Source organism: Rhinolophus hipposideros, assembly GCF_964194185.1.
Source record: "Rhinolophus hipposideros genome assembly, chromosome: 2".
In the NCBI taxonomy this organism is placed as follows: Eukaryota; Metazoa; Chordata; class Mammalia; order Chiroptera; family Rhinolophidae; genus Rhinolophus; species Rhinolophus hipposideros.
Window position 1 is genome coordinate 109,331,595 of NC_138048.1, and position 141,503 is coordinate 109,473,097.

The 141,503-nt window shown below is 51.7% G+C and overlaps 7 protein-coding genes and 1 pseudogene across 19 annotated transcripts in view; 5 read left to right on the forward strand and 3 right to left on the reverse strand.

Moving 5' to 3' along the window:
* The window catches only part of TRPM2 (transient receptor potential cation channel subfamily M member 2), a 54,676-nt gene extending 37,483 nt beyond the window's left edge, over positions 1 to 17,193 (forward strand). For 11 of the 12 annotated variants that reach the window (XM_081078434.1, XM_081078429.1, XM_081078433.1 and 8 more), the window contains 15 exons: positions 1 to 85; positions 584 to 716; positions 1,096 to 1,267; positions 5,390 to 5,573; positions 7,055 to 7,236; positions 7,507 to 7,639; positions 8,536 to 8,623; positions 9,099 to 9,186; positions 9,809 to 9,966; positions 10,597 to 10,673; positions 11,785 to 11,871; positions 12,312 to 12,417; positions 13,064 to 13,165; positions 14,494 to 14,607; positions 15,191 to 17,193. The exon at positions 1 to 85 is cut by the window's left edge and continues 34 nt beyond it. In XM_081078434.1, the coding sequence (XP_080934560.1) occupies positions 1 to 85; positions 584 to 716; positions 1,096 to 1,267; positions 5,390 to 5,573; positions 7,055 to 7,236; positions 7,507 to 7,639; positions 8,536 to 8,623; positions 9,099 to 9,186; positions 9,809 to 9,966; positions 10,597 to 10,673; positions 11,785 to 11,871; positions 12,312 to 12,417; positions 13,064 to 13,165; positions 14,494 to 14,607; positions 15,191 to 15,316 (1,835 nt within the window). In that variant the 3' untranslated portion in view covers positions 15,317 to 17,193. The remainder of the gene's footprint in view (positions 86 to 583; positions 717 to 1,095; positions 1,268 to 5,389; positions 5,574 to 7,054; positions 7,237 to 7,506; positions 7,640 to 8,535; positions 8,624 to 9,098; positions 9,187 to 9,808; positions 9,967 to 10,596; positions 10,674 to 11,784; positions 11,872 to 12,311; positions 12,418 to 13,063; positions 13,166 to 14,493; positions 14,608 to 15,190) is intronic. The other variant, XM_081078427.1, reaches the window with a different exon arrangement.
* Positions 17,194 to 24,929: 7,736 nt separating this feature from the next.
* LRRC3 (leucine rich repeat containing 3) lies at positions 24,930 to 27,749 on the forward strand. Its single transcript, XM_081077359.1, has 2 exons — positions 24,930 to 25,070; positions 25,755 to 27,749. Exon 2 carries the CDS (start codon positions 25,899 to 25,901, stop codon positions 26,670 to 26,672), a length of 774 nt encoding a protein of 257 aa, XP_080933485.1. The 5' UTR covers positions 24,930 to 25,070; positions 25,755 to 25,898; the 3' UTR covers positions 26,673 to 27,749.
* Positions 27,750 to 34,913: 7,164 nt separating this feature from the next.
* On the reverse strand, positions 34,914 to 110,938 carry TSPEAR (thrombospondin type laminin G domain and EAR repeats). The gene is made up of 12 exons (XM_081071815.1): positions 110,808 to 110,938; positions 98,074 to 98,294; positions 59,110 to 59,348; positions 57,030 to 57,120; positions 55,736 to 55,889; positions 54,662 to 54,793; positions 53,777 to 54,003; positions 51,799 to 51,985; positions 50,510 to 50,739; positions 41,011 to 41,198; positions 38,660 to 38,761; positions 34,914 to 35,467 (listed from the first exon to the last, which is right to left on the reverse strand). The coding sequence occupies exons 1-12, from the start codon at positions 110,824 to 110,826 to the stop codon at positions 35,314 to 35,316; spliced, it is 1,944 nt and encodes a 647-aa protein (XP_080927941.1). The 5' UTR covers positions 110,827 to 110,938; the 3' UTR covers positions 34,914 to 35,313.
* On the reverse strand, positions 62,256 to 62,963 carry LOC308506365 (uncharacterized protein; the record flags this gene model as incomplete). Its single annotated transcript, XM_081069750.1, has 3 exons — positions 62,256 to 62,411; positions 62,477 to 62,601; positions 62,702 to 62,963. The coding sequence occupies 3 exons, from the start codon at positions 62,961 to 62,963 to the stop codon at positions 62,256 to 62,258; spliced, it is 543 nt and encodes a 180-aa protein (XP_080925876.1).
* LOC308506369 (uncharacterized protein) lies at positions 80,118 to 89,372 on the reverse strand (the record flags this gene model as incomplete). The annotated part of the gene is made up of 4 exons (XM_081069760.1): positions 80,118 to 80,648; positions 80,727 to 80,894; positions 88,592 to 88,643; positions 88,813 to 89,372. 4 exons carry the CDS (start codon positions 89,370 to 89,372, stop codon positions 80,118 to 80,120), a joined length of 1,311 nt encoding a protein of 436 aa, XP_080925886.1.
* On the forward strand, positions 108,968 to 115,732 carry LOC308507189 (uncharacterized protein; the record flags this gene model as incomplete). The annotated part of the gene is made up of 2 exons (XM_081071824.1): positions 108,968 to 109,111; positions 115,085 to 115,732. 2 exons carry the CDS (start codon positions 108,968 to 108,970, stop codon positions 115,730 to 115,732), a joined length of 792 nt encoding a protein of 263 aa, XP_080927950.1.
* A 10,865-nt stretch (positions 115,733 to 126,597) lies between these two features.
* LOC308507196 (cyclin-G1-like) lies at positions 126,598 to 127,337 on the forward strand (annotated as a pseudogene). Its single transcript has one exon. The product of its transcript is annotated as a cyclin-G1-like (transcript).
* A 3,939-nt stretch (positions 127,338 to 131,276) lies between these two features.
* On the forward strand, positions 131,277 to 131,945 carry LOC308487734 (uncharacterized protein; the record flags this gene model as incomplete). Its single annotated transcript, XM_081026364.1, has 1 exon — positions 131,277 to 131,945. One exon carries the CDS (start codon positions 131,277 to 131,279, stop codon positions 131,943 to 131,945), a length of 669 nt encoding a protein of 222 aa, XP_080882490.1.
* Between the last annotated feature and the right edge of the window lie 9,558 nt (positions 131,946 to 141,503).

The window sequence follows — 141,503 nt, forward strand, 5'->3', positions numbered from 1 at the left end:
AGATGGCCCTGCTGTACTTCAGCGACTTCTGGAATAAACTGGACATCACTGCCATCCTTCTCTTCATAGCGGGACTGACCTGCAGGTGAGCGGCCCTCTGCCCTCAGGGCGCTTGCAGGGGTCTGTCCTGGTCACCCTGGGGCTCATTCCTCTGAATGCATCATCTGTCCAATGGGTGACCCTGCCTACTCAGGACTGCCTGAGAGCAGAGGAGGGCTATGGGAGAGGTCTCTGTCACCTCAGATGGCTGCCCATGGGCACAGGCGTCGTCCCAGCCCTGTGGCTCCCTCCTGCTGTAGCCCTGGCCTCTCCGCTGTCCATTACAGCCGCGTAATGGACATGGTCCCCATGCCACCATGTCACGATCCCCTTTCTGCACGAAACGTGAGGGACCCTGCCCAGCCTCCTATCCCAGGATGCTGGCAAGGCTGGCTGCCCTGTCTGGGGTGGGGCTTCTGGACCTTTATGGAGAACCCCCACCCCCGCCACCCCGGGGCACACGTGGGCTCTGGCAGGTGAGCGGGCGGCCGGGGTCAGGCCCGGGGAGCTGGGAGCTGAGGCCCCTGCCTCTGCCCTGGGCCAGGCTGATGCCATCACTGCTGTACACCGGGCGCGTCATCCTGTCTCTGGATTTCATCATATTCTGTCTTCGGCTGATGCACATTTTCACCATCAGTAAGACGCTGGGGCCCAAGATAATCATCCTGAAGCGGATGGTAAGGGGGAGGGGCCGATGCCAGGGGCAAGTGAGATGCGCCGGGGCTTAAGCACACCCCCACTTTGCCCCCGGGCTCCCCCGTCCTGGCACGCCCCTCTCAGCTCTGTGCCTGTGTGTCACTGCTTCCGGGCAGCCTTCCCTGATCTCCACAGCTCGCTCCCTATCCCGGTACAGCTTATGTTGCTGCCTTCTGAGGGTCATGGTCACGTCATGGGTGCCCAACACCCCCTGAGAGTGTGGGGCAGCCCCAGGGCTGTCTCCCCGGAACTCCTGCTCTGAGCACCTGCAGGTCGCAGGCTGGGCATGGAGGGAGAGCCCACGTGTGGGCTGGGAGCGTGTGGGACGCGTGGCTGCAGCTGTGCCGGCTCTCTCTGCAGATGAAGGACGTCTTCTTTTTCCTCTTCCTGCTGGCCGTGTGGGTCGTGTCCTTTGGGGTGGCCAAGCAGGCCATCCTCATCCACAACGAAAGCCGGGTGGACTGGATCTTCCGGGGGGTCGTGTACCAGTCGTACCTCACCATCTTCGGGCAGATCCCGGCCTACATCGACGGTGGGTGTGGCCCTACGACGGGTGGGGGGGTGAGGGGAGGGCAGAGGAGGCCCCGCCCAGCAGAGGTCCTGCCGCCTCATCGCACTGGACGGGCGGTGGTGTTTCCCCTTTGCTCAGCTCTGCCCTGGGGGCAGGAGCTTCCGGAGTCCACAGGGCAGAGGAGCAGCTGCACCATGGTCCCCTTGGGGGGATGGCATCCACTGGGGTGCGGGCCAGGCAGGGGTACTGAGCTGTACCTTGACGCAGCTGCTGAGCTGGGAGCTCTAGGTGGGCCAAGGGTGTGGCCTGGGACATCAGCTGACACCCCCTCCCAACATTAATGCCACCCTAGTCCCACCATGGTCGGAAATAATTTCCTCCTTCTCTGGATGGAGAGAACGCTTTTTGTATACTGAGCTTTTTCTTTATTTACTCATTTTCGAATCTAAATTTAGAACATTTGCTTCCCCCCAGAAGACCTCCTTCACCCATTAGTGTCACCCCAATTCCCCCCGCCCTAGACTTTCCATCGCCATAGTTTCTGCACGTTGTGTGTAACCTGAATAATGTGCCACGCAGGCTTCTTTTTCTTAGCACAGTGTTGCCCATGTCCGTCAGTGCTGTAGCAGTACCAGGACTGCATTCCTTGTTTGTGGCTGTGTAGTATTCCACTGGATGGACCACATTTTGTTTCTTCATTCATTCATAAGCAGAGAACATTTGAGTTGTTCCTACTGTTTGGCTACTGTGAACAATGTAGCGATGAACAGTTAGTTAGGAGCGGTTGTGTGGACATGTGTTTTCTTTTCTCTTGGATGAATACCTCACAGTGAAACTGCTGGGTCACTTGGTGACTCGATGTTTGACTTTTGAGAGACTGTCAGACAGCAGCCGCACCACCTTCTCCTGGCGGCCGTGCACGAGGGTGCCACTGGTCCACATCCTCGCCAACACTTGTTATTGTCTGTCCTTTTCATCCTAAGCCATCCCGCCAAGATTTATGTTTGCATTTACATGTCGCTGTGGTTTGAGTTTGCATTTACCTGACAACTGTGGAGCATTTCATGTGCTTACTGAGCCGTTTGTGTGTCTTCTTTGGAGAAATGTCTATTCCTATCCTTTGCCCATTTTTCAAGTGGGTTATTTGTCTTTTTATTGAGTTGTAAGAGTTGTCCATATGGATACTAGTCTCTTACCATATATATAGTTTGCAAATACATGCTGGCATTCTTACGTTGTCCTTTCACTTTCCTTATGTTGTCCTTTGAAGCACAAAAGATTTTAATTTTGAGGAAGTTCAATTGATCAATCTTTTTTGTAATTAATTTGTGCTTTTGGTGGCATATCGAAGAATCCATTGCCTAACCATGGTCATGAAGATTTATGACCATGTTGTTATTCTAAAAGTTTTATAGCTTTAGCTCTTACTTTGGGTCTTTGATCTATTTAAATTAATTTTTGTGTATAGTGGTCTTCTGCATGCAAATTCCAGTTGTTTCAGCATCTTTTTTTGAAAAAACTGTTGTTTCCCCAGTGACTTGTCTCGGCACCTTTGTCACAAATCAGTCGACCATTATTGAAAGGGTTGGTCTCTAGGCTCTCAGTTCTGTTCCATCGATGTCTACTCCTGTCCTGTGTCGGGACCACACTGCCTTGGTTACTGCAGCCGTGTAGTAAGATTCAACACCGGGAAATGTGAGTCTTTCAACTCGCGTCTTCTTTTTCAAGATTGATTTGGCCTCTGGGTCCTTTGGGTCCATGTGAATTTTGGGATCAGCTTAATCAATTTCTCCAAAAAAGGCATCTAGGATTTTGACTGTGAACATGGACCGTCTTTCCACTTGTTTAGATCTTTAATTTCTTTCGGTAACATTTTGTAGTTTTCAGTGTCTAAGTGGCAGTCCTTTTGTTAGATTTATTCCAAAATGTTTTATTCTTTGTCATGCTGCCATATCTAGAATTACTTTATTAATTTTGTTTCTGGATTGCTTCTTGCTAGTGTATAGAAATACGCTGTATTTTGTACATGGAGCTTATATCTGGGAACCTTGCTGAACTGATTCATTAGTTTCCATAGTTTTAAGTGGACTCGTTGGGGTCTGCTCTGCGGGAGATCGTGTCATCTGCAGACAGAGATACTTTTACTCATTCCTTCCCAACCTGGTTCCTTTTGTTCTTTTTCCTGCCTAATTATCCTGCTAGAACATTCGGTACAATGTTGAATAGAAATGTCCAGAACAAACATCAGTATCGGTTGCTGATCTTAGCAGGAAAGCTTTCAATCTTTCACTATTAGATATGATGTTTGCTGTGGGATTTTTGTGAATATTCTTTATCCAGTCGAAGAAGTTTCTATTCCTAGTTTCTTGAGTGTTTTTATTTTGAAAGATTTTGTCAAATGCTTTTTTTACATCTATTGAAATGTGCATATGGTTTTTGTTCTTTATGCTGTTAATATGGTGTATTAATTGGTTTTCAGATGTTAAACCAACTCTACTTTCCTGGAATAGGTCTTGTGTGGTCAAGGTGTATAATTCTTTTTATACGTTGCTAAGTTTAGTTTGTTAGCCTGCTGTTGGGGAGTTTTACATCTATGTTCACAAAAGGTGTTGGTCGGTAGTTTTCTTTTCTTGCAGTGTTTTGTCTTTTTTTGGTATCAGGGCAATGCTGGCCTCACAGGATCACTTAGGAAGTATTCCCTCCTCTTTCATATTTTGGAAAAGTTTGTGAAGGATTGCTCCCCTTCTTCCCCCCACAACAAAGACCACGCCATTTACTTACAAAGGCCAGTGTGGGAGCTGAAGGAGGGAGGGTGGGAGGGAAGCCACGCAGATGTCCCCTCTGGATTGCTTGGGACCGTTTCCCACTTGGAGAAAATTCTGTTCCTTGTGCTTCCGTATTCTCAGTCATGGTGAAGGATTGCTTTTCATTTTTCTTTTAACCATTTGGTAGAATTCACCAGTGAAGCCATCTGGACCTGCACTTTTCTGTCAAGTTTTAAAATTACTAATTCAGTCTCTTGTTGTCGGTCTATTTATATTTTCTGTGTTTTTTCAGTCTCTTGTGGTAGTTATCTAATTTGTTAGCTTATATTTTTGTAATATTTTATTATAGTTCTTATTTTTGTAAGATTGGTAGTAATGTCCTTTCTTTCATTTATGATTTTAGAAATTTGAGCCTTTTCTTTTCTTCCTTGATCACTTGAGCTAAAGGGTTGTAATTTGGTTGATCTTTTTCAAAAACCAGATTTTGGTTTTGTTGATTGCCTTTGTTGTTATTATGTATTTTTTTGTTTTATTTATTTGCATTTTGATCTTTATTATTTCTTTCCTTCTGCTTCCTTTGGGTTTAGTTTTCTTTTCTCTTTTTAGTTCACTAAAGTGGAAGGTTTCGTTATTGAGCTCTTCATTTTAATATAGGTATTTATAGCTATGATAGTGAGTTTTCATCAGAAAATTAATAACGCTTTCAAAAATGTATTTGATTACAAAATAGTACATTCTCGTTGAAAACATTTTTAATTTAAGGTAAGTATAAAGAAAAGTGTTGTTCCTAACCCCACCTCCCAGAGTGAATCACTATTTACAACCTAGTATGTTTCCTTGAGATTTTGTTCATGCACAAGCTGGATATGTCCTCTGCTTTTCTACCAGGGTGGGACTGTGGCTTTTGGTCGCCTGCTGTGTGTGTCAGCATGTCACCTCTTCACCTGTCCCTTTCTCATTTCCCCGTTTCTTCACCATAGTTGTTAATTTTCTCCTTTTGAGCTCTGTCCCACCACATTGAGCTCTCCAGGTTGGGGCCTGTGTCTCCTGGTGCAAGCCCCTGCCTGGGGCCCAGGAAGTGCTTGGTGGGGCGGCTGGGTCCTGGGCGGGGGCACATGCCAGCCTGGAGAGCAGGCCTGGCTTGTGGGGCTTCCTTTGGCCACCACCCTTCTTCCCACAGAGGATGCCTAACTGTGGACAGACAGCTGTCCTTGGACTTTCCCTGGGGCTGAACTGGCAGTGGAGGTCCCCGATGGGCGGGCATCCAGGCCCGCGGGAGCCCAGGCCCGCAGGTGTCCAGGCCCGCGGGAGCCCAGGCCCGCGGGCGTCCCGGCTGGTGACTGCCTGTCTCCTTTGCTCTGGCCCCATTGCATGCTAGGTGTGGACTTCAGCCTGGACCGCTGCAGCCCCAATGGCACTGACCCGTATAAGCCCAAGTGCCCCGAAAGCGACGCCACGCGGCACCAGCCCATCTTCCCTGAGTGGCTGACGGTCACCCTGCTCTGCCTGTACCTGCTCTTCACCAACATTCTGCTGCTCAACCTGCTTATCGCCATGTTCAAGTGAGTGCCATGCGGGTGGGGGCTCTCCCAGGCCGTGTGGCCCCTGTCACCACTGCCCCCTCCTGTCACCACCACCATGCGGCAGTGGAGCCCAGGACTCAGGCCCTAGTCGCTCTCAGGTGCTTTGCTCAACCCAGGCTGAATGATGCTGGCCGTTCTTCTGGCCCCGGTGTCTGTCCAGGGCACTCCTGTTGGGGGCCAGGGGCACCAGTTATTCCTGCCTGTGGACCATGCTGCAGGACGCTACGGGGGGCTGGCTGCTCGGTCTTGCTCCTCCGTGGTCCTGGGGTCAATGGGGCTGCGGTAGGAGAGGGCGGAACTCCATCTCCATGGTCACGGACCAGCCTGTGGAACCTCTGGGCGCCTCACAGAGACATCAGCCTCCCTGGAGGGGCCGGGGACAGTCACGTGCAGGGGACAGCTGGATTCGCACCCAGGCCTCTCAGGACGCTCAGCCTCTGTCCTCTTGCAGAAAACACTGTTTTGCCTATTGTTTGTGAACATGAAATAAGGTCCTCAAGGTGAAAGCTTTCAGCAGGCCTCCCACTTTGCAGATGAGGGAGCCGGGATGGGCGGGACAGTGCCCTGTCTGAAGTCACCTCTGGATATGGAGGAATACATGTCAGCACTCAGTAAAAATGCTTCTCTCACAATGCGGGATGACCTGCATTTGTTCTCGTGTAAGAAGCTCAAAGGAGACAGGAGCGCAGGGCCAGCCCGCCTGTGGCACAGCGGAGGCTGACAGCCACCCCCAGCACCGCTGGTCCACCAGCTCCGGAGGCCCTTTCCGGCCTCTGCAGAAGAGCCCATGGGACCCATGACCCTTGTGGAAGTTTTTTGATTCTGCGTTTGGACAGACACTATTTCTCTTCCCCTTTTATGAGCTAAGTTGCTGAGGTTGTCACTTTCTGATTTCATGTGACAGTCCCTGAACATGTGTTGCAACTGTGACATGAGGTCACAGGGGTCCAATGGGCAAGGGCTCTGTCCCTGTAGCAAGCAGAGCAAGTACATTTCTGCACCTCTGGCCTCCCCTCCGCCGGCCTCTGTCCATCTCGATTTGGTGCTGCCAGGGTCCATGCAAGACGAACGTGTGGACAGTAAACTTGTCTGCTGTTGAAGACACCGTCCCTTCTGTTTGTCAGGTTCAACCGATAAGCTCCTTTTAGAGTTCAACGCCAGGACGACGTCCTTCTCCTGACAAGTGTCCGCTTTGTTTTATCATTACTGAGGTTTATAAGCCGCTAGATCTAGGTGTTCTTCATTTGCTCTTGTGTTCTTGGCCTGTTCTTGGCCCCAGGAATCGCCCAAGTCTAAGTCCGATTAGTCAGCCATCTCTTTGTGCCTCTAGAATCGCCCTTCTGGGCAATGCGTGTCAGCGCTTCACGGCTGTCACCAGGCACCGGCAGTGAGATGGGCGTCAGTCACTCTTGCCGGTGTCTCCAGCTCCTGTGACTGGCGTGCTCCTTGCCTCCCACCAGCTACACGTTCCAGCAGGTCCAGGAGCACACGGACCAGATCTGGAAGTTCCAGCGCCATGGTCTGATAGAGGAGTACCAGGGCCGGCCTCCGGCACCGCCCCCTTTCATTCTGCTCAGCCATCTGCATCTCTTCATCAAGAGGGTCGTCCTCAAGATACCTGCCAGGCGACACAAGCAGCTCAGTAAGCTGGACCCTTGGCCGTCCCCACAGCGCGTTCTCAGCCGTCTTGGGGACCAGACGTGGGCTTGGGCTGGGTGTGGTGGCTGCTTCTGGAAGACAGGAAACTTGGGAACAGTGCAGAGGAGTCAGGCCACTGGCCTCACACTAGCCCCTTGAGGTGGGGGGGCTCCTCCTGCTCTCGGGTGCAGACCCCTCCTGGTGGGGCCCTCAAGTGGGCCGGGCCTCAGGTGTCCTCGTCACGTGGAGCAAGGTCGCTCTGCTCCCCACACAGAGAACAAGCTGGAGAAGAATGAGGAGGCGGTGCTCCTATCCTGGGAGATGTACCTGAAGGAGAGTTACCTGCAGAGCCAGCAGGACCAGCAGAGGCAGAGGCCGGAGCAGAAGATGCAGGACATCAGCCACAGGTGTGGGGGCAGGCGTGCAGCACCGTGGCTCTGACACACCTACAGGCAGAGCCCACCTGGGGGAGGCCCAGCAGCTGCTCGCCTGGGGCTGGGAACCTGCCTGTGGCAGCCCCTGCACGTTTACGGGCCCCGGGCCCTCCGTCGGCTGACCCTGAGAGGCCACGTGGGGTAGGGGAGGGGCAGAAGGGCTGCGGGAGCCCGACTGGACGCCTTGGAGGGTGGACAGTGCACGGCCTCGCTGCAGCTCCTGTAGGGCCTTGGTGGCCCAACCCCAAGCTCAAGCCCACCCAGCACGGTCTTCCTGCTCTCCATTCCTCCTGCCCCACTTTGTGGTCAGTGTTGGGGGATACATCTGTCTGCTCCCTTCTCTTCTCCCCAGCCCTCAGCCCTGTGGGCACTAGACGTGGGACACTGGGTCATGCTGTCACTGTGTGTCTCACTGTGGGCCAGGAGGAAGGAGGGGACATGGTGCCATGTGGTCATGGTACCTCCTGCCCCTGACGTGGACGCTCCCGCAGGCCATGGAGAGGGGCATCCTGGGGCCGCGGGATGGGGAGCAGCCAAGAGCGTGTGCCCCTCCCTCTCCTCAGAGACAGCCACTTGCCTTTCTATACCTCTCTTGGCTCACCAGTGAAATGGTGACAGTAGCATTACCCACTGGCTGTCAGAGGCGTCCGCTGGCTACAAGATCGTCCCCCTAGGGCACTAGGCAGTGTTTGTTCTGTACAGAAACATGCATTATCAGTTCTTTCAAATGAACAGGAAGATGCCTGAAATGAAGGCCACAGAGCCTGGCTGCTGAGTCTGATGGGGCTGCCCGCCTTCCAGCTGGCCCCGTTTCCTCACCGTCCAGGCCTCAAGGCTGGCCAGCTGGGCTCAGCTGTGTCCTCTTCCAGGGTGGACACCATGGTGGACCTGCTGGAAATGGACCGTCTGAAGCAGTCGGGCTCCATGGAGCAGAGACTGTCCTCCTTGGAGGAGCAGGTGGGTCCAGGCAGGGCTGCTTGTGGGGTCCGGGTCTGATGGGCCTGGCCGGTCCCTAGCAGTGCAGTGACTTTGAGAATGAGCATGCCGGAAAACAACCAAGAGAAGGAGGTGGGGAATGCCAGGGCGGCCGCTCCCAATGGGAAGGGGAGCCTTTTATGTCCTCCAGAGGGTTCTTCCAAAGATTTCCCTGGCAATTTACCCCCCCCCCCCCACCACTGCACTGTGAGGTGGGCACATCGTGGCCGTCTCGGGAATAAACTCTGGTCCCCTCCTTGGGCCTCCTCGGGCCTGTCCTGAGATGACCACTGTTACAGGACTCTGCCTGGAACCCGAGAGGGGGCTGTGGGATCACAGTGGCCTGTGGCTGTCCTCAGCCCTCCCACAGGCCTCGCGGTGTTGGGGGCTGTCCGGGGAGCAGGCAGGCTGTGTGGGGCCGGTGTTGACCCCATCTTGTTTGGGATGTGCCTTCCAGCTGGCCCAGACGGCCAGAGCGCTGCACTGGATCGTGAAGACCCTGAGGGATGGCGGCCTTGGCTCGGGGGAGGACGCCCCCACCCTGGGTGAGTGGTGGCTGCACTTTGAGTCTGGGCTCTGTGGGGAGCAGAGAGAGGCAGACATCGGGGGCTGCTGCTGGGCCTGGAGGCAGGCTGCTGTGCACCCAGTGGGGACCTCCAACGGGAAACCTGGCCCAGGGTCCCATCCTCTTCCTGCACCTCACGCTGCAAAGGGGACACCTCCAGGAGGTGCCTGAGACCCAGCCTTGGGGACTGGGTGACAGAAAACCAAGTCTGTGCTGCTGACTTGGCAGGCAGCCAAGAGCCGGGCACGAGGACCCTCTGGGGGAACTCTGGCCCCACAGGAGCAGAGGTGCCCCCTCCATTGGATGGGCTTCCGTGAGGGCTGTGAACCCAGCTGGTTACCGAGAGCCCTGCCAGTGGCTGCCCAGGGAGGCAGGTGTCGGCCGGGTATCTGCTTACTGCTGGAGCCCAGATCTCTGTCCTCCCAGGGCTGCAGTGCTGGGGGCCCCGGGGAGGGCGTCCCTTCAGGGCTGGTGTTGGACCTGGGCTGGGGGAGGGGGAGGCAGCCCAGTTTGGGGGAAAGGACTCTAGAGGCAGCACCATCCTGTGGGCTCAGTGCCTGAGCCTGGCCGGCTTTGCCCACGGCTGGTGTCGCTGTCCCCAGCGCCCCTGAAGGCCTCGGAGAGGCAGGACCTGGAGTTGGATGGCAGGCAGGAGGCAGAGGCACTGAGCCACGCGCCCCATGTGAATGCCCGGCACCTCTTCTACCCCAACTCCCCTGTCCTGCGTTTCCCCGTGCCTGACGAGAAGGTGCCCTGGGAGGTGAGTGCCACGCAGGCCGGTGGGCGGTGCTCGGGGCCACGTCCTGCCCCAAGGGGGCGGGTTGGCCACGGCAGCCTCCCAGGGCCCTGTTGGACAGATGAGGAAACTGAGCCACACACCCACACAGCTGGAGGTGCTGGAGCTCGGAGTTGAGCCCAAGCCACCCGGTGGGCCTCTGACCCACACAGGGAGTCTCCGGTCACCCCACTTTCCCTAGCTCCCATTGTCCCCAGTGCACGGTCACTGCCCCCTTCTGTGAGTGCCAGGTGAGTGGAAGTATCGAAGCAGGGGACAGAGACAGATATAACAGCACCCACCCCATCCCCGCAGGCTTTCTCTTTGGCCTTTCCGGAACATTCCAGGCTGTTGCTTCCATTACCTGCTCCCTCCCTGGTCCCTGGCAGTCGGAATCCTTCTCACCTCTCGAGCCTAGCCTAGCCCCCTGCCTGTCCTGGGGAGACTCCCCTAGACCACCAGTTCTGTCGCCAGTCCCTTGGCTGGGTCCCCCATGGTTACTGCCTCAGGTCGGCCCCAGCTCAGAGGTGTCTTTGGGGTGCTCTCGGGGTCCTGAGCTGTGCGCACTTGGAGGAAAAGCAGACAGTCTGAGGGGAGAACCATGGTTTTGTGCAGACAGAGTTTCTCATCTATGACCCGCCGTTTTACACAGCGGAGAGGAAGGACCAGGCATTGGTGGACCCCATGGCAAAGTGAGTGTGCCCTCCTCATGGCCCAGAGTGGGAGGGCGAGGGACCCCAGTACTCCACAGTGACCGCAGGGAACCCCACAGGGTCTGCTTCCGGCCTGGATGGTGTGTGTGTGTGTGCCCGGCCTCACCCAGGGCTGGGGACATGCTGGGGGCGTGGCTGGGGCGCCTGCGGCCCAGTGGGGGGGCCTCCCCAGGTGTGGTCATCACACTGCTCTGCCCACTTCCCCTGTGGGGACGTGAGTGCTTGTGTCCTCCCAGCACCCTGGAGTCTCTGTCCCGGATTACCTCCAACACCGTGGATGGCCCAACGGGCTGCAGGGGCATGCAGGGCAGCTGTGAGGTTCAGGACAGGCTCTCTCTGTGAGTGCCGCCCCGCTCGCCCACACCACCCTCGTGCAGGCCTACTGTGTGCCAGCCGGGGCTTCCCCAGGTGCAGGAGCCTCCCTGCCCGGCCCCAAGGAGGAAGAATCGGGAGGGACCACAGATGGCCAGGACGTGGGCAGGAGTGAGGGTCCTGCGGGTGGAGGCGGTGCTGGGCCTCTCTGGAATGTTCTGGAACAGGGAGAGGCTATGCAAAAGATGTGCCAGGCTCTAGCAGATGGGTTAGACCTGCGGGCTGAGAACGGCAGGTCAGACATGGATGATGAATGTCTTCCTCCTGTTTTACTGTGAATTCACATGAACCCACCCCAGTGTGAGAATCTGTTATGTCGAATAGGTCCTGGTGGGGTAGAAGGAGCTGGCCCTGCCCAGCTGGGAAACCTCAGGCCCTGTGTTAGTGCCCAGGCTTGGGGAGCAAGGACAAGTCGTGTGCCAGGGCCTGGTCCCCAGGCGGGGCCCTTGTCTGCGGCTTTGATGCCCTTGGGTACTTGGCCCTGACCCCATGCTGCCCCCTTGCTGTGTGGCGCCCTGGGTTGGTCACATGTTCTCTGGGGCACAGGATGGCCACTTTAACACCTTGCTTGTCTGCCAGACTTTTGCTCCCAAGGAGACCTCTTTGTTTTCCAACTGACCCCATGCAACCTGAAGCCCCCACCTCACCCCTTGGGCTCCCCAAGGGCTGGCTGTCCCAGTGGCAGGCGGCAGGCTGAGCAGACCCCTCTCCGCCCCAGGAACCCCAAGGGGCGCACAGGGCTGTGTGGGTGTGGGAGCCTCAGCTGCTTTGGACCCAATCACACGCTGCAGCCTGTGGTCACTCGGTGAGTATGCCAGTGATGAGGACGCCCCGTGAGGGACTCACTCCCAGGCCCTTCCCCCTGCACCCAGATTGCCCCGAGGACCGCTCGTGCTTGGCACCAGCCTCACGGTGGGGTCCACACAGGGAGGAGTGTCCCAGGCCAGCTCCTCACCCCCACAGAGGCTGTCTGTGCTTCCCTGTGGGTCCTCTTCCCTTAGAGCCCACGGGAGGAGGGACAGAGCAGCCAGGGCCCACCTCCGTGGACAGACTGAAAACACGCATAATTCCACCACAATTCCAGACTCACAGTGTGGAACGCCCGGGTCCCTGAAAACTACTCTCCCAGAAGCCGGCTGTTCTAGCCTTGCCAGCTGTCATGGGAGTGGGAGTGGGTCCTCAGGAAAGGAGACAGCTGGTCCCAGGAGGGGAGGTGTGAGAGGTGTGAGCTGGGTCCCTGTGCAGGTGGAAGAGGAACCAGGATGGAGCCATCTGCAGGAAGAGCATAAAGAAAGTGCTGGAAGTGCTGCTCGTGAAGCACCCCCTCTCAGAACACTGGGCCTTGCCAGGGGTAAGCCACCAAGCCATCTGTCCATTGTCTATGTCCTTCACCCTGTCCACCCACTGACCAAACGCCAGTCACCGGTGACTACTGCCTAGACAGTTCTGGACTCTGTCCTGGCTATTAACGACAGAGCCACGTACTTGGCAGATCTTCCGGCTCTGGGCCTCAGCACAGGGGCCGCAGTTTGGAGCGTCGGGCCCTGAGGGGCGTCTGCTGAGCCTGCACAGGTCCAGCTGCCCCAGCTAGTGAGCGCAGGGTGTCGTGAGGGCCCAGAATGGACATGACGTAGACTGTGAGGGACTTTGAGTACCAAGCAGGGTCCCTTAGATGGGTGGGGGCCAGGGAGTGCAGGCGCAGGGTCTATTTCCTTAAGCGGGTGGCAGCCAGGCTGGTGGCCAGGACATGGCAGGCACCAGTGCCTGGCCTGCGCTCTCCCAAGGCTGTGCTTTCGGCCTCATGCACGCTGCTGGGCAGGCTGACGTGGACACTGGGCTCTGGGCAACGTCACTCTGGCCCCGGACAGCCAGGGCGCCAGACGCTCGTCTGCCTGTGGCTCCAAGGCTCTGGCTGGCCGCCCATGCCGGGCAGGTAGCCAGTGGAGGTGGGTCCCTGGACGGCCTGCCCACCTGCTTCCGCCTCCCTCCCTGCGCAGGGCTCCCAGGAACCAGGAGAGACGCTGCCTCAGAAGCTGAAGCAGATCCTCCACAGAGAGTTCTGGCCTTCCTTCGAGAACCTGCTGAGGCAGGGCATGGAGGTACGACGGCCTTTCTGTGTGTCCCGAGCCCCCTCGGGGCTGCAGGGAACAGCAGGATGTTCCCCTTTGCCATCTCCTCTCTGAGTCAGGTGTGGCCTAGGGCGCTGCCACCCTGGGCAGGCCTGGTATCCATTCCCCTCCCACACTCACTCTTGCCCTGAGCGCAGCTGGCACATGGGGGACCCGCGGCGTCTGTGCCTCCCAGGGACACGAGCTGGGCCCCCCCCACCCGCACTTGTCAGGCCTGTTTGTTTTATTGAATCTCTAATTCGTTACGAGAGCAGCACATGTTTGCTAGGACATCTCAAGTGCAGCGGGGCACACAGTGAACAGCCAGCCGCCGACACAGCCACGTGCCCCGTGCCATAGCCTGCTGGCTTCCTCCTGCACGCGACATTTCTGTGTTCTGTTTTTGCACTTAGTTTGCGGTGGTCCTATTTTTAGGTCCATATGTACAAATTTCCCTCATTCTTTTTCACGACTACATAATGTTTTGTGGGCTACATATATTTTGTGCCACGATTTGGTTAAACAGTCCCTTAAGTGGCATCTAAGTTGTCACCAGTCCTTTTTCTGCCACGTGTTAGGATGAACCAGGCCATGGCTGGCACTGACGGTTTTGACCTACAAACCCAGCTGTTCCGTGGGGTTTGTCCTGTGTGCTGCCTGGGGGGACACTGCCATCTCCGTTTCCTTACTTTGTAAAAACAGTTTGTTTCTTGAGGTAAAGTCCGAACAGCATAAAATTAACCATTTTACAGTGAACTGTTTGGTGGCATTTAGTACATTGACAGTGTTGTGTCACCGCCACCTCTGTCAGTTCTGGAACATTCCCATCACCCCAGAAGGATACCCGCACCCCGTCGGGGGCCACTCCCTCCCCATACCCCCACCTCTGCCCACCGCTGAGTGCTCTCTGTGTCTGGGTTTACCCTTCTGGACATTCATGTCGGTGGAATCACACAGTGTATGGCCTTTGGTGCCTGGCGTCTGTCACTTAGTGTGATGTCTTCAGGGTCCGCTATCAGTTTTAGTCCTTCCAAGGACAGTCCCGGCGGGTCCGAGGTGAGGCCAGCGGCCAGGAGGGAGATGAGTGAGGCCGTGGGCCTCGAAATGTGTCGGTCAAGGCTGAAAGCCCTGCTGGGAGCAGCTGGAAGGGCGGGGAGAGAGCCAGGCCGGGGGCTTGGGTGCCCTGGGCAGCTGTGCTCAGAGCGTCTAAGGGCTGGACAGAGCTTGAGGACGGTGAGGTCCCTCCGTCGGGAAGGAAGCCAGCGGGCTCAGGGTCTGACTGGCTCCGTCTGACTGGCTCGCCCTGTCCTGCCCCCTAGGTGTACAAAGGCTACGTGGACGACCCTCGGAATACGGACAATGCTTGGATCGAGACAGTGGCCATCAGTGTCCACTTCCCAGACCAGAGTGACGAGCTAAAGAGGCTGAACTCTGTATGGGGCTCGGGTCACAGGCTCTAGACAGGGGCTCTTGGGTTGTACAGGAGGGGTCTGATGGGATCCCGGGAAGGGGCCAAGTGTGAGGGCTTCAGGGGTCAGAGTTGTGCCCAGAGGGCACTAAGGGGAGGCCAGAGGGCACCAGCAGGTGGCTGGAGCAAGTCAGGGCTAGATGGGGACCCTGGGATGGGGTCATCCTGGGGCCCCCTCAGGCTCGCATCAGGGGGGACGTGTTCATACACCTTTATGGGGATACCATCCCCCATATTTAGCTCAATCTTGAGTGTCCCTCATCTAGAACTGAGACTGAGAGGTTCTAGGGAAGAAAACTCGGGGCTTCCTACGCAGGAGAGAATACCTCGGAATAAGGAGGTGCTGTCTCACTCAAGGACTGTCAGGGCTGCAGCGTTTTCTGAGTTGGGCCTCAAGCAGGCATCCTTGCTCCCTGGTGACAGAAGAATAAAGCCCAGGCCAGCCTGTAGCAAGGCCCGGGGCCCGGGACTGAGGCCGGAGAGAAGCCCGGGGTGTCTGGGTGGAGGCGGGCAGCTCCGAGGCTCAGGATGTGCCTTTGTCCTTGCAGCACCTGCACGCCTGCGACCCACGGATGGCCATCCGATGGCAGGTGGTGGACAGGCGCATCCCACTGTCCACCACTCACAAGACCATCCTCCAGAAGGCGGCTGCTCTGTACGGGGCTTACTACTGACCGTGGGCTCAGGCCGAGGCTGGTGTGTCCCCGACCCCTCAGAGACTAAAGCCGCACAGTGCAGCCGTGGACCTCGGCGGGCGAGGGGACCCACCGCCCCTCAGGCTAGCTGGACTTGACCGCCACATGAGCTCACGAAGCAGAAGGCAGCAAAGCACTCTGAGAGGGGGCTGAGGCAGGGGACAGGCTGGCTCCAGTCACACGGCAGCTCCTGGAACTCCGCCAGACATCGCTGCCTCTCTTGAGCTGGCTGGCAGCCAGGTGAGGGGCTGGAGTGTCCTGGCAGCCTCGGCCCTGAGCTGGAGTCTACTCCTGGTCATGTCGTCATGCGTGCACCAGCCCAGGTCTGCGACTCCCAGGGAGCTGGGGTTCCCCTGTGGCCTCCTCCTTGAGCCCATGCCCCACAGAGGGCCCCACTGTGACCTGACTCGGTCCCTCGCCTGGCCTGGGGTGGGCACCGTGGGAACCCCAGTTCCCCACCCGGTTCACCATCGGGGCTGAACCCCTCAGCAGGGTCAGGAGGCTGGTGTGCTCAGACCTGCTCTGGACGTGCAGGGGGTCCCTGCCTGTGCACAGCCCCGGGGACTCACACACACTGCTCTGTCCCTCCTTGTGAGCCCAGGGAGGAGTGGCTGGTGGGTGTGGGTGGTGGGGCAAGGGCGCCCTGTTTGGTGTCAGGGACTCACACACCATCGGCATCAACCAGAAGCTTTAAGGACCAAGACGGTTGTCCAATCTGACATTCGTTCGCTGCCCCATACAGCCTGGCCAGCTCCTGCACTTCCCGCAAATTAGTTGCAGACCAGTGCACTGTCGGGGCCACCGGAACCTCTGCCCACCCCTGGCCTGAGGGCATCTCCCCGTGGACGCCCTGCAGGCACCCAAGGGCCCAACTTGTGGCTCTTGCTCTGACACCACCCCCTGCCCTGCCCCCTGCTCTTCAGCCTCCGAGGCCCAGGCTCCATCATGGTCCTCAAGCCCCCCTTGGGCCCCCCACCTGCAGCTGCTCAGGTGCCGTGGAGCCTTGGTTTTTATCTAGACTCATATACGCAGCCAAACTAGAATTCAAGTGGCAGCACCAAATAAAGACATTTTCGACTTGTAAGGACACAGAGAAACTGTCTTTTCTGGGAGAATATCTCAAAGACGAGTTGTGGAAATGCAAACACACTGACTCAGCCGGCTCGGGCTGCTCTAACAACACCGCTGCCCGGAGGTCCAGACCCGGTGCCTCAGTGGTGGCTTCTGGTGAGGCCTCTGCTGGGTGTCCTCACAGCCTGTCCTTGGGGGACACCAGTCCTATCAGATCAGGGCTCCACTCGTGACCTCATTTAGCCTCATTCTGTCCTTAGGGGGCCCACCTCCAAATACAGCCACACTGGGAGTCAGGGATTCCACGTCAGAATATTTGGGAGGGACACACACGCGCGTGCACATACACACACACACACACACACACACACACACAGTTCTGGTAAGCAAAGAAAGCACTAAAATGTATGGCTAAGTTTTATCATTGTGACACATAAAGGGAAAAGAAAAGTTAACAGCAGTTTAGAGTTAAGGTCCCGCCAGCCTCGGGGGGCACTGCATGCCAGCCTCCAGCATGGTGAAGGTCGGGAAGAAGAAATGGACACTGACCAGGGTGGTGCCAGGACAACACAAAATGTACTTCAGGTCTGGGCGACAGAAATAGGGTAACGCTCTAACCCCTCAGAAGGACAACAACAACGGAACAACAACAACTCAGGGAAAGAAAAAATATCAGAGGACAGTTAATACAAAATAAAATGGTAGGAAGTAGTCAAAACATGTCAGTAATTATGACACATATAAACTGTGATTCTCGTATTGAAATAAAACCCAGCAAATTTCTCTAGTTCTCTCTGCATTTTTTGTTTTTGTCACCTAAAACAGAAGAGCTATATAATAGCTGGCCACATGGGCAAGACGCGCTGGGCAGATGCTTCCAGAAAGAAAGGTATGGAAACAGGGATGGTGAGTAGATGGGCTCAAGGCTCTGACTTGCCCTGTTAAGGACAAAGAGGAGTGTCTGCACAAAAGATACAAATTCATGAAGACAGCACTTTCCTGAGCTGCTGTCCTCCTAACACCGTAGCTTTTTAAATGTATGCAGCAAAATAGTTAGAAACTCAAGGAGAAATTGGCAAATCCACAGAAATCTCAGAAATCAAGGAATCAAGAAATCTCAGAAATCGAATCAAGAAGCAAAAGGAAAATAGGGTAGAATTTGAATAATGCAATTAACAAGACTGCTCGGGCTGTGTGTGCATTTGTGTTGTGTGTGCTCATATGTATACCTTCATATATGTGTGTGTACAAGTGTATGTTTATGGTATACATATGAATTAGAGTCTGCACATAAATTTATATGTACAACCCAAGGATAATATATATTGGTATTTGTATAATAAACGATGCGGAACATAAATACATGACACACACATAACCACATATATGTGCACTCTGTGTACATGATTCTGTACCCACCCCAACAACAAGAAGGCCCAGGAGAGACACTTAGTTCCCAGACACACACGTGACATTCACAAAGGCTGAGCACACACCACGATCCAGGGGATCTCAACAACTTCCCGCGGGCGGCTCTGTCACCCAGGCCACTCTCTGGTCACGGCCTTAGAACAGTAGCATTAGAATGGGGACACCCATTGGAAGAGGACAGAACATGCATCTAGTGCTCGCAGGTGTCTATGTCCTCTCTGCACACTCGGACCAAGAGTGACCGGTCCCCTAGGCAGCCCAGAGGAAGAGGAGGCAACCCCAGCAGGGCACAACCTGCCCAAGGCTCCGGTGCTCACTTTGGGGCCCGTTTCCCAGCAAGAGCACCAGTGTGGGAGGGAAGTGGCCGTCAGGAGAGCAGACGCTGTCCTGAGACTCTGCTCAGCACCCCCAGGGTCACCTCGGGGACCTGCTGCTCGGGGACCCTGGCAAGCCAAGCCTGTGATTGGAACTGTGTGGGGACAGAGCCAGGAGAGCAGTTTCCAGGCTCTCGGCCTCACGTGGAAAGGTGCTGGCTTGGGTAGTAGATGGCCGTCAGCTGTGACTAGTTGGCCATCAGCTGTAACCAGTGAGCCATTACCCACTGACATAACTGCTGGGGCTGAGCTAGCAAGGGCAGATTGCAGCTAGCAAGCGGGTTGTTGGTTGGCAGAGAAGCAGTCAGCAGGTTGCTGAGTGTGTGGCTCCTGATTCCTGTGTCTCCAACCCAGCCGCCAGTGAGAATACAGTGGTATGACTCCCCTATCTATGGCTCCATGGGTGTTCCTTTTTGGCCTCACCATGTCCTGCGTTCTTATGTGGGGAGCGGGAGCAGAGACCCTGCATTACAGACTGGCTAGGGAAAGCCAAGGGGTTGCCACACCCCGTGAAGACCTGCCCTTCCACCTACCCACCCCTGCGGCCAGCACCTTTCCTGGGGAGCGAATCGGAGCGAGACCGTGAGAGGGTCCTGGGTCACAACCTGCTGGATGAGGCTGGAGAGTTTTAGGAGGGTCACATAACTTCAAATACACTTATTTACAAATCACAAGACCGGAAGTGAATGGTCTGAGGTTAGGACTCACGAAGCTCAGGAAACAGCGACTACATAAATCTACGGGCTGAGGCAGAATTTAAGGAAAGAGGAAAATAAGAATCAGCATGAAAAAAAATGGGCACTTGAGAAAGAACAACAAAATTAACAAAACTTGGATCAAGAGGAAGAGGGAGTGCTCTGGCGTGTGTGTGAGTGTGTGTGTGTGTGTGTGTGTGTGTGAATGTGTGAATGTGAATGTGAATGTGAGTGTGTGGGTGTGAGTGAGTGTGTGTGTATGTGTGTGAATGTGTACAGCCTGTAGAGGGGACAGACATGAACCCCCATCCCCCACCAGCCCTCAGATCCCCTGCGGCCAAGAGAGGGGGGCAGTTTGTTGCGAGGTGGCCGGGGAAGGAATGATCAGGGCACAAGCAGAAGGCCACAGGCCCCTCTGTGCCTGGGGAGCCAGGACAGGGAACCATCTCCGACCTTCCTTTTGGTTTTCCAGTCCGGGTTTCTAAGATCAGGCAGAGAAAAACAGGAATTTCAGGAGATCCAGGAATTCAGAGAGAGATCTAGGAATTCCAGGAAGGCTCAGGCTGGCCGAAGCTGCTGGGACAATTTTGCCAAAGGCAATCCATGCACAAGGTTCTTAGGAGTCCTGGCCATGCCTTTTGGTTCCCATGCTGCGAGCACTCCCTCCCGGTCAGCTGCCTCTGTCTTGTCCCTTTGTGCCGCTCCAGCCCTGCCTGTGAGCTGGCTGCCCTCAGTGGCGCCTGGCAGGCTGGGGTGCTGTCTGAGGGCAGGTCGGGCCAGTGTGGAGGCCGGGCAGCAGAGGACCCAGCTGGGCACCGTGGAAGGGCAGGGCGGGAGAGCAGGCGGCCAGCACACGCCTAGACGGGCAACTGCCAGAGGAACAGGCCTCTGTGGTTGCTCTGTGTGGGGAGGCCATGGCTGGGCCTCGCTGAGACGTGTCACTCATCTGCCTGCTTTCATGCTGCCCTGTGCGTGGTGCAGACTGCCGCTCCTTATGCCCAGGGGGACGCACTTGACCCTACCAGCAGGATGGCCTTCCTGATGGGGAAGCAATTAGGCAGCCAGAGCAGCTGTGTTTAATGCGTGAGGCCGTGAAGCTGATAAATGGACGAGATCACCAGCCCAGAGCCCAATTACAGTCTGGAGGACAGCTCCGGTGGGCAGACCATGTGGCCAGGATGGCATTAGAATGTTTCTGGTGTTTCTGAGAGTACTGGCTGTGGTCTAGAGTGGACAGTGAGCCAGGCTCTCGCAGGGCCCATGGCCTGGGCCTGGCTGGCGGCCAGCACCTGCTGTGGACACTCTGATGTCATCACCAGTGAGATCTGTGAGGACCGAGAGCACAGCTCACCACACAGCTTCCCATGAGCACCTGGAACTGATGTGTCCATCATCGATGTAGTCACAGTAACAGGCGGATCCCCAAGAACAGCAAGCCTGCAGGTCCTGTGCTCTGCTCCAGAGGTGGAGGCGGAGCGCACACTCGGTCAGGGCACATGCTCGGTCAGGACACACGCTCGGTCAGGGCACACGCTCGGTCAGGGCACACGCTCGGTCAGGGCACACGCTCGGTCAGGGCACACGCTCGGTCAGGGCACATGCTTGGTCAGGGCACACGCTCGGTCAGGGCACACGCTTGGTCAGGGCACACGCTTAGTCAGGGCACACGCCTAGTCAGGGCACACACTTAGTCAGGGCACACTCGGTCAGGGCACACGCTTGTTCAGGGCACACGCCTAGTCAGGGCACACGCTTAGTCAGGGCACAGACTTAGTCAGGGCACACGCTCGGTCAGGGCACACGCTCGGTCAGGGCACACGCTTGTTCAGGGCACACGCTTAGTCAGGGCACACGCGTAGTCAGGGCACACGCTCGGTCAGGGCACACGCTTAGTCAGGGCACATGTTCGGTCAGGGCACACGCTTAGTCAGGGCACACGCTCGGTCAGGGCACATGCTTGGTCAGGACACACGCTCAGTCAGGGCACACGCTTAGGAGCACACACATGGTCAGGAGCGCACACCCAGCCACCTGCACAAATCTTGATGTCAGCTGCTTGATGGATTTTTGACTTGTGCTGACCAGCACACAGAGGAGGCTGAGCACACTGGCCCCAGGAGCCCCTCGAGCTCCCTCCCCATCATGCCCTCCCCCACTGACAAATGTTGCCTGTTCTGGAACCTCCCACAAGCAGAACCGCACAGCGTGAGCTCTGCGTGACTGGCCCCTCCCACTCCCCCAGCCACACTGTGCTTTTTGGTGGTAACCACATATTTGTTTAATTTAAATATTAAAAACATTCCATAATGTGGGGGCTCCCCTTTGGCACCTCTTCTTTACCATACAATAACCTGCCAACAGCTTCACAGATCACCATATTAATCTCTGTGAAAGGTAGCTGACGGCTTCAGGCAGAAATAATAATGCACTGTGGGGTTCCTGCACATAAACTGCATGACAACCTCACAGCCCCATGGGTGCAGCACATGGCTGCCGGGCTGCTACTCAGGTGAGGAGGTCTAGTGTGACCTGGCCGATGGTTGGACAGGAAGAGGCAGCGGACGCCACTCTCTAAAGCAGCCACTGAAATAACACAGTGAAGAGTTACAGCCAGGAGTCATCAAAGGAGAGGAAATAGATTCACAAAGATACTCAGTCCGAAGGAAGGCAGGGAAAGAGGACAAGGAACAGAGCAGAAGCCTAACCATGCAGCCATCATGTCAAATGCGAGTTATCCAAGTGCCACCGTTGTGTTAAGAATACTATCCCCTAAGCCACCAGCCTTACTGAGTGTCACTAGCTTTTTCACTAAAGTTCTTGTCTAGTCTAGGGTTCTACACTGCATTGACCTGTTACTTCTCCTTAGTCTTTTCCAATCTGTAACAGTGACTCAGGCATTTCTCGTCTGTTATGACTTTTTCATTCTATTTTTCTCCCCCCTTTCTTCCGTCTCACCCCCCCCACTCCGGTTCAAGCCGTTGTTTCTCAGTCTAGTTGTGTAGGACACAGCTCCCTGGCCACAGCTCCCTGGCCCATGCTGGTGTTATGAGCCGTGCGCTCCCCTGGCTGAGGCAGTCGGTCGCCGGTCGTCGGCCGGCCCCTCACAGTAGCACACAGCAGCCTGCAGCAGCAGACCCACACCCACGGCAGCACAGCAGCCGGTGGCAGCACACACCAACTTCCGGCTGCTCACGGCAGCCCAGCTCCAGGGAGAGCCATTGTTCACAATCTTAGCTGTAGAGGGTACAGCTCACTGGCCCATGTGGGAATCGAACCTGTGGCCTTTGGTGTTAGGAGCATGGCGCTCCAACCACCTGAGCCACCAGGCCAGCCCCGACTTCTTCATTCTTGAAGTGCACTGATTAGTCACTTTGTAAAAGGTCTTTCAATCGGAGTGTGTCTGAAGTGTTCTCACGACTGGAAATTGTGCATTTTGGGCAAGAATACCCTAGAAGTGAGGTTGTGTCTTTCTCAGTCCATCGCATCAAGGGCTACATGATGTCTATCTGTCTTATTACTGATGATGTTATCTTTTGTCACATACTAAGGTGGTTTCTGCTGGGTTTCTCCACTGTAAAGTTATTACTTTTCCTTTTGTACTTAATAAAAATATTGAGGAAGCTACGTGGGTGCTATGGAAATCCTGAAGGATATAAAGACACTCAAAAGTGAAAGGTGGGGGCCGGCCCGTTGGTTCAGGTGGTTGGAGTTCCATGCTCCTAACTCTGAAGGTTGCCGGTTCGATTCCCACATGGACCAGTGGGCTCTCAACCACAAGGCTGCCAGTTCAATTCCTCGAGTCCCGTAAGGGATGGTGGGCAGCGCCCCCTGCAACTAAGATTGAACACGGCACCTTGAGCTGAGCTGCCTCCAGGATGGCTCAGTTGGTTGGAGCGTGTCCTCTCAACCACAGGGTTGCCGGTTCGACTCCCACAAGGGATGGTGGGCTGTGCCCCCTGCATCTAGCAACTGCAACTGGACCTTCAGCTGAGCTGCGCCCTCCACAACTAAGACTGAAAGGACAACAACTTGACTTGGAAAAAAGTCCTGGAAGTACACACTGTTCCCCAATAAAGTCCTGCTCCCCTTCCCCAATAAAATCTTTCAAAAAAAAAGTGAAAGGTGGGAGGAGCTATCCCATGCTAGCCTTATCAAAAGACAGCTGGAGGGCTGTGTCAATGTCCGACAAAGCAGGGTTCCAGGCAAGGAGCTAGGGAGCCAGGAATCATTTCATAATGAGGAAGTGGCCAATTAATCAAGAGGACACAATAATCTCAATATCAGGTTTCAAAATACACAGAGCAAAAAAGTGATAGAACTGCAAGGAGAAACAGACAAATCTATACTCAGTCAGAGTCCAGCAGTCCTTTCTCAATAATTCATAGAGCAAGTGGACAGAAAACCAGTGACAACATAGGACACGCGAGTCACACCATCCACAGAGGTTTACAACAAACAGTCCTGGAACACTGGGTATCTGCATGCACAAAAAATAAACTTAGAATCCTATCTCATGTCATATAGGAAAATTAACTCAAAATGGGTAATTGAGACGAAAATGCAACACCTCAACTTTAAAACCCTTCTGACTTTAAATTAGGCAAAGATTTCTTATATATGACAACAAAAGAGTGATCCATAAAATAAAAAATTGATAAAATGGACCTCATCAAAATTAAAAACTTCTGCTCTTTGAAGAACTTCTAGGAGGATGAAGATAATCCACGGACTCAGAGAAAATGTTTACAAATCACGTATCTGCTAAAGGACCTGTATCCAGATATAGAAAGAACTCTCAAAACTCAACAATAAGGAAACAACTCAATGAACAATAGGTAAAAGATTTGAACAGAGCACTTTCCTAAAGAAGATAAATGGCAAATACGCAGATGAAAAGATGCTCATCATCAAGAGTCACAGGGAAGTTCAAATCAATACCACCACCGTGAGCTACACCAGTGAACACCTGTTACGGTGCCGGGTGCTGGTACGGGCGTGAGTCTACACTGTTGGTGGGAAAGCGCTGCGGTCACTTGGTCAGTTTCTTTGAAGTTAAACCTGCAGATACCATGTGATCCAGCCATTCGTTCCATTCCCAGATATTTACCCAAGAGAAATAAGGGTATTTGTCCGAAGGTTGCACACAATGTCCGTTTCACTTTATGTGTCATAGCTAGCAACTGGAAACAACCCAAATGTCCACAGACAGGCGAACAGAGAGCAAACCGTGGAACACGCATGCAATGACGAGTACTCAGCACGAAAAGGAACAACCGGACTACACATCCGCAGGGGCAGCTCAGTCGTTATGCGGAGTGAAAGAAGCTGGAGAAAAGAGTACCTGCTGTGATTCCCCGGAGTGAGTCTCCCAGGACAGCGGCAGGCCTGGTGATGGGGGATGAGGGCAGGGAGGGTCAGGGCCAGTGGGGTATTTACTGCGTTGGTTGTGGTGGTGGTTTCCCGGGTGGGTGTATACAAATGTCGAAAACGTATCAAATTTAAAAATGTGGTTTATTGTGTATCACTGACACCACAATAAAGCTGTTTTTAAAAACCCTCGGATGGGTCAGGCCTAGCTTAAACGCCCCCACCCCATAGTTCCTCCCTCCTCAGGCCCACACGCAGGGACCCTAAGACACGGAGGGTCCTGGGGCAGAAAGCGACTCATGGGTGGTGACCTAAGCCCACTAAACAGCTTCAGGGGTCACTGACATCGGCATGGAGGGACGCACGGCAAGGGCTTGGTGCTGATCCCAGGGTCTCCAGGTGCCACGCACCCGGTGTCAGCGCCAGGAAGGGATCCTCCCACCCGCGGGGCGGGGCTGGACCCCGGGAGAAGCCGGCTCGGACGCGTCACGCCCCGCCCCCAGCCCGAGACACGCCCCGCCCCAAAGCCCCGCCCCCGCCCCGCCCCGCCCCGCCCCCGGCCCCCCAGGCCCCGCCCCGCCCTCGGTCTGAGGCTCCGCGTCGCCCTGGCCCCCGCCCGCCCGCCGGCCGGCCCCGCCCCTCACCCCAGGTACCGCCCGTGGGGCGCGGCCGAGTCGCGGGTGTCCCGGGGGCCGCGGACGTGGGCGCGGGCTCGGTGTGGCCGGGTGTGGCTCCGGGTCGGCTCCGAGCGGCCGAGAGCCTCACGCAGAGCAGCCTCCGGACGCGGACGCGCAGGTAAAGCCCCCGCCCCAGTCGGGAGCGTGGCCACCCCTCCCCGTCCCTTCCCCGCCCGCGGGCCCGGGGTCCGAGCCCCGGGGTCCGAGCCCCGCCCGCCAGGCCCGCGCGGCCCCGCCACTCCACGCCCCAGAGCCGCGCGCGCCCAGGGCTTGGCTTTTCTCTTTTCTCGCTTTCCTTCCTTCTAACTGAACCCAGAGGCGCTGACCCTGGTGCTCGTGCCAGGCAGCTGTTCCCATTGCGGCCGACACAGGACGTTTATTTATTATTATAATTTGTAAAGGGTTGTCAAAATTCGCAAAGTGCTAAGCTCCCTACAGCAGCCTGGCCCCGCGGTGATGAGCGCCCGGCTCTCGGCCAGAGGGGAGATGCGGGGGTGAGCAGGTGGGCCCAGTCCGCCTCCCCCGGTGCTCTCCAGGCCCCTGGTCACCTAGGTGCACAGGGGGTTTGCCCAGGGCGTGTGGCAGGGTCGTCCCCCCATTTCCGTGGGTGCTGGCCCCCAGCCAGCAGTCAGCACCTGTCCTTGCTCTTCTGGTGGCGTTGGGAGTCCCTGGAAATAAGTTACAGAGACACCCCCCCAACCCCCCACACACAGGTGAGATAAGCCTGTGACATTTCCCCAAAGTCACAGTGTACCCTGGGTCCCAGCTGGTGCCACCAATGCGCACTGCTCCTCTCTTTTAGAACTGAGAGAACACCGTTTTTCCTGGCACGTGAGGAACGAGAGTTTATGTCCGTGTCGGATGGTCACTTGCACAGCTGCAGGCAGGGACGTGGGGACGAGCACTGAGTGAGAGGAGCGGGTCATCTGTCCTCAGTGCACTCAGGATGGGCCCCATGGGCAAACAGAGCCCCTCATCCCTGCCAGCCCCCACAGGCGGGTCTTGCCTTCTCCTCCTCTTCTGCCTGCGCCTGGGCACCTCCTGCCCACAGAGCTGCCAGTGTCCTGACCACGCCGGTGCGGTGGCCGTTCACTGCAGTGCGAGGGACCTTCAAGAGATTCCTCAGGACATCCCTGCCAACGCCGTGCTCCTGAAGCTCGATACCAACAGAATCGCCCGCGTCCCCAACGGAGCCTTCCAGCACCTGAGCCAGCTGCGAGAGCTGGACTTGTCTCGGAACGCCATCGAGACCGTTGGCCCTGCTGCCTTCGCAGGCCTGGCTGCGGGCCTGCGGCTGCTGGACCTGTCTCACAACCGCATCCGCAGGATCCCCAAGGACGCCCTGGGCCAGCTCAGTGCCAAGGTCCGCCTGGCTCACAACCCCCTGCACTGCGAGTGTGCCCTGCAGGAAGCCCTGTGGGAGCTGAAGCTGGACCCCGACTCGGTGGACGAGATCGCCTGCCACAGCTCGGAGCAGGAGGAGTACGTGGGCAAGCCGCTGATCCAGGCTCTGGACGCCGGCGTCAGCTTCTGCAGCGTCCAGCACAAGACCACCGACGTGGCCATGCTGGTCACCATGTTCGGCTGGTTCACCATGGTGATCGCCTACGTCGTGTACTATGTGCGACAGAACCAGGAGGACGCCAGGAGGCACCTGGAGTACCTGAAGTCCCTGCCCAGCACCCCCGCCGCCAAGGACCCCCTCAGCCCCGCCCCCTAGTGCCGCTGAGCCCTGGTACTCTTGTGGCAGGTGGTGACTGACTCTTGGTTTTGGTATCCCCCTGGGGTGGCAGTCACAGCTACTTCTGTGCAGTGCTCTTTGGGACAAAGCTCTTTCTGGAATTGCACTTCGTCACTGTGGCACCTTTCGAGTCCAGTCATTTTGCCATCAGACCCATTGATGCAGGAAGAAACCGAAGCTCAGAGAAAGGGACTGACTTGTCCACGACGACAGTTAGGGAGTGGTACAGTGGGACCTTAAAACCAGGCGAAGTTCACGTCCCTCCCATTCTGTGGGCCTCTCCCACGTGGCCCGTGGGAGTGAAAGCATTCAGAGAAGGGAGGGCTGTGCTCATGGGTCTGCGGTTCCCGGGCTTTGGGGTACAGATTTGTCTGTGGAAGGCACAGGAGACCCTGTGGGACTGACACGCTGTGAGCCCCTGGTGTTTCCTGTACACATTTGACCCCAGAACTCGCCAGCGCAAAGCAGCGGTGACCAGGGCTTTCCGGAGAGAGAAGCGAGTGAAAGTGTGCTCAAACTCACTGTCAGCAACTGTGCTTATTTTCAGAATGTTTGTGAAGAGAGATACTTATACTCAAATTTCAGTCCAGTGAGAGGGAAATAATCCCCCAAATCCAAAACCAGAAACACCATGGAGAGAACCCTGAGGACGGGCCAGAGTGGGTCCTGGGGCCGTGTCAGTGGGCGACACGTTCGGCCCTGGCCTGCTTCTTGCTGCGCTGTCTGTGCTCGTGTGTGGGAAGGCCTGTCCCCTGTGGTCACCACCGTGCCTTGCTGTTCTGCTCAGACACCAAAGCAGCAGCTCCTTTCAAAGGACAGGGGGACTGATGTCTGATGTCTCCAGGCCAGTCAACGGGACACCTACTTTTCTCCAACAACAACCTGCTTCTCTCTCCCTCTCCCTCTCCCTCTCCCTCTCCCTCTCCCTCTCCACCCCCCTCCACCTCTGCTCCCAGGAATCTCAGAGCTCACTGAGTGCTCTGTTTTCTTACCTGTAATACTTCACGATCAGCGTGGACGTTACCTCCCTTCTGTATGACTCTGATCCGTCTTTCCAATTTTGTTACTGTCTTTTTGTATGAGTGTTTATATTGTATGCCACTTCAGGTATTTTGGGGGGAAGCAAATAGGGAAAAATTGCTGCGAACTGGAGGTAGAAAGGACAGACGCCCCACCAAGCAGAAGCTTAGAAAGGATTCACAGTGGAGGGGGGTTTGTGCCTGGAAAGTGGGAAACGACCTGAAGTGGGAAACGAACATGGGGCCGCAGTCACCCCTTCAGCCTGAGATCCGAAGGCCCGTGCGGACACGGACATGGCTCTCAGTGGTGGCGCATTAAACAGAACCCAGCAGCGGGTTCCAAACGCCCTCCCGCACTTGAGGCCCCGCGCCTGTGTCCCAGGGACATCGCCCAGGCCAGCTGGCAGGGCTCACGCTTGCTGCTCCACAGTCGCCGGTGCACAGGGAGCTGAGAGCCTCACCCTTTGCCAATGACAGCTAAGACCAAGCAGCCGGTCTTAGCGTCGGTCCATTCATGTGACAAACGCCACGCAGAGCAGTCAGGCGCTGCTGTTGGCTGAGCAGCAGGACACAGGCTCCTAGGTGATTTGGGTCCCCTACCCCGTCCATCCGGTGGGCACGGAGTGGGGACAGGGGTCCCACTCACAAGGAATTCGCCACCTGATGGGGTTTCCTGATGGATGTGACCCTGGGTCAGAGGAAGAGAGTGGAACTGGCCTCGTGGCAGAGGGGGAATGTCAGGGTCCTGCCAGAGCCACTTGTGTCCTGTGGGTGCCGGTGGCCTCGGCACTTGGGGGGCCCTGTCCTTGCTGCCAGGAACTCTGTGTGCTCTTATGCCCAAATCAGCCCAGATTCTGGATGCCACCCACACATGGCCCTGCAGGGGGCTCTGGGGGTGGCGGGGGCTACTTTTCTCCCCACCCTTAGCTGGCCCCCAGCCCAAGGCCGCCTTCCCCTTGATGCTGGGAAGGGGGCTGGGTGAGGACCAGAGCCCCTCCTTCTCCTGAGCCCAGAGTCGGGGGTCTGCTGGCCCTCCTGGCCTTTCTGGGCCCCTCGCCCCTTGTGCAGTCTCCAGGGGAGGACAGCTTCCTCCGAGGAAGACCAGCAGGACCTCAGCTCCGAGATGCCAGCTCCTTCCTGCTCCTTGCTCCAGGCTCCGGGCAGCGGGTCCTCCCCAGGTGCATTTGCAGGAGACTTTGATTCTGACTGAGTTACTTGGGGTGGAGGCGGGGCTGCTGGCCCAGGCAGTGGTGGAGGCAGAATGTTCTGGACTTGAGGCCGCGGCAGGAGCCTGGGGCGGCTCCTGGAGTCGTCCTCCTGAAGCTCCGTCCAGTCTGATCCTACCGTCCTCCCCACCCTGAGGGAACCCTCAATAAGCCTCCTTGTGCTTAAATCAGCTGCAGTGGGTTCTGCTGTTGGCACCACCGACCCGGGCTCCTCACTGCAAACTCAGCCACGTGACCGAGCTGCCAGACCTGCAGCCCATGGTGTGGAGGAGCTGAGTCAGGGGCGAGGCCAAATCACACAGCCTGTGGCCCGGTGTGGAAGTCCGCGGCCACCGTCAGGCCTCTGGGTGACATGGGCAGTCTGCCCACTGGGAAGGTGGCAGTCACGAAGTCACTAGACAGCATGTACTGGGCTGGAGGGGAAATGACAAACACAGGAGTCGGCTTGTTTGGGGCAGGGCTGACGCCCAGGCCTGGAAGTTCTCACTCCAGGAAACGCGGGCCCTGGAGCGTGGTCAACACAAGGAGGTGAGTCCTCGGCTGAGCCCCAGATTGAAGGCAGGCCAGTGTGTGAGGCAGGGCGGCCCAGGCTCGAGGTCCAGTCTGGGGCAGCGGAGCCAAGAGCCTGGGGCACTGCATCTGTAACCATGGCGATGACACTGGTGTGAAAGGAGCGGGCATGGGGTTGGCTGCCAGGCCTGGTGACCAGGCACAGCTCACAATTTTCCCTGGAGTCCTGTGCAAAAGGAGGTGGAGAAGCAGCGTCCCAGAGTGACAAGTCCACTGGGCTAAACTTCCCTGTGAGTCCAGCTGCTGGGCTGTTGCTGGCAGGGCTCCAGGAGCAGCGGAGGGAGAGAGAGCCATGGAGTAGGTGGAGAGTGGCTGCTAGGCCAGGAAGCTGATTCCAGAGGCAACATCAGCAGCCAGCCTTACGGATGGGGAAACTGAGGCACAGAGTGGTTAGGGGACTTGCCCAAAGGCCAGGACCCCAGCACAGCTGAGGTGCTACCCCTGCCAAGCCCCATCAGGCACCTCCATCCATCCCAGTGAGCTGGAGGGGCAGCCACTAGCCAGCACCCCGCTGTCCCACGCTCAGCTGCCACCCCGTCTGCGCCCTTTCCTGGATGCCAGCCACGGTGGCCTTACTTGGCCGGCAGGGCTGGGTCCTGCTGTCTGTCTGTGAGGCGGTAACACCCGGGGTTAGTGGTGTTGACCAGTGGGCGGCCCTGTGTGTGGTCAGGAGCCCTGGTGATTTGCAGTTTCTCCCCAGTCACTGTCGCAGTTACCGGATCAAGGGCTCGGAACGGACCCCAAGCCGCCTGTCCTCGCCCTAGGCCAAGGGGTCATCTTCAAATCAGAGCCGGGCAGTCCGGACGTCACAACAATGAGGACACCCACACTGGGGTTTCCCCAGCCAGTAGCTTGCATTTTCGTCACACACTGAGAGGCCTGCCTCTCACTTTCTTTTTTTTTTTTTTTAATTAATTAGATTTTTTGGGGTGACAATTGTTAGTAAATTTACATAGATTTCAGGTGTACAATTCTGTATTACATCGTCTATAAATCCCATTGCGTGTTCACCACCCAGAGTCAGTTCTCCTTCCATCACCATATATTGGATCCCCCTTACCCTCATCACCCACCCCCCACTCCCTTACCCTCTGGTAACCACTAAACTATTGTCTGTGTCTATGAGTTTTTGTTTCTCATTTGTTTGTCTTGTTCTTTTTGGTTTATATACCACATATCAGTGAAATCATAGGGTTCTCTGCTTTTTCTGTCTGACTTGTTTCACTTAGCATTATACTCTCAAGATCCATCCATGTTGTCACAAATGCTCCTATATCATCTTTCCTTACCGCCGAATAGTATTCCATTGTGTATATGTACCACAACTTCTTTATCCCTCTCACTTTCAACTGTCCCGCCCACGAGAAGGACCTGGGCAGGCCCTGGTCATTGGTGTGACATTCACTGGTGACGTATGTGTTTAACGTGTCAGAAGTTCAGTCTGTTTTCCACCATTGAGATTTCCCCTTTGTGAACATTTGCTCACGCCGTTTGCTCTCGGTTCTGGTTTGTACAAGCTGAGACCGCAGTACTGGCCGTTCCAATGACCCTGTCCTTGGGTGTGCCAATAGCCACATCAGCGCATGGTGGTATGCCACCTTTACTTACTTGTGTTTTAAACTGACATTGTGTATTTGACAGATATCTATCTACCTATCAGTCTGTCTGTTTTACACCCTATCCATCAATCGACCTATGTATCATCTGTCGTCTATCCTCTAGAACAGGGCTGTCCAAACCTTTTTCAATGTTTGTCACCAAGGGCCACATGCGGTAAAATACACAGACAGCCGGGCCACTCACTTGAGGTGAAGTACTATTGCCTCCCCTGGTTTATTTAAGTAAACTAAATACATTTTTGGAATTTGCTGTGGGCCAATAAAAAATGGAATGAGGACCGCAGTTGGCCCGCGGGCCACAGTTTGGACACCCCTGGTCTATATTCTCCCTTTTCATTTTCTTCCATTTTCATTTACTTAAATTGTTTTCACCTTTAGAAAATTTCCCTCCAAATAAAAAAAAGTACTCTTGAATCATTCGATTTCTAACATCTGGAACTTTAACTCTTCCAAATTATGCCGAAACCAGGTTGAATTGTTTAATTTTAGCATCATTTACTACCTCGGGGCCAAGCTTTCCCTCTTTCGAAATATTTTTCCATGTTAATTCTTTGAGATGCTCTGTGGGTCACTCATTCATTACAAAGGCCGGCTTTGGGATTTTGATTAGCTGTGAGTGTGTGTATGTGTTTAAATGTGTGTGGTTTGTGTGCATGTGTGCATACGTGGTGTGTGTGTGTGTGTGTGCGGGGCGGGGGCTGAGCTGGTGGTGCCGAGGTGAAGAGGTGCCTACAGGAAAAGTCCAGCAACCCTGACCAGGAGCCATGACCACGGTGACGACAAGATTGGTCAGCATGCCCCATCCCCCACACTTCCTAACCTGGCAGACAGTGAAGCAGGTGAAGCCCAGGATTGGCAGGACTGATGGAACAGGTGGCTCCGTACTTGGCCTTGTTCGGGGCGCAGGAGGGAGCCCTGGCAGTCAGGAGAGAAGCACACGCTGCCCTGGACTGTATTTCCCCAGGAAATCACGACCCCGAAGAAGCAACCCCAAAGAAAACTGCCGTTTGTACAAAGATGTTCTCACAGCGTCGTTTATCACAGAGAGGACCGTGCAGAAGAATTCCCGGGAATTAACAAAGCCGACAGGCTCAGAGCCGGGCATTGCCACAGGAAGTACAACATGCTTGTTAAAATGACAAGAATGTGCCATGACGTCACGTCATACGCAAATTCACACGGAACCTCAGGCCGCCTTGCGAACGTTTAACAGTAGGACAAAAACCAGAGCTTACTTGAAGAGATGTAAATATTTTAATGTTCTCTGCTTCCCCCTCCTCTTTGCAGTCATAATTTAAACAAGTCTTGTTTACGATTTTTGTTTCCAGCCAGTAGAATGGAGACTGGGTTCTGTGCCGAGGTCGTGTGGCACCGTGTCATCGCAGAAGTCCCGAGCAGATGTCTCCCTGCATGTGCCTCTGGGTTTGCGGTCTGTGTCGTGGGTCTCCTTGCTCCGCTGCTAGTCCCCCTTTCCCCATGGCCAGCCAGGCCCCGCAGTGACACCCTCATGGGGCAGAGAGAGAGCCGGCAGACGTCCGGATCACCCCAGGGAGAGAGCAGCCTTGGAGGGCGTGTGACAGTCCCAGTTTGCTCCTCCCCCATGGGTAAAGCGAGGCTCCTGGGACTCAACCCAGCCGTCCTGCCGCCTGAGTGCCTTTCCTGTGTGAGCGGTGTGCCATCCAGCACACGTGCGGACAGGGAGAAGAGACTTACTGTGAGGAATCTGCTCAGGGAGTTGGGGAGGCTGCGGGGGGCCGGGGGGCCCCAGGGGAGCCGGTGGTGCAGCTCCATCTCAGGGTGTCTGCTGGGGAAGCCCCCTTGCTCGGAGGCCGGTCTTTTGTCCCGCAGGCCTTCTCCTCACAAGGGAGGCGCACCTTGGGGAGTGTCTTCTGCTTCCCCAAGTCCCCCGACTTCAGTGTCCCCCTCACCAAGCACGCCCTGCAAGGTGACCCATAAACCAAGTGTCCCAGGCATAGGGGCTGGGGTCTCGGAGACCCCCCGCCGTGCTCCTGGCCTTGGTGGCCTCCTGAGCCTGGGTAGATAGCCTACGTCTGGCGGCACTTCTGGGGGATCCTCCTGTGGGATGAGCACCAAAATGACAGGCCACTGTCCCCCATCAACCCTGCAGGTCTCCCCGGGCCATGATCTTCTTTGGCCCCTCTTCTCATGGCTGCTCAGACCCTGCCTCAAATCCCAGTTCAAATCAGAACTGCCCCCCACTCCCGCAGACCCCAAGAGGTGTGTCTCGTCCCCCACTCCTCTCTTAGGGAGAGTAGGCAGATTGAGCCAACCCAAGTACAGGACGCCCACCTGCATATGAGTTTCAGGTGAGCAGCAATCAGAGCTTTAGGGACCTTCCAGGTGACAGTTGGGATATATATTTACATATATGCATTTACATTAAAAGTGTTCCTTGTTCCTCAGCAATTCCAGTTAATCTGCAATCCTGCATTTTGTCTGGCACCCTCAGCCCATCCCCCTGGGGCCAGCTGATTTACGGCTGTCACCATAACCCACCGGGCCCACACTTGGGGGCCCTGGCTGGCCAGGGCAGGGACACGGCCAGGCCACAGGGACACTGACAGCAGGGACATGGGGGCTGCCGCAGCAGGTCTGACTTGGAGTAAGGGGCATATCCGCTTTCTCTAAAACACTGAGTGCGTACATGGGGGGGTCCACACCTGTGGATCTCCCTGGCGGACGCCCGAGCCCGGGACCTCTCTCACAGGTCCCCTGGCCTGGCCCCAGACCCCACCCCACACCACTCCTGGCCCTTTGCTGTTCTCCCTGAGAAGGGGACATCCTTGTCAGAGGTCAGCCCCAGCCTGCCCAAGGCACATGGCCCACTTATTGGCCTGAAGGAGGTTTTAGAAAAATCTCACCATTTGGGAATCACGAGGACCCAGACTTGAGAACCCCCAGTCTGGCTGCACTGAGGAGCGGGAGGCTCGGCCTGGGCTCTTATCTGGCCGGTGGGCCTACCTCGTCTTCATGTGGCCCTGACCACAGGGACCCCGCCAGGGAGACCCAGGACTCAGGCTGCCTGCAGCTGCCACTGTGCCCTGGTGTGTGATGTTGGGCAAAAGCTGCTGAGAATTTTGAAATGGAAACAGCAGAGGGTTCACCGAGCCTGGGGCCTTGGTGCTGCCAAGCTCCAGCCGACCCCCCCGCCGACCCCGCCACGCAGAGTGGACAGTGGAGTGGGCCTGGCCTGGCTACCACCATGGTCTCCTGGCTGCAGGCCTTCCAGCAAAGCCTCTGGCACGGAGCACCCCCCCAACCCCCCACCATGAAGACCTGCAGTACTGGCGTCGCCCCACATTCCCCCAGCCAGGTCCCCAGGTCGGTGTCATGTCCACCCGGCAGCCTTCCCAGGGAGTCAGGAGGCCTCTGCCCGGCGTAAGGCCAGAGGCATGGGGCAGGGAGGGAGGAGCTGAGCGAGCACGGGCCCCGAGGATGTATCCTGCTCACCCACCAGCGGCAGTGCCCGGGGTGGCAGCCAGGCTGCAGAGGCACGATCATCCCACTGAACACAGGGTCTCCTGTGGGTGCAGCCTTGGGGAGGAGATAGGACACGTGCCAGCACTGCTTGGGATTTCCGATTTAACCCTATGCACACTGCATTCATGGGTAAACTGAGGCCACAGACGACATCCCTGCAGAGGAGAGGCACACACTGGTGCCCACACTGGTGATTAGGGACTTGAGGGCATGTCCCTAAGGCCTGTGACACACTCGCAAGCAGTCGAGGCCCCGCCAGAAACACACAGAAACAGAGTGCTCTTTGTAAAGAGCATCATAAATATATTTTGGTACAAACAGAGCATAATAAATAGCTGGAACGAGATATGCCGAACGCATCAGGCCTGTTCCCCACCTGGGCGTGGACGGGCGCACTGGCCAGGCCTCGACACCCCACGGCCTTTGAGGTAAACAATTGTATGAACTTTTCCTTTAAAGCGAATTCCCTACGGGGCAGCTCTGAGCTCTGCCCCAACGCCCATGAGCCGCTGTATCCAGCTACAATGGCCACCAGGACAGAGAGGTGATGTCCCCTACTGGACAAGGGCCAGGGACTGCTCTGGAAGCCAAGCTGCCCCAGCTTGTCCCTCCAGAGGTTCCAGGGCTTCTTGGGCAGCATTCTGGGTAGAGCCGGCAGGTGGTGTCCCTGGGGACCCAGGGAATGTCAGCCCGTCCTGAGCCTTAGCACCCGGGAGAGGGGTTCCTTGGCGCTGGAGTAGACGAGGTAGGAGCCGGCCGCGGTGCGGAAGGCTTCCCAGTCCCTGCAGCCGAAGGTTGGGAGGCTGTGCACAGCCACGAAGCCTTCGTACCCCTGCCACCTGCGGGAGAGACATATCAGCCTTGGGGACGAGCACGCGGGGAAGGCTTGCACCTGCTGCTCGCAAGGAGGGGAGAAGCTGCCTGCATGTCGTAGGGGCTGCTCCCCCACCCCATGGCCCCCACCCCACCCTTCTGTGCTCCTCTCCTCTGGGCTTGGCGTGGAGGGGCCTCGTGGCCCCAGCTGTATAAGCTGCCCCGTTATAATCAGAGCTGGGCCAGGAGCCTGCAAAGAGGGAAACTGAGGCCTGAGGTTCGCCCTGTCCTCCACCCTTCAGCTCCTCAAATCCACCCAGGATCCTGCCCCCAGCCCAGAGTGCCCTCGGGGCAGCCCAAAGGGAGGGGTGGGGGTAGGAAGGGGTCCTGGAGGTTCACTGGGTTAACTGCAGGGCCAAGGGGATGTCCTCCCTCACGCGCTCAAACACACACTGTCCCCACATGGGACACAGCACCCGAAGCGGTTCCCCACACACTGCTCTGCGATCCACACCCCAATTTGGATCTGGAACCCGGCCGTCGTTCTGATAGCTGCAGGGTCAGTGGTTTCTGGGTTTTGCCTTCAAAAGGGATTTATGGACAGGTGGTTCCATTTTCCTAAAGTGGAATCCCCACAGCAGGACGCCTGGATCAAAGGCACAAGTAGCTCCAATTTTAACATTTTTCCAGACCACTTTCTGGGGTGATTCCTGTCCCGATGAGAAAGGGCCATCCCCCTCCCCAATTCCATGCACTGCTTCCAAATGGATGGAGGAAAGAAAATGGGTCATCCTTGCACTTTGAGAAAAACAACTTCTAATCTGTTTATTCACATTTTTCATTTCTTCTTCTGAAAATGCCTGCTCATATCTTTTGCCAATTTTCCCAAGTTGAAAAGAAAAATCTTTTATTACTTTGTAGGGGTTCCTTTTCGATCATATGTGTGGTAAACAGTTTGTGTTTTCATTTTGAATAGGATGTCTTTTTCCATTTAAAACGTTGAAATTTAGGTCGTCAGCCTGATGACCTATTTTCAGCCTTATTTAAGATTTCCACATCTTCTTGTGTAACTTTAAGGTTATACAAAATCATCTTAACTTTTCTTTTTACATTTAGATTTTAATCCTTATTTAGTTTTATAGATAACATGAAGCAGGGTTATAGCTTCATTTTCTTCCAGATGGACAGAAAATTATATGAAATTATTTTATTAAGTAGTCCATACTTTTTTCATTAAATTGAAATACAACATTTATCACGTTAAATGACCGTAAACTGTTGGCTTTCTCCTAGACTATATTCTATTTCACCTATAGATTTATTTCTGGTGAAAGTCACTTTGCTTTATTTACATGCTGTCAGGACCCCCTTCACTATTCTTCCTTTTCAAATTTTCTTGACTATCTTTGAAAATGTATTTTTCCTCATGAATTTTAATGTTTAATGTTGACAAATTTTAATTTGTCATGTTGGAAACCTCTTCAGAAGTAAATTAGAAAGTCTAAAGAAAACTGATGGTTTTTCTAGTAAAACATGGATGACCAAAATTGTCTTAAGAAGAGACGGAAAACCTGATTAAACCAATAACCGTGGGGAAAATTGGACAAGGTGTTTCAGAAACACTATTAGGAAGGAGCCAGGCCTAGATGGCGTTATAACCGAATTTAACCTAATCATAAAGAAAATAGATAAATCAATTTTACTATTGAAACTGTCCCAGCCGACAGGGATAGGTAGAAAACTGCGGCCTGTATCTACCGGGGCTGCCAAAAAAGTGTATATATATGACTTGTACTCATCTTCTATTATCAGTATATAATGAGTATTACAATTTTAATACAGTGTTTTTCTTTTTCAAATGTGTACACACACACACACACACACACACACACACACATATATATTATTTTTGGCACCCTCTGTATTAAGGTATGCTTCATATCGAACTAGATAAAGAAAGGTAAGGTCCCAAAAGAAAACCACAGAGCAACTTCATTTTCCATTAAAGATGCAAAAATCTTGACCATACATGATTGGCAGTCAGTGGTATATTAAATAATTACACATCCAGCGGCTTTAGTCCCTGGAATTCGATGAAACCTCTCACAAATCATTACCCAACAGAGTAACAGAGACCCGGGGCCATGTCCTGCACCAGGAACTCCACAGGGAACCACGCGGATGGGACACGACTACTCACGTCCCGTCAGGCCACGTGACACTCAGCTTGCTCTCATCAAATCAACAAGGCAGCTCTGTTGGCCATTGGCAGAACTATTCAAGATTGTTTTGGAATTTCTAGCTAATTAAGAAAACGAGGGCCAGCCCAGTGGCTCAGGTGGTTGGAGCTCCGTGCTCCTAACTCTGAAGGCTGCCGGTTCGATTCCCACATGGGCCAGTGGGCTCTCAACCACAAGGTTGCGGGTTCAACTCCCGCAAGGGATGGTGGGCTGCGCCCCTGCAACTAGCAACGGCAACTGGACCTGGAGCTGAGCTGTGCCCTCCACAACTAAGACTGAAAGGACAACAACTTGACTTGGAAAAAGTCCTGGAAGTACACACTGTTCCCCAATAAAGTCCTGTTCCCCTTCCCCAATAAAATCTTTTTAAAAAGGGGAGGGGCACCCTCAAAAAAAGAAAAAAAGAAAACTAGATAAACAGTAAAGACATTTAAAGTAAAGAGGCGAAGGTGTTTTATTCGCAGAGGCAGTGATATTCTTATACCCTCCCACAAACTGCTTCAGAAAACTATCAGAACTGATAAGATCATTTTGTCAGGTGGCTAGACACAAAAATCATTTGTCACAATAAGCAGCTGGAAATGAAAATGAAAGGCCCCAGGCATTGTGCTTACAATACAGAAAACCCCCGAGGTGGATTTGACGAGGATGCTATAGGGAGGGCTCTAAACTGTCCTGATGGAGGAGAGACCTACCAGAGCCCTGGAGGGAACTTAGACAACAAAGTCTCAACAACTCTCAAATTACTGTGTCCGCACACTACATCCCCGGCCGACTCCATCCTGAGCACCAGCCTGACCACTGGTCCCCTGGCTACCCCGGGGGCAGGACCTACCCGTGGCTAGCCCTCAAGTGCGCCAGGCAACCCCCAGGGCCCGAGGCTGTGACTCAGTCTGAGCCTGGTCACCGGGCAGGGAAGGTGGGCCCACCCGGGCGAAGCAGGTGGGGAGGAAGGGTTAGGCCTTCGCAGCACTTTACCTGTAAATAATACTGTTTACCAAGAAGGTATTTCCATCGAAGGAGTTGGCAACCACCAGGAAGTAATCTTCTCCCACTGAGAAAAACTCCCAGTCCAGAGCGCTGCGGGAGCAGGGACAGGGTTAGGGGGCGGGCGTTACGACACCGAGCCCCTGGCACCACCAGAGCTCAGGGCTGGCGTCCAGCCAGTTCTAATCCCCACATCTGAGGGGGGGCGATTTTCTCAGCTACACAGGGAGTTGGTCTATTCCAGGGAAATGCAAGTAGTGGTTCACTTAAAAACAATTGTTTCAAGTTCATAAGTGTGGTAAAACATGTATAATATAAAAGGTAACCTTTTCTGAATGCACAGTCCAGTGCTAACACTGTGATTACTGCACCATCGTCTCCAGAACTTTCCATCTCCCCAAACGAAACTCCGTCCCCATTCAACACGAGCTCCCCATCCCCTCCACCAGCACCCGCCCCCCCCCCCCATCTACTTCCTGGCTCTGAGTTTGCCTCGTCTGGGCAGCTCATGCCAGTGGAATCACACAGCATTGGTCATTTGTGACTTATTTCACATGAGGCTATGTCACTCAGCAGAATGCCCTCCAAATCCACCCATGGAGGAGCAGGTGTCAGAATGTCCTTCCCCTTGAGGGCTGAGTGATGTCCCACTGTGTGCATGGACCCCATCTGCTTCTCCCTCCTCCATCCTCGGATACCTGGGTAGCAAGTGTGGATGGTGCCGCTCTGAAATGGGTGCAAAGTCTTTCACTGGGAAGAGGTGGAAACAATCAGAGAGCAGCCCCCAGCTCAGGGTCGCTCCCTGAGGGCTCGCAGCACCCTGGAGGTGGGAACTTGAGGACATGGGCAGTGAGGTCACCCGTTTACCCCCAGTTCCTCCCCAGACACTGGTCAGGGGCTGACAGACACGTTCTCCTACACTTGGAAGTTGTGTTTCTTGTTGCAAACCAACACGCCGGGTTCTGTCTTAGACAAGTACCCTGGATTTGCTAAGGGGGCATTTGTGCTCAGAGATGCTCAGTTCGAGGGATCTGACTAGTGGCTCCTGGAAGAACTCTCCAGAACCCTGTCCCTCAAGGAGGTCCCTCTGGGCTGTCAGCCCACGGCCCCCTCATTGCCTCTCTGATGACTGCAGGCCCTGTGCCCACTTTACAGATGAGAAAACAGAGACCAAAGCCACACAGCTAGCAGGATTTCCTCAGATGCCAAGGCCAGGCCAGTGCGTCTGCATCTGGTAGCCTCAGAGCTGTGGCCTGCCAGGTGGCAGAAGGCCACCCTGGGTTCCTTCCCTGTGGGGAACTGAGGTGCTGGCCTAGAGCAGGGTTCTCCAGGAATGAGGGACCCAGGAGGTACCTAGGGACACGAAGGGGCAGGCCGAGGCCAGCAGGACCTTGGGGCCCCTCACTCCTTCCTTCTTCCGTTGGCCAGCCGTCTTGGGCCGCTTCCAGCCATGGCCAGTTATGATTAGGCTCTAAAGAGGTGGCCACAACCATGCTCAGTGAGGAACGGCCTGTGAGGGGCAGCTGTGGGCGGTGGGACAGCGTGTGGTTCCACATGTGTCATGCCTCCAGTTGTAACTGGCTTCTGAAAGCAAGGCCATGGACAAGATGCAAACCGCAGTTTTGACTCCGCTGCCTGAAGTCAGAGGCCGGCCTGGCTTAGCCCAGAAGGGAGATGGGGTGCAGAGTGGCCACGGTCTTCCTTGAAGTGGCATAATGGGTGGTGGCCCTGACAGTAATCTGAAGTATGCTTTTATCCTCAGAACCACACCACGTGGCCAAAAGGTGGAAACGACCCACGTGTCCATCAGCAGACGGCTGAGTGAATGAGATGTGGTGTATTTGGATGATGTATATCCTTTGGCCGAACAAAGAATGACAGCTGGAGGGACCTTGGGAACGTGATGCTGAGTGAAAGAGGCCACATGGTACACATCCCTTCCTAGGAATGCCCATCATAGAGACATCCACCAGAACAGGAGGCCGACGCTGATGTCGGGGCTTGGGGTGTGGGGAAGGGGTGATAGCTAAAGGAAGGGGTTTCCTTTTCAAGGCGACGCAATGCTCTCAAGTTAGCTACGGGGATGTTTGCACGTATCTGTGACTTTAAGCATCACTGAATTGTAACAAACCAACCAACCACACCACTTGAGAGCCATCAGAGCCCAGAAGACAAAGCCACAGAACCACTGAGCTGGCCCTGGAGAAGGTTTGCAACACAGGCCACGCCCCACCTCCAAGGGCTGCAGGCGTGAGGTGGGGACGAGGTGAGCAGCTGCTGTGACGCTGTGCCCAGCCCACCTCGCCTGCCCTTCTAAGCAGCCGCCGGCCTCAGCCACTGACCTGCGGGTGGTGATCTCCTGGAACTTGACAAACATCTGTGCGCTGACATTCAGCTCGTAGATGACAGAGTTGATGACATAGGAGTCGTTTTGCACTTGCATTTCCACGTCGTAGCTGTGACTGTTGGCGACCGCGAGGAAGATCCTGTCTGCGATGCGGAAAACTTCCCAGTCCGCGGCACCGAACGTCTGGGGGGCGAAGGCATGCAGAGAGCACGTGTGAACAGAGACCCGCAGAAATGGCCAAGTGCCGCCAGAGGCACCATCTGACGCCCACACACGGTGGTGCAGCCGCAGCGCCCCCGGCCCAGACGGCGGGGGCTCACTTTCCCATCCACCACCACTGCCCTTTACACACCTGAGTGCCAACTGTGCCTCTTCCTGAACTGTGCCAGCTGCGGTGACTGCTTCTTAGTCCTCAGTGCCACCCACTGCCCCACACCCCAGTGCTGTCCGTCCTGCAAGGTCCAGCTGCCACACCTCTTCCAGGAAGCCCTCCCTGCTTCCTGCATTCTGGCTCTGGACTCCGAAGCAACCCCTAGGTGGCTCCGTGTTTCTTACTATGTGCTGTCCCTGCCTGAGGTTCTCCTTCGGCTCCTTTGACAGTCCCATCTCTGAACTCCTGTGCATGCTGTCCCTGCATATGTCACTTGTCACCCTCGAGGGTGAGGTGTGCAGGGTCAGCAGGGCTGGACTTCTGCACAGATGGCCAGCTGCAGAGCCTTTGCCTCAGACCTCAAGCTGCATGAGTGGGTTTGCATGTGAAGCCCATGTCCTGTTCATGTCCAGTTTATGGCCAGCATCTCAGGGTAATGGAGGTGTGTGTGCATAGCGAGGGAGAGGACCGGAGAAAGCCAGACCTAGGCTCTGGCCTGAGCCCTGAGGAGAGAAGGTGGGGGCACAAACGAAAGGAGACATTTTCCTGGGAAAACAAGGGGCAGGTGCAGACAGAGGTTGGGCAGGTGACCACACAGGACAACAGGCCACGGTGGGAGAGGGAGAACGTGGCAGCCCCTTGTCGCAGGGGTCTGTGGCTGATACAAGAGTGTGCAAACGCTCTTGGGGGCCGCGGACCACAGCCTGTGGGCGCAGCTGGTGTCTCAGCTCCTACTTGAGCAGAGGGGGTTGAGCTGACTCCTACTGTCCTCCCAGGCTGGTGACGGCAGCAGGAGCTCCAGTGACAGACTTCGCATTTGAAATTGTCTTTAGATATTTAGCGTCCTGACTTTCTGTTAGACTGACCGGCAATTGTATGCTCTGGATGGTTAAACAAAGCACCCAAAGGTTCTGGAGAAGGGCCGAGAGCAGGCAGAACCTGGGGGGGGAGGGGGAGGGTGGATGGCGTGACCCTTAACATGTGCTTATCTGACGTCTCCTCCGAGGACGCTCCCTGTCCCTGGCACGCCAGTCACCCACTTGCACGTCATTTCCATGCTTGTAAATTCAGGGTGTGCCGCCTGGCCCATCAGCTTGGCCCCTGCCTGCCTGGGTGCCTGGCTGGTGGGTGGCAGGTATTATAAAGACAAACGTCTGGCCAGACTTGGCGGTGTTTTCTCCATGTCCAGCAGAGGGCGCCATTGCCCCCAGCCTGGCTGCTGGCTGAGAACACTCCTGGGGGGCCCCTAAACCTGGGCTCAGAGCCAGGGGCTATAGCAACAGGTGTGGACCCGTCCCGAGGAGCGGAAACAAGTCAGTTTAAGCTCAAAGTAAGACTCACTAGGACAAGGACATCTGGTGGTCACTGTCCCCTCCCTGGAGTCAGAAGCTTGGCTGAGGCCTGGATTAGCGTGTCCTCCCCTCACACATTCTGCCCCCAGGGCTACCCCACAACTTCTGAGTGGGCTCAGAGACACTGGGGGGCGAGGGACCTTCAGCACCTCTGCTCTGTGGCCGCTTCACAGAGGATGAAGAGCCACGCGGTACGGAGAGTTACACACATGCCAGCTGTGAGTTGGCAGACACCAAACAGGAGACATCAGACTGTTAGATCACGGGCTCCTCACACCCATGCTGGGCAAACCACATCAGTGGGAAACCAAACACGTGCACACACGTAAATGCACACACCTATGTGACACATGTAAATGCACACGTCTGCATGCAGACATGCAAATGCACGCATGTAAAGGCCCACGCCTGCGTGCACACGTGTGCATACACACGGACATACCTGTGTGCACACACATACACACATGCACACCTCGCATGCACATGTGCACACGGGCACGCCCACACAGTACAGGAACAAGAAGCTGTCTGAGAGGGCCTCCTCAGATGGTCAGAGTTTTCTTCAGCTCTGAGTTACTCGATTCTAAGACTGCTCACTTATCCTGAACCCCAGCATGGAGGGCGAACAGATGGGGGCTGTGAAGGGAGCACTAGGAGAAGAGTCCCGAGGTGGGAAGGAGGGAGGAGAGCGTGGCCATGGCACTAGGTCTGGATGGACGGTCCAGGAGAGCCTGGCTCAGGGGCTGTCATCCTACCTCTGCTCTGTGTGCTCGGCAGGTCAGGGTCCTGAAACAGCAAACACAGGCCCCTCATTCCAGGTGAATTCCAGAGAAACAAGGATTTTTCTGTCTATGTATCGCATGCAATACTCGGGACACGCTTTTACTAAAAAAACTATTCATTGTTTCTGTGAAATTCCAATTAAACCAGGTATCCTGTGTTTTATCTGTCCACAGGCCGGCAGAGACCTGACAGGGCCCTCGCTGGGTCCCCGTCACTGGCTGTCGTGACCCCTCGTCCCCACACCAGGCTGCCAGAAGCCCTAGAGAGTGGGGCCAACACCTGTGCCCTCAGCCAGAGGCTGGGCTCCTCTCGCTGGGAGCTGAGAGGGTGGAGAGTCTGCAGCAGCCTGGGCAGGGGGTGTATGGGCCTGGGGCCTGTTGTCAGGCCACTCCTGGGTTCTAAGCGCATTAGGACTCATTCGGGGGAGAAGAAATCCCCACATCAAACGGCCTTGCCAAACCCTGCCTGGCACCAGAGCCCAGGCGGCCAGGCACCTGCTGGGCTGGGCAGGCCTCCCCTCCTTCCCTCCTTCCTAGTGGAATTCCCCTGGAGCTCTGCCCTGCCAGCCATGGCATGGTGCCAGGGGCTCAGGAGCACCTTGTGGGGATGGCGGTGTGGCCAGAAGCACCTGGAGCTCCTGACAACCTTCCTCGAGGGTGGGTGGGCCCCCGGTGATCAGCGGATCAGTGTGGGCAAGGAGGCCCTTGGGTCCTGGCTTTGATGGAACAAGAATCGGGCCTGGAAGTGCTGGGGTGAGGGAAGGGGAGGCTGGGGCACTGCCACACGGAAGGCAGGTGGCCCCCAAAGGACCCTAGGGGTTGCTGCCACCCCCGCTGCAGGGTGAGGCCCCGTCCCAGGAGGCTGCAGAGAGCAGCACACTTCCCAGCCAACTACTGGGTGCCCCTCCGAGCTGCCCCTCCAAACCGTGCCCCTCCCCCACCTGCCTGGACCACTGGCAGCTGCTGCCTCACACAACAAGCAGAGGTCACTGGCGGCAGAGGCCTGTCCTCTGAGCACCTGGGCAGGTCACGCTGGGCAGTGCCGACCATGACGTGGCCTCCACACCACCCCCGATACAGATGGGGATCTCCACCCAGCTCTCTTGCCTTTCTTTGCATTTGTTTCTGGACGTTTACACGTGGTGGAGACTTTCCAACAAGCCTGCAGCTACCACGCCACTCGCACACCACCGGCCACTCAGCCGCACCACCAGGCCTGCCCTCCTCACTGAGCCTCTCCTGGGCCCCTGGGCACACAGCCGCCCTCCTGCTCCAGGCCCCCGCCGCGCTGGGTCCTCATTTCTGCCAGCGGCACATCCACCAGCCTAGCCTCCAGGCCACAAACCCGAACCGAGAACCTTGGTCAGTGGCTCCCCTCTCTCGTCCCCTACCTCCCCCTCCTCATCCCATCCCCTCCATTTGATGGCATGACCACAGCCCCACAGCTGTCACTCAGGGAGCAAAAACCCCAGCAGCTAAAGTCTGAGTCTCCGTGGACGGAGCCGCTCCCTCCTGGACACACCCAGCTCGGGCCTCCTCTGGTCCAAGAGGGAGAAGACAAGCGGTGGAAGCCTGGGTGTCTGCCACCTGGAGAGGGTTCTAGGTGGGAAGGGAAGGGAAGAAGGGAGAGCCAGGGGGCAGGGCAGAGGAACGTGTCGCTGGGTGGGCAGCCGGCCTCCCACTCCCACCAGGGCCTGGATTCCTCGTGGTCTGTGCAAACAGTTTGCAAATACCCACCCGAACCTCGCCGGCTGGCCGAGCACTCAGAAAGGACTCCCTTTGCTGGCAGCCCCTGTCCCGGCACACGCTCTCTGAGCACCCTGCCCCTCCTGCTCCAAAGCTCACAGTCAGGAAAGATGTTGCAAAACTCCAAACGAAACAGTAAACACATTGAGGCATGTCCAGGGCTGAAAGCATTTAAACACAATAGGAAAATGCTGGCAAACCATGAAAGTGGAATTTGGTGGGTTTCAGGCATTACCGAGGTGTGAAGAGATGTGGCTTTTACAAGAAGGCGGCCTCCAGGCAGGGCCCTCCCTGGCCATCTGCAGAGCCCCGAGCTGCCGGAGCAGCCCCCCAGTCCTGGCCCTGGGGCTGGAGAGGCGCTGTGTCCCGGCCACTGCGTGTCTGCTACTGGACTTCTTGCAAGCCCTTGGCTCTCCTGAGGGTCACATAGCCTGGAGGAGGCCTTGCCTTGGCTCAGCTGGCCTCTTTGTGCCCCTCTGCTTCTGGCCTCCCTTCTGAGGATGCCTGTGTGTCCAGGGCTTGGCACAGACTGGAGCCAGCTCTCAGATGCCGCCTGAAAATGCAGAGTGGCTGCCACCTTCCAGGCCGGCTTGTCTACCACCACTGACGTCACCCAGGATGGAGTCCTGTAACCACATTCCAGAACTGCCTCCCACCTGCCCCCAGAGCAGGTGAAGAAGACCCAGGTGAGTCTGCTCAGCGAGGCTCAGCGTCTGTCCTGATGCTTTTTGATGAAGGGCCGGTAGTGTGGGCCACACACACAGGGAGGGGAGGAAGCAGCTCAATGTGTAAGCTCGTCCAAGGGCACAGACTGGGATCCGCCTGGATGACACAGGCCTGGAGGAGGGACCGCAAGTGGGCACAAGGACACCTGTGGTCAACTGGCCCTTCCACTCACCACCGTTTGTCCCGGCCAGGTCCTCGCACTTCCTAGACTCAGTTTTCTCATCTGGCAAATGGGTCTCAGATGGATCACAAGCCAGCTGAGTATGTGCAGCCACCGACCTCCCTCCAAAAATCTCTGTAAATGGCAGAAAGGCTTTTCAAGAAGGGGAACGAGAAAGGTTGCCACCAGTAGAAATTCCAGGGGTTCTGGCTGAGGCTGTCGGGAACGAAGAAAAGCATGTCCCGAGCCCAGGGCTATGGGATCGTGCCTACTCGGGAGCAGCAGCTTGTCCGTGGTCTAGGGAGACCCTCTGCTTCCTGGAGGGCAGCGCTGGCATTCTCCCTTCATGCCCTGCACCCAGGGTGAAGGTGTGGGCCTCTACCCTCCTTCCACCACCATCGCCCTTCTCCCTCCAAGCTGTTCCCTCCAGTGCTCCTGGCCACAGCACAACATCATTCTCGCAGAGCCAAGGCCATGCCAGGTTGCTTCAACGGCAGGATGACCTCCGTGCTTTCCCAGGGGTCAAACAGACGCTCCGCGTGGCTCACTTCACACGTGGAACTGCTTTTCAACAAGTTCCTAGCTGCATCTTCCGAAACTCCTCCCTCCCTTCTTCCCTGTTTTGGGGACAAAGCATCTTGGCACACAGCCATGTCTTCCAACTCCTCACTGGTCCCCCCCACCCCCAGGAGCCCGTTCTCTCTCCTGCTCCCTGAAGCCGCTTCCTGTGATTGTCACGTCTTCAGGGCTCTCCTGGGGGTCCCACCCGAGTGTCTTTCCACTGAAGTCTGTGCTTCCATTACACCTTCAGGTGTCCAGCCCATGAGTGTCCATGGAGTCCCCGTCGTGTCCCATCACCCTCCCCCCTGGGTGCTCCCACCGAGCCCCCAGGGCTGACAGGCTCTAGAATGGACACTGGTTCTCATTCTGGAGTCACCACCATCAATGGCTGGCGCCACCACTTCCCGTTCTGGTTTCGTGCTCTGGTTGACTCCCACGTTTGTCGCCTTCCAGGGGCTTCCCCACGTTTCCCAGAGCCTCACGCCGGTAGGCTGGATCAGGTGACCGCTGCCAGCCAATGGGCGTCGAGCAGAAGTGAGCACACGCCCTCCCAGGCTGGGGAGTGAGAGCAGATCTCTGTCCTCTGTGTCCACAGGTTTCGTCACGGCAAGTTTCGTGTGGCTCTCGTCCCCTAGGTCTCAGCGCCCTTTCTATCTGAAGGTTCATGTCCCAGAGATCTTAGGGTTTTTCTTTGGTAATTCCATTGCTCCCTTCTCCCCCTTCACTCTTTCTAGAACTCTGGTTAGCCAGCTCTCAGATCTCCTGATGGATTCTATCTTTTCTCTCTGTTCTACATTCTAGAAGATTTCTTTACCTTTATTTTCCAGTCATGCTGGAGGGTCTTCCTGTCATGCCAGCAATCGCATTTTTATATCCATGGACTCTTTCCTGTTCATGGCATTCCGTACTTAGCTCATGAGTGCGATATCCTCTTGGATAATTCCGAAGACAGTCATAATTTTTAAATACTCTTGTTTCCAGAACCAGCCGTTTCTCCTACTGTGGGCACGTGATCTTTCCGCCGACTCCTCTGTATTGCAGTCTCCTGTCTAGCACCTGGAGACCCCTAGTTGTCTGAGTCTGTTCAGTGGTCAGGATGGCAGGCTGTGCCCTGGGGACCTGGGGCCTCTGGCTGTGGCCCTTGATGGCCCTCCTAAACTGGTCTTTTGTTGTGTTGTATCTTCTTGTTCAAATGTAGGAGATTTAGGGTCACAGTGTTGGTACCTGTAGAATGACAACCCCAAACTACAGTCCCGCCCCCTGCAGGGACTCTGTCCGTACCCCAGGCCTGGTCTGACAGCCCTGCCAATGACCTGTGTGGTTCACCAGAAGCCACGTGCTGTGCTTTCTATGCCAGGTTGTGGGAGCCTGCTGCCAGGACCCACAGCGGTCTGTCGCCTGTCCCCGCTCATCCCTTACAAACTGGGAAACAATCACTGAATCTCCTTTCAGAACAGTCTTCAGTTCCTACGGTCATTCCTCCTGCACAGGTTCCAACCCCCCCCCACATTCTGGCCGGGCTGGGCGCGGCCCCATAGGGCAGCCCACACCCCTCAGGCGTTGCAGACCCACATGCGATTAATTTAGAGCCCTTGGGCTTCCCACACACACTGCCGTCCACCTGCCACCATCTGCTGCCCAGGCCTCTACTCAGCCCCTTCACTCTGCGGCCGCCACGTCTCGTCCAGGCCCTGCTGTCCAGGCGTCTTTGGGAACCTGATTTTACCACCCAGGTGTGCAGGCCCAGCCCCCCTCAGCTCCTGCCACTTTCCATATCCAGTCCCACAGGCCTGGGGTCTAATCCCAAGTCAGAGGTTTGGCCACCCCTTGGGGACCCCCTGCCAGCCCATTACTGAATACTCTCAAATCAGTGTGTACATGTACCCAAGCCACATGCTTATCTCACCCAGGACATCTTAGCCTCCGTACGATACCACAGCAGTGACAAACATCACGTCAGGAGCTCGTATTGGAGGCAGCAGCACCCCACTCTGCCCGGAACAATTCCCAGAACCTCCATGCCTGTTTCCCACGGGAGAGAGGGGACAGGTGGCAGAAGTTACCTCACAGGGCGGCTTGGAGGCCTGAGTGGCAGAAGCAGTTCAGCTCGTGGCACAGGCGCTTTATGAGACCATTGCTCAGCAAGCTTGAACCACTGTCACCACTCACCTCCCAAGACTGAGACCGTTAGAAAGTGGATGGCTGCAGGGATAACACCTCATCCCAGTCCGGCTTCTTCTAGCATACCACACCCCCAACCCTGTCTCAGGAAACAGCTATTTTGGAGGCTATTGACCTCCTCATGCCGTGAAACTTGGGGTCACCTGGGTCACAGCCCCCACAGCCTGATGCCCACAGTAGCTGGAGGGTCAGTAGAGTGGCTCCTGCTCTCTCAGCGCCTGCCTCCCACCCTCCCACGGGCACCCATAGGCCCTGGGCTGCCCCTCCTGCCAGTTCCCATACCCTCTCTCTGGGCTTGTCCTAATGTCTCTTGCCCAGGGAGCCGACCTGACATGCAGAGGAGCTCCTAGAGCCCTGAACTTGGCTTTGTCGGGGCTGCACTGTGTGTGCATAGCCGGACAGCCGTGCCCAGTCCTCAGCGGGCCTGGTGGCCCCAGTGCAATTCCAGTGACTGAATGAAGGACATTAATGGCATGGTGGTTCCCGGGGACCTAGCCAGCCCTTAGCTAGGTCCCCGGGGACCCGGGGCTCATGCCCTCTGCTTCTTGCACTGCTCTCATTTCTCTTCGTGTGTGTGGGGGCTCCAGGACTCCCGATTCCTCAACTTCATCTTCCCCCTCTTGTTTGCAAACAAACATGCCACCTCCACCACCTGCCACCTCCAGGCTCATCTGTGTAGATGGTGTGGCTGGAATGTTCTGGACTGCCGTCAATCACTTCAGCACAAAACCCCCACCAGCCTCTCGGCAAATGCAGGACTGCTTAGCAAACGTGGCTGCCCTCCCCACTTCCCTGGAGACCCCACAGGAGGGGCGGTGGGTCCCCTGCTCTGCTCCCTCCTCCACCCATGACTGCCACCCTCGCCGGGGACAGGGACACTTGAGCAGTCGCTGTGTGAGGCTCAAGAGCCCTCAAAGCACTTTTGTTAGTGAAGGAGGGACACATAAGTGAGCAAAGGCATGTTCCAGAAGGATGTGAGGAAGGAGTCTCCTGTTGGTGTTGGCAGTGACGGCCTCTCCATCACGTGGAGACAGAGTTCCCTCCACTCTGTGAGGAGAATGGACGGCAGCCAGGCCCACGCACGAGCCTGCAGTGACCACACCCACACCCCACCCAGCCTCCATGCTTCCCCTGCCCATTCTCGTCACCCAGCCTGGGACACATGCAATTCACGGGGCATCTGGCACCGTCCCACACTACAAATGCTTCCGCAGCCTTCCCTCAAAGGCCCCACCAGCCAGCCCATGGCCACTGGAACCAGCTGAGGACACTGAGGTCTGAAGGAGAGCGCTGCCTGGCTGCCCAGGGCAGGAGCCTGGCAGCCACACAGAGGCAGGTCACACAGCGGGGCGGCCAGGACAGTGTGTTGCCAGCGGGAGGACAAGGCCTGGGCTCCCTCCCCTGCCTCACATTAGGGCTCCTCAGGCCCTTTTTAGGTAACGGGGGCTGTGGTCAGAGCCTTATACTGGGGAGGTGCCTGGGTGGAGGGCACGGGTGGCAGTGCATACCCGGGCTGGCCCTGGCTGCGGTCCCCCGGTCGGTCCCGTGTCACCAGGCACTAATGCGGCATAGAGTGCGAGGCCTGGCGGGGTGCACAGGCGCGTGCCGTCCCTTACCAGGAAGGACTGGAAGAGCTGGAAGGCGCCGAGCAGCCACACGTACAGGTGGGACTGCACCTTCGTGGACGTGCCATTGAAGGCATTGGCCACCACCAGGAACGAGTAGGGCCCCACGGTGAAGAACTCCCAGTCGTAGGCGCCGCACGTGGCAATGGTCTGGTTGGGCTCGAACAGCCGTGTCCTCGGGTTCCACTTGTAGATGACACTGTCGATATTGTGGTTGTCACCTGGAAGCCAAGCAGCTGCAGTGAGGGAGGGGACCCAGACTTCCTCCCCGTGGCCGACACTGCCCAGGGCCCCTCAGCCTGGCCTGCCATCCAGCCGGGCCGAGGGCTGCTCTGGCCAGGTCCTGCTCCCTTCTGCACCCGTCACTCCCCAGCGGTGATGCCCTTCGTGGGCCATTCCTCCTACCCACCATCAGATGGACACCCTCAACGGCCCCCCCTTCCAATAACTCCAGGTTCTTGGAGGTGGGATGCCCCACTGCACCTCCAGCCTCCCCTCTCACACTGCCCGGTGTCCCCTCGCTCCCACTGTCCCCTACAGGTCAGGCACTGTGCTCCTGGAGCCCCCTTTGGGCCAGCCTGTCCTGGAGCACTCACTCACACTGGGGGGCACTGGTGAGGTCCCCTGTCCATCAGTGGGTGGGGGGACTCCTCCCCAGGCCCCCCACAGAGCTCCCTGGAGGGTCTCAGACTCAGGTGAACTCTGACTCATGGAGTCTGCCCACGGCCTGAGCTAGAGACACCCCATATGGCTGTCTGGGGCCTTGGACTCTGTGCAGCCCTCGAGCCACAGGATGGGGAAGGGTCTTCTTGGTCACTCAGGATAGTCACTGGCCCAGGATGACGTTTGCCTGTTCCTGGCCAGCCTGTCCGCCGCACACACGTGTCACGTGGACTTTGGGTACAGACGGGTGAGCCTGTTCTCGGAGAAATGGTGCCTGGCCCTCCCAGTGGCGCCCCCAGCCTGCCACTGGGCCTCCCGCTCACAGAGCTCACCTTCCCGCTTGTGTCAGCCACACACCCGCAAGGGCAGGTTGTCTGGCTAGTGAGTCTGTGCAGCCAGGTGCCCCACATTGCCCTGTGGGCAGGGACAGACCACATGTCTGTCTTCCGAAATGGACAGGTGAGGAGGTGCTCAGGTGTGCTCACCCTTAGAGGCCACCATCAGGACTTGTGCTGGTGTGATTTATTGTCACTTTTAACGGGAGCAAAATGAGCGGGCAGGTGAGTCATGCCCCGCCCGAAGCGGTTCCCTTCCGGGCTGAAGGCCACGGCCCCTACCTTCCCGGTGGTTGGCCACGGCCAGGAAGTGCTCCCCAGCCACCTCAAAGGCCTCCCAGTCCCGGGCGCTGTGGGTGGGAACCCTCTGGTAGGGGGTGAACCGCAGCTTTCTCTGGCTCCATTTGTAAATGACGGAGAACTCCTGACCCTTTTCATTGGGGTCAAAGTTGGCCACAGCCAGGAAGATCTGAAAGACAGGGCCCGAGACACTTGGTTCTTCTAGGTTCTCCTTCTCGGCGCCAGGGTCTGGCGCGGAAGGCGTCTGAACATCAGTGTCTCTGCCCGCAGGACGCGGGACTGGCTGAGCGCCCGCCTCCGTGGCTGCCGGCTTCGGTGGGCCAGCAGCCCTGACTGCCCACCTTTGCTCCTCACATTTAAGACCTTCGATCATGTCCGAGTCCGCCAACCTGCCGCTGCCATTTCTATCTCCCGAACCCAGGAAAAGCTTTGTCACAAAAATGTTTTTGTCACCAGGCCTGGAAAGGTGAGTACCCCAGTAAACCCTGCATCTCCTTGGGTGAGCGGACAGATTTTCCTCTTGTTTTTCTGAATTTCCCAATTGTTCTTTCATGTAAAGTTATCATGTTTTATAATGCAAACATAAAAACCTTTGAAATATCATCAACCGAATAACCAGAGAGTGAGTCATTCCCTCACCATGCTGGACCTGGAGCAAGGACTGCAGTGGGATGCCAGGGACATGGGGGCAGGGTTTGTCTGTCCCCTGTGGGTGGGCCAAGGGGCGGGTAGCACTGTACCCAGCACACGTGTGTTGGTGAGTGAATGACTGGGGGACAAGCATGGGAAGGTGTGGGGACAGAGCCCCAGAGAGCAGTTTCCAGGCTCTCAGCCTCACATGGAAAGGTGCTGGCTGGGTTATGAGATGGCCGTCCGCTGTGATCGCTGGCCATCACCTGTAACCAGCTGGCCATTAGCCACTACTGTTTTGTATATAAAGCCGTGGTTACGCTAGCCAGCGCACATTGCAGTGGATCCTCGTGTGGATCCTACTTCCTGTGTCTTGCCCAGCAGTCAGTGAGACTGGGGTGCAGGAAAACCACTTGTGGGGGTACTGGCGGAGGTTTGCTTCTTGTGTCTCCACCAGCCGCCATCGAGACGATAGTGGTGTGAACCCCCTACCTGTGGCTCCGTGGGTGTGCCTTTTCGGCCTCACCATGTCCTGCCTTCACCTGCCAGGAGCGGGAGCTGAGTCCCTGCATTACAGAAGGTATCCCCGCGAAGGAGCTGGTAGAGAAGATTAATCAAGACAGGGGTGGGGATGGCATCTCTGAGACCCTCCACCTGCGGGCCCTCTGCTCAGTGCAGCCCTGACCGGAAAGGGGGGCTGTCTACAAGAGTCTCACACCCCAGGGCCCCTGGGGCCCAGGTCTCACCCTCCGTGCCTGTACCCCTCTGTCTGGACACAGCATGACCTCAATGTTTGTGTTGCCATTCTGAAATTATTTCTGCATCGTTAATGGGTCCAAAAGACCACAACAAGTTTTTAATTTAGTACTGATGGATCTACAGAAAACTGGGTGGCATCTTAGAAATGACCTTTCTTCTGTCACGTAGGGAGCTGACAGGTTTTCTCAACGTCACAGTCTGGATTTAGAGACACAGCTATGTAAGCGTGTGACCGTGAATGATGTTGGGAACCTGAAAGGCTTTAGAAGCAGCAGAAATACTACGTAAAGAGCCCCAACCTTTAGACCAGGGCTGTCCAAACTTTTTTCAATGGTTTTCACCAAGGGCCATATGCGGTAAAATACACAGACAGCCGGGCCACTCACTCGAGGTATTGCCTCACCTGGTTTATTTAAGTAAACTAAATATATTTTTGGAATTTGCTGCGGGCCAATTAACAATGGATTGCGGACCGCAGTTGGCCCAAGGGCCGCAGTTTGGACACCCCCGTTAGATTCTGTGCAGTTTTCCAGCTGAGAAAGGACAGAGGAAGTCACCGCAGCGGACTTGCCTTTCTCCCGATGGTGAAGTGCCTCCAGGACTGTGCTTGCTGCGTGGGGATGTTCTGGTACGAGGCGAACTTCCCGTCTGTCCACTTGTAGATGGCGGACGTGGTTTTCCGATTGGCCGTTGCCATGAAGAGCCCGGCCTCGGGGATGACGAAGACCTCGAGGCCCAGCGTCTCCGAGTTGGTGTGCAGGCTCTGGTACTCTTCCACATAGTCCAGTTTCTCTTTGGCTTGTCACAGAGATGGTGAGACCCCTTAACACTTCCCGGAACGGAAGCCCGAGGAGTCTTGGGAGTGCGGCCCCCAGCCCTGAGCTGTGACCCCGGGGCATTAGCGTGGGCCATGGGCGCCAATCCACCCTCATGGGTCTGTAGGGCCCCCAGTGACACTCACGGGGAGGACTCCAGGGGTCCAGTCCTTATGAGACATTTCCCACGCTCACTGCTGCCAGAAAAGGCTGTGCCCTAAACTAGAGGGTGGACTCAGGATCTTGCGAAGGGCCCAGCTGGAGTGAATTCCCTTCTCCTGCAGACACCCTGCCGGGAGCAGGCATGGCCACCTGTACTTGCCCTACCCACAACAGGGATGGACAGCTGCAAGGGCTTGCTACAGCAGTAACACCCTGGGGTTCCTGCATCCAAGGGCACACAGGGTGTGAAGAGAACGAGTGGGCCCCACGAGTGAGGCCAGCCCCCCAGGGGTCCCGTGCTCTTCCCTGGACGGGGCTGAGGGGAAATGACACACCCTGCCAGCCCACGTATGGTGCCCAGTGGACACGCAGTTCCAGTTAAATGCACAGGCTCACTGCTCTGGGTGGGGTCGTTCCCTGTTCTGAGCAGACACCCTCTGTCACCAGAGCCCCAGTCATGGCTGCCCAGCCCGCCTCACCTGCCAACACAGAGACCCACTCGCTGCCCACGCACAGGTACAGCCCCTTCCGGCCAGCGTCAAGCCAGAACTGCACATCCTCCGCTTTGGTGCACGGAGGCTGGGATCCCAGCGTCACCTTCATGTTGGTTTCTGGAGGGGACACGGAGGAGGAGTGTCCGGTGGGAATGTGCTCCTGGCAGGGGCGGTCCTGCCTTTGCCTTTGAGCTGGGCTGCCAGGACCCATTCCGGGGTCTTAGACGAGGCCTCAGGAGGCAGTGAGACCCGAGCAGGTGGCCTGCCCCATGGTCTGCACACGGGCAGGACGTCCTAACACTCCCTGCTGGCCCCAGAAGACCGCAGTCTTCACCTTCATCTCCAGCTCTTCTGAAAACCCTTTGTGATGCAGCTGCCTTGCTCACCTCCCTGGGACATATGTTCACTTAAACTTCCATTTTGCTTAGTTCTCACGCCATCATTCCTGTCATTATACTTCCCTCTCAGGTCAGGCACACATGTCCTACTGATGCTACTTGGCCACCTCAGAGCCTTATCTGTACTGCAGCTGGGCCCCGTGGCCGGAGCACATCCTTGACCCCTCACAGTGCTCAGCCCAGGCCTGGGGTGGACGCCTGCCCCCAGTCTCCTCCTTGTGCTCAGGGTTTGGGAAACATGACTCCAGGACTGGATTGCATGGTCATCGACCTGAAGGGGCGCCCCTGACCTGTGAGGCTCGGAGACAGTCAGGCTGCCCCCCCACGTCCTCGGGGGTGGGGGTCGGGGACTTGGAATCTCTACAGCAGGTGGTTTAAATAAAAGTCAACATTGTAAGTCACGTTGGGAAGAGGTAGACACACACTAGCAAAAGCAAAGCCAGGGACCCTCTGGCCTGGGGGTTCATGGAAAATAAAAATGTACCTCACGAAACTTGGGGTCCCCACAGGGATGGAGGCTGAGGTTTGGATGGCTGCCAGAGAGGGATGAGGAGAAAGGACCCCAAATGCTGCTGTGGGGGGAAATCAGGCAGCAGGCAGAAGGCAGAGACTCAGGAAGAGGAAGCCTTGGCATGTGGGGCTGGCAGCTTTGACTACTAACCATAGGGGTATTTCAGCACCTCATTGTCTGCCGGCCTCCCCGTGAGGCCCTGCAGGACCGGGGGGATGGACAGCACGATGTCGGCATTTCTGCAGGGGCACAGCTGCGCAGTGGCGTCTGAGCCGGGCAGCAGGACCAGCTGCCTCACCAGGCCCTGCAGAGAGAGGGCAGCATGTTAGGACCTTGGGGGATGGTGGGACGGGGGTGAGCCTAACCATCTCTTGAGTTGGGAGAGAAGAGGCTGCATAGTGGTTATGGGGAGCCCTGGGGCATGCTGGAGAGCTGGACATTCTTCCAAGGTAATGAAACCACAAAGGAGTTATTTTCTGTGGACTAAGCTAGAGCGGCGGGCTTGTATCACTTACCCATCCTTTGTCTACCTGTCTATCCATACATCCTGTCATATCCATCCATCCATCAATCCATCCATCCATCCATCCATCCATCCGATTACCCACCCATCCACCCCACCATTCATCATCTGTCCATCCGTCCATCCCATCCATCTACCCTCCCACCCACCCACTCATCCACCCATCCATCCATCCAATCATCCAGCCGTCGTCCATCATCCATCCATCCATCCATCATCCATCCATCCATCCATCATCCATCCATCCGTCACCCACCCTCCTACCATCTTTCCATCTGTCCATTCATCCAGACACCCTGCCACCCACTCATCCATCCACACATTGATCCATCATCCATCCATCCATCCATTCATCCATCCATCCATCCATCCATCCACACACACATCCATCCATCATCCATCCATCATCCTTCCATCCATCCATCCATCCATCCATCCATCCATCCATCCATTCATACATCTATTCATCATCCATCCATCCATCCACACATGCCATCAGTATATATTCACAGAGCACCTGCTATGTGTTAGGCATGGTTCTAGACACTGGACACACAGGGAATTAAAGGCCCTACCCTCATGGAACAAGGTACCCTCACCTGCACTCTAGGGGAAAGGCAGACAGTGGGTAAACACATAGCTGGTCTGAGGGTGGTCAGGGCTACAGCGAAGAGTCAACTAGGGGAGGTGTCTGGGAGGGCTGTGCATGGGCTCATCTGCTCAGAGTGAGGAAGGCCTTTCTCTGTAGTAGGAGGACACAGAGTAGGGCCCTGAGGTAGAGTGGGGACCCGTGTGCCCAGAGGAGGGAACAGCGATGCAGGGGCCATGTCGGGCGTGGCTGGTGTATGTGAGCCGTGTGTTCCCCATTCCCGTCTGCCACACCCAGCAAACTGTCTGCTGTCCAGAGCACTCTACACTTACTGTGAACAGGCCTTTGGTCCTCCTCCGGCTGCCGATGAAGAACCGGGCTCCTTGCATGGATAGGGTGGCCGGGAAGGGCACGTCAGCAGTGCTGAAAACCGTGGAGGAAGGTTTTAGGGCCACAAAAGAGCAGCTGGCAGAGGCCATTTCCGTAGAAAATGACAGGGCAGTGCCCCCTGAGGGTGTAACGAAGCTTAAACGAAGGGTGCTGGGCAGCTTAAATAACAAATTAATTCCCTCCCAGTTCTGAGGGCCAGAGTCCAAAATTGATGTGTTAGCAGGGCCATCTCCTGCTGAAGGCTCTAGGGGAGGGTCCTCCGTGCCCCTTCCTGCTCCTGGGAGCTTCTGGAGTGCCCTGCTTTGTGGCCGCATGGCTCCAGTCTCTGGCCTCGTGGTCACACGCCTTTTCCTTCTCCTCTTCTTATAAAGACACCAGTCACTGGATCAGGGCTCACACCTCCAGTGTGACCTCAACTTAACTGGATCACATCTGCAAAGGTGCTGTCTCAACAAGGTCCCATTCCCAGGTCCTAGGGGACATGAATCTGGGGGGACACCCTTTGTCCCAGGACAAGGTCTTCTGCAAAAGCACAGGCTGTGGAGGTGTTCAGTGGCTCTTTGCCATCTCACGGGGACCTCCAGTGGCTTCTACCTGTGCAGGGTCCCTAGCCCCACCACCCTCCACTGAGCCCTGGCGGGACAGATGATGTCAAAGCAGGAGACGGTTCTCCCTGGTGACTCGGGGGTGTTGGAAGACGTGACCGGAGTTGGGTCTTGATGTGCACAGGGGGGCCGAACTCTGAGGACAGGTGAGAAGGTGGACACCCTGCTGTAGGGGATGGTATGGCTGGAGCCTCTGAAGCCGAAAAGCCAGGCATGTGCGTTCCCCTGGTTGCCCAGGTCCCCTGGGCCATGAGTCCATGTCCTCTTGTGCAAACAGCTACTCCTTCTGGTCTTTCCATCTGGTTGCAGCTGGCCGTGGCGAGGCTGGCTCCTGACCACTGTCCCTGATCACCCTGGGTTGGCTTCCTGCGCCCTCCCCAGCACAGAGATGTCCCACTGCTGGCTCTCAGCACCTAACAAGCCATCATCCTGTAAAGGTCCCAATCTGCTTAGGGGCAGGGTGCGGGGCCGGTTGATAAGCCAGGTTTAAACAGTGTCTAGGAACGGACGGGTGGCTCAGTTGGTTAGAGCACAAGCTCTGGGCAAAGGGACTGCCGGGTTAATTCCCTCATGGGCCAGCGAGCTGCGCCCTCCACAACTAAGACTGAAAGGACAACTTGACTTGGAAAAAGTCCCAGAAGTACACGCTGTTCCCTGATAGAAGTCCTGTTCCCCTTCCCCAATAAATTCTTTAAAAAAAATAATATTTTTTTAAACACAGTGTCCAAATGTTATGGATTGTTTTTGTTATGGAATAAGTTTCATTACAACAAAGCAGGGTAAGAGTCTACCTTTGAAAGTAGTATTTGGTATAACGATAGATGTAATGTAAACGGGACCATTTTGATTAAAAAGTCTCCAGCCCCACTCAGCAAGGATGGCAGCTGAGGGCCTGTGTGGCTGTTAGCTGGCTGGGCAGCAGGGACTCACAGTCCAGGCCACAGGAACCAGGCGATGACAAGGTGATAAGGACAAGAGAGGATCTCAGGCTTCCGAGTGCTCAGTGTTGTGTCCAAGCTGCTAAGAATTACTCTGCGCATATCTTGAGTTTTAGTGAGGATTTGCCCCCTGGTCCCGGATGAGGGTGCTGAGTCAGAGAGGTTCAAGGACGTGGTGAAGGTCACACAGCAAGACCTGGGCTCCCAGCCTGGCTGTTTGGCTGCTGTCCCTCCACGGCCTGTTGCTGACGGTGACAGCACCCCGCGGGTCACGTGCCCCTGGCCACGCGCAGCCCACGCCGCCTGGACTCATCTGCAGCCCAAACCCTGGCGCCGCCGCGGCCCTTCTGCTCCGTGCACTTGCCGATGGCCCGGCCCCTCCCGTCACAGTGGGCGCCGCTGAGGACGGTCCCTCCACGAGCCAGACCCCGCTGGGGCTCCCACAGCACCACGCGACCCCCCGGCGTCCGGGTACCTACATGTCCACGGGGACGCCGCAGTCCATGGTGAGGGAAAAAGAGTCCTCAGACACGGCCAGGACCAGCGTGTGCCACTGGCTGTCCATCAGGGCCGGGCTGCGGAAGGACACGCGGGTCTGCCAGGCGCCGGCCGCGTCCTCGCGGAGGAACAGAAAGTGCAGGCGGGCGGGCGAGTAGCGCAGGCCCAGCAGCAGTGCGTCGGGCGCCTCCGCCACCACGGAGAACAGGTACTCGTTCTTCTGCAAGAAAGGGGGCCGGGGAGGGCGGGCAGGTGAGGGCGGGCGCGGGGGGGCAGGTGAGGGGGGGCGGGGGGGGGGGGCCAGCAGGGGAGGGCGGGCGGGGGGGGCAGGTGAGGGCGGGGGGGCGGACGGTGAGGGCGGGCGGGGGGGGGCAGGTGAGGGCGGGCGGGGGGGGGCCAGCAGGGGAGGGCGGGCGGGGGGGGGCAGGTGAGGGCGGGGGGGCGGACGGTGAGGGCGGGCGGGGGGGGGGGGCAGGTGAGGGCGGGCGGGGGGGGGCAGGTGAGGGCGGGCGGGGGGGGGCCAGCAGGGGAGGGCGGGCGGGGGGGGGGGCAGGTGAGGGCGGGGGGGCGGACGGTGAGGGCGGGCGGGGGGGGGGGGGGCAGGTGAGGGCGGGCGGGGGGGGGGCCAGCAGGGGAGGGCGGGCGGGGGGGGGCAGGTGAGGGCGGGGGGGCGGACGGTGAGGGCGGGCGGGGGGGGGCAGGTGAGGGCGGGCGGGGGGGGGCAGGTGAGGGTGGGCGGGGGGGGGGCCAGCAGGGGAGGGCGGGCGGGGGGGGCAGGTGAGGGCGGGCGGGGGGGGGCCAGCAGGGGAGGGCGGGCGGGGGGGGGCAGGTGAGGGCGGGCGGGGGGGGGCCAGCAGGGGAGGGCGGGCGGGGGGGGGCAGGTGAGGGCGGGGGGGCGGACGGTGAGGGCGGGCGGGGGGGGGCAGGTGAGGGCGGGCGGGGGGGGCAGGTGAGGGCGGGCGGGGGGGGGCAGGTGAGGGCCGGCAGGTGAGGACAGGACAAGTGAGGGCCGGCAGGGGGGGGCCGGCAGGTGAGGGCGGGCAGGGGAGGGCGGGCGAGGGGGGGCAGGTGAGGGCGGGCAAGGGGGGGCCAGGTGAGGGCCGGCAGGTGAGGGCGGGCAGGTGAGGGCGGGCAGGGGAGGGCGGGCGGGGGGGGGGGCAGGGGAGGGCGGGCGGGGGGGGCAGGTGAGGGCGGGCGGGGGGGGGCAGGTGAGGGCGGGCGGGGGGGGGCAGGTGAGGGCCAGCAGGTGAGGGCGGGCAAGGGGGGGGCCAGGTGAGGGCCGGCAGGTGAGGGCGGGCAAGGGGGGGCCAGGTGAGGGCCGGCAGGTGAGGGCGGGCAGGTGAGGGCGGGCGGGGGAGGGCGGGCGGGGGGGGGGCAGGTGAGGGCGGGCGGGGGGGGGGCCAGCAGGTGAGGGCGGGGGGGGGGGCAGGTGAGGGCGGGCAAGGGGGGGCCAGGTGAGGGCCGGCAGGTGAGGACAGGACAAGTGAGGGCCGGAAGGGGAGGGCCGGCAGGTAGGGCGGGGCTTACGGTGCAGTAACTATGTCTGTGATAAAACCAGGCGCAGTGCTCACACCCGGGACAATGGCTACTATCAACAGAAAACAGCAAGTGTCGGTGAGGCCGCAGAGAAATTGGAGCCCTCACGCCCTGTCAGTCGTAATGCTAAATGGTGCAACAGCTGGGAAAGTATGGAGGTTCCTCAAAACCTCAGTACAGAATTATCACATGATCCAGCAATCCCACTTCTGGGCACCCCCACCCCTGAAGAATTGAAAGCAGGGTTTCAAAGAGATCCTTCCACACCCATGTTCACTGCAGCCTTAGTCACAAGAGCTAAAACAGAAGCAACCTAGACATCCACCTGCGGATGGATAAGCAGGGTGGTCCAGCCATACAACGAATGTTATTCAGCCTTGGCAAGGAAGTCCTGACATGAACATGGAGGAGCCCTGAGGACACCATGCTCAGGAAATACGTCAGGCACAAAAGGACAAACACTACGATTTCACTAATGTGAGGTCCCTAGAGTACGCAGATGCATAGAGACAGACAGTAGATGTGGGGGCCAGGGGTGGGGGTTGCGGATGGGGAGTTAGCATTTCATGAGAGCAGGTTACATTCTGGAAAGATGAAAAAAGTTTTGGGGATGACAGTGGTGACGGTTGAACAACAGTGTGAATGTCCCTAATACCATTGAACCAGTGCGCTGAAACGAGCTTCAGGTTATGTGCATTTTACCACAATTTAAAAGCCACACACTGCTGCCACCATGGTGATGTCAAATTATGTGACCCCAGCAGCCCCAGGCACACGCTGGACAGAAACAATGTACGCTCGACTGTGTGTAACTGCAACTCCAAGTCTAGTAAGCTTTAGTCTAACACAAAAAGAAAAGAATTGAAAGGCATTCAACCTGAATGCCAAGCAGATCTGTAAAACAGCTACAGAATATACACTTTTAGCAAGTCTTTGGTCAACTCACACTGTGAACCCAATTCCATGCAACTATTATTCTACAGAAATTCAAGGCTCCAAGGTCCTAATAGGACTTAATGCCTGATTCAGCAAAATCCACAAAGCTCAACTTGGTCACATGGCCTCTGGCCACGCCATCACACACCACCCTGGGCGACAGCTAGTCCCACCAGTGACCCTGTCCCCCCAGAGGAGTTAGGCCACTGCCTTTTGGGATTTATTTCTCAGTCACTCATTCCTAGCATATAAGTGTGCGTGGAGGGGACCAATGTCTGGTCATAGCCGTGTGTCCCCACCCCAATGAGGTCACATGAGGAAGCAGGTCAGGTGATGAAGTGAGTTTATTGGGGTGCCCTAGAAGGTGCTGACACACTGAGAGTCAAGGTCAAGTGATTGACAGAGAAACTGGGAGTGAAAGACAGGTGACCCAGAGGCAGGAGGAGGCAACTCCTGGGAGGCAGAAGCCCGGGGAACAGTGAGGTCAGAGGTTCCTGGGAGTCAGAGGTCAGGTCAGGACACTGGGGACCTGGGAGAACCCCATCCTGGGTGGGATTGGCCAGCTAACACAGGTCAGGACCACACTGAGGGGCGGCTGGGGGGACCGCTCTCATGGGGTCTGCTGGAGCCTGCTTCCCCTGCGGTGACACGCAGGTCAGCAGCAGGACTTCTGGGCCGAGGCGGGGACACAGCAGGCAGTGCGGGAGCACACGGGGCGGCAGATGAGGGACATGCAGGAGGAGGGTCTGCAGCAGGACGACGGGGCTGGGCAGGGGGCAGCCCCAGAGCAGATGCGTGTGTAGTAGACAGGCTTGCAGCAGATGCGTGTGCAACAGGCAGGCTTACAGCAGACAGGTGTGCAGCAGGAGGGCTGACAGCAGCTGGGGACACAGAAGGGGGGCTGGCCACAACTGGGGACACAGCAGGAGGGCTGGCCACAACTGGGGACACAGTAGGGGCGCTGGCAGCAGCTTGGGACACAGCAGGGAGGCTGGCAGCAGCTGGGGACACAGCAGGGAGGCTGGCAGCAGCTGGGGACACAGCAGGGGGGCTGGCCACAGCTGGGGACACAGCGGAGGGGCTGGCAGCAGCTGGGGACACAGCGGAAGGGCTGGCAGCAGTTGGGGACAGAGCAGAGGGGCTGGCAGCAGCTGGGGACACAGCGGAAGGGCTGGCAGCAGCTGGGGACACAGCGGAAGGGCTGGCAGCAGCTGGGCACACAGCAGGGGGGCTCGCAGCAGCTCTCTGGACAGTCGTCCACCTGCCAGGAGGAGTCGGTGCCAGAGTCACAGGAACCAGGCAGGCAGACGCGGCTGTCATAGCTCAGGTCGCTGGAGCAGACGGACACGGTGGACGCGGCCATGGTGGGTGGTGGGTGGGAGGTGAGCTGGGAGGTGGTGTGAGTGTGAATGTGAGAGAGTGTGTGAGTGTGAGGTGCTCGGCTGTCGGCTTTTATACCTGCCTGGGTGTTTGTTTGAGGCTCCCCACGCCCGCCCTTCCTCCTTGTTATTTTGAGTACAGGCCTTAGAGGAAGCCCTTACTATTCTTGTTTATTTACAGGAATGAGGTGCTGGTTGTAAAATGGCTGCTGTCGTGGGAAACTGGATCGACCCTTCACCGGGGTTTGGTTTTCTAACACAGACAGCACAGGAAACACCACCGTGGAGACTGCCTGCTCTGCTCTCCAGATGTTCTCTGTGACGTTGTAGGTAAGGGTGTCCAACTCTCAGTGACCAGGCAGCACGGCGCTGGCATTGGGACACTGCTGCTCATCTGCTGTAGGACGTCCCAAAAGAGAAGGGCTGAAGATGGGCGAGACCAGGCACAGAGAGAAGTAGTATGATAAGTGGGAAAGCAGGCAAGGAGGGGTCTCAAAGCCAGCAGATTGACAGATGGAATATAGAGAAGAAGACCTAAGATAAACAGATGGTACTTCCAGATGATCCATAACTCATCACACAGGACTTCCAGAAAGGCAGAGCACCCACAGGGAGAAAGAACGTTTCCCAGAGCAGAAAGGAAACACGGGTCTTCAGATGTGGAGTTTGGACCAAACATGGAGCCAGATGAATGGAAATGGTCATTTCTAGATACACTGGTGAGATATCTGACACCAAACATGAAGACACATTGGAAAAGCTTCTAGAGAGATTGGCTTCGTACCCTAACTGGCCCGTCGAGATGCTGGAGACAATGGCACCGATCTCCCACATCTGAGGGAAATAAATGACTTCCATGATCTGATTCCACTAGGTCACCTGGTGTGCGGAACGAAGGCATTTCCCGTGACACAGTGGTTCTGAAACACTGCCTCTCACACACTGTGAATGAAAACATGGGCCAGCAAAACAAAACACAGACCGTAGACCCAAAGGGAAACAGAAAATAACCGAGCAACATGTCAGCAAAAAGCAGGTGAAGGTTCTGAGCTTCTTCGGGGAGAGGAAATTCATCTGCCTGGCCTTGCAGCACCAACGGACATACCCTTCCCCCCACCCCTCATTAACTCCCTCTTGGTGGCTGCAGGCCTACGACTTCGACAAGTGCACATGTATCACTGCACCCTACAAAACCATCTCATCACCCTCAAATGTTCCCTTGGGTCATTTCATTGCCACCAGCTCCCTTCATCTAAGACCCTTGGCAACCGCTTGTGCTGTCACCACACCACAGTTGCGTGTTTTCTGGACACCGTTTAAGTGGAGTCATATGGTATGTAGCCTTTGCGCTCTGGCTTCTTTCACTCAGCACAACGCACTGGGGAGTCGCTTTGCACCAACAGTTCATGTCTTGTCATTGCCAACTAGTGCTCCACTGTATGCACGTACCACTGTTGGTTTATTCAGTCAGTGGTTCAAAAACATTTTCCCTGTTCCCTGTGCTTGATAATTATGAACACGGCTGCTCTAAATATCGTTTGTATCCAGGTTTTGGCATGATAATGAGTTTGCATTTCTCTAGGGTAAACACCAAGGAGTGGGCTGGCTGCGTCACATGGTAAGTGCATGTTTAACTTGATAAGAATGCTAGCCTATTTTCCCAAGTCACTGTGACACTTTGCATTTCTCACACTGTATGGCCGACCGTTCCAGTTCCTCCACATCCTTGCCAACTTGGCAGGGTCAGTCTTTTTTAATTTGAGCCATTCTAACAGGTGTGTGGGGTATCTCATTGTGGCTTCAGCTTGCATTTCCCTGACAATTAACGGTGTAGAGTGTCTTTTTATATGCTTGTGGGCCACCCAGGTACCTTTCTGGTATTTCTTCCAATCTTTAGGCCCTTTTCTTTGTTATGTTTTATTGATGTTGAATTTTGAGATTCTTTATAAATTTTGCCTGTAAGTCTTTAGTCAAATGTGTGATTTGCAAATGTTTTCTGTAATTCAGGTGCTTATTTTATTCCGGTGATTCTCTTAACAGTATCGTTTGGAAAGCAAAAGAGTTTAATATTAATAAAGTGCTATTTTCATTTTTTTAAAGATCGTGCTTTTGATGTTGAATCTAAGAACTCTGGCTGACATAAGGTCACAAAATTTTCTGTTTTCTTCTAAAAGTTTAAAACTTTGACATTTTACATGAGTTTATGATCAATTTGATTATTTTTTTACATTAAGTGTAAAGTATGGCTCAAGGTTCCCCACTTTTTTTGCATATGGATATCTACTTATTCCAAATCCAGGCTGTGTCATTAACTTGCCTTGGCACGTACGTCAAAACTTGGTTGACTTTATTCGGGTCAATTTCTCTATTCTGTTTCATTCATCTGGGTACCTATCTTTTTGCCAACATCTCAATCTCATTGTCTTGATTATTATGGTTTTGTAGTAAATCTTGATGTCAGGTAGTGTAGTTCTTCCAATTTCGTTCCTCAGTTTGAAATTGTTTTGTCTATTTGAGATCTTTGTCTTTCCAAATAATTTTAGCTGCAGCCTGTTAATAACAACAACAAAAAAATCCTGCTGGAATTTTTATTGGGATTGCCTTGAATCTATAGATCAATTTGGAGGTAACTGACATAATAACAATATTTCAACCATGAACATGGTCTAGTTGTCCATTTATTTATGTCCTCTTTGATTTCTTTTATCAGTGTTTTTATAGTTCTCATTATGTACATATTATGTTAGATTTATACCTTTTCCATTTTTATTTTGTTGTAAGTCATACTCTTAAACATAATTTTTGTAATCCAATTGTTCATTGCTATTATACAGCAATACAATTAATTTTTATTATTTTAAGCTCATGTTCTTTAACCTTGTTATATTCTCTCATATTTCTAGGAGTGTTTTTGTAGATTCTTAAGGATTTTCTATGTGGAACATCATGACCTCTGTGAATAGACACCATTTTATGTCTTCACTTCCAATATGTATGCCTTTTATTTCTTTTTCTCACCTCTTTGCATTGGGGAGGACTTTTAGTGCGATGTTGAATAGGAATGGTGAGAGAGGGCATCTGTGTCTTGTCCGGGACTTAGGGGAAAACCATTGTCTTTTACAATTGAGTATAGTGTTGTCCGTGAGCTTTTGATAGATATCCTATATCAGGTTTGGATTATTTGTTTATTCTTAGTTCAATGTAAACTATTTTAAAATTAAGAAGAGGGAACACTTCCTAACTCATTCTATGAAGCCAGAATTACCGATACCAAAGCCAGACAAAGACACTACAAGGAAACTACAGACCAATATCCTTTACGAAAAATGATGCAAAAATCCTCAACAAAATGCTAGCAGACCAACTTAAGCAGATATTAAAAGATTTATGCACCATGACTAAAAGGGACCTATTCCTGGAGTGCAAAGAGGATTTTACATATGAAAATTTATCAGTGTAGGAGAACCAAGACGGCGCAATAGGTAAATGCTGTGCATATAGATATCTACCAAATAGGTAAACGCTGTGCTTACCTTCTCTCACAACCACATCAAAATTACAACTAATGTACAAAACAACCATTTTTGAGAATCACCTAAAATCAAGCTGAACTGCCGCCTTACAACTAAGGACGCACCGAAGAAGCCTAATCCAGACTGGTAGGAAGGGCAGAGACACGCAGTGGGTTGTTCCCACAGCCATGTGTGACCATTAAAGATCAGTAGGGCTATTTTGGCTGTGGGGGTCCCTCACTATCCTCTAGAACAGGGGTGTCCAAACTTTTTTCAATGTTTTTCACCAAGGGCCATATGTGGTAAAATACACAAATAGCCGGGCCACTCACTTGAGGTGAAGTATGTATTGCCTCACCTGGTTTATTTAAGTAAACTAAATATATTTTTGGAATTTGCTGTGGGCCAATTAAAAATAGATTGCAGGCCACAGTTGGCCGGCGGGCTGCAGTTTGGACACCCCTGCTCTAGAAGGACAAGAGATTCCAGCCCCAATCCAGCCCAGGGTTCCACTGCCGGGGAGAGAAGTCCCCTTAATTTCTCACTGTGAAAATCAGTGGAGATTGTGACTGAGTGAGACTCAGTACACCTGAACTCACAGGCACTCCTCTTAAAGGGACCATGTGCAGACTTACCAACAGAATCACTAGCTCTGAACTCCAGTGCTAGAGAAGCAGCTGGAGAGGCAGCAGGGACAAATGATGGGGAATTGAGTAGTCAGGCTTGGGACAAGGGGTGGAGAGGCTGCTTTCTCTTGGACAGGGGAGCTAGTGGAGGCAATTGTTTCTTTGTTGAGCCTTCCCCCTTTCTAGCCACAGGTGGCCATCATATTTGAGTCTCCACTCTTTGTTCACCACCCTGTTAATTTGAAACCTGGCCCTGCCCAACTTTCAGGAACACCCAAGCTGCTTTCTATGACTTTTTCATGTAGACCACATGCTTTGGCTCAAGCTGCAGAATTTCATAAGGTCTGTCAAAGGTTCATGGAACCCAGACAAGCAGCATCTTGATTGAGCATGTCCTGTACCTCTGGCTGAGCAGCCCTAAGATAGCACGAGCAACAACCACCTTGGTGCATGGCTTCTCCTCTCAAGGAGCTTCCAAGCACAGCATGGGCAGCAGCCCTCTGCGGATTTCTTTATGGCTCCTGCTGGGTGGCCCCAGATAGGGCAGGGGCTGGTGCTGAACTTGACCTACAGCAAACCCTCTCCAAGGTGGTCCTGGGGCTCGCACCCCCAGTTCCAAGCTTCAAAATGTTCTGGAGCATCACCCAGCCTCCTCCAAGTACAACAGACTCAAGGGGTGGATTGGGCAGGAACCAGAGTCCTGCTGAGGCAGATCCTACCCATTGGACCAGCCCCTGCACAACAGCTCTTCCACTATAGTCAAGACTAGTCCTCACAACCAGTGAGGCCAAGGGTCAGTCCCTCCTATTGATGTGCAGTTATCAACCAAGGCTCAACTACAAGAGGAGGGCACACACAACCCACACAAGGGACATACCTGGAGCACCTGGAGCATGTGGTGACCAGAAAGACTGCGCCACTGAAACCCACAGCACACCTACTACATAAGGCCACTTTAGCAAGACCAGAAGACATAGCAGCCCTACCTAATACACAGAAACAAACACAGGGAGGCAGCCAAAAGGGGAGACAAAGACATATGTCCCAAATAAAAGAACAGAACAAAGCTCCAGAAAAACAACTAAGCGAAATGGAGACAAGCAATCTACCAGATGCAGAGTTCTAACCACTGGTTATAAGGATACTCAGTGATCTCAGGGAGAACTTCAACAGAGAGATGAAAAGCATAAAAAAGAACCAGTCAGAAATAAAAGATACGATAATGGAAATGAAGAATATATTACAGGGAATCAACAGTAGATTAGATGAAGCAGAGGATCCAACCAGTGATGTAGAAGATAAGGTAACAGAAAACACCCAAGCAGAACAGCAGAAAGAAAAAAGAATCCAAAAAATTGAAGAGAGTGTAAGGGGCTTCTGGGACAATATCAAGCATATCAACATTCACAATATAGGGGCACCAGAAGGAGAAGAGAGAGAGCAAGGAATTGAAAACCTATGTGAAGAAATCATGACAGAAAACTTCCATAACACACATACAAGCTCAGGAAGCACAGGATGAACCTAAAGAGGCCACCACCAAGACACATCATAATTAAAATACTAAAGGTTAAAGATAGAGAGAATCTAAAAAGCAGCGAGAGAAAAGCAGTTAGTTACCTCCAAGGAAGACACCATAAGACTGTCAGCTGATTTCTCCACAGAAACTTTGCAGGCACGAAGGGAGTGGCAGGAAATATTCCAAGTGATGAAAAGCAATGACGTACAACCAAGATTGCTCTACCCAGCAAAGCTGTCATTTAGCACTGAAGGTCAGATAAGGAGCTTCCCAGACAAGAAAAAGCTGAAGGAGTTCATCACCATCAAACCAGTGTTACAAGGAATCTTAGAGGGACTTCTTTAACATAGTTGGGGGGTTAAGCATATGTGAAAGGGGAAGGGATTAAGAAGTACAAATTAGATAGGAATGGCGGGAACAGGCGGACTTCTTGAGTTCCCTTCCGGAACTTACCACAAATTGAAAAGCTATAATCCATCAAAGGACTCTCTGCTCATCACACAGAACAGCTAAGAGACTTGTAGGAGGATTACTGGAAAGTGGGCAAACTGGGCGAGCTGGGGAAGAGAAAAGGGAGCAGAGTGGAGACGCAGCCCACATCCGTGGATGCAGAGACACAGGGGGTCCCAGGACAGAACAGAGACCACAAGAGCCAGGAGGTGGGCTCTTCCCTGTGTCCCACAGCTGATCTCTCCTGCCCAGAGAGCAGCATATCCAGCGTTTGAAGCAGTAACCTCAGCTGAGACCTCCAGCTGGGCCCTAGAAAGGACAAAGGACATAAACACCATACTTGGGCCCCTTCCCCCACTTTCCCAATCCTACCCTTGCCCTTCCAGAGACTCAAGCTGGCCTCTGAACTGAACTGGCCTCTATCAGATTACAGAGGTGCTCAGGATCTGGGAGGATTTAGTTTGCAGCTGCTGTGACCCAGGGAAGAGTCTGCGAACAGTGTGACGCGGCTGGGCTGGGAGAGAGAAGACCCCTCCATCCCCAGCCCACCCTTTCTGGCCTGCCTAGGGCAGGGTAATTACAACTGCAGAGACACTCCCAGGGGTCAGCAGTAGGCGGCAGAGGCAGCTCGGGGCTTTCAGCAGCTCAGAAATCTCACACCCTCCACATACACACACACACACACACACACACGGAAGAAGTGCCCTAAGACTCAGGAGACCTGAGTACAGGGCTGGTTGTGTTACTTTCAGTGCGCATATGTTCAGGCAAGGGCAGAAACTGCACTGACTTTGTAAAAACTACCATCCAGACCCCATAGCCCCACTCATCTAGAACTTCAGTCCCAGGGTCACTCTGGGCACCAGGTGACTGGCTCTGCCTGCACAAGACACAGAGGACTCTTTGGTACAGCAGAGGAAAACCTGGAGATTACTTGGTGGGCTTAAGCCAAGACTGGTGGTGCTTTTTCTGTTTTGTTTTGTTTTTGTATTTTTGATATTTTTGCCTGTGTTGAGTGTGGGTTATTGGTTGTTTTTACATGTGAGTGTATTTGGTTCTTTCTTTGTTGTTGTTTTTGTTGTGCTTGGTGATTTGCTTTCTTCTCAAATTGCTCTACAGCAGGGCCCAGCCCAAGGGGCACAAGATTCAACACACCCAGAGGCCAACTGCAGACCAAACCAGAGTATTACCGGGTTTGACCTACCAGTGACACACCAGAGGGAATTCTCTACAGGCACAAGAGCCCATAGGGGCCAAGCCTCATTTGAGCTGTCAACCGTCATGCAGCAGAACACCCTGCGGTGGGCAGAGCCAAGTCTCACAACTAGTCAGCCTAGGAGTCAATCCCACCTACTGACAAGCCAAAAGCAATTAAAGATCAACTTTAACAGTACAATATACACAACACAAGAGTCACTTTGGAGTACACGCAGAGGAGAAGAAGGAAGTGGTGCAAGTCAAATATGAAGGACACATGTTACATAAGACAACCCAGCGAGAACTAAGAACCCTAGGGGATCTACCTAATACATCAAAGCAAACACAGAGAGTCAGCCAGAATGGGGAAACAAAGAAACATGTCCCAAATAAAAGAACAGAAGAAACCTCCAGAATTGGAACAAAATGAAATAGAGGTAACCAACCTATCAGAGACAGAGTTCAGAACACTGATGATAAAAATGTTTAAGGAGCTTAGTGACAACATAAAGACAGAAAAATCATAACGAACAACCAGTTAGAACTAAAGAATACAATAGCTGAAATAAAGAATACACTTGAAGGAATTATCAGCAGGTGTGATGAGGCAGAGGATCGAATCAGCTACTTAGAAGACAGGTTAACAGACATCACCCAAATGGAACAACAACAACAAAAAAGAATAAAAAACAATGAAGATGGTTTAAGAGACCTCTGGGACAACATCAAGCGCAACAACATGCGCATCATAGAAACACCAGAAGGTGAAGAGAGGGAGCAAGGGATCGAGAACATATTTGAAGTAATAATGTCCAAAAACTTCCCTAATCTGGTGAAGGGAACCGACATAAAACCCCAGGAAGCACAGAGAGTTCCAACCAGGATAAACCCAAACAGGTCCACACCAAGACACGTTATAGTTAAAATGGCAAAGGCTAAAGATAAAGACAGAATCCTAAAAGCAGCAAGAGAAAGACAGAGGGTTACATACAAGGGAACTCCTATAAGGCTATCAAATAACTTTTCTACAGGAACATTGAAGGCCAGGAGGGAGTGGCAGGAGATACTCAAAGTGATGGAAAACAAAGGCCCTCAACCTAGATTGCTTTATACAGCAAGGCTATCATTTAAAATTGAAGGAGAGATAAAGAACTTCCCAGAAGAGAATAAGCTAAAGGAATTTGTTAACACCAAGCCAGCTTTGCAGGAAATATTAAAAGGGCTTCTGTAAACAGAAGAAAGATGAAAACTAAATAAAACAAATAAAAAAACAAATAAAAAAAATGGCAATAACTATGTACCTATCAATAATCACTTTAAATGTAAATGGATTAATTGTTCCAATCAAAAGACATAGGGTGGCTGAGTGGATAAGGAAGCAAGACCCTTGTATATGCTGTATACAAGAGACTCACCTCAGATCAAAAGACACACATAGGTTGAAAGTGAAGGGTTGGAGTAAGATATTTCATGCAAATGGAAATGAGAAAAAAGCTGGAGTTGCAATACTTACATCTGACTAAATAGACTTTAAAATGAAGAACATATTAAAAGACAAAGATGGGCATTATATAATAATAAAGGGATTGATCCAACAAGAGGACATAACCCTAGTAAACATCTATGCACCCAACATAGGAGCACCTAAATATACAAAACAGATATTGACTGACATAAAGACAGAGATCAACAGTAACACTATCATAGTAGGGGACTTCAACACACCTCTGACAACAAGGGACAACAAGGGATTTTCTGTCCTCCAGACAGAAAATCAATATGGAAACAATAGTCTTAAATGACACATTGGACTAGTTGGATTTAATTGATATTTTCAGAGCATTTCACCCCAAAGCTGCAGAATACACATTCTTCTTGAGCACACATGGGACATTTTCCAAGATAGACTACATGTTAGGACACAAAACAAGGCTTGATAAATTTAAGAAAATTGAAATCATACCAGTCGTCTTCTCTGACCACAGTGCTATGAAACTAGAAATCAACTACAGGAAAAAAACTGGAAGACACACAAATACATGGAGGCTGAATAACATGTTACTAAATAATGAATGGGTCAACCATGAGATCAAGGAAGAAATCAAAAGCTATCTCGAGACAAAAAAAAATGAAAACACGATGACCCAAAATCTATGGGATGCAGCAAAGGCAGTCCTAAGAGGGAAATTCATAGCAATGCAGGCCTACCTAAAGAAATAAGAAAAATCACTAATCAACAATTTATCTTCACACTTAAGTGATCTGGAAAAAGAACAGCAAAATAAGCCCAAAGGGAGTACAAGGAAGGAGAGCATAAAGATCAGAGTGGAAATAAGTGAAATAGAGAGCAAAAAAGAATACAAAAGATCAATGAATGCAAGAGTTGGTTTTTAGAGAAGATAAACAGAATCAACGAACCTTTAGCCAGACTCATCAAAAAAAAAAAAAGAGAGGACCCAAATTAATAAAATCAGAAATGAAAGAGAGGAAGTGACAACAGACACCACAGAAATACAAAAAAATTTTAAGAAATTACTATGAGCAACTGTATGCTAACAAATTAGACAATCCAGAAGAAATGGACAAATTTCTAGAAGCATGCAAGCTTCCAAGGCTAACTCAAGAAGAAATGGAAAACCTGAATAGACTGATTACCACCAGGGAAATTGAATCAGTAATCAAAAAGCTCCCAACAAACAAAAGCCCTGGACCAGATGGCTTTACAGAATTTTACAGAACATTCAAAAAAGAATTATCACTTATTCTCCTCAAACTATTCCAAAAAATCCAAAACACTTTTTACGAGGTGACTATCACCCTGATCCCAAAATCTGACGAAGACATTACAAAAAAAGAAAATTACAGGCCAATATCCCTAATGAACATAGATGCAAAAATCCTCAACAAAACATTAGCAAACAGAATTCAGCAATACATTGAAAAGATCATATACCATGATCAAGTGGGATTCATTCCTGGTATGCAAGGTTGGTTCACTATCTACAAATCAATTAATGTGATACACCACATTAACAAAATGAAAAATAAAAATCATATGATCATATCAATAGATGCAGAAAAAGCATTTGACAAAATCCAGCAGCCATTTATGATAAAAACTTTTAAAGTGGGAATAGAGGGACCATATCTCAACATAATAAAGGCCATATATATGATAAATCCACAGCTAACATCATACTCAATGAGGAAAAACTAAAACTATTCCCCTTCAGATGGGGAACAAGGCAAGGTTGCCCACTTTCTCCACTTCTATTCAACATAGTGCTGGAAGTTCTAGCCACAGCAATCAGAGAAGAAAAAGAAATAAAAGGCATCCAAATTGGTAAGGAGGAAGTAAAATTGTCATTATATGCAGATGACATGATACTATATATAGAGAACCCTAAAGACTCCACCAAAAAACTATTAGAACTGATAATTGGATTTAATAATATAGCAGGATACAAAATTAATATTCAGAAATCAGTTGTGTTTGTATATACCAATAATAAAATATCAGAAGGAGAAATTAAGAAAACACTCCCATTTACAATTGCTTCAAAGACTATAAAATACCTAGGAAAAAATTTAACCAAAGTATTACCAGAGGGGAAGAGGGTGTGGGGAGGGAGATGAGGGTAAGGGGGGTCAAATGTATGGTGATGGAAGGAGAACTGACTCTGGGTGGTGAACACACAATGGGATTTATAGATGATGTAATACAGAATTGTACACCTGAAATTATGTAATTTTACTAACAATTGTCACCCCAATAAACTGGAGAAAAAAAATTAACCAAAGCAGTAAAAGATCTGTACTCAGAAAATTATAAGACACTGAAGAGAGAAATTAAAGAAGATACAAATAGATGGAAACACATACCATGCTCATGGATAGGAAGAATCAATATAGTTAAAATATCCATATTGCCTAAGGCAATATATAGATTTAACGCAATACCTATCAAACTACCAAGGACATTTTTCACAGAAATAGAACATATAATCCTAAAATTTATATGGGACCATAAAAGACCCCAGATAGCCTCGGCAATCTTCAGAAATAAGAACAAAATGGGAGGTATAACGATACCTGACATCAAATTATACTACAAGGCTACAGTAATCAAAACAGCATGGTACTGGCAAAAAAAAGAAGCATAGATTAATGGACCAGAATAGAGAGTCCAGAAATAAATCCATGCCTATATGGTCATTTAATCTACGACCATGGAAGCAAGAATTTACAGTGGGGTAAAGACAGTCTATTCAATAAATGGTGCTGGGAAACCTGGACAGAACATACAAAAAAATGAAGCTGGACCACCTCCTTACACCATATACAAGAATAAATTCAAAATGGATTAAAGACTTAAATGTAAGATCTGAAACCATAAAATTCCTAGAAGAAAATGTAGGAAGAAAGTTTACAGACATTACCCAGAGTAAAATTTTTATTGATATATCCCCTTGGGCAAGGGAAGTAAGAGAAAAAATAAACATGTGGGATTACATCAAACTGAAACTTTTTTCACAGCAAAGGAAACAATCAATAAAACAAAAAGGGATCCTACTGAATGGGAGAAGATATTTGCCAATAACATATCCGATAAGAGGTTAATATCCCCAATTCACTAAAAACTCACTCAATTCAACTCCAAAAAACAAACAACCCAATTAAAAAATGGGCAGAGGACATGAAGAGACATTTTTCTAAAGAGGACATACAGATGGCATATGAAAAAATGCTCAACCTCACTAAGCATTAGAGAAATGCAAATAAAAACCACAATGAGATACCACCTCACCCCAGTCAAAATGGCCATCATCAATAAATCAACAAAGAACAAGTGCTTGCGAGGATGTGGAGAAAAGGGAATCCTCGTGCACTGTTGGTGGGATTGCAGATTGGTGCAGCCACTATGGAAAACAGTATGGAGGTATCTCAAAGATCTGAAAATGGAACTACCTTATGATCCAGCAATTTCACTCCTAGGTATTTATCCAGAGAAATCCAAAACTCTAATTTGAAAAAGTTTATGCACTCCTATGTTTATTGCAGCACTATACACAATAGCCAAGACATGGAAACAGACGACTGGATTAAGAAACTGTGGTACATTTATACAATGGAGTATTATGCAGCCATAAAAAAGAAAGAAATCTTACCATTTGCAACAACATGGATGGACCTAGAGAACATTATGTTAAGTGAAATAAGTCAGACAGAGAAAGACAAATACCATATGATCTCACTTATATGTGGAATGGAAAGAAAAGAATAAATGAATAAACTAATCAGAAACAGTCTTAGAGACATAGAGGAAAAACTGAGCATTGCTAGATGGGAGGCGGGGTGGGGATAAGGGGGAAGGTGAGGGGATTAGAAAGCACAATCAGTAACCACAAGATTGCCACGGGGTTACGAAAGTCAATTTGGGGAATGTAATCAATAATGTTGTAAAGATTTTGTAGGGTATCCGATGGACACTTGTCTCATTAGGGAGACCACCTCAGGGATGATGTAGATGCCTGATCACTGCACTGTACACCTGAAGCTGAAGCTGACCAATAATGAATGTCAACTACAATTTTTTATATATATACATATTTACAAGAAGCGGAGTACAGCATTAAGAATAGAGACAGGCTGTGTGTGATGTCAGAGGGATAGTGGATGGGGGAGGGGGGTTGTCACTGTGTGAGGGATACAAATGATAAATGTCTAACTATTACATTGTTTTGTGCACCTGAAACTAATAAAAAAAAATTCTTAAAAAAAAGAAGTATAAATTGTTGTTACACAGTAGTCATGGGGATGTAGGGTATGGCATAAGGAATGCAGACAATAATATTGTAAGAACTAGGTATAGTTCCATATAGGTAATAGATTTATCAGGGTGATAGATGGGAATGGGTTGGGGGCAGGGTGAAAAAGATGAAGGTATTAAGAAACACAAATCGGTAGTTAATACAGTATGGGGAATATAATCAACAACGTTGTAAAGATCATGTAAGGTGCCAGATGGGCACTGGATTTATCAAGGGGATCCCTTCACAGACATAGCACATAGATGCCTGCCCAATGTGCTATACACATGAAGAGCTGAAGTAGAATAATATTGAATGTCAACTAGAATTAAATATATGGGTACATATAATCACGGGATGAGGAGTACAACATAGGGTAGATAGCAAATGGTATTGTAACAGCTACACTGTTTCCCCGAAAATAAGACCTAGCCGGACAATCAGCTCTACTGTATCTTTTGGAGCAAAAATTAATATAAGGCCCGGTATTATATTATAGTATACTATATTATTATATTAAAGACCCGGTCTTCTAGCAAAATAAGACAGGGTCTTGTACTAATTTTTGCTCTAAAAGATGCATTAGAGCTGATGTACATCTAGGTCTTATTTTCGAGGAAACACAGTATATAAGATGTCACAAGGGCAGTGGACTGGGGGTGGGTTATCACTTTTTGAGGGGTTGAAATGTCTAACTATTACATTGCGGTTACACCGGAAACTAACAAAAAGGGAAAGAAAAATCTATCAATGTATACATACTACTTTAATAGAATAAAGGAAAAAAATACACGATTATCTCAACTTGTGCAGAAAAAGCATTTGACAAAATTCAATACCTTGAAAGGTATTGAATGATAATGACAAGGACTAGAAGGAAAAGAGCTGAACATAAACGTATGTATGAAAAACCCACAGCAAACATTGTACTCAATGATTGTACTCAAAGACTGAAAGCTATTCCTCTAAAATCAGGAACAAGGCAAGGAGACCCACTTTTGCCACTTCTATTCACCATAGTATTGGAACTTTAGGACAACAATTAGACAATGAAAGAAAGAAAAGCCATCTAAATTGGAAAGGAAGAAGTAAAATCAACTCTCTTCATGGACGCTGTAGTCTTCTAAGTAAACAATCCTAAAGATTCTACAAAAAAAACCTGTTAGAACTAATATATGAATTCATCAAAACACAAGGATACAAAGTCAACACCCCAAAATCAGCTGCATTTCTATACACTAATAGTGAACAATCCAAAAGGAAGTTATGATAATAATTCCATTTAAAAGAGCATCACAAAGAAGAAATACTTAGGAATTAATCAAGGAGGTGAAAGACTTGGCAATGAAAACTACAAAACACTGCTGAAAGAAATTAGAGAATTCACAAATAAATGGAATGACATCCCATGTTCATGGATGGAAGACTTAATATGGTTAAGATGTTAAGATACTACCCAGAGTAATCTACAGGCTTTATAAAATCACTATCAAAATCTCAATGTCCTTTTTGCAGAAATATAAATACCAATCATAAAAGATTCATATGGAATCTTAAGGGACCTGAAAGCTAAAAATCCTGAAATAGAACAAAGCTTGAGGGCTCATACTTCCTGATGTCAAAACTTACTAGAAAGATACAGTAATCAAAACAGCATGGTACTGGCATAAGTATTGACCAGGGGAATAGAATCCAGAATCCAGAAATAAACCCTCATACAATAGGTTAAATCATTTTTGAAAGGGCATCAAATCCATTCAGTGGAGAAAAGACATTGTTTTCAATAAATGGAGCTGGGAAAAGCGATATCCATATGCAAAAGAAAAAATTTAGAGCCTTCCCTAACATATGTACAAAATGAAGTCAGCATGGATCCATGACCTAAATGTAAGACCTAAACAATAAAACTATTAGAATAAAACATAGGATAAAGCTTCACGGCATTGGATTTCACAATGATTTCGTAGACATGACATTTCATACTTTATGCCTTCTTGGGGTTTAACGCACTCTTATTTTTCCATTTTTCATTTTTAACCTCTTTGTTTCTTTATATTGAAAGTTCACTTCCCATAGGCAGAAGAGTGGCGTTTGTCTTTTTGTCCAATCTGACAGTCTCTTTTCTGTTCCTCCTTCTCTCGCTTCCTCTTGGGGGACTCCAATTACACATACTCCAGCTCGCTAATGCTCTGTCCATTTCTTTTCCCTCTCTGTGTTTCATTTAGTTTCTATTTCTCTGCCTTCAACTTCGCCTGTCTTCTCTTCTGCAGCGTCTGTTCTGCTGCTAATCTTATTTAGTTTAATTTAGTGTCGTTTTCACTCAGACATTGTAGTTTTACTCTCTAGATGGTCTATCTGTGTCATTTTCAGTCTTCCTCATCTTTCCCTAATATGTTGCTTAATCTTTTCTCTAACTTCTCGAGTGCATGGAACAGAGTCTTAACTCTTACTAATTCTATCATCCATAACATTTCTGATTCGGTTTTGATGGATTGATTTTATCTTTATTATGGGTTGTATTTTCTGCTTCTTTGCATGCCTGGCAATTTTGAAAGGATGTCTGAAATTTGAATTTTACCTTGTTAAGTGCTGAATATTTTGTTGTCCGGTGACTGTTTTTAACCTTTGTTCTAGGATATAGTTAAGCTCCTTAGAAATGGCTCATTCTTTGAGGCTTTCATATCAGCTTTGTCAGGTGGGACAGGACCAGTGGTTACACTGGGGCTAATTTTATCCACAACTGAGGAAATGCCCTGCGGGTGCTCTGCCCAATGTCCTGAGAATTGTGACCATGTTCCAACTGGCACTATTTAAAGCATGCCTGGTATCTGGGAGTATGCCATCTAATTTTGTTGATTTCCACAGTTGCAGCCTCACACATGTTTCCTGATCATCACTAACTCACACTTGAGGGAGACCCTCTGAGGGCCGGGGGTTACTCAGTGCAGCTCTGCCCTCTCTGGCACTCTCACCTCAAACATCTGCCGTCCAGGGCTCCCCACTACTCTCAAGGCCATCTGTGACTTGGGTGTGTGGAGCTCTCACTGGGTTTTCCCTTTCTGCACTGGGGCCTGGAAATATTGAGGCAGTGAGTGGGGCCAGGTGTGAGACGCACTTTGTTTGTTTCCCTTTCTCAAGGTGCCTGTTCTGTGCTCTTCCAGTCCAGTATCTGAATCCAATTGCTCCATGATATTCTTAACTTTACGGTTTGGCCCAGGTGGGAAGGTCATCCAGCCCCCCTCACCCCATCTGGGCCGGAGCAGCCCCTCCCTCACTCCTTCACAGCTCTGCTAAAAGTGTAGACCTGTGGGGGTATCACGGGGCGGTCCTGGGCTCGCAGAGGCCGTGCTGCTTGGCGCTCCAGGTGGCATGCTGGTGGGCGACTGTCAGGGTTGGGTTTGCTCAGATGGAACAGCGGGTGGACATGGTCCGGGGTCCTGAGAACCGAGACCGTGCCTTGTCCACAGGAGAGCAGCCTCAGGGAAGCCCCAGGCAGGGGCCCAGCAGGCACCGACCTTCCTTGGCGACAGCTAGGGTCCCACCAGTGACCCTGTCCCCCCAGAGGACTTAGGCCACTGCCTTTTGGGATTTATTTCTCAGTCACTCATTCCTAGCATATAAGAGTGCGTGGAGGGGACCAATGTCTGGTCATAGCCGTGTGTCCCCACCCCAATGAGGTCACATGAGGAAGCAGGTCAGGTGATGAAGTGAGTTTATTGGGGTGCCCTAGAAGGTGCTGACACACTGAGAGTCAAGGTCAAGTGATTGACAGAGAAACTGGGAGTGAAAGACAGGTGACCCAGAGGCAGGAGGAGGCAACTCCTGGGAGGCAGAAGCCCGGGGAACAGTGAGGTCAGGGGTTCCTGGGAGTCAGAGGTCAGGTCAGGACACTGGGGACCTGGGAGAACCCCATCCTGGGTGGGATTGGCCAGCTAACACAGGTCAGGACCACACTGAGGGGCGGCTGGGGGGACCGCTCTCATGGGGTCTGCTGGAGCCTGCTTCCCCTGCGGTGACACGCAGGTCAGCAGCAGGACTTCTGGGCCGAGGCGGGGACACAGCAGGCAGTGCGGGAGCACACGGGGCGGCAGATGAGGGACATGCAGGAGGAGGGTCTGCAGCAGGATGACGGGGCTGGGCAGGGGGCAGCCCCAGAGCAGATGCGTGTGTAGTAGACAGGCTTGCAGCAGATGCGTGTGCAGCAGATGGGCTTACAGCGGATGGGTGTGCAGTAGACGGGCACACAGCAGGACTGCTGGCAGGGGGAGGAGGTGCAGCAGGAGGGCTGGCAGCAGCTGGGGACACAGCAGGGGGGCTGGCAGCAGCTGGAGACACAACAGGGGGGCTGGCAGCAGCTGGGGACACAGCGGGGGGGCTGGTAGCACCTGGGGACATAGCAGGGGGACTGGCAGCAGCTGGGGACACAGCAGGGGGGCTGGCAGCAGCTGGGGACACAACAAGGGGGCTGGCCACAGCTGGGGACACAGCAGAGGGGCTGGGAGCAGCTGGGGACACAGCAGGGGGGCTGGCAGCAGCTGGGGACACAACAGGGGGGCTGGCCACAGCTGGGGACACAGCAGGGGGGCTGGCCACAGCTGAGGACACAGCAGGGGGGCTGGCCACAGCTGGGCACACAGCAGGGGGGCTCGCAGCAGCTCTCTGGACAGTCGTCCACCTGCCAGGAGGAGTCGGTGCCAGAGTCACAGGAACCAGGCAGGCAGACGCGACTGTTGTAGGTCAGGTCGCTGGAGCAGACGGACACGGTGGACGCGGCCATGGTGGGTGGTGGGTGGGAGGTGAGCTGGGAGGTGGTGTGAGTGTGAGTGTGAGAGAGTGTGTGAGTGTGAGGTGCTCGGCTGTCGGCTTTTATACCCCTCCTGGTTTGTGTGTTGTCCCAGAAGGAGGCTCCCCACGCCCTCTCTTCCTCATTGGTGTTTAGAGCCTGTTTCAACAGAACCCTCATTAATGCTATTTTTTTTTTCCTATAATTAGTTTTCCTTATTAAACCTGTGACTGTGTTGCAGGATGTGTAGCCCATCTCTCCTCTGTTTGGCTCCAGAAAACTTACGGAAATTATTTGAGGCAAGATTATGCCGAGTGGAGGTTTAGCTGGGAACTCTCCACAGTGATGGATTCTGCTTCCACCGCTCCGGTGTTTGGAGTGTTTTTCATATTTTCATTACTTTAAAGCAATTTTAAATGTAGGTATAAAGTGACAGTTGCATATCTTATGAAACACAGCTCTACAGAGGATTTGATAATAGAAACGGGTTCTAAGTTATGTTCTCGCAGGGGCCAAAGCAGTCTGAGCTGAATGGACAATGACGTGTGCGTTTGGACGGAAAGGTCATCAGGATGCTCAAGGGAATTCGTGCTTTAGAGCCCCCAGACATACATTGGCAAGTTTTCAAATGAATAGGAATAAGAACAGCCCCATCACCAGGTGGGAGGGAATGGCTGCCACGTAGAGGTGAGGCAACACCAGGCTGTCCTCGAAGGTGCAAGACAAGCCCCTCAGGGGGGACACCAGGTGCTAAGGTTGACCTTTCCTCTCTTCAAATTATTACATCTTTCTCAACTAAAGGCAACAGTAACATTTTCACGTAAGCAAGATTTTAGAAAGTGCTCCACTCATATTTCCCTCTTGAAAAAAATACTTAGGAAATACGAAAGACGATCACATGATGAAGCAAACAGAAAATTCGGGAACTAGAGATGGGGCTGGCGTGGATGTGAAGAGTCAAACACATCCTCCCCGGATCCCACTGGTGGAACTGTACAGAGTGGGACTGGTAAGGGAAATGACAGTCGAGGTGCCTGGGGCCTGCCTCTTGGGCCTGCAGTATTCAAACAGGGACTTCCTGACTCTGTACTGGGTTTGCACAGATCTCCCATGAAAAGCATGAAGAAGAAATAATACCTGGACAAATTAAAGGTAATTTGTGGAAAGGAAAATAGCCCTCAAGGACTAAGCCATCAGTGTAAACAACAGTGGAATGTCGTGGAAAATTGTAATTTGTTTTAATAAGATTCAAGACATCACTCCAAGGGGTTCTGCATCTGGGAGCCTGTGGTGGAGTTTATTTGACCAAACTTCCTGTTGAAAACAATGGAAAATACTGGGGTGGGGGGAGTCTTCCTAGAGCAATAGAAAGCTGAAAACAGAATCAAGAATAATGGGCCAGTGGGGGTGGCCGGATGGCTCAGTTGGTTAGAGCGCGAGGCGCGAGTTCTTAACAACAAGGTTGCCAGTTCAATTCCCACATGGGAGGGTGGGCTTCGCCACCTGCAACTAAGATTGAAAACCGCGACTGGACTTGAAACTGAATTGCACCCTGGAGAAACACGCTGTTCCCCAATATTCCCCAATACATTTTTTTTAAAGTAGGAGACTATCATTCACCCTTCATTTAAAAAAAAGTAAAAAGAGGGGCCGGCCCGGTGGCTCAGACGGTTAAAGCTCCGTGCTCCTAACTCCGAAGGCTGCCAGTTTGATTCCGACATGGGCCAGTGGGCTCTCAACCACAAGGTTGCCAGTTCAATTCCTCCAGTCCCACAAGGGATGGTGGGCAGCGCCCCCTGCAACTAAGATTGAACACGGCACCTTGAGCTGAGCTGCCGCTGACCTCCCGGATGGCTCAGTTGGTTGGAGCGCGGCCTCTCAACCACAAGGTTGCTGGTTCGACTCCCGCAAGGGATGGTGGGCTGCGCCCCCTGCAACTCGAAACGGCAACTGGACGTGGAGCTGAGCTGCGCCCTCCACAACTAAGATTGAAAGGACAACAACTTGACTTGGAAAAAAGTCCTGGAAGTACACACTGTTCCCCAATAAAGTCCTGTTCCCCTTCCCCAATAAAATCTTAAAAAAAACAAAATGACAGGCCGGGAGGGATGTCAGGGTCTGTGCTATGGACCCCCAGCCAGTGTTAGAAACCTTGGCTGTTTTTAAATGAATAAAGTGAAATACATAACAGGTTACAAAGACCAGTTACATTAAAACACAGTTACTAAAACGTGAGAAACAATGCGCGACCTGGTACTTGCCTGTCAGCTAAACAGGTCCATGACAGACTCCAGCACTGAGCCTGACAGCAGTGCATCAGTGACACCACAGGTGAGGTCTAAGACCTGTGACAGCCCTCATGTGGCACCACATACCTGGATTCTGTCGGTGACAGGCTCAGGTGTTGTCGATACCGCTAGGGTTTGGTGGCTACTCTCCTAATTAATGGAAACGATACACTTCAGTTCGAGGTTAGTGAAAATAAAGATGTAATTCCTTTTTTGCATACAAGTGCAGAGGCCCCAGAGAAGGACCCTGCTCTAACCCATGGCACTGAGCAGAGCACAGAAGGCCCTCTGTTCTAAGGGTACATGCTGACCTAGCAACTGGACCTGGGAATTTCACAGTTTTGTGGGACGAAGGGGACAGACATCACAGCGAGCAGCTGCCCCTCACGGGGTCAGGCAGGAGAGCACCCCTCCTTTAGGCTGAGGGCTGCCTTTAGGGAAGATGAGTCAGGAAGGGGCGCCCGGCCCAGCCACCCTGGGATGGTCTTGCAGAGCCAGGCGGAAGCATCCTGTCCATCACAAACCTGCCCTCTTACTGCAAGCAGCCCAAATCAAAACTACCAGGGGGCCCACCAACCAGGAGCCTCAGATGCAGTGGAGACTCTGAGTCCTCTTAGTCTTCCTGGACTCAGAGCTCCCCGTGCTGGACAAGAGCAAACGTTCTCTCTGCCCGAAGACATCTGAATCGATGCAGGAAGAGGCTTCACACTGTCTGCAAACACTTCTCTAAAGACAAGGACCATTACTCAGCCAAAAATAACCAAGTACACCAGGAAAGAAGCCACATGAGCAAGAATGGGCAGACGTAACTGAAAACTGGGCTGCACCCACAGCCTTCCAACAGTGAAGTTCCACCTACAGACTTTAAAACAAACCTCACAGAGACTTACAGAGATGAAAGGCCAGCTTTAAAAGAATTCAGGACTAAGGAACTCTAAGAGGTCCTGCAGACTGGGCCGCCAGGGGACAAGGGGCAGGTGGGCTGGGCCATCACACTAGGGCGTGGTACCAATTAAAGGGTCTGTCGTGAGGGCCGAGGCAGGCTCTCTAGAATGTTCAGCCTAGCTGTGAGCAGAGAGAGGACTGGCTGGAGTGAGTGAAGACAGAACTGGGTGAGAGGGAGTGTGCCTAGGTGGCCCTGCGTGGAAGAAAAGGGTCAGAGATGGAGAATCGAGTCACACAGGGCAGAGCAGGGGAGGGGCAGGATCCAGGGAGAGGCTGGGCTGCGGGTGTGACTGTTCTCAGAGGGGAGCTATAGTAACACGGAGTTAGGGAGGAAGGACAGGTCCTACCTGGCACCACATTCAAGGCGGTGCCATGTTGGCATCCACAGGTCAACCAGCCACCTGGAGGCGGGAGTGGAACTTGGGCCTAGGAAGCACCCTCCACGGGTCACCTGCTTCCGTCTGACTTGGGGTCTGTACACCACGACATCGCCAAGCACAGTTTCCCTCAAATGGGGCCAGAGGTACATTTGAGGCCCCAGTCAAAGGCCTTCCTCACAGGAGAGCACTGCGGCCGAGCCAGGCTTGCGTCCTCCAGGTAACATGCCTGTCCTGAGCCAGTGTCGATCCTCCTCTCTGTGTTTCCCAAGATGGCCACCGGCTTTAACACTTGAATCCCTGCGGGGAGCACCCACTGAGCCCCACCACTTCCACATATCCCTCCCCTCTCGGCTATTAGTCCCTGGGATGGTTAATTTTATGTGTTGACCTGGCCAGGCCATAGTGCCCAGTTTTTTGGTCAAATACATCTGGATGTTGCTGCGAAGGTATTTCTTAAATAAGATTAACATTAAATCAGTGGACTAGTCAAGATGGCACAGTAGGTAAACGCTGGGCTCACCTGCTCCCACGACCACCTCAAAATGAAAACTAAACTACAGAAAACCATCATTGAGAATCACCTGAAGTCTGGCTGAATTGAAGCCTTACAACTGAGAACATAGAGAAGAAGCCATGTCCAAACTGGTAGGAGCGGCAGAGACGCGGAACGGGCTGGTCCCATACCTGAGTGTAACCGTTAAAAATCAGGAGGGCTATCTCAGCTGTGGAGGTGCCCCTGAAAAGTCAGAGGTCCCAGGCTCCCCCATGTAGTGTTTCAGTGCTGGGGAGAGAAGTCTCCAAAATTTCTGGTTGTGAAAATCAGCAGAGATTGTGGCTGAGTGAGACGGAGGGTGGCTGGAGTCTCAGGAGCTCCTCTTAAAGGGCCCGTGAAAGGACTTACTCACCAATGAAATCACTAGCTCTGAGCTCCAGTGCTGGGGAAGCAGCTTGAAAGGTACTAGGGACAAATGGGGAGAAGTTGAGTTGTCTGACTTCAGGCCTAGGGCTGAAGGGGCAGCTTTACCCCTGATGGAGGAATTGCAGGAGCTATTGTTTCTTTGTTGAACCTTCCCTCTCCCGGTGTGCAGATGCAGCTAGTTGCCATATTTGAGTCTCCATCAACCTGGCTGACGTCATTCACCCCTCCCAACTTGCAGGACCGCCAAAGTGGCTTCCAATGGCTTTTCTGTACAAATAGCCTGTCTTGGCTCAAGCTAAGAACTTTCCTAAAATCTTTCAAAAGTTCACAACCCCCAAACAAAGAGCATCTGGCCTTGGTGTGCCCTGTTCCTCTTGCTGAATAGCCCCAACCCTGGCATTAGCAGCAGCTGACCTCGGTTTGCAGCTTAGTCTCTTCCAGGCACCTCCAAGCCCAACATAAGTGACAACCATCACTTTGTAGCTCATACCAAGTGGCTTTGGCCTGCACCAGAGACCCTCCCCAGGGGCCCCAGAACAAACAGAACAAGTGGCCAGCTTTAAACCACACAAGAGCACTGCTCAACTGCCTCCACAAGCAACACACCCAAAGGGCAGACTGGGCAGGCTCCATAGCCTTACGAAAGCAAATCCTGCCCATAGAGTCAGCCCCTGCACCACAGCTCCTCCATTATAGTCATGGCCAGTCCTCACAACCAATCAGCCTGAGGGTCAATCTCCCCTATTAATGTGCAAACAGCAATCAAGGCTCAACTATAACAGAAGGGCACAACACAACAAACACGAGAGACATACCAGCAGCATCCTGCTCAGTTGACCAGGGAGACTGTGCCACTGGGCCCCACAGCACACCTACAACATAAGGCCACTCCACTAAGACCAGTATACATAGCAGCCCTACCTAAAACACAGAAACAAACACAGGGAAGCAGTAAAATTGGGAAACAGAGAAACATGTCCCAAATGAAAGAACAGAACAAAGATCCAGAAAAAGAACTAAATAAAATGGAGACAAGCAACCTATCAGATGCAGAGTTCAAAACACTGGTTACAAGGATGCTCAATGATCTCAGGACTTCAACAAAGAGATAGGAAACCTAAAAATGGGGATAAAAACATAAAAAAGGACCAGTCAGAAATAAAGAATACAATAACTGAAATGAAGAATACATTCGAGGGAATCAACAGTAGAATAAATAAAGCAGATGATCAAATAAGATTTGGAAGATAAGGGAGCAGAAAATACCCAAACAGAGCAGCAAAAAGGAAAACAAGAATCCAAAAAAATGAGAACAAGAAAAAGCTAAAGGAGTTCATCACCACCAAACCAATATTACAAGGATTCTTAGAGGGACTTCTTTAAGAAGAAAAAAAGAAAAATATGAATAATAAAATGGCAATAACTACATACCTATGAACAATTAATACTTTCAATGTAAATGGATTAAATGCTCCAATCAAAAGACACAGGGTGGCTGAATGGATAAGAAAACAAGACCCTTACATATGCTGCCTACAAGAGCCTCACTTCAGATTGAAAGACACACAGACTGAAAGTAAAGGGGTGCAAAAGGATATTTCATGAAAATGGAAACAAACGAACAAAAAGCACACAAAAAACAGTGGTTGACAATACTTATACTAGACAAAGTGGATTTTAAAATAAAGGCTATAACCAGTGACAAAGAAGGATCCAGTCATCGCACTTCTGTGTATTTATATGAAGAAATCCAAAACACTACTTTGAAAAGATGTGCGCATCCGTATGTTCACTGCAGCTTTGTTTACAACGGCCAAGATGTGGAGGCAGCCTGGGTGTCCCTGAATGGATAAAGAGGAGGTGGGACATATATACAATGGAATATTACTCAGCCATAAAAAATAATTAAATGTTGCCATCTGCGACAACATGGATGGACCTAGAGGGTATTGTGCTGAGTGGAGTAAGTGAGACAGAGAAAGATGAATGCCGTATGATCTCACTTATATGTGGAATCTAAAGAATAAAATAAATGAACGAACAAAACAGAAGCAGACTCATAGACACAGAACATTTTGATGGCTGCCACCTAGGAGGGGAGATGGGGTTAGGGGTGAAAGAAGGGAAAGGAGTTAAGAAGTACAATTCTTACTCAGTAGTCATGGAGATGTAGGGTACAGCATAAGGAACATAGTCAATAATATGGTAATAACTGTGTGGTGTCAGATGGATACTGGATTTACTGGGGTAATCACTTCATAAGTATATAAATGTCTAATGACTATGTTGTACACTTGAAACTAATCTAATATTGTATGTCAACTATAACTGAAAAATAAAAAATGATTTAAAAACATTAAATCAGTGGACTTGGTGTAAAACAGATGCCCTCCATGGTGTGGGTGGCCTCAGAGGATCAGCTGAAGGCCTTAAGGGAGAAAACTGAGGTCCCCCAAAGGCGAAGTTATTCCGACTGCAAACTGTTTTTGGACTCTAGCTGCAACATCAACTCTTCCTTGTGCCTCTGGCTGCCCTACAGATTTTGGACTTGAAAGGCCTCAGTCACGTGAGCCAATTACTCAAAATAAATCTCTGTCACACACACACACACACACACACACACACACACACACACACACACACCCTACTGGCTGTTTCCTGGAGAAGCCTGACTAGCACAGGTCCATCGTCACCCTCCTGGCACCTTCATACAGAGGGAAGCAGCATGCTGTGCCCGGGGTCACTGGAGTGCCTGTACCAGCCTGCCCGAGTCCTGTCTTGGAGCGGGCTTCATGCCTTCAAGTCAGACGCCTATTAGATGGGATCTTCCTCCCTAGCAGAGCCGCGAGGCTCCAATGTGCAAGGCCCAGGGCCTGGACAACTGGTCCTTCTGTACCTCACAGGTAGAGGTGTTGGGAAGCATGTGGGGGTCTCCCAGGTGAGCAGGATTCTCTGCACTGAAGGCTTCAGGGGGACTCGTACCCCAGGAGACCCAGGCAGAGGGTGGGAGGACCTGTCCAGCTCTGCCCCATCGGTGCTGTCACCCTGGACGCAGCTCAAAGCCAGATTGCTCTCCCGTCCACCATGCCACATCAAGCTCTTCCCCATGGCCTCACAGATATGCACTCAGGCCACACAGAGGGACTGACAATGACTTTATTTGTTCACAGACAGGTCACTTACATAGGGCAGCACAACCAGGCCAAAGAGAAGGATGCTGGATGAAATGCAGGGCCTGGAGGAAACTCAGAGCCAGAGGGCAGTGAGGGCTCAGCCCAGCCTGCCAGGTGGTGGCTCAGAGGCAGAAGGAGACTCTAGATTGTGCTCAAGGCTCCCAACATTCCAGGTGGAAGTCAGTGCAGCCCCAGGAGGGCTAGGGGGATGTGCCCGGTCAGTAGCAGGACTTCTGGGCCGAGGCGGGCACGCAGCAGGCTGTGCGGGAGCACACGGGACGGCAGATGAGGGACATGCAGGAGGAGGGTCTGTAGCAGGATGAGGGGGCTGGGCAGGGGGCGGCCCTAGAGGAGCTGGACACGCAGCACACGGGCCTGCTACAGACGGGTGTGCAACAGATGAGTGTGCAGCAGACTGGTGTGCAACAGATGGGCACACAGCAGGACTGCTGGCAGGGGGAAGAGGTGCCGCAGGAGGGCTGGTAGTAGCTGGGGATACAGCAAGAGGGCTGGCAGCAGCTGGGGACACAACTGGGGGGCTGGCAGCAGCTGGGGACACAACAGGGGGGCTGGCAGCAGCTGGGGACACAACAGGGGGGCTGGCAGCAGCTGGGGACACAACAGGGGGGCTGGCAGCAGCTGGAGACACAGCAGGGGGGCTCGCAGCAGCTCTCTGGGCAGTCGTCCACCTGCCAGGAGGAGTCGGTGCCAGAGTCACAGGAACCAGGCAGGCAGACACGGCTGCCATAGGTCAGGTCGCTTGAGCAGACGGACAGGGTGGACGCGGCCATGGTGGGCGGTGGGTGGGAGGTGAGCTGGGAGGAGGGTGTGAGTGTAATGTGAGTGAGTGTGTGAGTGTGAGGTGCTGCTGTCGGCCTTTATACCCCTGCTGTGTGTGTGCTGCCCCAGCAGCAGGCTTGGGGAAGCCTTCCCTTCCTTGTTGGTGTTTAGTGTTGTGCTGCGGTTCAGCATCACTGGCTCACTGTCAATGCCATGGGCTCCTGAGTGGAGCCGGACGATCCTGACCTGTGTTTGTCCCCAGAAGACAGACAGTAGAAATGTACTGATGGCTTTGCAGGAACAGAAGCAAACAGGCAATTCTGAAAACAATAGCTGTCTGCTCCATCCCATAGGGGACTGCTCTTGTAAACAGAAGCTCTACCCCTCCCGAGGGAGGAGGATAGGGCAACCCAGAACCTTTGAGAAAAGGGAGATGTGGTCAGCTGGGGATGATGTTCAGTTGGCCTGGCCACAGGTGGATGCACTTTGGGGGCTCATGAAGCTGGTTGTTGTGGGAGCTTAGAAGGCATGTATCTACCAGCAGTGAGCCCTGGGGCAGGTGTGAGGAAAATGTGTCCTTCTGGGGACAAGACTGGCTCGCAGAGAGGGGCAGACGCAGACCCCTGCTGGTGCAATAGGAATGACCATGTGGGGCAAATACCTTGGCTCAGAGATTTCATAGAACCCTCCCAACCGAGTGCCTAATGCTCACACCTGCGTCCTCTCCTCACAGCTCAGACTATATCACCTGCACAGGGTCCTCAAGGGCTCCTGCAGCCTCTGCATGAAAATCAGGGCAGGGTCTCCTCCCTGAAGAACCACCCCCTCAGGCGGAAGGTCATCAGGATTCTGTGCCTGTGAGCTGTCCCTTTATTGCCAGTTCTTGCACACTGTCACAGTGAATGCAGTGGCAGGGTCTGGCTGTCCATGGAGCCTTGTCTCAAGGACTCCTGCACAGTGTGTCGCATCTCGAGGCCCAGTGCTTGCTTCTACACCTGCAACCTACCGATCAACATGTGGCCATGGTCCCTTGTGTTCTCAGCATATGGCTACTGTACGCAGCCACGTCTCTGAAGGGACAAGGGCAGGGGCCTCTGGGCTGCAGAGCTCTGCGAAATTAGCCCATGGCTCCCTTAAGGTGTTGTCAGGGTTTGAGGCCTCACTGACCTCTGATGGGTGGGGCTGGGGCTCTGCTGGAGAACGACGTGGCAGTTGGACCACAATGGAGAAATCTTATCTCAAAGAAATAATGGCTGAAAACTTTAAAAATTTATTTTAAAACTTTAATCTACACATCCAGGGAACTCAATGAACTCCAAATAAGATAGACACAAAAGATCCACAAACAAACACACCACAGTAAAAATGCTGAAAGTCAAAGACAAGGAGAAAGTCTTGAAAGCACAAGAGGGAAATGACAAGTCACTCACAAGGGAGTCCCCAAGATTTACAGCGGACTTCCCATCAGAAACGATGGGGACCACAGGCAGTGAGATGATGTAATCAAAGTGCTCAAAAAAAATTGTCAACCAGGAATCCTATATCCAACAAAACTATCTTTTAAAAACAGGACAAAATACATTCCCAGATAAATAGAAAGAGATAAGTTGACGTTAGCAGACCCTCCTTAGAAGACATATTAAAAGGAGTTCTTCAGGCTGAAAGCAAGTGACCCCTGACAAAAATTCTAATCCACAGGAAAAAAACAAAGAGCTCTAGTAAAGGTAACATGTAATTACAAAAGATAATACAAATGTGTGTTTCATTCTTTTTTCTATTAACTGATTTAAAAGCAATTATATAAAACAATATGTATGCTATGTATGTTGGGCCTGTAGTATATAAAAATGTAATCTGTTTCACAATATCACTACATAGGAGCAAAGCCCTGTTGAGCAAAGGAAATTATTCCAGATGGCAACATAAACCCACAGGAAAAAGTGACGAGAACCAGTAATGATAAAAAAGTTAGGATAACAAAAGCTATAAATATGTACTTGCTCTCCTTTCTTCTCTAAGCTTCTTAAAAGTCATAAATGAATATTAATTAATAATTACAATATATGGTTGGGTTTTTTAACATTTACAGATGTAATATGTATAACAGCAAGCCCATAAAAAGGACAAGAAGAAATACAATATATGTAAAATGGAGCAATTTTTCTATATGTCACTGGAATTGAGTTAATATAAATCAGAAGTTGATTCTGATAAGTTAAAATAAATATATAGTCAGCTCTAGAACAAACACTACAGACAATGTTTTAAAATATAGGAAAAACCATTAAAGAAATCAAAACACTACATTAGAAAACATTTACCAAATGCAAAAGAAAGCAGCAGACGAGGATGAGAGGAAGACAACAAAAAGACACGAGAGACACAGGAACAAGAACCAAACCAGCATAAATCCAGCTGTAGCTGATTCTTGTCACGAGTGGTAACCATGTTCTATCAAGCCATGATAAACACTGCACTAGCAAACACCGAAACATTGCTCCTGGGGAAGTGCAGGGCTAGTACCCGTGAGCTTCTGGTCTCATTTTTGCCAACTGCTCATTACACAACCTTGTTTTATGTGTGTCTAGGAAAAACACACAGTGTTTTCCTTTAATCACACATAATGATTCTGACACCAGATGCGTGGGTTTTTCCCACACGGACTGATTCTCCAACACAAACTGGGTGTCCTACAATTCAGTTCTGACACTACCCAGAGTTAGTGTCAGACCCCACAGGTGAAGAGCTCAGTCCCACAAGACTGCCCTCCACTTCAGATGCCAACTGCAACTAGCAGGAGTCCAGGTCATCTACAACTTCTGTTCTACTTGGCTACAAATCAGAGGTTCCCACAGCACCCTCCTCAGTTCAATAATTCCCTAGAGTGGCTCACAGAACCCAGGAAAACAGTTTACTTACTATTGATGATTTATTACAAAGGATATTTTAAAGGATACAGACACACAGATAAAAGATACGTGGAGGGTCTGGGAGGGTCCTGAGTACAGGGGCTCTATCCCCGTGAAGTTGGGGTGCCTCTTTTCCTAGTGTGGGGATGTGTCCACCCACCTGGAAGCTCTCCGAACTTTATACTACTTGGATTTTATGGAGTCTTCCTCAGGAAAGGATGCTTGATCATTAACTCCATCTCCACCCCTTTGCCCTCTCTGGAGGATAGGGGTGGGGCAGGGCTAAAAGTTCTAAGCTTCTAATCAGGGCTTGGTCTTTCTGGTGACAGCCCTTATCCAGGAGCCACCCAGAGTGTCCTCATGATAACAAAAGAGGCACCTAATGATCTATCACTCAGGAAATTACACAGGTTTTAGGAACTCTGTGCCAGAAACCAGCGTCAAAGACCAAATATTAGCAAGAACAGAGGGTTGTAGATAGATAGATGATATAGATATAGATATAGATATAATTTCACAATATGTGCTTAATATTCATTGTTGATTCATTAACGCTTCCTACAGCAACATAACTCATGCCGAATGAAGCTTACCTAACACTTGTGTTCTCTCTATAAGGCACATCACAACCTTCTTGAACTTAAGAGGCCATTTTAAACAGCAAAATCACCAATAAAAAGCACAAAAATGTAGAAAATGTGGCACTAAATAGACACAGAAAAGGACCCCGTCTAAAGTATGAGCTATAGTAATCCCCTTGGGAAGCTATGCCCTGACACCAGTGCCTAGTCCACCCTTCAAAGCAATGTTGGAACTCTTTTCCTGGAATGGCCATCAGAGCTGCCATCATATTACCCTTGATGTCCTGAATGTCATCAAAATGTCTTCTTTTCAATATTTCCTTTATTTTCAGGTAAAGAAAGAAGTCATAGGGGCCAGATCAGGTGAGTATGGCGGGTGTTCCAATACAGTTATTTGTTTACTGACTAAAAACTCCCTCACAGACAGTGCCGTGTGAGCTGGTGCATTGTTGTGATACAAGAGCCATGAATTGTTGGTGAAAAGCTCAGGTTGTCTAACTGTTTCAAGCAGCCTTTTTAGTACTTCCAAATAGTAAATGTGGTTAGCTATTTGTCCAGTTGGTACAAATTCATAATGAATAATCCCTCTGATATCAAAAAAGGTTAGCAACATCATTTTGACTCTTGATTTGGACTGATGGAACTTTTTGGTCCTGGAGACTGACTTCCATTGTGCACTTTGACACTTGGTTTCAGGGTCGTGGTGGTACACGCATGTTTCATCACCAGTGATAACACAGCTGAAAACATTGTCTTGCCTCTCCAAAAGGTCTTGGCAAACTCCAACTCTCCTTTGTTTTTGGTAATCAGTGAGCTCCTTCAGGAAAATTTTTGCACACACATTCTCATGCCAAGATTTTCAGTTATGATTTTCCTAACTGTTTCTTTATTGATGTTTACTTGGTCTGCTATTTTTCTCACAGTCAACTGACGATTTTGATGCACAATTTGACAAATTTTTGCAATGTTTTCATTAGTTTTGCTTGTTACTCGCCACCCTGACCTCTCTTTATCAGTAACACATTCTCTCCCCTCGGAAAAACATTTAATCCATTTGTACACTGGCATTTTCTTCATGGCATTATCCCCATAAATTTGGACTAACATGTCACTGATTTCACTTCAACTCTTGCCAAGTTTAACAAGAAATTTAACATTTGTTCGTTGTTCTAATTCAAGCTCAAACATTCTCACGATGGCACACAAAAACATGCAACTGCAATAATGAACGCCACTCAGCAAGACACCACCACACGTTGACATGAACAAATGTGAGACACTGATAAACCAAGGTTATGAAACCTTACTGAGCTGTTTGTACAGTGCTGCCAATGTAAGTGCATGGAGGCAAGTTCACAAACTTAATTGTCAGACCTCAATATCAATAATAATTTAAGTATGAATAAATTAAACAATCCAATCATAAGTCAGAGTTGTTAGATTTTAAAAAAATGATTCAACCTTATGCTCTCTATAAGAGACACATTTTAGGTTGGTGCAAAAGTAATTGTGGTTTTTGCAATTATTTTTAACCTTTTAAACTGCAACAGTTTTTGCACTAACCTAATAGATTCAAATATGCAAAGAGATTGAAAATAAAAGCATTATGCAAACAACACTCACAAGAAAGCTGGAGTAGCTAAACTAACAAATAAAATAGACTCTGAAACAAAAATTGTTACTAGAGATAAAGAGGGACATTTTATAATGATAAAAAGGCCAATCCATCAGGAACATATAATAATGATAAAAATGTATGCAAATAACAACAGAGCACCAAAATACATGCAGTGAAAACTGATAGAAAAAAGGGAAAATAAACAATTCAAAACATTAGTTGGAGACTTCAATATCCTCATGTCTATAATGGATAGAAAATTAGGGAAATCAACGAGGAAATGGAAGACTTGAATGACATGATAAAGCAACAAGACTTAACAGACATTGTAGAACACTCCACCCAGCAAGAGCAGAATGCACTTTCTTCAGAAATGCACATGGAACATTCTCTAGGATAGAATGTATGTTAGGGCATTAAACAAATGTCAGTACGTTAAAAAGGATAGAAACAGCACAAAGTATGTTTCCTGACCACAATGGAATGAAATTAGAAGTGTTAACAGAAAAACATTGGGGAAACTCACAGATATGTGGATATTAAACAACACACTCCGAAATAACCAAAGGGTCAAAGAAGAAATCAAAAGGGAAATCATAAAACACTTTGAGATGAACAAAAATGAAGACCAAAAGAGCAGAACTTACAGATTTGTAAGAACAGGATTTGGCTAAAGCACTTCAAGAGATATTGATTGATAGCTTATAGTTTCCTATGTCAAGAACAAAGAAAGGTCTCAAATCAATAATTGAACCTTTCACTTTAAAACAAGAGGTAGGGGGAAGGCAAACTAAGCTTAAAGCAAGCAGAAGGAAGGAAATAATAAAAATTAGAGCAGAAAGAAGTGAAATGGAGAAAGAAAAACAATAGAGAAAAAGCAGCGAAACCAAAAGCTGGTTCTTTGAAAAAATTTAAAAAATGGAAAACTTTTTCTCTACAGTGATTACGAAAAAAGAGAGAAGACTCAAATTATTAGAATCAGAAACAAAAGAGGGGATATTGCTAACAACCTTTTAGAAATAAAAAGGATTACAAAGAAATACTATGAACAACTGTGTGCTAATAATTTATATAAATGAGATGAAATGGACAAACAGGAACAAAATAACTGAAAAACTAATACTCCAAGAGCTGTAAAACATTGTTTCTGTTTTGTTAAAGGATCTCTAACTCAATGGGAAAACATCCCATGTTCGAGGATCAGAGGACTTAGTAATGTTAATTTAAGATGGCAACATTCTCCCAACCTATCTACATATTTATGCGATCTCTATCAGAATCGAAACTGACTTCTTAGGAAAAGTTGACAAGTTGATTTAAAAATTCCTATGGAATTACAAGGAACCCAGAATAGTCAAAACAATCTTGAGAAAAAACAAATTTGGAAGACTCACAGTTCCCAATTTCAACATTTACTACAAAGCTACAGTAATCAAAACAGTGTGGTACTGGCATTGGATAGACAACAAATCAATATTTATTGATTTATCAATGGAATCAAATTGAGAGTCCAGAAGTAAACCCATACATGTATGGTCAACTGATTTCAACAAGGTGCCAAAAATGTTCAAAAGGGAAAGGAATAGTCTCTTCAACAAACGGTACTGGGACAACTGGAAATCCACATGCAAAAGAATGAAATTGGACCCCTAACTGATGCCATGTAAAAAATTCATTCAAATTAATTAAAGACCTAAATATAGGAGCTAAAGCTATAAAACTCTTAGAAGAAAACATTGGGGTAAATCTTCATGACCTAGATTTGGCACCGGATTCTAAAGTTCATATGACACGAAAAGTATAAGCAAGAAAGGGGAATAAAAAGATAATCTGACTTCATCAAAATTAAAAGGTTTTGTGCTTCAAAAGATACTATCAAGGAAGTGAAAGGACAACCCACAGAATGGGAGAAAATATTTGCAAACCATATATGTGATAAAGGACTTATATCTAGAATATAAAGAATACATGTAACTCCACAATTAAAAGGAAAGTAATTCAATTAAAAACTACAAAGTACTTGAAAACACATTTCTCCAAGAAATGTGACACACAGATGGCCAATAAACACATGAAAACATGCACAGTATTCATCATGGAAATGCAAATCAAAGCCCCGAGGAAATACCACTTCATCCCCACGAGGATGGCTGGACCAAAAAAGTCAGATAACAAGGGTTGGCGAGGACATGGAAAAATTGCAACTACTGGTAGGGATGGGAGCTGGTGTAGCTGCCCTGGGAAACATCTGGCAGTTCCGAAAAAGTTAATTCCCGTGGCCCAGCAATTCCACTCCTAGGCATCTACCCAACAGAAATGAAACATTCTCGTAGGTCCATACAAAAATGTGTATGTGAATGTTCACAGCAGCACTGTTCCCAAGAGCCAACAGGTAGAAACAACCACAAGTCCATTAGGCGGTGAATGGAGAAACAACTGTAGGGTATCCACACGGTTGAATGTGACTTGGCCGTGTCATTGCAATGATGTACTGATGTGTGCTACAAGACAACGAGCCTTGACCGTGTGGTCCACACGAGACGCCATATGTGATGTGGTTCCGTTTGTATGAAATGCCCACACCAGGCGGACCCATTAGCGTGCTTAGTGCTGGGCGCTGAAGAGCTAACGTGCTCAGGGCTTGTCGTTGGAGGGTGAACATATTCCAAAGTGACTGCACTGCAGGCTGCCCTGACACCACTGAATGGTGTGCGTTAAGTGGGTGAATTGTGGCTGTGTCTACCCTGTGTCCATAAGGCTGCTAGAAAATGACTGAGGGAGACAGGAAATGGGAAGAGAACGCAGAGCCAGACCCCAGGTGACCCACATGTTGGAGTCGTCCGTGGAATGGAGACCTTGCTTCCAGATACTGGAGTCACTGTCAGGAAAGTAGCTGACAAGACTAAGGCTTTACCCTGAGAACTGGAACTTACATGAAAAAGAAGAAAACGCCAGTTACAGAACTGAAAACACAATAACTGCAACTGAAAACTCAGCTGTTGGATTTGCCAGCAGACTCAATAGAACAGGAGAGAGGATTAGTAAGCAGAAGTCCCCAGGAAATACTGGGTGAAACCAGATCCACAGAGATAAGACTGCAGGAGGCCCCAAGTATGGAGAGCAAGGACGGACTTGGAAAGGATTTGGCACACCTAGGAAGTGCATTGTCCTGGAACCGGAGGAAACGCATGCGTGCTCCCCCCTCCAGGGGCTCCCAGCCCAGCAGGAGGACGGACCATTAGCTGGCTCTGGGGTGGATGGGACTGCAAGTCACAGGGAATCAGACCCCAAAACGGGACGTGTTGTCATTTTTACTGTTGATTTTTCCTGCTAACGGATGTCCAACTGAAAACTCAAAGCATTATCTCTGGCGTCTGACAGGCCAGGGCACCAGAAAAGTGATCATTGTAGGAATTCCCAGTACAGATCCCGAGCCAATGGCCACACAGGCTCTGCCTGCACACTGGCAGAGATGGGGACCTCACTAGCTACCAAGGCTACCCCCCAGGTCTGGGAGACCTTGACCGCTGCCTCATGCCCTTTGCACGTTGTGGCACTGAGGACTCTGGCTCGTCCTGACACAAAGACCAGAAGTGTCACTGACCTTAGGGGGAAGACTGGGGGGTTTCAAGGTTACGACGATGGAAAATTCTTCAGGAAACAGGTCGCATCTGACGAAAATCCTGGATGCAGGGAAGCTGATGGCGTGGGGGGCGGCGGCCGAGAGCTGGAGTCCCAGTGCACCTTGAACCCGTGTCACGCTGATTCCGCTCGCAGTGCCATCCGGAGGGACCGCCTCTGCCAGGATGTCCAGGGGGCGCAGGTCTGTGTCAAGGAAACCACAGGCAGTTACGCCAGGACGTGACAGAGGCCGGGACAGAGGCACAGACTGAGCGAAGGCTGGGTGGGCCTCAGGGGACGCCATTGTGAGCTGAGGGGCAAACGCCTGCTCTGTGACCGGAGGCCACGTTGTTCTGTTACAATCTGTGTCCTTGAAAACAAAGCAGTAGTGTGTGGGGAGAGCATCGCTTCGTGTGCTATGAAACGAGCCGCTCAGGGAGCAGCCCTGAAGGCGGCAGGCCTAGAAGCAGCCATGTTCTCCAACGCATCTGAATGTCAAGGGCAGAGTCACACTGGGGGCCACTGTGCGTGTGTGTGCACGTGCATGTATGTGTGTGTGTATGTGTACGTGCGTGCGTGCGTGCGTGTGTGTGTGTTGGGGGGTGTCCCAGATTGTCTCAGGAGGAGTCTGGCATCTGTGGGGGTTGAGGGAGGGGAGGGGGGGAAGTCTGTGTTCCTGACCTTGACCCAAAGCTCAGGCTGGCTGCAGCATGGAGTTGTGCCTGGTCTGGGACCCTGGAGAACTTAAGGCTCTGAGTAAACACTGAGCACCCCAAATTCATCCCCCAAAAGACTGGGAAACACTGGGTACATGGGTCCTGCCTGGTAGTGAGCTCCACCAGGATCCAGCCCCTCCTTCAGAAAACATGGGTCCTCTGCCAGGCAGGCTGCTCAGCTTCCAGAACACTCCACAGTCTGGCCAAGCCCCAGGCACAGGCAGTTAGGGCCCATTAACAGCGAGGGGGACCTTGAATTCAGCTACTCCCAGCGTGAGCCTCTCTGACACTGTTTCATTGAAATAGCCCCTTGCTGAGTCTATTAACCCCAGTCCGTGCCAACACATGCAATCTTGGCTCTGACAAGGGTTCCAGCCACATGCACTTGTGTCTCCGAATCTGCCTCATCCACATACACAATAAGGTTTTCAAGGTTAACAGAGACTGAGCTTTGTATCTTCCTGGAAAAGCTCCCACTGGATGCAGAATGAGTGATGGACTGCGTGTACGAAGTCGGAGCTGGACATTCAGACGCAAACATGTGAGGAGCGCTGCAAATGAATTCTAAGGAATTCAACACGTTCATGGGCACCAGCTGTGTCCATGCTGAGGGCCCAAACGTGCCCCTGGACAACGGAAACCACACACGCGGGGCAAGAGAACCGACCCACGACCTCTCAGCCATCGGCCCAGACCAGCCAGGACACGCATGGCCAGTGACGGCCAGCTCCCCTACCTTTTGTCCCCACTTCCAACTCAGGATCTCGCAGCTCACCAGACACACTCTCCTGACCAAGTGCACAGGCTCTGCGAGTCCAGTGAGCGGCCTCAGCGTCCGTGGGACCCACAGCGCCGCCCTTCCCAGCTGTCTGAGCCTTCACCAAAGCCAAGCGGCAGTGGCCGAGCCCTGCTTCAGCCAGCTCGTTCTCATCTGGGGGCCCTTCCTGTACCCCACCAAGGCAGCTTGGAAAGGCAGGTTCAGAAACAAATAGCTGTTGCCTCAGGAACCTACAGTTTAGCAGAGGGTGTGGTAGGCAGATACGCCTGCTCAAAGCTACACTTAAGGTCCCCACGAAACCTCATGACCCACAACTCACTGCACCTCTTGGGACCTCAGTTTCCTCACCTGTCAAATGGGGGGGTGCTGACTAACCCTGTCAGGACCCAGCTGAGCTGGAGAAAGAGCTGAGCTGCCAGGTGTCAGAGGGGACAACCAGCCAAGCAGAGGGGACAGAAGGAAGGGACAGGGAAGGCTGTAATCACTTACTGCCATAGCATAAGCAGGAGGCTAAACCAGAGGGGCACAACACCCATCGCCCCACGGAAGGACGCAGCGGGGTCACGTGAGGGAGTCCCAGGACAAAAGCCTCCCACAGGAGGGAGGGAGAAGGGCTGGGCACCAGCCAGAGTCAGAGAAGCGCCAGCAAGACCCAGAGGAACGCAGCTTGGCTGGCGGGAAGGCAGCACCCCGGCTGTGCCCCAAGCCTGGGCTGTGGCAGGAGGGCGACGACTTTGTGACCACCGGTGGCCGGGCCTGACACGTCACGCACAGGATTTAGTCAGGAGCCAGGCTCCTCATGCCCCAGACTTGTTCCTGGGGGACACTCTGTACTGAGGCCCGCGGAGACGAGGTTTTCAGGAGGGGCCAATGGACTCCCGTGGAAGCCCAGGTGAACATCTGGCCATGCTTCAGACAGTGTCTGGGAAGGGGTTCCTCCGTGGGGGTGGGAAGGGAGAAAGAACTAAGTGGCCACCAAAGTCCTCTTCACTCTGGATTTCTCTAGTTGAAACTGTGGCCCAGGGAGCAGGAGCAGTTTCTTTCAAGGATTTGGGCTGGGGCACTAGAAGGTTGCCCGGTGCAACACTGAGACCGACACTGTAGCCAGAGTGACAAAACAGAGCAGTTTGGGCCTGAGAAGGGACAGGTGGGGCAATGATGAGAATAGACCCCAGAGCTCAGCGAGGCCTGCAGGCAGGCAGTGGGGTCCCCAGGAGCTGCGGGAGGGACAGATGGTCACAGGTGGGGAAGGGAAAGCTGTGCTTCTGTGGGGGCGGAGCTCCCGCTGGAGTCCTCCCTGAACAGACATATCCTCGTCAAGTCCAGGGTGGGTGACAGGTGAAGGTCCCATGTCAGAGGGGGCACCAGGGGCTGCCTGTGACCCCGGGTTACAGAGGACTTCTCAAACTCAACACACACAGACCATTGGGAAGAACTCGCTACGTCTGCTTCCATCCAAACATGAATCTGCACTCGGGAAGGACAGAACCTGAGAGGTGTTTGCCACACCCAGGGTGCAGGAACAGGGAACCCCTGAACACCCACCAGGAAAACATAAGAACAATCCTCAAAAAAAGAAGTAAAAAGCAGGCAACTTAAAAAAGAAACCCAAAGGGCTCACACACATATAACGAAACACTCAAGTCAATAGAGTCAGTGAAATACAAATTAAAGCACTAACAAGATGCCATTTTTCTCCTATTATACTGGTTACAAAAGGAACTAGGAAAGCAATGGAAAGATGGAGCACAAATGGGAAAATGACTCATGTCCCCTTTGTGTCCAGACCTGCTTTCTTGTTTTAAAGGAAGTCAAGGGGCATGGAATGAGGCTGGCCCCTGGGCTCTGACTGGGCCATTGGGCTCCCAGCATGGCTGGGTCCTTAACACACATCAGTGCGTTTCAATCCCAAACATTTACGCTTCGCTCTCCAGGGCATTGGGTGCCTTGACCCGCTGATGCAGAAAAGTCCACACACAGAGCCTGGAAACACACCCGTGTGCCGACCCCATGCTTGCCTGCTCAAACCCAGAACCTTCCTTTCCACCTTTCTCAAATGCTGTCCCTCAGGTAGAGCAACTGCCTGGCCTCAGGGGCACGGGGACATTCAGGACACGGTGCACACATCTCGCAGGGCTGGCACAGGCCGAGGGGCTGACGGGAGCCCTTTTAGACAGGAGGCTCAGTGGCCCTCCGGGTGCCACTTACAGAACCATCTCCACTGATACAAAATGCCTCCTCCGGGGCTCATCTCTGCCAGGAGCTGAGAGGTGGGAGAGGCCAAGAAAAAGGGGTGGCCCCTGCCCACAGGGGACCTTTGTGTGGAGAACAATGCTCTCACCTGCCAGGCGTGATTTCCCCTGCAATCCAGCCAGTTTGCATGCTCCCTAGGGCCTATCCTCCTGGCGAGTGAACACTGGACAGCGTCGCAGCCCCCTGTGAAGGCCTCCGGCTGTGGTGTGGAAGCCCACACGCTCAGCACACAGGGCTTCACCTGCCTTCAGGTCCTATGCGTGTGAACGCCCAACCCGTCAGCTCTATTAGCCTGAAACCGTGGGATGAGTCCAGGAATTACGGAATCAAAGCCAGAAGGGGCCAGGAGATCGGCTTGGTCAAAGCCTCAGGTTGTACACCAAGACCGTGGGCACAGAAGGACTTGGGGACATCGCTACAGGTGGGGAGTTAATAGTAGTGAGAGCTTCTGCTAGAAAAGAAGGAAGGTGTCCAATCAGCCATCAAAGCTGCGAATGAAGGAACCTGGAAAAGAGCAAATGAAACCACAGCACACAGCAAAAGAACGAAAGCAGAAATCAGCATGAAAACAAAAGAAAAAGTCAGTGAGATCAAAGCTGGTTCTTTGAGATCGATCAAATGATAAACTTCTAGCCAGACTGACCGGAAAAATACGAGGAAAATCAATTTATCAATACCAGGAAAAAATAGGGACTATCACTAAACACTTTCAGAAATTAAAAGGGGAACGAAGGAGCTCTCCACACATCAGGCCTGTTCACTTAGCCCTTAGGTGAAGTGGACCCACTCCCCAATTGGCACAAGACACAGAAATTCGTCTGAGAAGCAGCAGATCCCAGGGATGTGCTGTATCCATTGAAGAGAACTCCAGTTTTTTAGAAAATCCTGCCAATCATTTAAAGAAGACAAAACGCCAACTCTTTTCACAAGGGCAGCACTACCAGAACCAAGACATTACACACACAAAGAAACAACAACCACAGACCAACCCCCTCATGAATACAGGCATGAAAACCCTGGGTAAAATAGTAGTGAATGAAACCCACCAACATATAGAAAGGACCAGACATCACAGTGACATGGTTTGCCCAGGAATCCGACACTGCTTCAGCAGTGAATGTGGGTATACAGCAGCTCCGGCCCAGCTTTGCAATTTCCCATGAATCCGTAAGTATTTCCAAAATGAAGTCTTAAAAATCAATTAATGTAATTCAGCATATCAACAGATTTAAAGAGAAAACCATATGATACTCGTATATAAAAAACATTTCGTGAAATCCAGTATCCGTTCACAACAGGACCTCTCAGCGATAAAAGGAGACTTTTTGGAGAACCTACAGGGTCACCAAGTAGCACTTGGCCACAGAACACAACAAAAAGATGTCTCACTCCGTGTGTGAGACACCCACAGCCCCACCCCGGAGACTCCCATGCCTTATCTTCTCCCTCTCCCTCTACACACACACACACACTCACACACACACTCACACACACTCACACACACTCACACTCACACACTCACACTCACCCATTCACACCCACTCACACACACACTCACACACACACTCACACACACACACACTCACACTCACACACTCACACACTCACACCCACACCCACTCACACACACACTCACAAACACACACACACTCTCACACACACTCACAAACACACACACACTCACACACACTCACTCACACACACACTCACTCACTCACACACACACACACACACTCACACACACACAGGCCATTGTCATTATTTGCAGTACTGATCTCCCATAAAGTCTCCGCAGACACTGAATTAGCAAATGCTGAACCGTGACTCCTGGGGAAATACAGAGTTGGGTTCCTGGGAGCCTCTGGGCGCAGTATTTTCACCAGCCAATCAACACGTAACCTTGTTTGATGTGTGTCTGCTTAAAGGCATCTTGCTTATCATACATCTTACTTAACTTCAGAGTACAATCAACTGCACTGCAAGCTCGCCCGGACGAGGCTTCTGTGATCCGTGTTTTCTCCGTGAGGACACCACACCCTCCGGAACACCAGACAGCAGTGCAGCTGTATGCTGAGGGCGTGTTAACCAGCCAGCTCGCAAGCACTCAGCCCCACAATGTGAAAAACGTGGCACTGAAGATACCTGGGAAGGATACAGCTGAAAGAAGGGGGCGGTGTCTCTTTGTCCCAGCTGGGACCATGCACCGTGGGGGAACTCAAGTTTTGGGGCACGCTGCACACGCCCACAGATGAGCTTGCAGGCCCCACAAGTATGATTTGGGTTACAAGTGATTTTAGTGAGTAGGTGAATTCATCAATGGGGAACCCAGGATCGTGAGGACTGACTGGGTCTCTCTCCATTTATTAGGTTGGTGCAAAAGCAATTGCAGTTTTTGCATTTATTTTTAACCTTTTGAACCACAATTACTTTTGTACCAACCTAATATCATCCATTCATCTATATAGATACACATACACATCTAATATCTTTGTGTATGAGTTTTTAAAATACAAATCGTATCATATGTTGCCCACTATGGTTTAAAAAAACAAAACTGACTACAATGTGGACTCATTCCTGTGAAAATATTTTTCCTCCTCATTTACAGCTGCATAATCCCACACTGGTCTGTGTGCTCATTTTCTTTTGCTGCGTAACAAACAACCACAAGCTCAGTGGCTTAAAACAATGCCCGTGAGTTGTGTCACCGTCTCTGGGGCTCAGGAGCTGCCCCGGGTCTGTGTGGGGCCGCACCACGGGGTGTCACCTGGGAAAGGACAGAGGTGATGGACGGTGACTGAGGGGCTGACAGAGCAGCAGTACAGACCTGAGTCTCTTACCCTGCAAGGACACCACAAAAACGTGGATGTCAAACAACACCGCCAGACAAAGAGAAACTGAGCAAATGCACCACTGGAAGACCCACTTCGAAGGAAATGCTGAAGGGAATTTTCAGGCAGGAGGACTGGAGGACAGGAACACAGCAAGAGTGAGGAGAACTCGAAAGGATCAGTAAGAGGACAAGTGGGAGTGAAAACTGATCTACATGACCTTCACAATATTGTGGTGACATTTAAAGTTCCTGATGGGATCGAAACTATAAAGAGAAATGAAATGTATGACAGCATTTACAGTAAAGGGTGAGGAAGGTAACTGGAGGTAAAGTGTCCGAGGCCTTGGCATTGCTTTGGAGCTGGTAAGAGAACTAGTGTCCACTGCAATCTCTAGGTCACCACTGAAAGGATAGCACATACCATGGATAATTAACAATGACTACAAAAGGGAAATGAATAATAAAAATACTTGATGAATCAGGAGTCAGGAAACAATGTAAAAAAGAAGGTTGGGACAAATGAAAAACATAACCAGATAGTAGATAGAAACCCAATCATCAATAATTAAACCTAAAGCATTAAATATGCCAATTTATAAATAAAGATTGTTAGTTTGGATTTTTTAAAAAAGAATACCTGTCTGTTACTTCCAGAGCTCGATCCCAAATATAAGGGCACATAAAGGTTGGAAGTAAAAAGATGGAAAAGGATACATCATGCAAACACCAACTTTAAAAAGCTGGTGTGGCTTATTACCTGATAAAGTACATTTTAAAGTAAGAAGAATTATTTGAGATCAAGACATTTCATAAAGCTAAAAGGGCCAGCTAGGAAGCTGTAACAATTCTAAATGTATGTACCCAATAACATACACTAAAACACAGAAGTAAAAAAATTGACAGAACTAAAAGCAGAAATAGAGAAAGGTGAAATGATAGTTGGGGATATTAATACATCCCTCTCAATAATTGATGGAAAAGGAGACAAAAACAATCTGAGAGAGGGAAAGGCTATTCTAAGTTTGGAATAAAACGCTAGTGTCCATGTACCATGTGGCCTTTGTCCCCCACATGTGGTCAGAACTCGTGACATGCTTTAGCCACAAAGAATACAACGGGGGTGATAGGATGTACATGGTCACATTACATAAGATCGTATGCTGGTCTTGGGGGGGGGGGAGACTCTCTCCTGTACTGGCTGTGAGCAGCCAGCTGTCCCCTCTGAGCTCCCCATGGAGAGGCCACGTGGCAAGAAATGAGGGTGGCCTCCACTCAACATCCAGCGAGAAACTGAGGCCCTCAGTCGGACCACCTGCAAGGAACAGAATGCTGACAGAATTTTGTCAGCCCCTTAAAGACACCGTCCATTACCTCTTCCTTCCTCATTTCTGTGGGGAAATCTATAAACCTGATCGCTGCAAATTTTAACTTAAATGTTTCTTTTTCCTCTGATTATTTTCGACAATTGGTCTTTATTTTGGGTTTTCATCGGTTTCATTAGCATGTGCCTAGGTGTGGCTTCACTAGAAATTATTCTCTTAAGGTTTGTAGCATTTCTTCAATTTGTAGTTTGAGTATTGGTTTTGGAAGATTCTTCATCATTCTCTCTGCAAACATTCCCCCATTCTCTCTTTCCTCCCATATGAGACTCCGATGACCAAAAAAAAAAAAAGGTGTGAAATCTCGTCGCCACTTTTTACCACATATTTCCCCTCACCAGCCCATTTGAGATGCTTTGCAGCTTCCTGGTCACTGATCCCTTCTCTGCTGTCCATCCTACTATTAACCCACTTATCAGTTCATAAATACCATCGTTACTTTCTTTCAGTTCTAGAATGTCTACTTGTTTCTTTTTATAGATTTCAGATTTGTGATCAAACTCTCCATCATTACATCTATTTTCTTCAGCATATTCATCACGATTCCTTTAAAACTGCCTGAAAACTCCAACACCGTGTCACCTCTGGGTCTGTTTCTATTGTCTATTTTGTCTCTTGGCCCTATTTCTTGTCAAGGCTAATTCTCAATTGAATATTTGATTTTGTATATGAAACATTCTAGCAACTCCAAGTGAGTTTCTCTTCTTCCAGAATTTCACCTCAACCTCCACCAGACAGCCAAGTGGGCACAGAGGACTCTTACTGATGTGAAGCTGGGAGGCAGTCTCTGGAAGCTTTAGTCTACGTCTGGTTTTCCCCACTTAGGATTTTGCTCTTCAGGGCTTCCAGCTGAAAGCTACTCTTCCTTGGCTAGTCGTAACTCTGGGTTATGTCTCCTCGGTAATGAGATTGCAAAAGCACTGCTTGGATTTTTAGTGGCTTTCTGTTCGTTTTCTTTCCTGTGTCGCATGAAAATTTGAAAAATGCCTTGATGATCCAAGCTCCAATTCTAGAGCTCTTCTTGGTGCCTCCCATCTGTTTGGGACCCTGTCCCCTTGAGTCTCTGCTGCCTCTGCAGTCACAAATTCCCATGTAATTTTCTCCAACCCCATGAAATTTCCAGAAGGTCCATTGACTTCTCTACGCCTCCGTTTTAGTCTCTGCCCAGTTTCTCCTCCTCACACCCCACAGCAAGATTCATCAGTGGTGCTTAAAGGAAAAGCTATTTGGAGAGTGCTGGCTCACCTCTCAGAAGTCCCTGCATGTCCAGAACGTTTGCTCCTCAATTCTTAGTTTCACTTTCAAAAGCTTTAAATGGGTGTTTTTGTGTTTTATCCAGCTTTTCAAATTATTCTCATCAGGAGTATATGTCTGGCACAAGCCACCTTGTCATGCATGGAAGCACACATACCTGTTCTGTTCTCTGTCTCTGTCTCTGTCTCTCTCTGTCTCTCTCTGTCTCTCTCTGTCTCTCTCTCTCGCTCTTGCTCTCGCTCTCTCTCTTGCTCTCGCTCTCGCTCTCACACTTCTAGTCTATACGATCAGTTCCTATGATTCTGGAAGGGCCTGGAGCTGAGCACAGAAGGCCAGGCTCAAATCTATATTACTTTTATAACTCAAAATATTAAAAAAAGACAACTCAGCCCTCAATTTAATTGAATTCCTAACTGCCTTTCTTGCTTTTAATATATTTCCTAGGAGTTGAGAGGCCTGGGTGGAGATCCACTGTTAGAAACAGAGCTGCAGGCGAGTGAGAATGTGAGTGCCCAGACTCAGGGGGCATCACACCCCCAGATAGCGCCCCCTCGAGCCTTCCTACCGTGTTAGGTGCCAGTCCTCTGGGCCTCGTGCATGCTGTGCTGTGCCCGGTCATCACCAACATAAGGGTGCCAAGAGCCCACCTCTCCAGGCCAGCAGGGCTCCCCAGCTGCCCCTGGTTCATGTCTGCAGTCCTGAGCCTGGGGCCAGTTCCAGCCTGAGAGAGGATTTGCTGTGCAGAGAATACACTCCTGTTTGGAAGGTGAAAGGACTAGAGACGGTTTGAAACGGATTCAGCAGAGAGCCCCCAAAAAAGCTTGGTGGCCCCTTGATAGTATTTGCAGAAAAAAGAAGCTGGATGACTTTCCGCTTTCTGGCCTGGGTGCCCCAAGGAAATTTTCTGTTCATAATAAAGAGGAAACACAGCGATCCTTGCTTCCCATGTGGAGGCCTTTCTGTGGTGTCTGTGCTCTGTGCAGGCAGAAGGCTGGGTTGGGGCAAATGCAGACAGGATGCGAGGTTGTGGATGGGCGCGGGCTCTGTGGCCTCACCAAGCGGTCGAATGGACAGCATGTATGCACAGCCCAGCCAGGGGCCTGGCGGTGCTGCCACCACACTACCCACCTTTACCTGCTTCCACCTGTCCCAGGGAAGCCCCTGCACAGGGGGTATGAGGGGACACAGAGAAATGATCCGGGCCTCTCCAGCTTGGTACTAGGCAAGTCGTGACACCCTAACAAGCACAGTCCCCAGGTGTGCACAGGACCCATTCCAGGTGTCAGCAAAAGGGCAGCTGGATTAGGAGATATGGATTTCTCGTCCAGCCAATGCAGACCCAGGACAAGCTATCTGCAGACACACACGCTCTTTCTACCTCAACTCTACAGACCAAAGGCAGCTTAGGATGCGTCAACAGACCAGGACACACGAGGGGGTTTAGAACTCTGCAGCATCTCATAAAACTAAGCACAGAACAGGCATTAATAAGAGTACGCTGGGTTCCAAACACAAACAAGGAAGGGAGGGCACGTGAGCTTCCTGTTGGGAAACAAACACCCAGGCAGGTATAAAAGCCGACAGCCGAGCACCTCACACTCACACACTCTCTCACACTCACACTCACACCCTCCTCCCAGCTCACCTCCCACCCACCGCCCACCATGGCCGCGTCCACCCTGTCCGTCTGCTCCAGCGACCTGACCTATGGCGGCCACGTCTGCCTGCCTGGTTCCTGTGACTCTTGCACTGACTCCTCCTGGCAGGTGGACGACTGCCCAGAGAGCTGCTGCGAGCCCCCCTGCTGTGTGCCCTCCTGCTGCCAGCCCTCCTGCTGCACCTCCTCCCCCAGCTGCTACCAGTCCTCCTGCTGTGTGCCCAGCTGCTGCCAGCCCTCCTGCTGCCAGCCCTCCTGCTGCACCTCCTCCCCCAGCCAGCAGTCTTGCTGTGTGTCCATCTGTTGCACACCTGTCTGCTGCAAGCCTGTCTGCTACACACCCGTCTGCTGCAAGCCTGTCTGCTACACACCCGTCTGCTGCAAACCCATCTGTTGCACTCCTGTCTGCTCTGGGGCCACCCCCTGCCCCTCGTCCTGCTGCAGACCCACCTCCTGCGTGTCCCTCATCTGCCGCCCCGTGTGCAGGCCCGCCAGCTGCGTGCCCATCTCCTCCTGCTGTGCCCCCTCCTCCTCCTGCCAGCCCAGCTGCTGCCGCCCGACCTCCTGTGTGTCTGTCATCTGCCGCCCCCTGTGCTCCCGCACTGCCTGTTGCGTCCCTGCCTCGGCCCAGAAGTCCTGCTGCTGACCCTTCCTAGACCTTATCCACTGTCCTTTCCCCAGCAGGCGGCTGACTTTCCAGGCAGCTACACACCCTCTGGCTTTCCCAGCCACAGGGGACAGGACGAGCCCTCCCCCTGGCTTGTTCCCTGCAGGGTTCAGGGACCCGGATGTCCAGGGTGGGCCTCAGCAGGCTGCTCCCATCCCCGGCAGTGACATCACCTCTCAGTCCTAATAAAGACACAGCTGCCTCACTCTGACCTTCTGTTTGTGTGTGGACACATTGGGGACAGAATGACAGGGCACCTGGTGCTGGCCTCTATCAGCCCCTCAAGCCAGGCCACTCGCAGCCCTGTGGGACCCAAGCAGTCCCCAGGCTGACTCAGTGAAGCTGCTTCTGGAATCAAAGCCAGGGCACATGGGACACAGTGGACCCCGCCAGCAGCCGTGGGCCTGGAGCCACACTCGCCTTCGCAGCTTGGTGGCCGCCTCTAGGCCCAGGCTGCATGTCTGCCCAGCCCCACACCCTTGGTCTCACCCACCTGGTTTTCCCCAGGAGATCAGCCCGAGGACCGCATGCCCTTCTGGCAGTCTGGCAAGGTGGCCTTTCCTCCAGCTTGCCCCGGGCCCCTGCCAGTGAGACACTAGGAGAACGCCACGGCCCAGGAGGGAGAAGCCAGCAGCCTTGGGTGCTTCCTTTCTCAGGCACGGCCACGAGAGTATGAATGAGATGAGCCTAACAGTACGGTCTAATTGGGTAGACTCCCTTAAAGATTGGTGGGGGGGTTCATGGTTGCCTCCTGAACCACGTTCCTGGACTCTGAGCCCCCATCTGACACCCCCATATCCCCCTGTCCTGAGCCCTGTCCCACTCTCACTGTAATGGACCCCCTGACGTCTGTGCCCCACACAAGTGGGCTCACACATACTTCCCACACTCCCAGGTCCCCCAGGCCTCTTCTGAACGGCCCTTGGCTTCTGCCTGCTGTCCTCCGGCCTGGGCTCTTTCTATAGGGCAGCTGTGCCCATCCAAGACCCCGAACCCCAGCCCACCCCACTAGTAAATGGACCCACACAACCAGCCACACCGCCAGGCGCAGACAGCAGGCAGACCTGGTCCAGCCGCTCCCACCACAGTGCCACCCCTCTGTGCTGGAGCAGTCAGAACAGCCATCTCCCGCCCAGGACAGGCAGCAGTCCTCCCTCTCCACCTCGAGCCAGAAACCAACCTGCCACAAGCTTGTCCATCTTCTTGGAAGCAAAGCCATGTCCTTCCAAAGGGACACAATGAGGGTTCCAAGCACAGGAACGTTGTCTTTCTTGTGGTTCTAGGGTGACTGCCGGGCCCAAATCTGGGTTCTGGGGCTCAGGCACCTTTGTGCTCTGCCAGCGGCTCTGGCACAGTAGACCTGAGCCTCTACTCTGGGTTCTCTGCCGCTGCAGGGCCAGAACGGATGGCAGTGCAGGGCCCAGGACTCACTCCATGCCTGCACACCGTCACCAAAGACAGACAAGCACCGCCTGCCCTGGGTCCCGGGAGCGCCGGCCGGGACTTGGGAACTGCCCTGAGGGCCCCAGCGCGTCTCCTCCGCTCGCTCAGAACATTGGGCCGGTGCCAGGGCCCTGGCAAACAACTCCTCCAAATGCTGGAGCCACAGTAGGACCCGGCAGGTCCGCGTCTGGGCAAATGCCAACAAGGAACCAGTGTTCAAACAGAAACTCCTTCCCCAGTGTCACGGCATCTCTGGTCACACAACCGGATAGTGGCAAAGCAGCCCAAATGTCAACCTGCTGAAGAACGCAGAGATCCTGTGCGCCAGCCACACTGCGGGGTGACTCAGCCATGAACAGGTGTGAAGCTGTGACAGCCTGCAATGTGGGTGGTCCTGGAGGACTCGTGACAAGTGACAGAAGACACACAAGACCACACGTTACATGATTCCGCCCACAGGAACGTCCAGAACAAGAGACTCCCCAGAGACCGATGAGGGGTTGCCAGAGCTGGGGGAGGGAAAATGGGGCAACGCTAATTGTATGGGGTTTGGGGGAGACGGTCTAAAATAAAATAATGGTGACAGCTGCATAACTCTGTGAATACACTAAAAACCATGAATTGGGCATTTTAAGTGGTGACCTTTGTGACACATTATATCTTAGTATACCTGTTAGAAACAAAAAGCACCATTCCATTTCCAGTTCAGAAATACCAGTGAAATATACCATGTTCTAAAAGAATGTAACTACATTAACAAAATGAAAATTTCAATACAAATATAGAAAAAAGTGAAGATAAATGTAAAGATATAATTGTGCAAAAGGCACAGACTTGGGAAATTTTAAAGGTATGTACCATCAGTCTTCAGCACAGAGCTTTTTCTTATATTTAAAACATTCCAGAGCTTAGAATAAGCCAGAAGGTTTCTGGGTTTATCTAAGAAGGTTGGCAAAACCCTGATGCCAAACCAGCAATGAGAGAGACAAAGGAGAAGACTGTAGATGAACCTCCTTTAAAAATGTGAAGTAGGAGACTCTCATAAAGTGTTAGTAAATTTCACAGGAACTACAGGAAAAGAGTAACAAGTCATTATGAAGTAGAATATACCTCAGAATGCAATTCAGAAATGCTATAATTAACTATACTGATGAATGCCAACAGAAAAACCATTAGAGCTCTCCATACGTTAACACACAGAGGATTCGACTCATTCTTTACTCAAAAGTGCAAAGCAAACTTCTTGGTAAACTAGAAATAGAAAGAAGCGTCCCCAACACAACGAAAAGTGCTGTGCAACCAGAAGCACCCGCTTGCCCTGGGCTGCAGGTGGCACTCCGCCAGCTCCAGGAGTGAGGCGAGAGGGCTTGCCACCACCGGCCCTCACCCAGAGCGCTAGTGCCTGAAGAGTGGAATAAAAGGAAAGCGCACGACACAGCTTCCCAGACGCTCGCCCTTCCTGACATCCCTTCCCCTCACCGCCCTACTGGCCCAGCCAGGACCAGGAAGTCATAACACGGCTGCTCTCACGCAGATGCCCTACGTTCTTTTCCCTGTTTTCAAACATCGTCTGATCTCCCACCAGACCTGCCCTGCCAGCTCCAGCCCACGGCACCCTGATCCAGGAGCCCATCTCTATAAGGGCGAGGCCAGACCTGGGTCAGGTCAGCCTGGCCCCAGGAAGGCTTGTGCTTGAAGCAGTGACAGTTGAAAGACTCCTTGGCCATGACACACATATTCCACAGGCCAAGGAGAGGGTTGCTACACAGAAGGGTGTGGGTCACAAATGAGAAACAGAACATGAAGAGTGTCCTAATGCCCATTAAGCTGGACCCCAGGACAGCTGTGGGAAGACTAGAGGCAACCATTATACTTGTCCTAGAAGCCAGCGTCAGCCTTCCCAATCCCCCTAGTTTCAAACCCACATTCCCTCCCCAGCTCTACCCACAAAATCCAGAGCTGGCCTGGGGGAGAAGGGGGTCGTGACAAAGCAGAGCCCCTTATAGCCAAGAGAGGAATGTCAGACCCTGGATTCTCAGGTTTCCTGCTATCGCTGTTCTGTTTCACAGGACACTGCTCTGGCAGCATTTTTGCGTCTGTGCAAGTGGGTCCCTGAGGGGCACTCGCACAGTGGTTGCCTTTGGAAATGACAGCCTGTGACGGGACATGCCTAGCGGTACAGCATGTGATGTCACGTCATCCTGCAATCGTCACGAATATTGCCATCATTTCCCTAAAGCAACACTCAAGTCTTCAGCTCTGGAAAGTGAAGTGGCCACGTGGTTCTCTCTGAAAGGATATTTTAAAAGGTATAAGAAAAACTAAATCAAACAGTACAATAAGAAGCAGGGTCACCAGGACATGTCTGCAGACAAGAGAAGCAGAGGGAAACAGATCAGTGTATAAACTGGAGCAGGACCCCAAAGCACAGGAATAAAACAGCTTATTCTTTTATTTAGAAGATCATATGACTGACTCCAAGGAGCAGCTTATCTGACATCCAGTGAAACAGATTACATAAGAAGTGGTGGAAAGCTTTTAAAAACACACGCTAACATTGTCCAAGTTATGGGGGAACACATCTCACTCAGATCCCAAGACAAAATCAAGCTGCTACAAAAAAGAAATAATCAAATAATAATATTTGAAAATAAAAAACTAAGAAAAAGTCAATGCAAAGGCCAAAGAATACACTAGAAATGGTGAAAGACTGAAATGTGATCTGAAAGATCAAGAAAGTCTCCTAGATAAGAGAGCAAATGATAAATGTAGGAAAAATGACCGAAAAATTGAGAGATACGAAGGCAAGTTCCAGGAGTCACAAAAGCATAAGACAGGGAAGATTAAATCATTTTTAAATAGTACAAAAGCATTTCCAGTGAGAAGTCTTACACTGACAGGCTCAATGAGCTTTTCACAGAACATAAAGTAATACACACTCCTAGAAAGCAAAACATGATGTTTTTAGAACAAAAATAAAAAGAAAATCAAATGCTCCTGGAAAGTTAAAAAAAAAAAAAAGATAAACTATAAAAAAATGACAGCTTCATTTTCATCAGGAATAGTGGACACTACAACAAAATGCAAATCTGTCTTCCAAGTTGTGAGGAAACAATTATTTAAAACCAGAATTCGGTACCCAGCTGAACTATCCCAAAATATGAAAGCAACTTGATAAATTTTCAGATATACAAGAAATCTTAAAATGTGAAGTCCACCAACATGTATGACAAAGTCTTTGATCATTTACCATGGCAAGATGAAAATGGAAAAAATCCAGAGTACAGCTTGAAATATGACAAAGGAGTCACCTTAGTGCAGTGTGGAGGAAAGTGGAAAGCAGAAAGAGAGACCTAGTTGGCAGGACGTCGAAACTGTGAGTGTTCTCCTCCCAGAGGCAGGGGTGATTTGAACGGGAAGGCACTCAGCTTTCTAGGAGCCAACCCTCTGCACCAGCTGTATTTCATAAGGTGAGTAAGTTGCACCGTATACTTACATTTAAGTGCTTAAATGGATAAAACATGTTAAAACACTACAAACACAGAAGAGGTAGAACCAGGATCCATCACTGTGGAGTGTTCACAGCTAAAACTCAACTCGGCATAATCTTACCTCAAAGTTTTCTGGAGCCAAACAAAGCAGAGATGGGATATACATCTTGAAACAGTCACAAGTTTAATGAGGAAAAACTAATTATAGAAAATAAACCAGCACTAATGAGGGTTCTCCTGCAATAGGCTCTAAACACCAATGAGGAAGGGAGGGCGTGGGGAGCCTCCTTCTGGGACAACACACAAACCAGGAGGGGTATAAAAGCCGACAGCCGAGCACCTCACACTCACACACTCTCTCACACTCACACTCACACCCTCCTCCCAGCTCACCTCGCACCCACCACCCACCATGGCCGCGTCCACCCTGTCCGTCTGCTCCAGTGACCTGAGCTACGGTGGCCGTGTCTGCCTGCCTGGTTACTGTGACTCTTGCACTGAATCCTCCTGGCAGGTGGACGACTGCCCAGAGAGCTGCTGCGAGCCCTCCTGCTGTGTTCCCAGCTGCTGCCAGTCCTCCTGCTGTGTCCCCAGCTGCTGCCAGTCCTCCTGCTATGTCCCCAGCTGTGGCCAGTCCTCCTGCTGTGTCCCCAGCTGCTGCCAGCCCCCCTGTCTGACCCTCATCTGTGCCCCAGTGAGCTGTGTATCCAGCCCCTGCTGCCAGGCGGCCTGTGGGCCCAGCCCCTGCCAATCAGTCTGCACCAGCTCCTGCACGCCCTCATGCTGCCAACAGTCTAGCTGCCAGCCCTCCTGCTGCACCTCCTCCCCCTGCCAGCAGGCCTGCTGTGTGCCCGTCTGCTACACACCCATCTGCTGTAAGCCTGCCTGTTGCACACCCGTCTGCTGCAAGCCCCTCTGTTGCACACCCATCTGCTCTGGGTCCACCCCCTGCCCCTCGTCCTGCTGCAGACCCACCTCCTGCGTGTCCCTTATCTGCCGCCCCGTGTGCAGGCCTGCCAGCTGCGTGCCCATCTCCTCCTGCTGTGCCCCCTCCTCCTCCTGCCAGCCCAGCTGCTGCCGCCCGACCTCCTGTGTGTCTGTCATCTGCCGCCCCCTGTGCTCCCGCACTGCCTGTTGCGTCCCTGCCTCGGCCCAGAAGTCCTGCTGCTGATCAGCTCGATGGGCCTCTTGAGCTGCTGTCCTTGCTCCCGAGCCCAGCCCTCCTCTCTCAGGAGCCCCTGGAGCCCCTGCAGGCGCCAGGCCCGCCCTCTCCCCTCAGGTGGTCACACCTGCTGCCTCACGGGGCTGAACATGGCACCCGTGGCTTCTGAGAAGACACGACTCACAAAGCCCTCACCAGCGCTGGGGGGACTTGGGCCCGCGGGGGCCTCCTCTGCAGGACGGTGGCTTGCATTCCATGTGACAAAGGCCATAATCAATAATCAATAAAGGCGATAATCAATAAAATGTTTGTGTTGGGAAATACGACACGCGTTTGTCTTCTCCTCCGCCCGAGCCCCACGACCACCCCAAGTCTGGGCCGTGCTGCTCCGTCTGACACAAACCAGACGGCAGAGACACATTCTCCAATCCGAGCTCCCAGCAGCCGAGAGACGACAAGATCTGCACGCTCGTCCCCTTCCCAGGCAGCTGCCCAGCCTCCCCGAGAGCACAGGCTCCGAGGCGGGGCCCAGCAGGCGGTGTGGGCCTGGGAGCCTTGGACTCTGAGTGACTGGGGCTCCTGCCTGTCCAGGTTAAAGATGAATCGGAGAGCAGCAGAAACCCTGTTGGTCAGAATCTGAGAGTCCAGTGCCTGCACCACGCTGCCTTCCCTGGGAGAGGGGGCCCGCATAGAGGCGTGCTGCTCAGGGCACAGGGGCCCTGGCAGGGCACAACGCTTGGTTCAGACATCACTCGTTCCACTCAAGCTTTCAAGGTCTGACCGAGGAGACACAGAGCAACAAGATACCTGTGAACACAGCCTGCGGTCTCAGGGGACCACTAGTGTTAGAGTCAAGCAGACACCAGGCAGACTGACTGCGCAGGTCGCGTGCCCTCCTTACCCCTTATCCCCTCACCAGAAATGGACCAAGGAGGAACGTGGGAGCAGACGGGACCAGGAACAGAAGGCACCTCCCAGGGGGGCTGGTAGGGGAGTCTGTAAGCCCCTCGATACCCCCACCCCAGATAAGCTCTACCCAGGGAAGGAGCAGACAGAGCAAAACCTCTCGGTGGGCCTTCCAAGAGGAAGTGGCTGGATCATAAGCCTGCCTTGATGTGAACTCCCTCAGCCTGCCCGACTTTATCCAAAACCCGGGCTCATTCCTTGTTCATTTAAATTTTAAGGAAAATGCGACCATCTTCATAGTAAATGGACAAAGGCCTTGATGGAGTCTTCATAGCCCAGAGTTAAAAAGCCATGGAAGAAGGTTCTCCCTCACCCCTAACCCAAAGAAAGTGAGGTGCAGAGATGCTGACACACGTGGAAGCCAGCAACCTACAACCCAGTGTGAGTGACAGCTGATTTCCCAGCGCTCCCGAGTGTGCCCAGGCTGCCTTTGCCTGGACACCCTCCCCGGACCCCTTCACAGCACCCAGCTCAGCATCGCCTCCTCACAGAGGCCCCAGCCACCCACCAGCACCCCTTACTCTATCTGCTGAACCTGTTTTCCTTTTCGGGACTCAGCCATCTCTGGAATTAATTCATTAATTTCTCCATTCACTCATTTGTTCATTGCCCTAGAAGGCTCACGAGGCTAGGATGTCTCTGTGGCCAGCACACCGTACAGTCTGTTGTGTGAACAAATCAGTTCTTGTACAGATTACTGGGAGGCAGGAGGTGGCGAACTTTCTGTGAGGGGCAGACAGTAAGCATGTCAGGCTTTGCCATCACGTAGTCTCTCCCATAACTACTCAGCATTCTTTTTTTTTTAATTAAAGTTTATTGGAGTGACAGTGTTAGTAAAGTTACATAGATTTCAGGTGTACAATTCTGTATTACATCATCTATAAATCCCATTGTGTGTTCACCACCCAGAGTCAGTTCTCCTTCCATCACCATATATTTGATCCCCCTCATCTCCCACCCCTCACCCCCGTTATGCTCTGGTAACCACTAAACTATTGTGTCTACGAGTTTTTGTTTCTCATTTGTTTGTCTTGTTCTTTTGTTGTTTTCAGTTTTATATACCACATATCAGTGAAATCATATGGTTCTCTGCTTTTTCTGTCTGACTTATTTCGCTTAGCATTATAATCTCAAGGTCCATCCATGTTGTCACAAATAGCACTATTTCATCTTTTCTTACAGCAGAATAGTATTCCATTGTGTATATGTACCACAATTTCTTTATCCATTCATCTATCGAAGGACACTTTGATTGTTTCCATGTCTTGGCCACCGTAAACAAAGCTGCAATGAACATTGGCGTACACGTGTCTCTATAGAGAAATGCTTTTATATTTTTGGGGTAGATACCCAGGAGAGCGATTGCTGGGTCATATGGTAATTCTATTCGTAATTTCTTGAGGAACCTCCACACTGCCTTCCATAGCGGCTGCACCAGTCTGCATTCCCACCAACAGTGTATGAGGGTTCCTTTTTCTCCACAGCCTCTCCAACACTTGTTACTATTTGTCTTGTTGATGATAGCCATTCTGACTGGGGTGAGGTGATAACTCATTGTGGTTTTCATTTGCATTTCTCTGATGATTAGCGATGTTGAGCATTTTTTCTTATGTCTATTGGCCATCTGTGTGTCCTCTTTGGAGAAATGTCTCTTCAGGTCCTCTGCCCATTTTTTAATTGGATTGTTTGGGTTTTTTGTTGTTGTGCTGTAGAGTTCCTTATATATTTTGGATATTGGCCCCTTATCAGAGGCGTTGTTTGCAAAAATCTTCTCCAATTCGATTGGCTGCCTCTTTATTGTGTCAATGGTTTCTTTTGCTGTGCAGAAGCTTTTAAGTTTGATACAATCCCATTAATTTATTTTAGCTTTTACTTCCCTTGCCTTTGGAGTCAAATTCATAAAATGCTCTTTGAACCCAAGGTCCATAAGTTTAATACCTTACTCAGCATTGCTGTGCAAAAGCAGCCCTAGACAGCGGCAAATGCATAGACGTGGCTGTATCCAATAAAACTTTATTGACAAACAGGCAGCAGGCCAGATTCGTACCATAGACTTGTTTGCAGGCTTCTGCTCTAATGTTTCCTGTGCAGAATAAGAGATCTAAGTACATTATTGCCTCAGAATCTTCATGGATGGCAGGCGACAAAAGGTACAAAAAGGACACAGTGCTGAGTCAGGCCGGGGTGCCTTGTGCACAGTACTGACCTGGAGAAACCAGAGGAGCCCCCGAAGAGTCAAACCAGCACATCCTGTTTGCAGGAGAACCTGGCCTCAAAGCCAAGTGTATTTATGGTGGAGCCTAACATAGGAGATTACCTCCCCAGCTATGGAGAAACACGTGGAAAGAGCCATGAGGAAGTCAACAGTCGTTCTTCTGTGTTGTGGGACGCCCACAGCCTGGAAATAAGGCCACTAGGGAAGAAGCCTGCAGGCGTCACTGCCCTTCTCCCCACACCAGCCAGCCCCAAGCCAACATGTGTCACGCTGGCTACTCCAGGGCTGCCAGGCTGCCTGCTGCTCGCCCAGCCCCTGCCAGGCATGCTGTCATGTGCCCGTGAGCTGCAAGCCCTCTGTGTGCATGGACCCCTCCTGGCAGTCCTCCATCTGCAGGCCCGTGAGCTGCAAGCTCATCGTGGGAGTAGCCCCCTCCTCTCAGTCTTCCAGGTGCTTCCAGCCCTCCTGTCCCACCCTGGCCTGCAGCCCACCTCCTGTGACACCCCTTCCTACTGCTGACCACAAGACTCCTACCCAGCTGCTCCCAGTGCAGATGGGTGACACCTGCATCTCTCCCACAACGAGTCCTCGGCAGCCCCCAGGTTCTGCTCATGAAAAGCATGTTCAACAAGCCCTCTGAACTCCAGGACAAGAGTGTGGTGGGTGATCTGGACCCTTTGTGAACCTGTCCACCCCTGAGGGAAGCCCTGGTTCTCAGGGTCCTCCTGTCTCCAGGAGGAAACCTCATCCTGCATGAGGCAAACACACGGCGCTTTCCCAATGCAGCGTGTCCCCGTTTTATCCTCACATATTTCTGAAGTCCTTCCCTTGAAGGTGGATACCTTCATACGCACAGCAGCCCCTCCTCGAAGAGTTCTCTTCCTGAAAGCTCAGCTGAAAGTGGGGGTCCTTCATGGGTGGAGGGTGGGGGGAAGGTGCCGTCCCCACATCTGCCACCCAAGATATTGTAGATGGAAAGGACAGAGGAGAAACTTCCCCCCCATTGAGTGGAGGATGGGAAACAGGCCTGGGCCCTGGAGCAGGGAATGATCAATTCATTTTTAAGAGGCAAAAAGTCAACACAGTTGGACTCAAAATGACCCAGATGTTGCAGCTATTGGACAGAAACTTTAAAATAACTCTGACTAATATGGTAAAGGATCAAGTGTAAAGCATGAACTACATAAGTGAACAGATGGGAAATTTTAGCAGAGATATGGGAACAATAAGAAAAAGTCAAACAGACAGTGTAGAAATAAAAATAAATAAATATCCAAGATGAATTCCTTCAATGAGCTCTTCAGTAAACTTGACACAGCTAAGTGTGGACTCATTGAATTTGAAGATAGGTAAATAGAAATTGTCCAAATTAAAACCCAAAGAAAAAGATAGCGGGGGATGGGGAGGGAACAAAACATCAAAGAGCTCTAGGACAATATAAATCATCATTAAAACACGTAATTAGACTCCCAGAAAGAGAGAGAAGAGACAGAGAGAGAGAAAGAATAAAGGAAAAGAAATATTTGAAGAGGTATAGCTTAGAAATTTTCTAAAAATAATACAAATCACAGGCAAGCTGGCAGAGTAGAGCAACCCAGAAAGCATCTTGCTGCACAACGGAAAAGATGATGTTGGAAAGCAGCTAACCTGAGAATTGGTTTGATCACCGATGACACTCTAATGTCTAATGATAGCTACCATGGAGGCCTGGCAATTACTCATCTTTCCAAAGAGTAAATGATTTCCAAATTGGCATCCATCCACGTGGCACCCAGGGGGTTGCAGGAATGTTTCTAACTTGTGAATATGAAGGGGGACGGTCTGAAAGTAATATCAACGGAGTGTTGTGCCCTGGCAAACATTGACAGAGGCCTTCAGACACCCTGAGGTTCCTCCATGGGAACACCAGGGTCACTTATGGCTGCCTCAGGCAGCTTACTGGGCAGTAGACATGCAGTAGTGGGATAGGACGGCAACTCGGGAGTGGGACAGTGTATCAGTCCCTCAGCAAATAAACAGTCACTGGGTGCCAGCAGGATGCCAGCAGTGGGCTCTGTGTCTTTATGATCAGATCTCCTGCCAAAGATAAGAGGTTCTGGAGGGCACAGGCTTTGGTGATGACAGGGTGGGGTCACTTCTGCAGAAGCACCAGTCCCCATGGTATACCCTTAAGGTCAAGGACTTAAGTTTGGATATAGTTTCGTGTGTTTTTTGTGTGTGTTTTTTTAATTTAGTAGATTAAATTAAACCTACATGCTGCTGTACAGTGATGAAAAGGTTAGCATGGTCTCAAGCCTCAGGAAATTAGAAAATCTGAGAATCACCCCTTATAGCCAAGCCACAGGTCCATACTGTCTGTAATGTTCTCAACAGTTAATGTATTTTCCCACCCACTTCCATACTGTCTTTCCAGCCACATCCCCCAGGACTAAATCCATGCCACATATTTTAAGCTGTATGTCTCAGTCCTTAAAAACATGTGCACCTCCAAACCCACAAACCCTTCTCACCCGAACTTCTTCCTTAAGTCCTACAATTTGCCATTTTCCTGCTGTTCTCTCAGTTTGGAATAAACGTCTCTTCTTCTCCCCTGTCAACTTACACCTATTAATCTTTTTATTTCCACAATAAACATGACTTCATCTACAAAGCTTGTATCCATTTATCTGAATTTGTTTTATTTCCTAGCATTTAGTAAGATACCCATTGATATAGATTTTGCATCTGGAATAAAATAGATGCTCAATCAAATAAGGAAAAGGAGGAGGAGGAGGAGGAGGAGGAGGAGGAGGAGGAGGAGGAGGAAGAAGAGAAAAATATAAAACTATAGATTCAAAAGCCACAGAGCAACCCAAGTAGGATAAATAACTTCCCCCTACAAAAAAAACTATGATTTGGACACATCATATTAAACCTGTTGACTATCAAAAACCAAAAGTAAGGAGGAAATCTGGAAAGCATCCATATGAAAAAGACACACTACATACAGAAGAGCAAAGATAAGAATTTTATCAGAGTTCTAATTAGAATTTATACAATCCAAAAGACAATGGAATAATATCTCTAAAATACTAAAAGAAAACTGTCAATCTTATGAAACTCACCATATCCTTCAAAAATGAAGGTGAAATAAATTCTTTTTCAGAGAAACAAAACCTGAGGGAGAATGCAGCAGACATGCACTACAGGAAATAGTAAGAAAATGTCTTCAAGCCAAAGATTATGAAAGCACAGAGAAACCTGGCTCTAGAAGGGAAAGAGTGGCTCTAGAAATGGTTTGAAAGAAAAGATGAATATTAAAAGCATGACAGGATAACTGACTATCTAGAACAGAAACAGTAGCAATGCATTGTGGGATTCCTACCATATGTAAAGTAAAATAGGACAATAACGCAAAGGTGGGAGGGGGGATGAAAACCCACTGCTGCAAAGTCCTGACACTATCAAAGGGGCAAAACACTGTTTGGGGGTAGATTTGGTTATATTAGAGATATTATCAATTCTAAGTCAATCAACTTCAAAAGATGCATAGCTAACGAACCAAAAGCAGAGGTGAAATGGAATAATTAAAAATACAAAACCTAAAAAAAAGGAAAAGAGGAAAACAAAAGATGGGACAAATAAAACACAGCTAGCAAGATGGTATATTACATTGAAATATATCAACAATTACATTAAATGCAAAATGTCTAAACATTAAAACTGAAAGACAGATTTTGAAATTTAATAAAATAGCAAGACCCCATATAATCTACCTAACACAAATCCCACTTTAAATGCAAATACATAGATAGCTGAAAAGTAAACAGATAGAAATATATACCATACTAACACTACTCAAATAAAGTTGGCATGTCTATTTTAATATCAGAAGAGGTATATTGCAGAGCAAGCCATATTACCAGGGATAAGGAGGAATATTAGATAATGATAAAGGGATTGATTTAAATGTGTAAGCACCTAACACAAAGTTTAAAAACACATGAAACAAAATAACTGATGGGACTGAAGGAAGAAACAGACAATCCACATTTATCATTGGACTTCAGCTTCTGGGTAATCAGTCAAACCAGCAAACAGGACATCAATAAGGATATAAAGGACCTGGCGACACCTACTTAACCTGATTGGTGTTTATAGAACACTCCATCCAACAATAACAGAATATACTTTTTTTTCAAGTACACATGGAACAAACACCAAGGGATCATATTCTGCACCAACTATATAAGATAAACCTCAACAAATTTAAAGGGATTGAAATAATGCAGTATATTCTCTGACCACTGAAATTTAATTAGACGTTAATAACCAAAGGATAGGCTGGAATCCCTCCCCCCAACACATGCACACACATTTGCAAATTAATCAACCCACTTCTAAATAATCCATGGTTCAAAGAGGAAAACACAAGAGAAATTAGGAAATATTTTGAATGGAATACAAATGAGAAGACAACATGTCAGAATAGGTGGGACACAGCTAAAGCAGTGTTTAGAGGGACCGTTGTATCATTAAATGCTTATATTTACAAAGAAAGAAATTCTGAAATCAATTATCTAAGTGTTCACCTTAAACTAGAAAAGAAAGCAAGTTAAATGAGCAAAGGCAAGGAAATAATTACAAATACCAGCATAAAACAATGAAATAGAAAAACAATAGAAAAAAAATGAAACCAAAAGCTGCTTCTTTGAGAAGAGCAATATAATTGGTGAACTTCTAGCCCAATCAGGAAACCAGAGAAGCTTTAGATGAGCAGTGCTGAGACACTGGCCAATTAATATTTGGGGTACATTTTGTCTCAAAGAACTAAATTTATGAGTAAATGTCAACTTGTGGCCTAAAAATTTGTGTTCATGGCATGTATACATTTAAATATTTACTTCTGTCAAAGAATTTCAGCTAGATACAAAAAAAAAATAGTTTTTATCACGATGGATGATGCTGAGCTACAACAGTCAAAAATCTGAACTTATTGTCATTTTAAAACAGCTTCTGGTCAAGATGGTGCAGCAGGTAAACGCTGTGCTCACCTCCTCTCAGGACCACATCAATCACAGCTAAACCATAGAACAACCATCACTGAGAATCGTCTGAAGTCTGGCTGAACCGTAGCCCTACAACTACGGACATACAGAGGAAGCCACCTCGAGCCTGCAAGGAGGGGCAGAGATGCAGAACGGGCTGGTTCCACACCTATGTGTGACCATTTAAAAACCAGGAGGGCTATCTCAGCTGTGGAGATCACCCCTGGAGGAGTCAGGGGTCCCAGCCCAGAATTCCAGTGCTGGGAAGACAAGTCCCTGTAACTTCTGGCTGTGAAAACCAGCAGAGATTGAGATTGAGTGAGACGAGGGTGGCTGGAGTCCCAAATGCTCCTCTTAAAGAGCCCAAGCACAGACTTACCTGCTGACTACTCACTGGCTCTGAGCTCCAGTGCTGGGATAGCAGCTTAAAAGGTGCAAGGAACACATAGAGAGGAACTGAGTTGTCTGGCTGCAGGCTGAGGGCTGAAGGGGCAGCATTCTCCCAGGCAGAGGAGCTGGTAGAAGCCATTGTTTCTTTGTTGAGTCCTCCCCTGCCCTGCGTGCAGATGCGGGCACACACACATGCATGCAGACAACGTATCTGAGTCTCCATCCAACTGGCTATCACCTTTCATCTGCCCCCCCCAGTGGTTCCCTGTGACCACACCCCACCCAACTTTCCAGCACACCCAAGCCACTTTCAGTGGCTTCTCCATATAAACAGTCTGCCTTGGCTCACTCTGTGGACTTTCCTAAAATCTCTCAAAGGTTCACAAATCCCAAACAAGCAGCATCTAGCTTCAGCATGTCCTGTACCTCTGGCTGAGCAGCCCCAAGCCTGGCACTAGTAACAGCCAGCCTTGGTTCATGGTTTGGCCTCTCATGGCACCTCCAAGCACAGTGCAGGCAGCGGTCATCTTTGGATTGTTTTGTGGCTCATGCCAGGTAGCTCTGGGCAGGGCACAGGCTGTGGCTAAATTTGCCCTGCAGCTGCTCCTGTCCCAGGAGGCCCGAGGGCTGGAACACCTGGTGGCCAGCTTCAGACCGAGCCAGAGCATCAACCAGCCACTTCCAAGCACCACACACCCAATGAGCAGACTAGGCAGGCACCAGAGCCCTGCTAAAGTGAACCCTGCTCTGTAGGATCAGCCCCTGCACCACAGCTCCGCCACTGTAGTCACGACCAGTCCTCACAACCAATCAGCCTGAGTGTCAGTCCCTCCTACTGACATGCAAACAGCAATCAAGGCTCAACTACAAGAGGAGGGCACACACAACCCACACAAGGGACACACCTGGAGCACCTGGCTCTGGTGACCAGGGAGACTGTGCCACTGGGCCCCACAGCACACCTACTACATAAGGCAATTCTACTAAGACCAGGAGGCATAGCAGCCCTACCTAATACATAGAAACAAGCACAGGGAGGCAGCCAAAATGGGGAGACAAAGAAACATGTCCCAAATAAAAGAACAGAACAAAGCTCCAGAAAAAGAACTAAACAAAATGGAGACAAGCAATCTACCAGAAGCAGAGTTCCAAACACTGGTTAGAAGGATGCTCAGTGATCTCAGAGAGAACTTCAACAAAGAGATAGGAAACATAAAAATGGAGTTACAAAGCATAAAAAAGAACCAGTCAGAAATAAAGAATACAATAACTGAAATGAAGAATAATACATTAGAGGGAATCAATAGCAGATTAGATGAAGCAGAGGATCAGAGCAGCAATTTAGAAGATAAGGTAGCATAAAACACCCAATCAGAACAGCAAAAAGGAAAACAAGAATCCAAAAAAATGAGAATTTAAGCGGCCTCTGGGATAACATCAAGCATAACAGTATTTGTATTATAGGGGTACCAGAAGAAGAGAGTGCAAGGAATCAAAAACTTATTTGAAGAAATAATGATGGAAAGCTTCCCTAACCTGGTGAAGGAAATAGACATACAAGCTCAGGGAGCACAGAGAGTCCCAAACAAGATGAACCCAAGCAGGCCTACATCAAGACACATCATAATTAAAATGCCAAAGGTTAAAGACAAAGAGGGAATCTTAAAAGCATCAAGAGAAAGGCAAGTAGTTACCTGCAATGAAGCTCCAATAGAGTTGTCAGCTGATTTCTCCACAGAACCTTTTCAGGCCAGAATGGAGTGGCAGGAAATATTCAATGTGATGAAAAGCGAGGACCAACAACCAAGATTACTCTAACCAGCAATCTGTTATTTAGAATCAAAGGACAGATAAAGAGCCTCCTAGAAAAGAAAAATCTAAAGAAGTTCCTCACCACCAAACCAGTATTACAAGGAATCTTAGAGGGACTTCTTTAAGATGGAAAAAAATATATGAATAATAAAATAGCAATAGCTACATATCTATCAACAATTACTTTCAATGTAAATGAATTAAATTCTCCCATCAAAAGACATAGGGTGACTGAGTGGATAAGAGAACAGGCCCCTTGGGCTCTGAGCTGACCCAGAGGAAGGCAGTGTCGCCTGTGGGGTCACTGAGGAGACCTCCATCCAGGACAACTCCCCCATCCCAGGCCTCTCCCCTCTTGCCCACAAATCCCCTCAGTCTCCTAGACCTCTCAGATCTGATATCGTGGGCTGAGGTGAGAGCTCGGGAAGGGTGATTAGCACTGACAAGCTATATTTACAATCAAGATGATAGAAGTACTGACAACAACCGACTCTCACAAATGCTACACCAGCTGAATGCTCTGTAGGAACAAGAGTGGAAATATCAGCCAAAGGTCTGTGGCTTGAGACTAATTGAATCTGCACATGATAACGGCCTCGGGATGACTGCAAGGCTAAGGGAATTGGAAGTAAAGGATCTTCTTAGTCTAACTCAGCTCTTTGGCTTGACACTGAAACACTTTCTCTAGCTGTGAATTTACTGCAGATTCCTGTCCAAAATGAAGGTACAGACTAAGCCTCTTGGGTGTGTTAGATTGAGCTGCTTCTGCTTGGCTGTAAAATCCATAGAAGAGGAAAAGAATGTCCCATTGGCAACTGACTTGATCCAAATAAGCCAGTATAAGTTCACAGTTTCAGACTTGATGAGGATGGAAAAGATTGTGTTGGACAAGTTGTATTGAAAAATCAAAGCTACTACTGCCTTTCAATTTCTGCAACTCTGTTATTCACTCTTTCAAGGGAACTTGCCATTTGAAAGGAGGAAGAGCATTAATTTCGAAAGACCAGAAGCTCAACTTCAGGCATGCCACTGCAGGATCACGTTTTCTAAAGGAAAGCTGTCAGTGTTGGCGTTGTCTGTCATTGCATTGGAGATCCAAGCACAGGAGTGTGTGCAGTTAACAGAAGGGCTAGGATATCTTCAGAAACATTGCAAGATAAATGGCAGAGACTTCACCTTCCGGCAAGAGCTTGTATCCAAGTAGGCAGCTCTACAACTATTATTATAGTTAGAAAATTTAATACCCTATTTTCAATAATGGACAGAACATCTAAGCAGAAGATCAATAAGGAAATAGAGGACTTGGACGACACTATAAACCATCTAGTAATAACAAACATATACAGAACGTTCCACTCAATGACAGCACAATAAACATTCTTCTCAAGTGCACATGAGACATTCTCCAAGACAGACCATATCTTATATTTTCACTGAATTTTTAAAAACTAAAATCATACAAAGGATCTTCAATCACAGTGAAATGTTATACATCAGTAACAGAAGGAAACTGGAACATTCACAAATGTGGAAATTAAACAACATACTCTTAAAACAACAACAACAACAACTATGGGTCAAACACAAAGTCACAGGGAAATTACAAAATACTTAGAGATGAATTAAAACACAACATACCAAAACCTATGGGATGCAGTGAAGACAGTGCTCAGAGGAAAATTTAAGGCCGCAAATGCCTACACTAAAAAATACTAATAATTAAAAAAAATCTCAAGTCAATAAACTAACTTTACACCTTGAAGAACCAGAAAAAGAAGAGCAAACTAAACCCAAGCAGCAGAAGGGGAAAAAATGATAAAAATTACAGTGGAAATAAATGATATAGAAGTTAGAAAAACAGCAGAGAGAATTAAGAAATCCAAAGGTTGATTCTTTGAAAAAAAATCAACGAAAGTGACTAACAAAGAAAAAAGGAGAGAAGGTGCAAATAACTAAATGCAGAAATGAAAGTAAGGATGTGACTACGGACCTTACAGAAATGAAAAGGATTATAAGAGAAATTAGATAACCTAGATGAAATGGAAATTTTTTATAAACACACAAATGATCTAAATTAACTAAAAAAGAAACAAATTTTCAACAGACCTATAACAAGTAAAGATACTGAATTATTAATCAAAAAACTCCCAACAAAGACAAATGGCTTCACTGGTGAATTCTACCAACGTGTAAAAAATTAACACCAAACCTTCTCAAGCTTTTCCAAAAAAAAAGCAGAAGACAGAAATTTCCTAACTCATTCTACAACGCCAGCATTACCCGAAAGAAAATTTACCTTGAGACCAATATACCTTGAGACAAAAATTCTCAACAAAATAACTAGCAAGCTGAATTCAACAGAATATGAAAAAGGATTATAAACCATGACCAAGTGGGATTTATATCAGAGATCCAGGGATGGTATAACATTTTTTAAAAAATCAACCAATGTAATAAATCACATTAATAGTATGAAGGGGGGAAAACATGATCTTTTCAAATGGTGCAAAAAAAAAAAGGCTTTTGACAAAATCCACCACTATTTCATCATTAAAAAAAAAAAAAAAAACTCAGAAAACTAGGAATAAAAGGGGAATTCCTCAACATGATAAAAGGCATCTATGAAAAACCCACACTAACATCATACTCAGTGGTGAAAGACTGACAGCTTTCCACTTAAGATCAAGAAAAAAAACAGGAAGCCCATTTTTCACCGCTGGTATTCAATCAACATTGTATTAGAAGTTCTACCCAGAGCTATTAGACAAAAAAAAAAAAAAGGCATTGAAACTGGAAAGGAAGAAGCAAAATTATCTTTATTCACAGATGACATAATCTACACATGGAAAGTCAAAAATAATCCACAATAAGTTACTACAGCTAATAAAAGAATTTAGCAAAGTTTAGGGTACAAGAAAAACGCTAAGAAAATCAGATGTGTTTCTATATGCCAGCAATGAACAATCCAAAAAGGAAATTAAGAAAACAATTTCATTTACAATCACATCCAAAAAAATAAAATCCCTAGCAATAAATTTAATCAAGGGGATAAAAGACTTGCACACTGGTCACTATAAAAGATTGCTGAGGGAATTAAAGACCAACATAAATGGAAAGACATGCCATGTTCATGGATGGGAAGACTTATTGTTAAGATGACAATATTCTCCAAAGCAATCTACAGATTTGATGCAATTTTTAAATCACCGTTCCAAAAGCCTTTGTTCCAGAAATGAAAAAACTGATCCTCAGACTCATATGGAATTGACAGAGACCTAAAATAGCCAAAATAATCTTGAAAAAGAATAACAAAGTTGGAGGACTCAAACTTCCTGATTTTGAAACTTACTACAAAAACTACAGTAATTGAAACTGTGTGATTTAAGGCATAAGGATAGTTGTAGAGACCAATGGAATAGAATTGAGAGTCCAGAAATATACCCGTATGTTTATGGCCAAGTGATTTTTGACAATGGTTTCAAGACCATTGAATAGAGGTAAAAATCATCTTTTCAATAAAAGGGTGGGGAACAATAGATTTCGGTGTGCAGAAGAATGTAGCTGGACCCCTACCTCACCCTATATACAAATACCTCAAAATTGATCAGCAACCTAAATGTGAGGGCTAAAACCAAAAAAGTCTTAGAAGAAAATACAGGCGACATCCTTCCTTGGATTTGACAATGGATTCTTGGATACGACGCCAAAAGCATGAACAACAGAAGAAAAAATAAATAAATTGGATGTCATTAAAATTAAAATTTTTTGTGAATCAAAGGACATCATCAAAAAAGTGAACAGACAATATACACAATGGGAGAAAATATTTGCAAGTCATATGTATCACAAGAGTTTATTTAATATCCAGAATACATAAACAACTTCTAAAACTCAACAACAGAAAGACAACCCAACTGAAAAATGGGCAAAGGACCTGAATAGACACTTCTCCAAAGAAGACACACAAATGGCCAACAAGGACATGAAAAGACGCGCAGCTCACATCATTAGTGACCAGGGAACAGCAAACCCGAACCTCGAGATTGCGCTTCACACCGAATGTTTGGAACCCTCATTTCCATTGGGAACATAAAGCAGTGTGGCCACTGTGGAAACAGGCAGTTCCTCAAACAGCTAAACATAGAAGTACATACGACCCAGAAATTCCACTCCTAAGAATATGCCAAAAAAAACTAAAAGAAGGGACTCAGGTCTTTATAACCTTATTTACAACAGCCAAGAGGTGTAAACAACTCAGGTGTCTGTGTCTGATGGATGGATAAACAAAATGGGTCCGTGCATACAATGGAGTATTATTCAGGCAGGAAAGGGGAAGTTCTGACACATCCTCCAACACACAGCAAACCTGGAGAGGCCCCCCCCACGGGATCCAGGATTCTCGTGACATTCCCGTCTCTGCTCCTAGGGAGCTGTCTGTGGTTCCAAACATGGGCCCCCACGTCCTGATCTAGGCTCTCCTGCTTGCTGGCATGGCTTTGGGGCAAGTGCTTAACTGTGCCTTGCTTTCCCCATCTGTAAAGTGGGGATAACAACAGCACCTACTTCACAAGGCTGCTGTGAGGGCTGGGGAGTTAACATTTATTCAGCTGCTCAGAACGGTTGCTGAAGGAGCAAGACCTATTAAGTGTTTGCTAATACTATAAAAATAAACACAGCGCCGGAACCATACATTGGTTTTTGGATTCAGGAGAGAATTACACCCCAGAATAGAGAGGATATAAAAAGGAAGAACAAAACATTCTTATGGTTCAATGGAGCATTGAGAAGTAGGAGGAATGAGAGTCAGAAGCCCAAAGACACTCAGTGGGGGCTGTCGGAGCGATTGGCCCTCCCCCGTCCACACCCAGGTCTGGCTCCAGCTCGCTGCGCCTCCCCTGCACCCCAGCTCTGTGGTCCCCTGGGCTCCAGCCTCTCAGGCGTTTAATGACCCAAGCTACCTGTCATGGCTGTATGACAAGCGTCTTCAGGGACCTGTTTCAACAACAACAACAAGGAAACTCCTCAGTGCCCTCATGATGGGATGGCACACACCCTGAGCTGTATATAAGCCCAACCGCCCTAAGCCCACACACTCACTCACACTCACACCACCTCCCAGCTCACCTCGCACCCACCGCCCACCATGGCCGCGTCCACCCTGTCCGTCTGCTCCAGTGACCTGAGCTACGGTGGCCGCGTCTGCCTGTCCGGATGCTGTGACTCTTGCACTGACTCCTCCTGGCAGGTGGACGACTGTCCAGAGAGCTGCTGCGAGCCTTCCTGCTGTGTCCCCAGCTGCTGCCAGCCCCCCTGTCTGACCCTCATCTGTGCCCCAGTGAGCTGTGTATCCAGCCCCGGCTGCCAGGTGGCCTGTGGGCCCAGCCCCTGCCAATCAGTCTGCACCAGCTCCTGCACGCCCTCATGCTGCCAACAGTCTAGCTGCCAGCCCTCCTGCTGCACCTCCTCCCCCTGCCAGCAAGCCTGCTGTGTGCCCGTCTGCTACACATCCACCTGCTGTAAGCCTGCCTGTTGCACACCCGTCTGCTGCAAGCCCCTCTGTTGCACACCCATCTGCTCTGGGTCCACCCCCTGCCCCTCGTCCTGCTGCAGACCCACCTCCTGCGTGTCCCTCATCTGCCGCCCCGTGTGCAGGCCCGCCAGCTGCGTGCCCATCTCCTCCTGCTGTGCCCCCTCCTCCTCCTGCCAGCCCAGCTGCTGCCGCCCGACCTCCTGTGTGTCTGTCATCTGCCGCCCCGTGTGCTCCCGCACTGCCTGCTACGTCCCCGCCTCAGCCCAGAAGTCCTGCTGCTGACCAGCGTGTCCCCCCAGGGCCAGTGGGGCACTATGGGGCACCCCCACCTCTCTTAGCAGCTGCCTTCGGGATTTGGCCCAGCACAAGCGTTGGTAGATGTCTCAGCATGAAAGTTCACTGACCTCACACCCCAACAACCAGGCTTAGGTTATCTGCTGCCTCTACATAAGGCCCAGATGAAGCTGAGATAGCCCCCTCTATTATTGGGGCGCCCAGGCTGTTTCTGACAGCCGTGGCCCTGCCCTTCTCCCATAACCCCTGCCCTGTCTCCCCCGCCCCCCTCGCAGTGCTGTTTGCCCTCCCCTCCTCATATGCTTGTCTTGAGCTGAGTGAATAAACTCACATGTTGGCCCCTGCTGCCCTCTCTCCCGGCCCAGCTGTAGTTTTGTCCCAGCCCTTGGGCTAACTTATCTCTGGCTCCTGCAACCTTTGACACGTCACATCTTTGGAGCTTTTCCAACGGTGTTGAGTTCTGAGGCCCTGCCAGTGAGGTCCTGGCCTCCACTTATGTGTCTGTACCTCCAGGCAGCTCTGGGTGGCTGTGCTCTGTGTCCTGGATTCACTGGCCAGCAGGCCGTTGGCAAGACGCCCTGTGGTCCCAGGCCTCACTCTCCCTGGTCAGTCTGAGGACACCAGGGGCCAGGACCTCCCTGGGACAGGGCTGACACAGAGGGTTTCTGAGTCTGTATGTCCATCTCCCCTTGAACCTTCGTGTTTTATTCAAATGTCCCAAGCCTGCTTGTCTGCCTGCACAAGCTAATGACAACACCTTTCCCTGAGCTCAGGGCCAGCCTGGGTGTGGCAGAGGTCAAGGGGAAGAATCCTGAGAACAGGTGACTCCCGGGACCCACTGTGGGGTGTGAGGTCTCGGCTTACTGCCCTTGGCCGGAGGGGGGGAGAGGTGCCCTCAGGGCCGGTCTGGATAGGCCCTGATTCCCAGACTCCCCATGCCCAGCCCTCCTCCTGGACAGAGCCACTTCCTACCTTCCTATACCCCCACCTATGCCAACTCTTCACTCTGATCGTCCCTGCTGTTGCTGTGACACCCACTCCCTCCCAGCAAGGTGCTCCCCAAAGGGAGGGGAGTCAGCAGTGTGTGGCGCCCCTGAGAGATCCCTGACCCTCAAGTGGTCTCCCCTGGAGAACCTGGTCCGCATGGGCTGGGCTGGCTTTTCCAGAGCCACCCTCACAAAAGGGGGTCCTCAGGGAACCTGTCAGAGGAACTAGGCTTGGAGGGTGTTAATGTGTACAGACAGGCGCATGCACAGTCCTGTGTTCTGAGGCTGCTTCCCCTGGGGACCCTGCCCAGCCCTCACCACTCTCCCAGGAGTCCCTGGCCCCACGAGGCAGCCATTCCCCCAGCTCTATGGGGCAGGAAATTCCCTGGGCTTCTATGCACTGCAGTCTCCCTCTGGCCAACTTCACCTGCCTGACACCCCAGAGACCAGTGAAGTAGGGGCCCCAAGCTCCTGTGGGCCTGGACCCCTCAGGGCTGCTGGTAAATCCATTGGTCCCTCTTGCAAACAGGAATTTAAGTGCATAAAATGTAATACTCAGATTTCAAGAGAAGACAACTGTGTGAAAGTGCAGCTGTGTCAGAACACTTTAAACACCAATGACGTAGTGAGGTGGCCTTTTCATTAAGGCATTAGCAGAGAAGAGAGTGGCCTCACACAGAGGGGACCAGGCTGTCCCTGCAAACCTGCCACAGGGCACAGGCATGTCCCCACTGGGTTGCTGGTCTGAGTTGGAGTCCTGACAACAAAGATGCAGTGCTTCCCGCCCAAGCTGGGGGGTGGGGGGATTCCATCACCGGGACCCCAGGGGGAGCCCAGCGGAGGCGGAAAGGCAGTATCTGAAAAGAACACCAAGGTTAAACGAGGAGGCGCCCAACAGGCCACCCGCCTGAGCGCCGTTCTGTTCTGCTCTGTGGGGACGTCAATGGCAGCCTGTCATCAACCCTGGTGACCCTTCCCTGGAGCACCTGAAGTCCGACCTGGACCCCGGGGCGCGCCACACGCAGACTTCCCGGGGAAGGTCGTTACCTAGCACAGGGGTTTCCTGCGCGTCCACCCGAGCCTCGCCCCTCGCACTCGCCGCGCCAGGTGGGGTAGCGGAGCTGCGCGCGGCCCTTGGAGACTCCCTACCACCTCCACGCTTCAGTCCTGCCGCAGGGCCACGTGCGCGCAGCGGGCAGAAGAAGACCACGAGACAAGTTTTCCCACGTGAATGGATATGCTGTGTGCACGCACACACATTCATGCACACATACCTCCTTCCCCTCGGAGTGGCACAATCCCCTCCGTGTCCCCAGGGCTCCCCGCGGACGCCGCCCAGACCACAGATACAGTCCCTTTCTGCAGACGTGATGGCGGGGCCTCGGGAACAGGGGCGGGAAGAGCCCGCGGCAGCGCTGCCCCCATCGCCCTACTCCCCCGCCCAGAGGTGACAGCTCGCGCCCTCAGAGTCGCCCATGGCCCGAGTGGAGAGGGTTTCCGGGCTGCAAGCCGACCCTGGAGTCACCTTGGCAGCGAGGCTGGCATTTCTTCTCTTTCCTCCCCCCTCCCAGCGGCAGTAAGTATCCGTGACACTGTGGAGATCCTTGTTAGATTGTATTCGCCTGAGACACCCCCCCCCCGCCCACACCCCCCCCACACACCCCCGTGCAAAGTCCCCACCCCAGAGCAAAGCTATCTGTGCCCCGGTGGCGCCAAGCCACGACCTGGGGTGGGATGAAAAGTGAAGCGTTCACAGACGGGGCCCCCACGCCTGCCCCAGCCCCGGTGAGGACCTAGACGGCCCGGGAGGGACCGGGTTTCCCGGTGAAGCCCCCTCCGCCTTCTGAGCCGCGCTGGGCAGGAGGCACGTGGTATCGGCGTGGACGCTTTGTGGGGTGGGGAGGGGTCGCGCAGCCTGGGTGAGCCCCCAGCCAGGCCTGAGCCCGCGTCTGGGGTGCTGCTGCCGGCGGGGATGCCGGGTTAGGGTGCTAGGGTGCGGAGGGTGACAGCCGAGGGCCATACCCCCCCCACCTGCTCATCCCCCTCGTACCCCAGACTCGCAGGATGGGGAGAGAAGGGGGCACTTCCCACCGCTCCGCACCCCTGCCTGGAGCCAGAATGCACCTGGGAGGATGGGGGGGCGGGGGGTGGGGTACTGGGGGGTCCCGCTGGAAACCAGTGCGGACCCGGAAGCATGCGTGTGGCTTGGACACTGCACTGTAGAAAGAGGAAGAACAGGATTTACTCTTGAGCATCAAAGCCAGGAGGCGTCACGTAGTGTATGAGCTTCCGTTGTAAAAATGAATATTCTTTGTTTCCTCATTTCTGTGAGGACAAAAAAGCCCGGTCCTAACAGCTGAAAAACTTTTAAAGGAAAACAGGCATCAGGGTGACAGAGTGCCCTGGTTTGGGGCATGGCCTCTTCTGTGCATGGGGGGGTGGGGGGGTTCCCTCAGACTTGATTTTGGAGAGACCAGGAAGAGGGGTGTGCTGGGGTCTGCAGAGAGCAGGTCGCGGAGCCCATTCATTTAAAGTCACGTGTGAGCTGTTGTGAAAAGTGACATAAACGGAGAGCCTCAGCACTACACGAGTGGGAACAGTGTGTCCCCACCTGCCAGCCACTCCCCGGCCCTGCAGAATTGTCAAGCTGGCGAGACGGCCCACCGCCTCCCGACTCCAAGTGCCGCGGAGGGGGCTGGTGTGGAACGTGCGCCCCCCAGGCTGCTTAGACGCCGAGGCCGGCGCTCCTGCTCCGAGTGGACAAAGGACCGGGGACCGGAGAGAAGCGGCAGCTCCACACCTGCGAACGCTGGGAGGTGTGACTGCGGTGGGTGTGAAGCGCCAGCAGGGGGCGTCTGCCAGGAGCGGGGGGGGGGGGGGGGGGGGGGGAGAACAGGGGGGATGGGGGGGGAGACGGGGGGGGGGGGGCCTGGCCCCGGGGCCAGCATTCCCCAGAACTCACCTTGGGACGCCCCCCCCCCCATGCACCAGCATCCCGCCCAGCTCCTGTTAAAGAATTCCGAAGGACAGAGTCCCTGGGAGGACTCCTGGGAGCGGCTGACGGCCGGCGGGGTGGCCTCCTGCCCCCGTGCAAAGGAGGCCAGATGCCCCCTGCCCCCCTCGGCGTCTCCGGGCTCCCACGCCCCAGCTGTTCCTGCCATTCCTAGGTACTTCCTCCAGATCCGAGGGTGCAGGGCACCCCACGTCTGACCACTCCTGCGCTTCCCCACCCTGGGGATCCCCACACCTGCCGGTGGCCTTTGCCTACACGGCTCCCGCCGCCGGGAAGTTCTCCTCCGGGAGACCCCCGGCCCCGCCCGCTCGCAAAGCTGCTGCTGACCCGTGCAAGCTCCCTCCCAGCCGGCAGAGACCCGCTGCCCGCTGCGGAGTTCCCAGCGGAGGGCGAAGGGAGGCGGGAAGCAAGGGGCGCCGGTGGAGGGACGCCACGTGGAGGAGGCCCTGAGTCGCGAGTGAGGAGCCCGCTCTGTTTCCAGGTAACAGACAACACTCGCAGGCACAACTGGGCAGGCGGAAAGCGGGACGCTGTTCTCCTGACGTCCCCCCTTGAGTCCCCAGCCCGCCCTTCTTTCATCCCAGCCCCCTGTGCCCATCAGTGGCCCTGGTCCATTGGGTCCAGCTGTCGCCGTTATGGCTCCCACAGAGTACGTCCGCCTTGGCCTCCTGTCCCTCCCGAGGGGACAAGCTGAGTTGGGATAGGTGACAGGGACTTTGCACCAACACCCCCCCCCCCCCCCCGCCGCTGCTTCTAGCCTGATGGACAGCCCCTGTCTAGGACCCCCACCCAGGTGTCCCCACAGGACACCCCCGCACGCGTCATGCAAGCCAGAATCTGGGCTTGCTGTAGGAGCTGGAAGGATCTTGGCGGCCGCATTTCACGCTTTCTGTCCAAGGCAGCTGGCCCGGCTCAGCGCTCCCGCATCACAGGCTAAAGCACAGAACGCACCTCGCCGCGGAATCCCGCTGGCCAAACTCAACGCGGGAGCGCTCCCCACCCCACACCACGGCCCCCAGCGACGCGGCTCCCGCCCGCCCGGAGCCCCGTCCCCCTCCAGCCCTGAGGCTGGTCCGGCGGCCGCACCTCCCAGCTGCCCCCAGGCGGCCTGTTCCTGCTGACCGCCTGCCGCCTTCTCTCGTCTGACTGACACCAAGACTAGACCAGGAGACATCCTGTGCATGGGGCCAAGCCCCCGCCACCCCCCCAGCTCCCGCCCCCAGCGCAGAGTCCCAGCCACTCACTGGGCAGACATTTAGCCCCCATTCCCCCATCACCTTCCCGTCCAGGAGCCTTGAGCGGGCCTGAGAAGGGCCTTGGTAAGCTGTGGCTGGTCAGTTGCCAAGCCCCTGGCACTGCCCACCAGTGTGCATGCCTGTCTGGTTCTGCCCACGGTACCCCAGTGAACCCTGACCGCTCTTCTGCCTGCTTCAGCTGTCCAGGACCAGGCTCCTGCTGTCCTGTCCCTGGGAACGCAGCAGAAGTGGCCTGCTGCCCGTCCAGACATGGCCCTCCCTCCACCTCAGGCCTTCGGGACTGTCCCTCTGCATGCACTTCAACCTTGAACCTGAAGCCCTACAGAGTCCACATCCTGTCCTGTCGAGCCATTGTCCCCTGTTCTCCCAAGTCCTGGGCCACTCTGGCCTCCTGCCTTCACCCAGAATTTCTAGGGTGTAGTTTCTCTCCTCTGTACAGCCCCACTGGGGAGGACGCCTAGAAATCCCAGCCTAGAGGTCTACAGTAACCTGAACAGCAACCTACCACTAGGGAGTGAGTGTAAGCGGGGCAGAGAAATGACAGTGCTGGCAACCACTGCGCCTCTGCCCAGAACGGCATCCTCATGGCAGGGGGACACAAGCCAAAGCCCTCACCACTGCCCAGTGACCTGCTCGTGTACTGTCAGCCACCACTCCAGCCTGGACAGGCTCTGGGGCCAGGACTTCAAGACTTGGGTGTCACAGCCAAGGCCCCGGTACCACACACACACACACACACACACACCCTACACTGCAAACTCAAGCACTTTCAAAAGTGAATACAAAGTGATTTTTTTTAACTATTTGACATCCTGACTAGCCATTGTGCAAGTGTCTTGGGAGCATTCCAAATTTAGTTCAATATTATTTACTTGACTTTTATCTTTCCTCCATAGTTTGTGGTATTTATAACTGGGTCATCTTTTAACTATTTGCAACATACCTTCAGGGGAGAGGGGGCGGGCTTTATAAATAACCTTTATTATTATTATGCAGGTTGATTCTGTTCCCAGCGCTGAAGGGAACGTGACTATACATGTCAGTGACTCCTCCCCGACCTGGGAGACGGCTGTGCGTCCGGAGGACTGACACTGACTGGGGTCCTCCTGGGCTGGCCTGGACCCCATGTGCTGTCTCTGCCAGGGATGGAGTTCAGTCTTCAATCACTTGAAGCCAGGGGGTTTCTGACAAGCTGACCCGGTTCCTGTAGGGCTCTAATCCCGTGTCCCAAGGCAGTCACTAGGGAGCTGCAGCCGCCTCAGGGCCCCAGGAGTGGGGGCTCAGACCTTCCCCACACCTCACGAGCAGTACTCCGGCACCCCCACCCCCAGGGGTAGTGGCTGGGGAGCTTTATGGGGTGCTGCTGCCAAACAGGTGGGTCAGTGTTCCAAATTGGGTCATCACTGGTCATCTCCCGGTAACATCGTTGGGAACCAAATGCCATCAGAGCATGGAGGAGACTTCAGCTGGTTCCAGGGAACCAAGGCTGAATAATGTGTAAACAAAACCAAGCACTCAGCTCATGCTGTCAGCACCCCCTCCCCCCCAACACCCACACTGCCACTGTCGCCAAGGCCACTGGCAGCTGCATCGCTCGCTCATGGTCCAGCAACCGTGTTTCTGGGCACCAGGCCTTGCTTCCCTTATACTTTGCTTTTTGATGTTAGGTTTGATAGGCAAAGTCTCTCGGTAGAAAGTGCAGAGGTGTGACAATGCCATGGCCATTAGCAGGTCCAGGAGGTCTCCTGCAAAGTGGGGGCAGAACCTGGGTGCCCACTTCGCGGGCTGCCCAGCGGCACTCCCTACTCCCGCAGAGGGAACCCAGGAGGTGTGCTGGGGCTGTGCCCACCTTCTCCTGCCCGTGGACAGCAGTTCTAGGCCAGGGGCGGCCTGTGCTTTGCAAAGTCCAGACCTGGGGTCCCCTGTCCTTCTTGGACTTCATTCCTAATGCAGGTAGAAGGCCTTTCCCCAGGGGGCCAAGCAGGTAAGTGCATGTGAAGGGCCTCAGATGGAGGCTGGTTAACTCGGAACCGCATCCCCACCCTGTTCCCACTGAAAGAACTGCATTTCTATTGTGATCGCCTGACTCCCTTTCCCTTTCATCTTCTCCACCTCTGCCCTGCCCACCTCTCCCTGTCCTGGGTGCACCAGGGACCTTGAATCATGTTGGAAAGCTGCAACACCCCTCCTGGCTCCCAGGCTGCACCCCCTTACCTGTGCAGGGCTCCCATCGCCGGGCGCCTTGGCCTGGGGTCGCCAGGGGCAGGAGTACGACACACAGCGTCAGCAGGACCGACATGAGGGGTCCAGCTCCATCCAGGGCTCGCACTTGGCCCGAGGGGAGGCAGCTGCTCCTCACACACCTGGGTCAGCCCTTTCAGGGGGCCCCCCGGCGGTCACTGGGATGGCCACATGCCCGGGGCCTGTGGCAGGGACAGAGGTGGCCCTGGCAGCAGCCGAGTGGTAGCAGCTGTGCCGGGGAGGCGGGTGGTACTGGCAGGTGGGGCTGCAGCCACCTCCCACCCGTCTATATCCTCATTTCCGCATGGGCTTGGGTCCTGCTGCGCAGGTGACAGCTGATAACATCTCCGCACGGGCCGTGATTAGTCATTGGCAAAGCACATTTTTCCCGAAGGAAAGACAGAAATAGATCGTCCAGCAGAGAGCTGAGAGCAAACCAGAAAAACTCAGAGAACCTGTTTGCCTCGCGTGCAGACTCCCCGCCGGCCACAGCTGGGGAGGGCCGGGAGCAGATCCCGGAGGGTGCACACTGGGCTCCCGGTGGCAGGACCCCCACTCTGCTGGGGTCCGGACACCAGGTCCCCCGCTCTCCTGGGGTCCCAGCGGCAGGTCCCCGAGCTCTGCTGGGTCCCCCGGTAGCGGTGGCGGCAGCAGGTCCCCGCTCTCGGCAGTGGACGGCCCCCTTTTATCTGGTGCCCAGCCCTGTGGAGGGTGTGTGGGTTTGTCAACTGTTGGGTTTCAGGAATTTCCCTCCGGAGGGAAGTCAGTCCTTCAAGGGAACAGCTAATGAGAAGAAAGAAGAGGCGCCCAGGGGAGGGGAGTGAGCACCTGTGTGTGCAGCGGGTGGTTCTGTCTCCAAGGCCCAGGGTCACTGGGGTCTGACCTCTCAAAACCACAGCTGACGTGAAGTGCTGCTTTAGGCGGACAGCCAGTAAGTGTGACTATTCTTTCTTAAACACACCCAGCCCGCCTGCCTCTCCCAGCCACGCTCAGGGACAGGTTGGGGGAGCTCCTACTGGTCTGGTCTCCCTAGTAGGAGACCCAGGGCATCCTGGCCCCACACTGGTAGCTGTCCCTGGGTCAGTAGGACCCCTGTCCGTGGCCCCTAAAATGCACATTTCAGGATAGTGCTGCAGTGTGAACCCCAAGCTCCCCTGGGGATCCCCAGCTCCAGGTATGGGCAGAGGCTGCGTGGGACACAGGTGTTTGTGAAGAGCACACACCCTGGGGTTAGGGCTTGCTAGGGGTGGAGACAGAGACAGAGACAGAGAGAGAAGAAGGCAAAGAGGGGAGGGAGGCAGAGAGGATGTGGAAACCTTTTTCCATAAAACAACCTCCACGCCTGAAGAGAGTCTCTCTCTCTCTCTCTCTCTCTCTGATAGATAGATGACAGATGATGATGATGATGATAGATGATATATATATATATACATATGTGTGTATATATTAATACATACAGAGGGTGCCAAAAATGTACACACATTTTAAGAAAGGAAACAACTGTATTAAAATTGTAACACAATGGATGACGCTGGCATTCGTTTGATTAACTCCATCTTTCGAGTGAATATCATACTACACATTGCTACATAATTCAATTCATCTTTGAAAAGTAATGCATAGATAACAGCTCTTAAAACGTGTACATTTTTTGGCACCCCAATATATACACAGCTCCAACGGATACTAACAGATGGTTTTCGTCCTGGTCATGCAGTCTGTTAACTGGGGTTGTATGCAGAAAACCTGGAAATGGCTCTTGTTACACAGGACCCTGCGCCCAGTGCCCCGTGAAACTCAGCTGGGCCTCCCTGCCGCTGCTCCAGGACCCCCTGCAGCCCAGGGCCAGGAGGATTCCCGACCCCACTGGATCTCAGCAGCTGTGAAACATCACACACAATACAACGCACTGTAACCGTCATCTGATCAGAGGCAGGACATGGCTCCCCCAAAGCATGAAAGGCCTGATCTTTGGGTTAAGGACAGCTGCTAAAATTGGATAAACCAAGCTTTCCTCTTTTCTTTCCCAGTTGATGAGAACTTTGTGGGT

Bases quoted from the DNA above. Each gene is read 5' to 3' on its own strand.
- TSPEAR (XM_081071815.1), bottom strand. The intron at 55,890-57,029 runs GTAAGTGTAGAG...CTCTCTCTGCAG, and splicing joins GGACCAAAGGCCTGTTCACA to GGCCTGGTGAGGCAGCTGGT. The intron at 41,199-50,509 runs GTAAGGGACGGC...TTCGCCCCCCAG, and splicing joins AGCTCTTCCAGTCCTTCCTG to ACGTTCGGTGCCGCGGACTG.
- LRRC3 (XM_081077359.1), top strand. From the start codon at position 25,899: ATGGGCCCCATGGGCAAACAGAGCCCCTCATCCCTGCCAGCCCCCACA.